Raw genomic sequence first — 143,086 nt, 5'->3', positions numbered from 1 at the left:
GGGTGGGCGTGGTGGAGGCTGGCCTCTCTGAATCAGGGGGGCGGGGGGCGAGGCAGGGCCCCCTGCACCTGGCCCAGCGCCTGGTGGTGCCCCGCAGAACACGTGGTGGCCCTGATGCCCGAGGCCGGCAGCCCGCAGCATGCGCGGGTGCTGCAGTACCGTGAGCTGCTGGACGCGCTGCCCATGGATGCCTACACGCACGGCTGCATCCTGCACCCCGAGCTCACCACCGACTCCATGATCCCCAAGTATGCCACGGCCGAGATCCGCAGTGAGTGCCTGGCGGGCGGGGCAGGGAGGGGTGCGCCGAGCCCTTCCCAGCCGCCTTCATGGCCCACCTCCCCTCCCCCCGCGGGGGTCTTCCCTCCTCTGCCTCCTTTCTCTGTCCCTTTTTGTCTCTGTCTCCCACTCTGGGTACCTCTCACTCTGGCTCTTTATCTCTGTGCTTCTCTGGCATTCTCTTTCTGTGTCTTGTGCCTCTGCATGTCTCCTGCTTGCTTTCTCTCCCCTTCTCTGCCTGGCCCTCCATCTCGTTTACCTGTTTCTCTCCCTCTCTGCAGTCTCTCTCTCACCTCTCACCCCTTCCCCTGCTCCCCTGCCCTTGTCCTGCTATTCGAGACAGAGGCTGGGGGGCTGTCTGCCCCCCCACTCCCAGAGGCTGGTGTTGTTCGTAGGGATCTGGGGCACCTCCCCACAGGAGTCCCAGCCCAGACGTGTGGGCTCAGAGGCTGGGGATGGTGGGCAGCCCGGGGCGCTGAGTGATGGCTGGGTTGGGGTCACCGAGGAAGACTGCCCCCATATGGTGAAGCCCACAGCAGGGTCTCTGATTTCTGCTTTCAGGGTTCCCATCTACACCTGCTAGTTTGGATGTTTCCATAGCTAGTTCATCCTGTGTTTCCATTGCTCAGGGAATGGATGTTGGATTAAATCTGATGGTCCATCAGCATCTGTTTGCAGACTTTGGTCCAGGCCCTGTGCTGATATCATGGGTCCTACAGACAGACAAGATGTAAAGCTGCTTCATCGATAGAATGTGCTCAGCAAGCTGTCACTCTCTCCCTCCCCAAGAAATGAGGCTGATGTCCAGAGTTGGGGAGGGGGACAGGCTATGGAACCCAGCCACGTCCCTTAGAATCCCTTTGAACAAGACTCAGGACTCACCTATACTGTCCTGTCCCCCATTCAGTCAGTAACATGTATGAGGTCTCATACAACCCAGGCTCTGGCTGAGGGCTGGGGACAGATGGAGACACGCAAACTCCGCTCTCCCAGTTTTGCAGGAACAGGCATACAAGTAACCAGACAATTGCAGTGCAGGACTAAGTAAATTTCAACAGCCTCTCAGGAAGACAATCTGACACTCTATTTCAAACATAAAAAGGCCCACCTCTTGGAGATTACCCTGCCGTTTCACTTTGATATACGCATCAAGAAGTACTTAGGGGCGGGCCACGGTGGCTCAGCAGGCAAGAATGCTTGCCTGCCATGCCAGAGGACCCAGGTTCGATTCCTGGTGCCTGCCCATGTAAAAGAAAAAAAAAAAAAAAGAAGTACTTAGAAGAATATTCCCCACATCATGGTTTGTAATGGCAAGAGGATGGAGATAGCCTAGCTGTCCGTCAATCAGGGACTGGGTAAATAAATTACAGTACTTCCATACAACACAATACTGTGCAGCGCCTTAAAAAATGAGGCTTAAAAATGCTGTCTTATACATGTTAGTGAGTGGGAAAAGTGAAAGGCAAAAAAAAAATTGTGTCAAGTGTGCTGTCATTAGTATTCTTAAATAGAGTATAGATGCCTGCAGAATATAAGGAGTATTTCTAGAAGGAAACACAAGAAGCTGACAATAGTGGTTACCTGTGAGGGGCAGATGTAAGGGGTGAAAGACTGAGAGGAGAAGATTTACTTATTGCTGTTATTTGAATTTTTAATAAGCATGTACCTAATTGTTAAACCTTTTTAATACAGTACCAATGAGTGTTCAGATGAGGGGAGCCTGGAGGCTACAGAACTACAGAAAATGTCCATCCCAGCCTCTGGGGCTGTGGAAGGCTTCCTAAATGCAGCAACATCCAAGGATGAGTGGGAGTTAGAAGCAGAAGGACGGGGCGACTCATCTCAGGTTCAGGGGTGGGAAGGGGCAGGTGTGTTTGGGGAACTGAAGGACGTTTGGTGTGGCTGAAGTGTGGGTGGTCATGGTGTGACTCTGGGAACAAGTTGGTGGAATTTGGATTTATCCAAAGTGTAATAGAGAAACAGGGATGGGGAGTGACATGATCAGGTCTGCATTTTACAAAGATCATTCTTTTAACCAAGAGAAGAATGGGTGGAGCAGTTAGGAGGTGAGCAGTGATGGGGGGGGTCATTAGAAGGTGCCTAGGAGGCAGGGGGAGTCCAGAGCAGGCCCAGCCAACTTTCTCCTATGAGGGGGTATGGAGGGTCTCAGGGTCTCATAGAGATCTCTCAACCCTCTCGGGGGAGAGTTGGGGGCAAGCCTCAGAGATGCAGAATAAGTAGAATCCAGCCTACAGTGACCCTATCCCCCACCCCCACCCCAATCAGTCTGAGGTCTTTCCTTGGCCTGGCCTGCCCTCCTAGGGTTTGGGCAGAGCCTCATATACAGCCCTGGAGGACGCAGGACCTGACCTTCACATTCATTAAGCATAGATGAGACTTAATATAGCTCCAAAGCTGAAAGACCTGGGAGTGCGTTTCCTGGGGTTTGTATCAGGCGAGGAGAAGGAGTGGTGGATGATGAAACCTCAGAGGGTAGAAGCTGAGCAACTGTGGTCATTCATTCACTCACCTCACTCATTCACTCATTCACTCATCGGGCATTCACTGAAATCCTGTTCTGTGCCAACCTGAGCCAGGTTTCCAGGTCACAGAAATGAATCCAATACAGCCCCTGCCCTCCAGATGTTCACATTCTAGGGAGAGAGACACACATTGAGAGATAAGTATATCAGCACCAAAGTTTGAATCGACAGGTATACAGGCTGGTATTTCCACTAAACAAGTCTAGGGGGTACTATTTGCATAGTAAATAGACCACCATTTGAATTGTGTTGTGCATAGCAGCTTCTGGCGGAAGTCTGTACAGGTACACTGGGGCACAAAAACATTGAGTGGTCACACCTCGTGGAGAGTCAGGAAGGGCTTCATGGAGGAGGTGATCTTGAGCTAAGTCTGGAAGGGGTTTTCAAGAATAAGGAAGGGTATTCCAGGACAAAGGAGTACAGTGATCAAAGGCATAGAGTTTTGGAATGGTCCGGCATGTTCAAGAAATGGCAAGCCTTTGGACTGGCTGGCATGTACTTTCTGGGGGCAGAGGGAGTTGGGTGAACACAGTGAAAGATAAGTAGGGAGAAGCGGGACCCTGCAGGTCTTTTAAGACAAGGTGATGAGCTTGGACAGGACCTGGGCACAGCAAGAGTGGGCCAGTGGATTTTAAGCAGTGACATGGTCAAGTGTGTGTCTGAGGAAGATCTGTCTGGCAGAAGGATGGAGAAGGGCTTGGACTGGAGAGAGTAGAGGAGGCAGGGGTGAACGAAGACCATCCTGGTGACAGATTAATGGGGGTCTGAACCAAGGGACAATCTAAAGGTTGAAGGGGGAGGTAAAATATGGGAAATATGACAAAGATTAAGGTGGAAGAATGGATCAAAGGAACCTTAAAATAAAATGGGGGACTGATTTTATGTAGTGAGGAGAAAGAAACGGTTGTTGAAGATGATGCTCAGGCACCTGGCTTAGCTTAGTGTGGAGGCAGGAGATACTTAAATTTAGGGAGAACATAGTGGGAGGAGCAGGTGGAGCAGAGTAGATGAGGAGGTCAGTTGGGCAAGGATGAGTTTGAGGAGCCTGGGGGATTTCCAAGACCCAGGATCTCATCCCACTGAATTATTCCACCTTACTCTTAAAAAAACCCATAGCTTATAGTTAGTCTGATTATCAAAGTTACTTTATAGGATATTTTCCTTTCTCCCATTGATGGTACTTCCATACATTGACAATAATTCTCAATATACTGCCTTGACCCACTTTCCATTGCCCTTGACCTTTTGGCATCTTTAAAAGGCCAGTTCCCCAGGAAAAATGGGTTGTCAAGTCCCTGAGTCTTCAGGGACATTGCCCCACCAGAAGTAGAAGTTTCAAGGCACCAAAGCTCTTTGGTGTGTTTTGTTTTGTTTTTGAGTTAAACAAGCTTTTCTCGGTGGGATAAAGTGAGTGAGAACCAGATCTAAGTTCAAAGCCTGCTTGTCACTTGTTAGCATGGGATTGTTACTTGGCCTCTCTGAACCTGTGTATTAGGGTTCTCTAGAGAAACAGAATCAACAGGAAACACTCGCAAATAAAAAATTTATAAAAGTGTCTCACATAACCATGGGAAGGCAGAGTCCAAAATACGCAGGGCAGGCTGTGAAGCCGACGATTCCAATGGAGGGTCTGGACGAACTCCACAGGAGAGGCTCACCAGCCGAAGAAGGAAGAGAGCCTGTCTCTTCTGAATCCTTCTTAAAAGGCTTCCAGTAATTAGATTAAGCATCACTCATTGCAGAAGACACTCCCCTTTGGCTGATTACAAATGGAATCAGCTGTGGATGCAGCTGACATGATCATGATTTAATTCTATGAAATGTCCTCATCGCAACAGACAGGCCAGCACTTGCCCAACCAGACAAACAGGTATCACCACCTGGCCAAGTTGACACATGAACTTGACCATGACAACCTGTGTCCTCACTATAAAAGAAGGGAGGAGAGTTAGGAGACATTTGAAGCCCAAGTTTGTCCAGATTTAGAGTTATACCACTTCTGGCTAACTCCTACTCAATGAGGTGCCTTGACCCCTTGTGCCCCAGGCAGGTGGCCCTCTGGGTCCCACAGCATCTTGTCATTCTTCTGTTGCAGCATGGATCGCGCCATTCCATAGAGATTTCTGTGTTTCCTGCTAACCTGAGCCTAAGGCAGGAAGGTGTCTCAGCCTCCCTATGTCAGAGTCTGTAGTGCTTTCTAAGTGTTGGCTGTTGATATTGTCACTTCTCTGACTAATGTTTAGATGGAACCTATTTCAAGTTGTGTTGGGCATGGATGAGGGAGGTACTGGATATCAGAGATGGTCTTCTTTCTCCAGGACACTTAGCCAACGCCACCACGGACTTCCTGAAATTGGACCATGAAGAGGAGCCCCAGCTCTCTGAGCCCTACCTTTCTAAACAGAAGAAGCTCATGGTGAGTGCCTCCAGGCCTCTGACTCCCCTTCCCCACCATCTTTCCCATGGAGAAGAACACATGGGAGAAACTAGTTCTAAGGAGAGGATCAGCTGATGACATGAAATGGCAGAAGCACTGGCTTGCTTTCCAAATCCTGCTTCCTCTCCATTTATTGATTGAATGACCTTGGGAAAGTCACACATTCCAGGAGCCTCTGTTTCTGCATATCTTAGGTTGGCTCCCTAAAAGCAGAGCGCTGATCATAGGTACTTGGCCAAATGAGGTATTGAGGGACACCCTGAGGAGAGCCTTGGAAGGACCCATGCCTCCATCTGGAGCATGAAGGGGCACCATGAGGTTGATCTACCTGGAGGCAAGGGGCTGGCCTTTTCCATATCAGCCATTCATTTGCTACAGACTGCTGGGAGAAAAGAGAGGGCACAATCTCCCAAGTATTTCTGGGCAATGCGGCTTCCCATTGGCTGAGAGTAATTCTCTGGAGAAGGGGGCTGCTGTGAGCCACTAGCAACCAAGACTCACAACAGCTGGGGGATGAGTATATAGCCTCATAAAAGGGATCTGGGTAGGGCAGCCAACCTCACAGGACTGTCATGAGTACCCGATGAGGGTGCTTTGTAACAGTGGGGCAACCTGTACCCTTGGAAGCTGGGTTTGCTGATGGGGGGTTAGGCCAAGCTCCTGCCATCCCTGGTCATTCCTGGCTCAAGTGAGGCCAACCCAGCACCTCTGGCTCCTACCTGTCCTACCCCCAGGCCAAGATCCTGGAGCATGACGATGTGAGCTACCTGAAGAAGATCCTCGGGGAGCTGGCAATGGTGCTGGACCAGATTGAGGCTGAGCTGGAGAAGAGGAAGATCGAGAATGAGGGTGGGTGTCAGCCCTGGGGTAGGTGGGTTGGATGCTGGAGCCTACCTGGCCTGCCCTACCTCTGCCCCATCCCAGCTTCTTTTCTTCCATAGAGCTCAGAAGACCTCCCAGGTATTTTAGACCTTCCAGGATAATAGGCTATAGTCAAGCCCTAGCATGACCACTTACTAGCTGAGTGACCTTGGAACCAGCCGAGTTCACCTCTCTGGATCTGTTTCCCATCTATAAGATGGGGATAATAACAGGACCTATCTCAGAGAGTTCTTGAAAGATTGCATGAAATAATTCATGTAGAGTACTCAGATCAGCATACAGTAGGTGTTTAATAAAGGTCAGTGATGATGGTAGTGGTGGTGGTGATGGTGGTGTTGGTGCCTGCCCACCACTCCACCTTACCTCTCCCCTGCTCAGCGATGTGTTATGGCTCCCTCATACTGCAGCCAGACTTCCAGGCTCACCCACACTTGCTGACTTCGACTCTTCCTGCACTCAAGTGGGTCTCTTCTCTGAACTCTGACATGCCAGGTTCATTCCCATCTCCACATCTTTGCTCTTACAGCCCTCCAGTCTGGAGTGCCCTTTCCACACCACTCTCTTCTGTCTTCCTTGTTACACAGCACCTTTGCCAGAGCCCTCCTTTAAATTTCATTCTGGACTTTCACATCTTGCCCGGTTTTGATCCCCCTTACTCTCGTCTCCCCAAGAATGCTAAGATATGCAGCCCATGAAGCACTCAGTTTCACAAACACTCACATCTGTGTAGAGGAGAAGGCTGTCAAACACTGTGTTTCACAAGATGTGTTTAGAGTCAGGAAGATTTGAGCTAGAGTTTCAGCTTTGCCTCCTGCACTGTGTGATCTTGGACAAGTCGCTTTTCCTTTTGGAGCCTCAGTTTCCTCATCTATAAAATAGGGATGGTAATCATACAACCTAAAACCTTAACACCATCTTGTTGGACTCTTGTGAAAATAAAAAGTGCTCAGCACAGTGGCTGGCAGGTATTAGTGTAATACACTTGACAGCCAAAGGCATGCAACAGTCCCCAGACAGGCCATGCACCTCATAAATGGCACAGTTAGGGCAAAATCTGGTTCCTTCCCAAAGGGTCCAGTGTTCCTTCCAGAAGAAATGAAGCATGAGGCAAGGTCATGAGCTGAGAAAGAACTGCAGATAGAGTTGTGAGAAGTGAGGAGAGAAGATGAAAAGATCTGAACTTATCTCCCTAGGGAGTGGGAAAGACATATAATAGGACCTCAGGCAGTAGAGTCCCTCTTGGGCTCTGTGGCCATCAATTTAAAACATCGTTGGTCATCTTCATTGAGAGATTGTGTCTGGCAGGCAGAGTGGGCAAACTCCAAGAAGGCACAAGGTGGAGTTCGTCCAGGGCTGGGGCACTGAAAAGGGAACATACAGCTGACAAAGAGGGGAAATCAAAAGCGTCAAGGTCTTTGGCAACATACCAGATGGCTCTACACGTCTACACACATGTATAGTCATGACTGTCAGTATTTGCCCCCAGACATAAACACAGGCCTAGATGTGCTTAAATACTGACACACACAGCCATGCTTGTGGACATCTGTCTGCAGGAAAACAGCCAAGTGGATGCGGCACACACTTGTCTTCCACATCTCTGTGGACACAGCCAGCCATGCATGCATGCATATCCACAGCCAGCTGCATGGATATGTGCTGCAGCACACACGGGGAGACTCGCAGACCAGGCATAATGTAGACCCACAGACAATCTGCACCCAGACCCAAGTACAGACTGTACCTTTTCAGAGGGTCCTGGATGTGTGTGGAGATACATTTCCCTGCCCATGTTCATTTGCACATGGAAAGGAGTGACGTACTGGAGTGGTGATGAGCACCGACTATAGAACCAGATGGCCTGAGTTCTAATCCAGGCTCTATGTGGCTTTGACCAAGTTACTTAACCTCTTTGTGCCTCAATTTCCTCATCTGTAAAGTGGGAATAATAATAGCATGTTATGTCATAGGGTCATTCATTATTGTGAGGATAAAGGGGTAAGCAAATGTAAAGTATTTTATAGCAAACTGCCACAAAGTAAATGCTATGTATGCTTAAACTGCTTCATAACAATAATGCTCTTATTTTATTATTTAGTTACATGTATGTAAGGACTTGGAACATATAGCAAGGAATAGTGACATTAAATAACCAACATGAGTCCTTGGAATGACGGCCCCTCCACCAATCCTTCCCCCCGAATAATAGCCAGGGCCAGGCTCTGGACTGGTGATGTCCATGGGTCACCGAGATATCCTCTCCCACAGGGTTCTCAAATTCACCAAGGCTCAAAGCAAACCCCTACTCATCTTCAGACCTGCTCTTCCTCCTGGGATTCATCTTAGGCCACAGCATCGCCATCCATCCAGGGTTGCGGATACGCCTCCTAAATGCCTCTCAGACTGGTCGGCTCCTGTCTGTCCCCTCACCCTGCTGGTGGCCCCAGCCTCCTCCCTGGTAACCTGGATTCCTCGCCTGCCCAGACCACCCTCTGCCACAGTCGCCAGAGACTTCTGTAAATCACGGCCATCCCCACGGCCCCGCCATCAAGGTTTAGTCCCTTCATGTGCTCTTGATGGGTTCACTCTCCTCGGCAGTCCTGCAAACTCCCTGGCATTTTGCATCTTCCCCACCCTGTCGCCTCCCCCTAATTTCTTCAGCTCCTCCTGGCTCTAATTGAAACCCACTGTCCCCTGAGCACTCTCCCTCCCCCGCAGCCCCATTTCTCCCCCCAAGGGCCTGAAGTGGGGCAAGGATCTTCCTTGCTCCTCTTTGCAACTTGTAGACTATTGCCCTCCTTCTCCCATAACTGCCCATCCCTGGCTTTGAATCTCGTTATCGACCATGCCACTCCATGACAGTCATCCTGATGCCAGGGGCGCCTGCACCTCGTTCTCATCGTGACCCTCTCCAGCACTACCCCCGGTGGAATTCTGGGTAGCTTCTGTAGCCAAGTAGATGACACTTCAAATATTCTGGTCCCTTGGTTCTTTGACCCCCTCCCTCTCTTCACTGCTCTCCCCCCTACCCCACCCCTCCCCGCCATGGTCCCACTTTAGACAGATGGATTGTCTGTAACCGCAAATCCTCCAGAACTGCCTCAAGCACCCACTGCTTTCCTCTATCACCACTTCCTCCTTTTCAGTTAACTAGCTCTGCAAGCCAAAATGTCAGCATCCCACCTACCCTATGGGGACTTCCATGCCCTGAGCCTTTCTCCTTTTCGCTGTCCCTCCCTCCAATCATGATCTCATAATTCCCTGACCCTCTTTATCTAAACTCCCTTATCTAAACCTTCAGTTCCCTTGCCCTTCTCTTGCTTCTTCCTACTCCAAAACCTCAAACCTGCTTAAGCACGACTCTCCACCTCTTCAGCACCTGCCCCTGTGCAACTAAACATGGCTTGGAAAATACACAAACATGCTGTCTGTCGTCTCATTTCGGATTCATGACCACTAGCCTTAGATGGTCCTTGATGCCTCCTGAACCTGCCCCCTTCCCTCTCTGTTAGCTTCTCCTTTCTCTTTCACCCTCGAACTGTTCTCCCTATCCTCACTCTAAACCGACAGCTTTCTATATCACTGAGAAAATCAAAGCATTATGAAGAGCTTTTCATAGTTCTGAGTCCCACAACTACCCACCTACAGGCACTGGTGCCCATACACATACTGTATTTTATCGATTCTAAGATGTACTTTGTTAAATCACATTTTAGCATCTCTGAAATGGGGATGTTTCTTACAGTCAATATTTAATTGGCATCATTTGTTCTCTCTAGGGCAGATGTCTTACATTTGATGGCGATATAGATTTGATGAAAGATAGCACCATGAACTCCCTCTTGTTACTGAGGATGAATTTCCTTGCCCTTAGCTAGGGCCAGTCCATTTGCTGGTGGACCAGGTCCTGTCTACACTCATCCACTCAAGGACATCACATCAGTCATTCTCTCCATTGTCTTGATAATTCCCATCAGCATAATGTTCTTTTCCTCCTAACTTAAGAAGAAAAGAGAAAACAACACACTCTTGACCTGTCAAAAACTATTGTCTTGTCAGCAAATTTCCTTGAAAGATAATCTTGGCTCATTGTCACCCACTCCACTCCTCCTCTCTCTCTTGAACTCCCTCCAGTCAGGCTTTTATGGTCATCACTCTACTCTGACTGCCCTTGTCAAGGTCACTGGTTGCCAAATGCAGTAGGCAATTCTCAGGCTTTGTCCTATTTGGACATAGCTGAGCACTCTCTCCTCTTTGAAATGCTTTCTTCCCTTGGCATCCAAGACACCACACTCTTCTGGTTCAACCCCTCCCTCACAGGCTACTTTTTCTCATACTTCTTTGCTGGTTTCTTCTTGTTGCCCCATATCTACATCTTGGAGAGCCCTATGTCTCGTTCTTAAATCCATCTACACTGGCTCTTGCTGATATCCACTCTAGTGGCTTTGAACACCACCTTATGTGATAACCCTCCCCTGAACAAGGTATACTTGTATCTCTATCAACTCATCATCTCTCCTGGGATATCTAACAGGCGTCTTGAAGGTTAGTATTCCAAAACAAACTCTTATTATACCTAATTCCACCTTTCTTTACATTTTATCCCCTCCCATGAAGAAACTGTGAATCTCTTGAGGGAATACATTATTTCTTGTCATGTCTTCATGCCCAGCTCATACTACCATATAAACATTTGTTGAGTAAGTGAATAAATGAATGAGAAGACAGAGTGAAAGGGGGGCTCAGGCTTTGATGGTGGAGGGGAAAACTTAATAGGGCATTAGATTTATGGAATTTCCAAGCTGAAAGGAACGGCCTGTTCAAAGTTGCAGAGGTAAGCTGCCCAAGCATGCAGATCTTATTACAAGTGGGGAAGAAGAAAGCATTCCTTGGGGTACAGCAGGAGCAACAGCCCAGGGTTGAAATGGGCATGACTTTATTGGTGGGGGCAGTGGGGAGATGGGGACTCATGAGAAGACGATTTCTGGTCATAGAGTCATATAGTAAAAGCTTAAGTCCTTCCAAGCCCTACAAGGTCTACGAGATTAGAAAAATGTTTTGAAGCTAGGTTATTGGAAAGCCTTGAAGGCCTGGCACAGAAATTTGGACCTGGCAAAGGGATTTGGACATTAATGTGTAGTTGGGGTGGAGAGGGGGTGAGGAGTTGAACATTTTGAGCAAAGAGGTGATATAGAAGCTCCAGAATTGGAAGTCTAAATGACTGGGAGAAGCATATTGCACAAACCAGTGCTTCCTAAATATGCAGGCTAATTTTAGATGGCATGGGAACATGGCAATAAATAAAATAAAACCAAGTAATGAGATTTATTCTCTTTTCAATTCTTTTGATTACATCAAAGAAAAAGTCTCAGCGGTTTACAATATGTGTTGATATCCACCCTATCTTTTATAAAGAAAAAAAATAAGTTTTGCTTCAGAGATTTTGGTGGGCAGTAGTATCCTGTCAGAATATAATCGCATTTAATTTGTCTTTATTCTACTTAGTTTTATCATAGTATAAAATTTATGGCACATTACCATTTATGGCAAATGATGCTATTAATGAAATGGGGTTAGTTTCTTTTTTCATTCATTCAGCCATTCAGTAAACATTTATTGAGCACCTCCTATATGCTAGGTGCTATTCTAGGTGAAGGGATACAATCTGCACAAGACATACCAAAGCCCCACCCTCATGAAGCTTTCGTTCTAATAGAGGAAGACAGACAATAAACACAATGAGTATGTAAAATGTATGCTGCAAAAATGGCGATATGTTCTGTGGAGAAGAACAAAGCTGATAGTGACTACTGGGGTTGGGAATTTGAATTTTAAATAGGTGACCAGAGAAGCCCACAGAGATGATATCTGAGCAAAGACATGAAGGAGGTGGGGGGTGCAGCAGCAAGCACAAAGGCCCTGCGGTGGGAGAGGCCTGGCATGTTTGAGGAACCACAAGGAGCCATTGTGCTAGGAAGAGAGAGTAAGGGGGATAGAAGTATAATCTAAGGTCTGAAAGGTTCCTGGGGGTCAGATCACAAAGGGCCTTGTAGGGCTTGGAAGGACTTAAGCTTTTACTCTATGACCAGAAATCATCAGAGTTTTGAGCAGAGAGAAGTGACATGATCTGACTTAAATTTTAATAGCATCTCTGTGGCTGCTGTGCTAAGAATAGATTTGGGTGGACAAGGACCGAAGCAGAGAGACCTTTTAAGAGGATGTTGTGAGAATTCAGGTAGAAGGTAATGATGATTTGGACCAGGATATAGGAGTGGAGGTAATATCAGATTCCAGATGTTTTTCAAAGGTAGAACTAATGGGAATTGCAGACAGATCGTATATGGGGTATGAAAGAAAGAGAAAAATTAAATGTGGTACCGAGGCTTTTGGCCTGAGTGGCTGCAAGGATGGAGGTGCCAATGCTGAGATGGGGGTGAATGTGGTTAGGGGTGACAATCAGGAATTCAGATTTGGACATGTCAAGTTTAAAATCCATAGTAGACCTCCAAGTGGAACTGTCAAAAGGGCAATTGGATATGTGAGACTAGAGTTTAAATTCAGGTATTTGCATTTTAGAATTCAGTTGATTTAAAGAAAATAAATAAATAGAAGTAGGATAAGGATATGGCAAAAATTATGAAAAGCTGTATAGGAATGAATGACCTTGACAAAGCACCGTGGCAGAGAAAAGCTAGAGGAGTGATGGAGAAAGAAGTGAGTTGGAGGTGGGGGAAGCTGATTTCCTCCCCACCCCACCCCGACTCCCACTGCCCCATGTCCTTTCTCTTCCACTCTAGGGCAGAAATGTGAGCTGTGGCTCTGTGGCTGTGCCTTTACGCTTGCTGATGTCCTCCTGGGAGCCACCCTGCACCGTCTCAAGTTCCTGGGACTGTCCAAAAAATACTGGGAAGACGGCAGCCGGCCCAACCTGCAGTCCTTCTTTGAGAGAGTCCAGAGACGCTTTGCCTTCCGGAAAGTCCTTGGCGACATCCACACCACCCTGCTGTCGGCTGTCATCCCCAATGCATTCCGGCTGGTCAAGCGGAAACCCCCATCTTTCTTTGGGGCATCCTTCCTCATGGGTTCCCTGGGTGGGATGGGCTACTTTGCCTACTGGTACCTCAAGAAAAAATACATCTAGAGCCAAGCCAGGGGGCTTGGGTCTGACTGTTGGTGTCTCTGTGCTGTGATATTCCCAATGAGCTCTCAGTAACTCACTGTCTCTTGAATGCTTGGACAGCCCTTTCCTACCCCATGTTCTGAGTAATTATGTCGTCAGTGTGAAAACATATCATAGTTTAGAAGTAGACGTTGCCAATGCCGTGAGTTGAGGCCACAGCTCTATTAAAGGAGAGAGAGAGAGAGAGAGAGAGGAAAAAAAAGAAAAACAGGAACAAAACACGAACACCTTTTCTTTCAATTCAAGATCTCAAGATGGAAATATAGGGACTGATTAGGATCTGAGGTGAGTCCCAGGCTGCTACGTCCACCAGGGCCTGGATTCTGGGAGGTGCTGGGGACCAAGCGAACCTGACCTTGCCTCCCCTTCCCTCCCGTCCAGGGAACTCTTCCACAGGACAAAGCCAACATCAAGACTTGACACCTCTAACCGATACCTCCGGTGGGGCTGGAGATCCAAAGACCCCATGGGAGGCCCCTGAAGATCAGAAGGGGCTTCATTCTTCTCCTGGGCATGGACTGAGACAACACTGACTCGAGTCAAGACAGTGACACCCAAAAATCAGACCATGGTTTGAGGCCAACACCGTCAACACACCCTTTCACTTCCCTCCTGTTTCAGCCAATGGGTTTGGTTTGGCACTTTAATAGAAATCCCTGAAGGCAGCATCCACCACCCTCTCCCTCTCATGAGCTGAGTTTTCCTACCACGTGAGGTGGGACTTTGACTTAGAGCCTCGTTGGCCTTTTCTGAGAAGGTCAGTCCTGGCCCAAGTGTGGGGACAGGTCTAGAGGTGTATGCACCTAAGCCTCTCCTAGCCTCTGCCAAAGCCATTTCCTTTACGCCCACCTTTCCCATCACTCATGGTTCTTTCTCCTCATGCCCCCAGAGGGTCTCTACATCAGTACTGCGCACCTTGGTCGTGTCTCACTTCCCTGTGCCTTTAGCATGTTGGGAAAGGGTTTGGGTGTCACTGCCGCTTTGCTTAGAAACCACTGAAGGCCCCCAATAAAGCATCCAGGAGGAGCAATTGCTTTTCATTTCTAAAGCTGTGTTGTTCATCTACCTGTCCATTTCCAAAGACTGGGGTCTGAAGGGTAGAGATACACGATTTCAGACGCAGTTCTTCTGCAAGAGCAAATAGAAGAATTCTCAAGTTGCTGGGCTTAGAGATGGCTTCTGAATAAACTTTTCAAAGCTCTGACCTTGACACAGATCTGCCTTTCTTGGGCACAATCTGTCACAGCTTACAGAGCACATTCACTACCATTCACTCATGTTAACCCATTCCTGGACATCCTTAGAGGTGTACCCAGGGCACACGCCCCTCCAATTTCCAAGAGTAAGAAATTTCCCACTGTTAGAAATGCACAAAGAACATGAAACCAGCAGTATAATTTGTGAAACATAAGGCATATTTTTTGTTTATTTTGAGAAAAATATAATAATTTGGACATTTTTTCATCAAGATGAAAAGAAAAAAGTAGTGAGCTGGGGCCAAGTTAAGGCAAGGGTAGAATATAAATACCATACATATTATTTGCCACTGTCCACCCCTTTGGCTACTCAGATCTCCCCACTCCCATTCAAGAGCAATAATATCATGCTTAGTCCTAACAGGATCACTTGTCCCCCTAAAATGAGGACATACTCACTTTCTCTCCAAAAATGAGTCTCAGAAAGCCACCCATTAGTAACAGATCTGGATGATGGAACTTTCTCGTCTAGTTCCTCTTTTAGTTCTAGAAGTCACAAGCATACTGAACATACTGCCATATACCAATTAAACTGTATATTTAACTATTGCCAGCATTCCTTACATATACTGACCACACACACACACAGAGAACAAGCCAAAAAGAAAATACTCACAGCTGCTACAATCCTCATTTCTTCAATTATGTAATTGAACACAAGGCCATTGCTGACATTGATAATTTCTCTTTTTTCCGTCGGCTATTTTGTGTTTTCTTTGTTCTCAGCCAGCACCTCAGCTGTTTGGGGTAATTTATCTGGCGAAGTGCCTCAAACGTTGGTGGTGCCTGGGATGCTGTGGTCTTCTGTTAACCTTTTACAATTGGGCAGGGAAGTATGAGGCATTCCAGCGAATCCCATGGTTTCTGTATCGTATCAATCAGGTTGTACAGAGAAATAGAACCAATAAAGGATGGATAGATAGATGAAAGATCAATAATCGGTACATGGATACACAGTTAGTTTTAAGGTATTAATTCACACAATTGCAGAGGCTGGCAAGTCTGGAAATTCAGGCAGGATTTTATGGCACAGTCTTAAGGCGGAATTTCTTCTTCAGCAGAAAACCTCAGTTTTTGCTATTAAGGCCATTGATGGATTGGATGAGACTCCCCCACATTATAAAGGATAATTTTCTTGATTTAAAGTCAATTGACTGTAGATGTTAGCTGCAACTATATCAAAATATCTTTACAGCAAAACCAGCATGGTGTTTAATTAAATAACTGGGTAAGATTAACCATCACAAATAAATAGTATTCTTTGCCACCATTGTTTAGCAGCAATCCGATTTACACTTGGTAATCAGAATCAATCACCCAAGCCAGTAGAGTAACTGACTTCTTTGCCTGTATGTTCAGTGGAATTAGGATCTCAAAATGGTCAAGTGATAGTTCCAACTTTCAAATAAAAATCTATTTGCTATTCTCTAATAAAAGCATTCTTCTCTTGGAAAACACGATCTCTAAACCAAAATCTAATGTTTCAGAGATGGGTAGAAAATTTTGGTACCACTACCATTTGCATCTCTGCTTTGCTGGGCTTATGTTTTCTGGCTGTGGGAGAAACAGTACTGAGTGTTGGTGGCTGGTTCAAACCATATTCTGCATCCTGTAGGACAGCACTCCAATAACACAGTGCCTCCCAGCTGGCACAGAGCCAAGTCTTCAGTAGACCATTACAATGTTCTATAAGCCCAGCTGCTTCTAGATAATAGACTATGTGGTAAGATCAGAAGATTCCAGAGGTGTAGCCCACTGCTGCATTTATTTGCTGTAACATCAAGTGTTTAGTCAGAAACAATGCTGTGTGGAATATGAAGGTGGGAACCAAGGCATTCATAAGTGCATGGATGGAGAGAATAAGTGAGCATAAATTGATGCTCCCTCCATGATGGGAGGAGTTCAGTGTAATCAACCTCCCACTAGGTAGCTAGTCCATATCAGGAACTCTGTGGAAGCTGGATACTCAACAGTGGCATTAGCTATATTATTTCTGATGAGAGGAAGTCCATGTTGTTGAGTCTATTATAACCTATATCTCAATTGCCATGGCCATTTTGCATATGAGCCTACTGAGCAAGCACAAGCGTGTCTAAGGAAAGAGAATGATTGGCAGCAACAGAAGTTATCTTGTCCATCTGTTTATTGAGGGTCCCCCCTACAGTGGGTAGCTTTTGGGAAACATTCACATAGAATGCAAATATTCTCATTCTGTGTCCATTGTTAAAGATGTCCATTCCACAATAGCTTCTCCTTCAAACCTCCTTGTTACCAGTCCTTCTCTCACTCTCGCCATGTTCCTGATCATCCACCTAAACCCTCCGTCCCTTGAATATATGTAGATCCATACTTCTGGACTTCTGTCTCCATCTAAACAAAATAAACAACCAGAGGTACTGCTTGAAATGTTGTTGCTAAAAATATTTCCTTCCCCCAATGTCTTTCAGAGATGTTCCTGTAGTGCTGCAAGCATCCACTTCCAGTTGATGCCAGTTATGTTTCTCTTCCTCCATCAACTAATGATAGAGTACTCACCAAGAGGCCCTAATTACTAAGAAAGAGGCAGCAAAGAAGCAGGAATTTGTGACAGAGCCTGACCTATATCACTCTGACCTCATGATAGGATGCTGCTGTACATGCCTAATTTTATGGTTTGATGGATCAGATGACACTCAGTTTATGATGGACAGTCTAGGTTGCATATTCACTTGCTGTCCCCTGTACTCCATCTCCTTTGTTCCCACTTCTCCAGGCCTGGGTTCCTTGCTCTTCCCATGCAGATGCGTTTGGAAAAGCCACAGTGTTGGGCATTTGGGGGAGACACAGCTCAGCTGGGGAGGACAATAAGAACTGCTGAAGATCTTATCTTCTCCAGTTCATCAGTTCATCACTGGCAGTTAGACTCAATAGCCCAGATTATTTCAACATATCTAATACATTATTTCTAACTCTGCAAAGCATAGATTTTTATGTTTCACTGATGAGGAAACTGAGGCATGGGGAGTAAAACGTCCAAGGACAAGGGTGGAGTTTTTTCCTGTACTATTGATGCTGGACTTGTTCATGTGACCTGCTTCAGCTGGTGGGATATCAGTAGGACACGATGTGAGCAGAGGTTTTAAATGGAATTGGTGGTTTGGCTTAGGCTTTGGTGCCCCATTGATCATCAAGAGAAGAACATGCCCAAAGCAGTTGCTGCTCCTTTAGTCTGGATCCCAGGATGAAACAAGTGGAGAAGACCTCAGCCCAGCTCCTGGTCTGGAGCCATACCCAGCCACCCTACAGCCTGAAGCAGGGATGACCAGCTGAGTCCACCCCAGATCAGCAGAAGTGCAATTGACCTGTGAGCATTTGTTGTTAAAAAGCCATCAAATTTTGGAGAGTTTGGTTACATAACATTATTACAGCAATAGCTGACTAATACAGTAAAAGAGCTGGGATATGAAGCAAGATGTATTAGAAGCCAAAGCCCTTGCTGTTTCTTCTGTGGCCCAACTGTAGGGAACTACAGGACAGACAATATACTGAAAATGGCAGACATTAAATTAAAATAACAAACAGTGCTAGTTATTAAATTTAGTTGCTATTGCTTTTATTAGTATATTGATGAGACTAAGCTATTTCAGAGTTAGAAGTTACAGTACCCTGGCTTCTGAGGGAGATATCCATAAGGCAAAGATAAGTTAGTCAATAGTAAACAGCCCTCATAGGTACCTGGCATTTTAAAGCTTATAAAATATTTTCCCATCATTAAGCCGATCAAAGACCAGTGAGGTAGACAGAATGTATGATTTCTTAGATTTCATTTCATAGATGAGTAACAAGCCCAGAGAGGCTAAGTGACTTGCTCAAGATCATATAGCTAATGAGTTAACAGGCAGGATTTGAACCCAGGTCTTCTTGGCTCAAAGTTCAATGCTCCTGACCCTACATAAAAGTAACTCCAGATGAGTCCATTTATACCCAACCCACTCATGCCCACACTGCTCCCCAGTAACAGATGGAGGGTACCTGGCAGATGCAGCACGCTCAGGAAATGCAGGCAAAGGGTAGGAAGGGATGAGAGTGAAATGGGAAATACAGCAGCTTGTTTGGGCAAGACCCAAATATCCTTGCTCCTGAATTTAAGACGTTAATCAGGGGTGGCTCCCAGGCTCTTGCACCTACTCCCCTCCTGGGCACTCAGATGACAGAGAAGACAGGGGATAAGGCCCCAGCCCAGTTTCCGAAATGAGCAGCATGGGAATGAGGGTCAGGCAGCCCTTAAGCCTGTGAGTGACCCAGTGCCTCACACAACAGGTGACTTACTTTACCTCTGCTGAGAGGGCACCACGGATACAATGAGTCCTTTCCTTTCGGCCTATGCACTCTCGCTCCGTCTGCCTTCTTAACCCTGACACCAGACTGAAGTCTCAGAGACTCCATTCCCATTCTTGACTGCTGGGACTTAGGCCTTCCACATTCATCGACTGTTCATTTTAACTACCTCCAAACTTAATCAAAATCTAAAACATGAGCATATATGGGGTTTCTTTCCCCTGATTTTACAAGTAAGTTATGATAATGATGGCACAGTGCGGACTTACTGTCTGCTTGAAAAACAGCCCGTGCTTCCCATATGCTAAGTCCTGTTCTGAGCATACAGATGTTAATTCATTTTATCCTCACAATAATCCTATGAGGAAGGGGCTTGTATAATACCAATTTTACAGCTGAGGAAACTGAGGCCAGAGACATTAAGTAACTTGCTCACTCAATCTGGACCATGTCTCTTTGAATCAATGCTGCATCCCCTCTGCCAAGTACAGTGCCTGGCACACACCTGGTGCTCCTCGGCTATGGGTCGAGTGCATGTTGACTGAGGGGAGGCACCTCAGAACAGAGGCTCAGAGAGACTGACATGATCAAGGACACAGGACTGTAAGCGGTTGTCAGCTTGAATTCACGTCTTTTCTGTCTCCACATTCCACACTAGATGTAACATCATTTGTTCTTTGTTAGGACTGCATTGTATTCCATAATATAGTTATCATAATTTATTTAACTGATCGGCATTTGAGTTCTTGACAATGTTACCAATAACTACAATAAAATCCTTATATATTTGTCTATGCCTATAAGCATTTCCATAGCCTAAATTCCTAGACTGAGCTCAAGGGGTTTGTACATTTAAATTTTTGCTGCTACTAAATTGCCACCTAAATAGTCAGTACAAATTTATTCCCCCTCCAAGGTATAGGAGTATCTGTTTTCTGAGCTAAGTGTTTTTTTTTTAAATTTATTTTATTTATTAAACAAACCGACATACAAACACAAACATTCTTACCATGTGATCAATCCATTCTACATATATAATCAGTAATTCACAGTATCATCACAGTTGCATATTCATCATCATGATCATTTCTAAGAATATTTGCATCTATTCAGAAAAAGAAATAAAAAGAAAACAGAAAAAAATTCATACGTACCATACCCCTTACCCCTCCCTTTCACTGATCACTAGCATTTCAATCTAAACTTATTTTAACATTTGTTCCCCCTACTATTTATTTTTATTCCATATGTTTTATTCGTCTGTTGATAAGGCAGATAAAAGGAGCATCAGACACAAGGTTTTCACAATCACACAGTCACATTGTGAAAGCTGTATCATTATACAATCATCTTCAAGAAACATGGCTACTGGAACACAGCTCTACATTTTCAGGCACTTCCCTCCAGACTCTCCATTACATCTTGAATAACAAGGTGATATCTACTTAATCCATAAGAATAACCTCCAGGATAACTTCTCCACTCTGTTTGGAATCTCTCAGCCATTGACACTATTTTGTCTCATTTCACTCTTTCCCCTTTTGGTCAAGAAGGTTTTCTCAATCCCTTGATGCTGAGTCTCAGCTCATTCCAGGATTTCTGTCCCACGTTGCCAGGAAGGTCCACACCCCTGGGAGTCATGTCCCACGTAGGCAGGGGGAGGGTGGTGAGTTTGCTTGTTGTGTTGGCTGGAGAATGAGGCCACATCTGAGCAACAAAAGAGGTTCCCTTGGGGGTGACTCTTAGGACTAATTTTAAGTAGGCTTGACCTATCCTTTGTGGGGTTAAATTTCATATGAACAAACCCCAAGATTGGGGGCTCAGCCTATTGCTTTAGTTGTCCACACTGCTTGTGAGAATATCAAGAATTCTCCACTTGGGGAAGTTGATTTCCCCCTTTCTCACCATTCCCCCAAGGGGACTTCACAAATACTTTTTATTCACTGTTCAAATCATTCTGGGATTTATCGGGGCATCACTCTGGACAAACCCACAAAATTTCATGCCCTACTCAAGGTTCCATGTACTATGGTGTTCAACTAAGCTGTCCACATAAGTTATATTAGGAAATACACTAGTCAAAATATAAATTTTGTACCAAATAAACATTTTTTGCTTTAATCTCACACATAAGTTAAAGTTTTAAAATATTAATTACCATTTATTTTCAATACCCTGCAGTATTAACATAACTTTGTTCTTCCTCATGCAAAATCATTTGTAAATTTGTACATTTAGTCACTATCATTATATACTCTAGGCATTCCTAGATTATACCATCTCAGTATTTATTGTCTATCTTTCCTTCAGATTTCATTTGTGCCCCCAGGCCTCCTTGCTCCATCATTCTCACATTCAGCTTCATTCATTGTTCTAACATTATTGTGCTACAAACAGGTAGTAGTGTGCTATCCATTTCTGAATTTTTACAATCAGCCCCACTGCACAATCTGTATCCCTTCAGCTCCAATTATCCAATATCTACCCTATTTCTATCTCCTGATGACCTCTGTTCTTAAGTGAAATCCTCCAAGTTCATTCATTAATGTTAGTTCATATCAGTGAGATCATACAGTATTTATCCTTTTGTTTCTGGCTAATCTCACTCAGCATACTGTCCTTAAGGTCCATCTATGTTGTTACATACTTCAAAACTTTATTGTTTTACAGCTCCATAATATTCCATCGTATGTATAAACCACAGCTTGCTTAGCCACTCGTCTGTTGATGGACATTTGGGCTATTTCCATCTCTTGGCAATTAGAAATAATGCTGCTATAAACACTGGTGTGCAAATGTTTGCACTGGTGTGCAAAAAATTGCTAGGTATCTACTCATGTCCTCTGAGTAGCTGGTATTGCCAGGTCATATGGTAATTCTATACTTAGCTTCCTGAGGAATCGCCAAACTGCCTCTCACAGCGGTTGTACCATTTGACAGTCCCACCAACAGTGGATAAGTGTGTCTCTTTCTCCACATCCTCTCCAGCACTTGTTGTTTTCTGTTTTATTGATAATGGCCATTCTGGTGGGTGTGAGAGGATATCTCATTGTGGTTTTGATTTGCATTTCCCTAATAGCCAGGGAAGTTGAGCATCTTTTCAGGTGCCTTTTGGCCATATGTATTTCCTCTTCTGAGAAGTGTCTGTTCAGGTCTTTTGCCCATTTTGTAATTGGGTTGTCTGTCTTTTTGTTGTTGAGTTGAACAATCTCTTTATATATTCTGGATACTAGACCTTTATCTGATATATCATTTCCAAATATTGTCTCCCATTGTGTAGGCTATCTTTTTACTTTTTTGACGAAGTTCTTTGATGCACAAAAGTGTTTAATTTTGAGGAGTTCTCCATTTCTTTCTTTCTTCAATGCTCGTGCTTTGGGTGTAAGGTCTAGGAAACCACTTTCTATTATAAGATTTGTAAGATACTTCCCTACATTTTCTTCTAACAGTTTTATGATCTTAGATCTAATGTTTAAGTCTTCAATACTTCCCTACATTTTCTTCTAACAGTTTTATGATCTTAGAGCTAATGTTTAAGTCTTCGATCCATTCTGAGTTAGTTTTTGTATAGGGTGTGAGATATGGATTCTCTTTCATTCTTTTGCATGTGGATATCCAATTCTCTAGGCATCATTTATTGAAAAGACTGTTCTGTCTCAGGTGAGTTGGCTTGACTGCTTTATCAAAGATTAATTGTCCATAGATGAGAGGGTCTATATCTGAAGACTCTATTCAATTCCATTGATCAGTATGTCTATCTTTATGCCAGTACCATGCTGTTTTGACCACTGTAGCTTTGTAATACACCATAAAGTCAGGTAACATGAGACCTCCGACTTCATTTTTCTTTCTCAGGATACTTTTAGCTATTCATGGCACCCTAGCCTTCCAGATAAATTTGGTTATTGGTTTTCTATTTCTGAAAAGTAAGTTTTTGGGATTTTAATTGGTATCACATTGAATCTGTAAAGCAATTTAAGTAGGATTGACATCTTAACTATATTTAGTCTTCCAATCCATGAACACAGTATGCCCTTCCATTTATTTAGGTCTTCTGTGATTTCTTTAACAATTTCTTGTAGTTTTCTTTGTATAGGTCTTTTGTCTCTTTATTAAATTTATTCCTAGATATTTTATTCTTTTGGTTGCACCTGTAAATGGAATTTTTTTCTTGATTTCCCCCTCAGATTGTTCATTACTAGTGTATAGAAACACTACAGATTTTTGAGTGCTGATCTTGTAACCTGCCACTTTGCTGTATCCATTTATTAGCTCTGGTAGTTTTGCTGTGGATTTTTCTGGGTTTTTGACATATAGTATCATATCATCTGCAAACAGTGAGAGTTTTACTTCTTCCTTTCCAATTTTGATGCCTTGTATTTCTTTTTCTTGTCTAATTGCTCTGGCTAGAACTTCCAACACAATGTTGAATAACAATAGTGATAGTGGACATCCTTGTCTTGTTCCTGATTATAGGGGGAAAGTTTTCAGTTTTTCCCCATTGAGGATGATGTTAGCTGTGGGTTTTTCTTATATTTCCTTTATCATGTCAGGGAAGTTACCCTCTATTCCTATCCTTTGAAGTGTTTCCAAGAAGAAAAGATGTTGAATTTTGTCAAATGCCTTTTCTGCATCAATGGAGGTGATCATGTGGTTTTTCTGCTTTGATTTGTTGATATGGTGTATTACATTCATTGATTTTTTTTTTTTTTTACATGGGCAGGCACCAGGAATCGAACTTGGGTCCTCTGGCATGGCAGGCAAGCGTGCTTGTCCGCTGAGCCACCGTGGCCCGCCCTTCATTGATTTTTTTATGTTGAAACATCCTTGCATACCTGGGATGAATCCTATTTGGTCATGGTGTATAAATCTTTTAATATGCTGCTGGATTTGAGTTGCAAGGATTTTGTTGAGGATTTTTGCATCTATATTCATTAGAGAGGTTGGGCTGTAGTTTTCTTTTCTTGTAATATCTTTGTCTGGCTTTGGTATGAGGGTGATGTTGGCTTCGTAGAATGAGTTAGGTAGCTTCCCCTCCTCTTCAATTTTTTTGAAGAGTTTGAGCAGGATTGGTACTAATTCTTTCTGGAATGTTTGGTAGAATTCACATGTGAAGCCATCTGGTCCTGGACTTTTCTTTTGGGGGAGCTTCTTAATGACTGATTCAGTTTCTTTACTTGTGATTGGTTTGTTGAGGTCATCTATTTCTTCTTGAGTCAAAGTTGGTTGTTCATGCCTTTCTAGGAAGTTGTCCATTTCATCTACATTGTCAAATTTATTAGAATAAAGTTGTTCATAGTATCCTCTCATTATTTCCTTTATCTCTGTGGGGTCAGTGGTTATGTCTCCTCTTCCATTTCTGATTTTATTTATTTGCTCTTCTCTCTTCTTTTTGTCAACCTCGCTAAGGGTCATCAATCATATTGATTTTCTCATAGAACCAACTTCTGGTTTTGTTGATTTTCTCGACAGTTTTCATGGTCTCAATTTCATTTATTTATGCTCTAATCTTCATTATTTCTTTCCTTTTGCTTGCCTTGGGGTTAGTTTGCTGTTTTTCTAGTTCTTCCAAGTGAACAGTTAATTCCTCGATTTTTGCTCTATCTTCTTTTTTGATATAGGTATTTAGGGCAATAAATTTCTCTCTTAGCACTGCCTTTGCTGCATCCCATAAATTTTGATATGTTGTATTTTCATTTGCATTTGCCTCATGATATTTACTGATTTCTCTTGTAATTTTTTCCTTGACCCATTGGTTGTTTAAGTGTGTCATTGAGCCTCCATATATTTGTAAATTTTCTGGCAGTCTGCCTATTACTGATTTTCAACTTCATTCCTTTATGATCTGAGAAAGTGTTTTGTATGATTTCAATCTTCTAAAATTTATTCAGACTTGCTTTGTGATCCAGCATATGGTCTATCCTTGAGAATGATCCATAAGCACTTGAGAAAAAGGTGTATCCTGCTGTTGTGAGGTGTAATGCTCTATAAATGTCTGTTAAGTCTAGTTCATTATTGTATTCTTCAAATTCTCTGTTTCTTTATTGATCCTCTGTCTAGATGTTCTGTCCATTGATGAGAGTGGGGAATTGAAGTCTCCAACTATTATGGTAGAAGTGTCTATTTCTTTTTAGTGTTTTCAGTGTTTGCCTCATGTATTTTGGCGCATTCTGGCTCGGGGCATAAGTATTTATGATTGTTTTGTCTTCTTGTTGAATTGTTCCTCTTATTAATGCATAGTATCCTTCTTTGTCTCTTTTAACTGTTTTACATTTGAAATCTAATTTGTCGGATATTAGTATAGCTACTCCTGCTCTTTTCTGATTGGTATTTGCATGAAAGATTTTTTCCCAATCTTTCACTTTCAACCTATGTTTCTCTTTGAATTTAAGATGTGCTTCCTGTAGACAGCATATAGATGGGTCCTGTTTTTTAATCCATTCTGCCAGTCTATGTCTTTTGATTGGGGAGTTTAATCCATTGACATTTAGTGTTATTACTGTAAGGGCAGTACTTTCTTCTACCATTTTGCCTTTTGGATTTAATATCATATCTAATTTTTCTTCTTTTAACCTTTACTGATAGTCTTCATTTCTACACTCTTCTCCACACCTCTCTCTCCTGTCTTTTCGTATCTGTCTCTAGTGCTCCCTTTAGTATTTCTTGCAGAGCCAGTCTCTTGGTCACAAATTCTCTCAAGTGATTTTTTTGTCTGAAAATGTTTTGATTTCTCCGTCAGTTTGAAGGACAATTTTGCTGGATATAGTATTCTTGGTTGGCAGTTTTTCTCTTTTAGTAATTTAAATATATCATCCCACTGTCCTCGCTTCCATGGTTTCTGCTGCAAAATCTATGCATAGTCTTATTGGGCTTCCCTTGTATGTGATGGATTGTTTTTTTCTTGCTGCTTTCAAGATTCTCTCTTTTTCTTTGACATCTGACATTCTGATCAGTAAGTGTCTTGGAGTATGTCATTTGGATCTATTATGTTTGTGGTACGCTGCACTTCGTGGATCTGTAATTTTAAGTCTTTCATTGGAGTTGGGAAATTTTCAATGATAATTTCCTCCATTAGTTTTTCTCCTCCTTTTTCCTTCTCTTCTCCTCTGGGACATCCACAACACATATATTTGTGAGCTTCATGTTGTCATTCAATTCCCTGAGTCCCTGCTCATATTTTTCCATTCTTTTATCTATATTTTCTTTTGCTTGTTGGATTTTAGATGTTCTGTTCTCCATTCACTAATCCCATTTTCTGCCTCTTGAAATTTGACATTGTAGGTTTCCATTGTTTGTTTTTTTTCATTTCTTCTACTGTGTCTTTCATTCTCATAAGTTCTGATTGTTTTTTCAGACTTTCAATTTCTTCTTTTTGTTCATTCTTTGCCTTCTTTATATTCTCCCTCAATTCATTCATTTGATTTTTGAGAAGGTTTTCCATGTCTGTTCAAACATTCTGAATTTTTTCAACACCTGTATCTCATTTGAATTGTTGGTTTGTTCCTTTGACTAGGCCATATCTTCAATTTTCCTAGTATGAATCATTATTTTTTGCCAGCATCTAGGCATTTAATTACCCTAATTAGCTTATTCTGGAGATTTGCTTTTTTTACTTAGGATTTTCTTGCTGGGTGACTTTGTCCTCTATCCTGTTCATTGACATTCAGTTCAGCTTATTCTGGACCTCTAGCTTAGGTTTTGTTTAACAGATAATAATTTTTCAGTTCTTGTTTTCTTGTTTCTTGCCCTGCCTGTATGGTGCCTTTTTTTCCCACCTTAGGAGGGTCTACTTAGGTATTATAGACCCCAGCCAAATTTTCCCAGACCAAACTGGCCTCTCAGGAGGAAAGAGTCACCTGCATCAGTTTTCCCTAAGGATAAGACCCAGCAAATTGAAAGGCTTTCCTATGAAGCCTCTGGACTCATACTATCCTGCCCAGTATGTGGTGTTTGTCTGCCTCCGGGCCCCAACAGAGTAAGGTGATGCAGTACTTTTAACTTCAGCAGACTCTCCCTGCTGGGAAGGGGAGGGTGGAGGTTGAGACAGAGAAGAGGTTGTAGGTTGGCTTTAATTGCTTTACCTTTCCTGACCCTGGGGTCTGAATTCCTTGAGGGAGAGAATCCACCTGAACTGGGCCCCACTCCTCTCCTGTGGAAGGCACAGGCTCCACACAAACACTCAAAGAAGCTTAATTCTGCCTCTGCCTGGGGCAGTTGGAGCCTGGGAAGCCCTGCAGCTGTACCCAAAGAGTAGTTAAGCCATAGAAGCACAGCCACAAAAAAGAAAGAGAAAAATCCTTTTCAGAGCAGGACCCCCATTCCTCAGGTTTGCCAATCAAGAGCTTGAGTTGGTACGTTGCTTTGTGTACCTTCAGTTCCTATGTGCCCCCTTCTTTCCTTCAGGGCCCAGATCCTTTCAAGTGTTATGTGCTATCCGATCCAAAAACCTGTTTCTTTTTTCTCTTTTTTCTTTTATCATCAGCCTTGCACCCTCTGTGCCGGGGCAAAAACCAGCAACCTCCGCTTTGACTTGAGTTTCAGCTGAGCTGAGGGCTTATTTTTAGTAGTCAAAATTTATTAATTAATTCCACAATTGGAGCTTGGTTGCACTCAGCCCCTGCTGCTAGTAAAGTCCCTTTCCTTTCCCCTCTGGGAAGTAGCCTGCGGGGGAGGGGCACCGGCCACTGTGGCTTGGGGGACTCACAGTTCTGGAGGGGCTCGCAGGTGGTCCAGCTTGCCAGACTGGGGTATGCTGTGTGTCCAGTCACTGACATGGCCCAAGCAGTGGTTCTGTACTGTTCCTGGCTATTTACTAGCTGCTCTGGAGGACGAACTAAATCCCATACTCACTAAGCCTCCACCTTGGCTCATCTCCCCTAAGTGTGTTTTAATTTTAGAACTCCCCAGAGGGTTTCTGGGACAATTTATGAAGGTGTCTAAAGCACACAGGGCTTCTCTTAACAGAAACTACCTTGTTTTCTAAGGCCTCTGCAGCCCCTCCCTCTGGGAACTAGGTTCAGCTCTCCATGTCCAGTAAGCCCTTATGAATCCACAATCAGACCTGAGCTAGATTAGGAAAGAGGAAGGAAGGGAACCCAGAGGTCTGCTCCTGCATCACCCATGGGGAAACCAGCTGCCAACTCAGCTCTAATAGGGCATATCTTTTCATGTTGTTTCCTAAAATAAAAGTCATAACCAGTTTGGGAAGAACTCTTCATCAGCAGAAACCAGAAACAGAATACAGAAGATAGAAAGGGTTAGTAAGATTATCTGGCCCATCCCCACCGTTTTTCAGATGAGGAAATAGAGACCCAGAGGTTGAATGACTTGCTCAAGGTCACACAAAAAAAGCAGAAAAGCAGTGGCAGAACCCAGCTCAAAGCCAGGTATTCTAACTCCTCGCTCAAGAGTTAGAGCTGTTTATATAATAGCAGGTGCATCTACAATCTCCACTGATAAATCTGCCTTTCTTCAATCTCAACTGCTTTTGAAAATGATAGGGAAGACAGGTTTCTTGAAAAGGGATATCTGAATAAAGATCACAGTAACATATTAATGTCCTGTGCTGGTTTGAAAAGATGTATGTACCCTAGAAAAGCCATGTTTTAATCCTAATCCCATTTTGTAAAAGCAGCCATTTCTTCTAATCCCTATTCAGCATTGTATGCTTGAAACCGTAATTAGATCATCTCCTTGGAGATGTGATTTAATCAAGAGTGGTTGTTAAGGTGGATTAGGTGGAGGCATGTCTCCACCCATTTGGGTGAGTCTTGATTAATTTCTGGAGTCCTATAAAAGAGGAAACATTTTGGAGAAAGAGAGATTCGGAGAGAGCAGAGAATGCTGTAGTACCACGAAGCAGAGTCCACCAGCCAGCGACCTTTGAAGATGAAGAAGGAAGACGCCTTCCAGGGAGCTTCCTGAAACGGGAAGCCAGGAGAGAAAGCTAGCAGATGACACCATGTTCACCATGTGCCCTTCCAGCCGAGAGAAACCCTGACTGTGTTTGCCATGTGCCTTCTCACTTGAGAGAGAGACCCTGAACTTCACTGGCCTTCCTGAACCAAGGTATCTTTTTCTGGTGCCTTAGATTGGACATTTCTATAGACTTGCTTTAATTGAGACATTTTCTCAGCCTTAGAACTGTAAACTAGCAACTTATTAAATTCCCCTTTTTAAAAGCCATTCTGTTTCTGGTACATTGCATTCTGGCAGCTAGCAAACTGGAACATGTGTCTTTACACATGCTGTTCCCACTGCCTTGGATTTTCCTTCTCTGCCTAACTGCCTGAACACCTCCTCATCCTTCAAGACCCAAAAGAACTGTTATCTTCTGTGAAAATATCGTGATTCCCCAGGGAAGCTGGTGTTTCCTGATCTATGCTCCCAGGCCCTAATCTTGACCCAGTACTCACAGTACTTTGTCTTCTCTGTTAAGAATGAAAATTCTTCAAATGCATAGACCTATCAGACTCATCTTTACAACCCCAGCACACACTATAGGCTTAGAAGGGATGGACTTTGACCACATCAACTCCACAGGAGAGGGATTTTGCATTCCACCCCAGATCTCAGCTCATAGAATGAACTCGGGAAGTGTTTGTTGCTGTTTAAGAAACTGGAACAGGGAAGTTTTGCAGTGGGAGGTGATTCTGGTCCTGGAACCAGAGAGAACAACCTGGTAGTTCCAAGTAGGGCACAGTGGCAAGTGGGTCCTAAAAGTTGTAAGAGGCCCTCATGAATGCACAGGCCTCCAGGGTTACAAAGCATTTCCAAAGATGACCTCATCTGAATGATCCTTGTACTTGCCCTTTGGTGTTCCTTCCATGAGGCCTGTCTCTTCTCCTGTTGCCAAGAGGCCTGCTTCCAAATCTGGCTGATAAAGATCTCAGGATTGTAAAACACCAACATGGTAGAGAGGGAAAGAACAAATGACACTAAGAAATAACAAAGTATTTAAGGCCTGCTTAAATGACTGAACCTATATTTAGTTTACAGGATGTAGGGGGAAAAATAAAAGTAATTAAGCCCATAAAACACCCTATATATAACAAGTAAAAAGTGGGCAACGTTAATGAAAAAAGTGGGCTCTGGACTTCCTTAAAGGATACTGGAAAGGAACACACAAGACAATGAATGTGAGATTTCATTATCTCTAGTTTACTTTAATTTGTTTGTTTATACACACACAATATGTGTGTATATAACAGTGGCAAGATCCATTCTCTAAATACAATCTGGTACCCAGACTATAACAGATGCACATGGAAAATAAGGCGTCAGTGAATGAAACTCAACATGGAAAGGCAAAACAAGGATGATAATATTACGTGATCATAGATATCCTCAAAAGCCTCTTGTTCAGCACCTGGGAACAACAGACACTTTTCACAAGACAATATAAGACTTTCAACAGAAGACCCATACCCCAAATGACACCCCAAATAAAATGTTAGTTTCCTCTGTATTCTCTAGAAGAACTAAAAAGTTCTGAAGCCTTGGTCAAAAACGGGTCAGAGGGGGGACTATTGCCTGCTAAGCACATATGCTGAAATTTTATATGCATCATTTTCCTTAATGATAAGTTTCATCTCCACATTACAGGTAAGGAAAATGAGGCTTGCCCATGGTCAAACAGATGTAAGCAGCAGTGCCAGGACTTGAGCCCATGTCTCACATTTGCTTGAGTGCAAATCCTTCCAACTACACCATACTGTCTCACACAGGGATAGAGAGCATGCTCTCAAGAAAAAGGCAAGGATGCTATAAATGAACAAGAAGTGCGGGGTGGGGGGAGAGATGGTGAAGTAGGAAGCTCCAGGAGTCAGTCCCTCCACCAGAGCTGTTAAAGAGTCAGGAACTGTCTGAACCCACAATTTCAGAACCCTACAGCCCAGCAGAGCACTGTGTAGCATCCAGGGAAGAGCAGAGGAAGAGGTTGGTGAATTACTGTAAATATAGTAAATAGCTCTCTCTGCATAGCAGCACCCATTCTCTACTCTCGCAGCAGGCAGCAGTGAGGTCTGGCCCCTTGTACAGCTTGCTGGCACTAGAGAAGGACAAAAGAAGACCATTTCCCCAAGATTGGGAGGGAGGGAGGAGATGTGTAGACCAATAACTGATCACTACTTTGATTAGCTATTTGGATCACTGGGGGCCCAGCTCTAAGGGCAGCCATTGTTCCAACTTACCCTGGGCAAAAGCAGTGAAGGAGACTTAAAGATAGTATGCTTCCTCAGAGCTGCAGAGGACAGCTGAAGGGCTGCATTTGCTGGGCAAGTCTGAGTCAAGAAAGCACAGCTTTGGGGAGCTGTGCAAGGAGCTCTTGGTGCCTTTCCTGGTCCCTTCTTCATCCCCTCCCCAGGGCAATTTGGAAGCGCCTGGCCAGAACTATAAAACTCTTAGAAGAAAAAGTAGGAAATTATCTTTAGGACCTTGTGTTAGGCAACAGTTTCTTAGACTTTAAACCCAAAGCTCAAGCAACAAGAGGAAAAAAATAGATAAATAGGAGCTCATCAAAATTAAAAACGTTTATGCATCAAAGGACTTTATCAAGAAAGCAAAATGATAACCTACACAATGGGCGAAAATATTTAGAAACCAAATATCCAATAAAGGTTTAATATTTACATCATATAAAGAAATCCTTCAACTCAACAACAAAAAGACAAACCACTTGATTGAAAAATGGGCAAGAAACTTGGACATTTCTCCAAATAAGATATTGGAGAACACAAATGGCGAAAAAAAAAAAAAAAAAAAACACATGAAACGAAGCTCAGCATTATTAGCCATAAAGGGAAATAAAACTCAAAACCACATTGAAATGCCATTTCATACCCACTAGAAAGGGTATCATTAAAAAAAATGGAAAATTGTAAGTGAGAGGACGTAGAGAAATAGGCACACTCATTCATTGCTGGTGGGAATGTAAAATGGTACAGCAGCTATGGAATACAGTTTGGCAGTTCCTCAGAAAGTTAAGTTTAGAATGACCATATGACCTAGCTATCCCACTTCTAGATATATACCCAAAAGAACTGAAAGCAGGGATTCAAACAGATATTTACACACCAATGGTCATAGCAGTATGGTTTACAATTGCCAATGAAAGCCGCCTAAGCACTCATCAATCAATGAATGGATAAACAAAATGTGGCATATACACCAAAATGGAATATTACTCAATCTGAAAAAGAAAGGAAGTTCTGATATATGCAACAACATGGATGAACCTTGAAGATACCATGTTGAGTGAAATAAAACAGGCACAAAAGGACAAATATTGTATGAGCTCATGGATATGAAATCATTAGAGTAAGCAAGCCCATAGAGTCAGAATCTAATATACAGATCACCGGGGAATAGGGTGAGAGTAGGAAACAGGGGGTTAAGGCTTAAAATATACAAAGTTTCTACTTGGGAAAATGGAAAAGTTTTGGAAATGAATGGTGGTGATGTTAGTACAACACTGTGAATGTAATTAACAACAGTGAATTATGTATTTGAATGTAGTCTAAAGGGGGATATTTTAGATTGTATGTATGTTATTAGAATATATATATATTTTTAAAAATCCATGGAACTGCACAACATAAATGGTGGACCCTGAGTTAAACCATGGACTACAGTTAATAGTACAATTATAAGCATGCTTTCATCAATTCCAACAAATGTACCACAACAACACAAGGTGTTAATAATAGGGTGATATATAGGAACCCTACACTGTATGCATGGATTTTCTGTAAACCCACAATTTCTCTAATTAAAAAAAGAGAGAAAGGAAAAAGAAAAAAAAAAGTGGTGGAAGACAAATCAATACAGAAAACCCAAATCCTGGAGCTGTAGTGTCACTTTCCACACAAAGCTAATTTAATGCTGAGGCTGAATTAGACCCACATGAGAAAAATAACTGGAAATAGAGTGTGACAAATGAATTTCCAGGGTCACTCTGTGCCTGTCGCCTTTTGGTGCTGAACATGAAACTTAGGAGAGCTTTCAATCCTTTCAACGAGCCTCAACCACCCATCCTACACCCACTCCCAGTTCACAGATATAAACTTAAGAAGGTAAACAATTCTCTCATCAGGGCCCATGACATCTTGGCAAAACTTCCAAAGCACCAAGGCTACGCTTGGAACTGAAATCTCACTACCAGTGTTTCTGCCATTTCTGGGTATAACACATCTTGGCTGAAGCTCAGCGGGATATGAACCATATATTTTCAAAATATCTTTATATTAAATAAAATTTACCCCAAAGACTTTCCAGACCTCAAGCTCCTAACAACCTAAGCTTGAGTTAATACAGTCAAATGCAGTACTTTTCAATTAATGCTATTATCAAGCTTGACTGAGGGGAGGGGTTTGGGGCATCAAAGCAGCTTCAATGATGATTATTCAAAATGTGAGATGGTTCAGGTTGAAAGGCTTAAGGAGATAGCTGGAAAAGGGAAGAGGGGATATTTTGTGACAGAGTGTGTGACTCTGCCTTTGAGGAATGAATGTGACAAGACTCTTAACCCTTCTCTGCACTTTCGAGTGAAGGCCAGAGTGGCCAGGTTAGAAACTGAGAAGTGAAACGAGAGGAGAGAGGTCAATTTCAAGCCCAGTTGAAGAGAAGTAGTTTTTGTTTTGTCAGTGGTGTAAAAGGAGTGTGGGTCCAAAGTCATGCCACTATTTAATAACGGCATTTCTGCAAGCAGATCGGTTTCTTGCAAAATCAAATGTAATGGGAGACATTTTATTTCCTTCTGAATTATCATATTTCCAAAATGTAAAATATGCCTTGGAACAGCAGACTGATCAATGTACTTATGATATGACTCTGAAGCAATGCTCAGCCTATACCACTGATAATGCAATTATGAAAGCTTCAGTGCAAATATGCATTTTGCAATATTACTATGACTTGGCTTAAAACTCATCAAGTTATTAAAACACCTGCTTTCCTGTTTTGTTCTTAACAAAAAAACAGCCCCATAAGATGGAATTTAATACCATAAGCCAAGATTTTCATTCATAAAAAGTAAATCAGTGTTTAAAAAAAAAAAACAAACTCAAAACCATCTATGCACGTGCCAAAGTGCAGCCCTGGAATTGTGAGTTTTGTCAGGACAAAGAACAAATGCCATGGTTGTTATTAAAAACTATAAATCATTCACTAAAAAAGAAGAAAATCTTATTGCTCCAAAATTATCATAAATAGACATCACCAACAGAAAATCATCCATGTCACAGAGGCACTCCACTTCGACAGGCCTGTTTCAGTTAGCTAATTTACAAGCAAGTTGCAATATTTAACATTTTACAAATGAAAAAAATACTCCAACCAAATGTGTCTTACACACAGTTGGTTGTTTTATAAAGAACCCTGCCTGAAATAAATACTTATATAAAATTTGGCCAGAGGGAAACATTTCTAAATAACACCATTAATGGCCATTAAAATCAAAAGACAATTAAAATTAGGAAGATGGCAGCAAATAAGAGTCCTGAGGCCCTGGCTTCCTTTCAGCCACACAATGAATGCTTTCCTGATTCTGACCTTTCTCACTGAGCCTTAGCTCTGCCATCTAGGGACAAAAGGGGCATTCCAGATTGGGGTCAGGTTCTGCCAAGGAGGAAGAGTGCCTGGCTGGAATGGTGGAGCTCGTGAAACAGGGTAACATCGCCAAGAACAGCCTTGGCTAACCTTGTTCTCCCCAATGCTACCCACCAAACTGCCTGGCAAGTTTCCTCTCTGAAGTAATATTGATAATCTAGCTATGAAAAATATATTAGCTGTTGTCCTGCTACCACCCCTTTTGTTTCTCTTTTATTTTTTATAACCGTCTTGCTTCAAATTTAAACTACAGCTCTGGGGAGGAAGTCCTGGGGAAAAGGATTTTAGATACCAAAACCCATATGTTCCATACCAGCCCAGCAAACCGAACAGGGTACCAAATGCTTTCTGGGACAAGTTGTGGAAATAAATGGCTGTGCACAGAAACATCCACACCCAAACGAAGGTCAGGAAGCCCAGGGCGACAACCAGGGTGGTGATGGCAGTGTGGAGGCAGTGGCTTCGGTCCGTCTTCACCTCATGTAGCACGGCCATCTCCTCCACAATCATGAGGGCACAGAAGGTCAGCAGGAAGGAGTGACCTGAGATGTCAAAGCCGTGCCAAAAGCCTCCTTCCACATGGCACTCGTGCTTACTCTGGTACTCCTTTCTGACATTCAGGGATGGCGAATGGTAGCAGCTGCCTGTGTAGTGCTCTACGTTGGAGAAGATGGCTGTGCAGACATACCAGATGGCTGTGCCCACAAGCAGGGTGCTCAGCCGCCGCAGGACCAGGCCAGGCTTGCCTGTCAGGTGGTAGTTGGTGAGGGCAATGAAAGGCAGGAGGAGACAGAAGGTCCAGGCCCAGGCCATTTTGACAAAATACCTGGCAAAGGAGGAAAGTGGAAGTAAAGAAAGGGGACGTGACAGAGAGGAGACAAGTCACAACTCTGGTCTAAAGACTCCAAAGGGAAATGAGAATACTGGTTAAAAGCTATAGTTCATAACAACTATCACGTTTTGAGTGTTTACTCTGCTTTACTTACTAAGTACTTTAAATATATTAATTATTTAATCCTTAACTCTATGAGGTGGTGCTGTTATTACTGCCATGTTACAGATAAGAAAACAGAAGTACATAGAAGTGTCATGCCCAGTGTGGAAGTTGCAAGTGGTGGGGCTGAGATTCAAATTCAGGGTCTGTGAGTATAAGGCACTGTATTATTTCCTCAGGAAAGTAATAATAACTGAGTATCAACCAAATGCCAGGAGCTTTCACATATAATAATTTCCCATAGAACACTCACAGTAATCCTGGAAGAAGGTATCATTGGCCCCATTTTATTGATAAGGAATCTCAGAAAAGTTCAGTAACTTACCCAGGGTCACACTCACACAAACAGTAAGCATGGATAAAATCAAAGGTTTGATCATCCCCACAGTCTATGCTTTTTCTACCACATCACACTTCTTTTCTAAAAGGCAAAAATGGTCTTGGGAACCATATAACTCCATTCAAAGAATGTGATGCAACAAAGAGCTTGACTTCAGGCTAAATGACCTAGTTTAAAATCCTAATTCTGGCCTAACCTGTTATAACACTTCTCTAGGCCTCAGTTTTCATAGCTGTTAAACAGTGGAGACATAACCAAATAATTTTTAACATCCTTCCAGATCTAATGACTCACTAGTTCCCTTCCATTAATTATCATAGATGCCTGGAACAAAACACCAGGACCCATGGCTACTTCCAAAAAGTAGGGGCTTATCTGCTGGGCTGCTTGGCTCTGAGCTCACTCAGTCAAGATAAAGCAGCAGCTGCCTTGTCTGGCAATCCTGTGCTCGTGAAGGGTAGCTGACCTGGGGACCAGCTGCCATAAACATACATACAAGAGAGCTGGGGCTACTACCACTCTCATAATCTATTCTTAGCCTTGCCTCACAGGGTGGGTGAGGAAGGAAGGTGTGCCAAGGACAGAATGACTCTTTCCTAGGTTCCAAAGATTTATCAGACAGCACTCAAAGGCCTGTCATTAAAATCTTCACTGGGACTAACATATGGTTCCAAGCACACAAAGGCCAAGGCCAGTCTGGCATTTGATGAAGCTGCCCTGGAGAGAAACCAAGGTTTTAAGTAGATAAGGAAAGCTGGGCTGACTTTCAGGAGATGTTGCAGACACTCTAACTCCAAAGAAGAATCTGGGCTCAAATCAAGGCAGAAGCTTTATCTTTCAGAGCTTCCCTTTATTACTACAATAGTGTTCTGTGCAATAAACTTAAAATCCAGGAGTGTAAAAAGAGTGTGTGTGTGTGTGTGTGTAGTGGGAGGAGTTAAGGAGATATCTTAAAGAACGAGCTGAAGTTGCTTTCCTGGGACACTGCCATGTACTTTGGGTGACGGGGAAGGTTCAAGAAAATCCAGGAGAAAGGTCACAGAAAGGAGGGCTCAACTCCTCAGACTTAATATCTGTGTGTGTGTGGGTTCTGTCACAGGCTAGGGCAAGAGTCGCAGTAGTGGGGGTGGGCGAATGCAGGATTCTGTTACAGGCGAAGAGGATGAGACCCAGGGTGCAGGCGCCTGAGCCTGTCACAAGCAGGTCGGGAGGTGGCATCTCCCAAACAGGGCAGGAGGGAGAGTGGGAAGGAGAGACAGAGGCTGGTTCATCGCCCCCCACACGCCCGTACATACACACACGGACACACAACCCTGCCCGTCTCCCCGCCCAGTCAAGCTCAGGCAGACACGAATTCCCAGCGGCTCTACCTATTCCGGGGCCCCTCAGTCGTGACACGCGCGCGAGATGCTGCTGTCGCGACTCCCGCCTTCCAATGACCTGTCCACCAGGGCAGCTAACCCCCAGCTCCCCTGGACTAGCCGGACTAGTCCCGTCAGCCCGGTCCGGGGCCTGCCGACCACCGCAGCGGGCCGACGGCGGGGGAAACCGGAGAGGACCCAGGGCGCACTCACACATTGAGGACGTTGCGCTTGTTGCTGAGGTAGCTCTCAGGCAGCGGGGAGAACTCCTTGAGGAGAGAGCCTGTCAGCATGAAGGTCACCAGGGCCCAGGGTAAGTAGCGCCGCACGGTCACCCGCACCAGCGTCCCCCTAAAGAGCAGCGCACATCGCTCCAGGTGATCCATCCCCGACCTCGTCGGCCACCGTCCTTTTCCCCGAGCCCTGTCGGCCACCGTCTTGCCCTTCTCTGGGGCGGGCGCCCCCGCCTCCCGGCCCGCGCATGCGCAGAGCCCCTCCCGGCGCTTGCCCGCGTGGCGTGAGCGCCTGGGTGTCCCCGCCCCGCGGCCGGGGAGGAGGAGAGCGCTGTGGGCGCACAGGTGCGAATCCCAGTCTCGGCCTCCTACGCTAGTCTGGAAAATAACTTTGGGAAGGAATCAGTGCCGCACCGTAGGGATGGGCGCAGCGGTCACGGATTCAGGTTCCCTTTCACCTTGGAAGGGATGCCTCCTCCATCTGAGTCTTCTCACCTGTTGAATGAGGGGACGAGAGGTCCGTTTATGAACTCGGTCCGGGTATAGAGGCATGAAATTACATTCCATCAGAAAATCAATTTCTAAGTAATTATTCAATTTATTTTCTCTTTTAAAACGGGGTTAATTATATGGGATGAAAATACTGGACGCTGGGGTGAGTGGCGGTCAGATGAGGGCATTGTTGACCCAGCCACACGCGCTCACACCCTGTCAAGGCTGGGTGTGAATTCAGTGTTCCACCTTGAGTCACTCCTCTGCCACCTTAACCGCTTTTGCTGTCTCTATATACCACCAATATTATTATTTACTTAGTACTTTTCTTTAAACCAACACACATGTAAAACTTGAGTACCGACTGAATAGCCTCCCAAGCAAAAATACCCATGAAATCCTGAATTTTATGTGCACCCGTTGTATTTTTTTATTACAAATAAAAATTTATTTCTTGAAATATTGATCAATCTGAGCTGCCTAAAATATAATCTCATGTCCCCGTACCAGGAGTAGCAACTCTCTTTGGAAAACACTTGTCTGATTTATCCCTATAATAGTCTGATTTTTAAAGACTCTCATGCATGAGAATAAAAATAATCGTTCCTTAAAACTGTCTCAAGCTGATCTTCAGTTCTGTAAGTGGCATTTATCTGATCAGAGTTCTTATGTAATGAATCAAGATGTCTCTGTGACATATAAATGTTGATTAAAAATATAATTATTTTAGCAATCTGACTTTTCATGATTGGGAATAAAGACTACCTAGTCTGAAAAGTGTTGTTAGTGAAGGAAACTAGGTAAGTAGTAGTCTAGAGCCATCTATACCTCCTGAAAGCTGGCAGGTGCTCAGTTCTCTTTACTTTAGTTAGCAGGCAACACCTTTCAGAGCAGGGAGGCTGGTTTGAGTCCTAGCTTCCCACTCACTCCTTGTGTTCTCGTTTGCTAGCTGCCGGAATACAACATACCAGAAACGGAATGGCTTTTAGAAGGGGGAATTTAATAAGTTGCTGGTTTACAGTTCTAAAGCTTAGAAAATGTCCCAATTGCACCAAGTCTTTAGAAATGTCCAATCAGAGGCATCCGGGGAAAGATACCTTGGTTCAAGAAGGCGGATGAATTGCATGGTTTCTTTCTCATCTGGAAGGGCACATGGCAAACACAGAATTTCTCCCTCAGCTGGATGAGCACATGGTGAACAAGGCATCATCTGCTAGCTTTCTCTCCTGGCTTCTTGTTTCATGAAGCTCCCCCAGGAGGTGTTTTCCTTCATCTACAAAGGTCACTGGCTCGTGGGCTCTCTGCTTCGTGGTGCTGCAGCATTCTCTGCTCTCTCCGAATCTCTTTCATTCTCCAAAATGTTTCCTCTTTTATAGAATGCCAGAAACTTATCAAGACCCACCCAAATGGGTGGAGACATGTCGTCACCTAATCCAGCCTAACAACCACTCTTGACTAAATCACATCTCCAGGGAGATGATCTGATTACAGTTTCAAACATACAGTATTGAATAGGGATTATTCTGCCTTTATGAAATGGGATTTAAATTAAAACGTGGCTTTTCTAGGGGACATACATCCTTTCAAACCAGCACACCTTGTTAACTGGATGACTTCCCCAATAAAATCTTAATGCAGATCCCACCCCCCAAAAAGAGGAAAGATTGCTGGGTGAACAGAAATGTTGAATATAAAAAGGGTCTCTCCTAAAAGATTAAGGATTCTTATTTCCACAAGGTCATTCCTGGATAGTATTGAAGAAATGGTTAAAGCTAGTCCTGACAAATGGTCGCAGATCTCTACAGCAGTTTTCAATTTCTTTCTTTCTTCTTCTTTTCATTTCTTTTCTTTTTTTTTTTTTTTAACTTCAATCCATATTAGGAAATACCTATTTATGTTCTGAGTCCAGAGGAGTGCTGGAGCCAGTTTGTATGAGTCTCAAGAGCTGATTGTTAAATTTACAGGACTTCTGTAAGCTGACTGTTAAATGCAATTGTTTTTAAAAATCAAATCATATAAACAAACACAAAATAAATACTCAAGACTCATCACTTCCTAGTTGTTTTTGCACAACATATTATCTCCACCCTTGAAGTATTGACATGCATTCTATCTATATGGTAGAGGTACTATATAACGGAGAGCCACTGTGCATCTCTTCCCAATTCCATGTTCAGTGATGCCACAGTGATAAAATCAGCATGAACGAACCTGGCAAAAGCTACAAACCAGGGCTTAATTTATTTTATTGAATTGCTTTGGGCTGCAACTACATTTGTCAAATCATACTTGAATTGAAACCATAAGTTTTCTCTGGATACAAGAGACCAGCAAAAATCTTTTTTTTTTTTGAAAAAAAAAAAAAGCCTTCTGTGAGAGTCAATTGTCTATATAGGACTTAATAAAGAGGAGTCATATATATTCTATTATTGATTGTAAATTATGTGCTATGCATTCTTTATATCAAGAGAAATTTATAATAAACTTCTGTACGTATATACTTACACATTTCCCCCCAAAGAGCTAGTTGGTAAACATTTACCAGCAAACCACTTGGGACCCAGTTTACACATAAAAATATATATGTAGGGACTTCTTGGAAGATGGCTGACTAGGGTAGATCAAGATTAGACCTGCTCCATGGAAAAATTAGAGAAGGGACAGGAGGGCAACTGAGGCAGCAATTCGGGAGTGGCTGACCTGGAGAGCCTTCTGCACCACATGTGGCAGCCCTGGTTGCAGAAGCCGAGGAACTGAGAGGCAGAAAGCTGGAGACTGGCGCACAGCTACAGAGCCCGCAGAGTGCACAGACAGGAGTGCACAGATGGGAGCACAGGACTAGGAAATAAGCCAGGCCTTGTTCTTTGGACGCGCTACCCTTGCCGGGGCAGCCCCATGGCCATCAACTCACCCTACACCTCACGCACTGAAATCCCCCGCTCACTCCCATTCCCCGCACTCCAGGCGCCCCCACCACCAGCCCCCAGTGCACATACCTGCCCCCACCCCCACCCCAAGGGCAGCCCAACGCACCTCTCCTGCACCCCACCTGAGTACTACCTCCCCTTCCCTGTTCCCTGCAGGCTGTTGCCAGCACATAAAGTTCCCTGTTCCCTGCAGGCACTAACCTCCATACCTAGGCTACCCCTGCCCCCCCCCCCCCCGCCATAGTGTCACACAGCCTTACCCCGGCCCTGCTGAGCTCTGTGCATCCGCATGCATCCAAGTTGGAAAGGAAGAAGTAAAACTCTCATTATTTTGCAGATTATATGATATTATACTTGGAAGATCCTGAGAAATCTACAGCAAAGTTACTTGAGCTAATAAACAAATTCAGAAAGGTGGCGGGATATAAAATTAATGTGCAAAAATCAGTAACATTTCTATACACAAGCAATGAGCTAGCTGAGGAGTCAATTAAAGAAAAAAATCCATTCAAAATAGGAACTAAAGGAATCAAGTACTTAGAAATGAACTTAACATGGGATGTAAGGGATTTGTACACAGAAAACTACATAACATTGCTAAAAGAAATCAAAGGAGATGTAAATAGGTGGAAAGACATTCCCTGCTCATGCATAGGAAGGCTAAATATAGTTAAGATGTCAATTCTCCCCAAATTGATCTAGATCCAACACAGTATCAATAAAAATTCCAACAGCCTACTTTGAAGATTTGGAAAAGCTAACTACCAAATTCATCTGGAAGGAAAAGAGACCCCGAATAACTAAAAGCATCCTAAAAAAGAAGAATGAAGTGGGAGGATTAACACTCCCTGACCTTAAAACCTATTTTAAAGCCACAGTGGTCAAAACAGTATGGTACTGGCACAAAGATAGAAGCACTGACCAGTGGAATCGAATTGAGAGTGCAGAAATAGACCACCAAATCTATGGTCAACTGACTTTTGACAAGGCCCAAATCCTCTGAACTGGGACAAAATAGTCTTTTCAATAATTGGGCATGGAAGAACTGGATATCAATAGCCAAGAGAATGAAAGAGGGGTGGACCACGGTGGCTCTAAGGCAGAATTCTCGCCTGCCATGCCAGAGACCCGGGTTAGATTCCCGGTGCCTGCCCAAGCCAAAATAAAGAGAGAGAATGAAAGAGGACCCCTATCTTACACCATACACAAAAATTAACTCAAAGTGGATCTAACACCTAAACATAAGAACTAGCACCATAAAGCTTCTAGAAGAAAATGTAGGGAAACATCTTCAAGACCTAGTAATAGGAGGTAGATTCCTAAACTTTACACCCAAAGCACAAGCAACAAAAGGAAAATAGATAAATGGGAACTTCTCAAAATCAAATGCTTCTGCACCTAAAAAGACTTTGTCAAAAAGGTGAAGAGGCAGCCAACTCAATGGGAGAAAATATTTGGAAATCACATATCAGACAAAAGTTTGATTTCCTGTATACACGAAGAAATCATAAAACTCAACCACAAAAGGACAACCCAATTATAAAATGGGCTAAAGATTTGAATAGGCATTTTTCTGAAGAGCAAATGCAGATGGCTCCAAAGCACAAGAAGAGGTGCTCATTTTCACTGGCTATAATGGAAATGCAGACTACAATGAGATACCACCCCACATCTATAAGAATGGCTGCTATTAAACAAACAGGAAACTATAATGTTGGAGGATGTGGAGAAACTGGGACACTTATGCACTGCTGGTGGGAATGTATAATGGTGCAGCCACTATGGAAGACTATTTGGCAGTTCCTTAGGAAACTGAATATCGAGTTGCCCCATGACCCAGCAATAGCACTACTTGGTATATACCCAGAAGAGTTGAAAGTAACAACACAAACAGACATTTGCACGCCAATGTTCATAGCAGCATTATTCACAATCAACAAAAGATGGAAACAAGCCAAATGCCCATCAACAGACGAGTGGATCAACAAAATGTGGTATATACATGCGATGGAATATTATGCAGCAGTAAGACAAAATGACTTCCTGAAGCACATGACAAGATGGATGAGCCTTGAGGACATAACACTGAGTGAAATTGGCCAGACCCAAAAGGATAGATACTGTATGATTCCACTTTAATGACCAGCATAAAGGTATAATCAGAGGCTTATAATTCAGAAGATAGGGGATTTAGAGATGCATAGAAGCTAGAAATGGGTAAAACAGTAGCTAATGAGGTTGAATGCCAATGTAAGGAAATAGATAGGAGGGAAGGTGATTCTCTAGTGGGTCTGTAAGTAATTTTACTATATTGAATATGAACAAGATTGAAAGGGGTTGTATAGACCTACGTGTCCAACTGATGAACACTAGAAATATGAATTAATTCTCACAAGAATTACTTCAAAGATGTGATTCTTGTATAAAGAGTGTTTTAAGTCCAGGGTACAGGGGGATATCTGCTGTTGCCTGCTATGAGCTATGTTCAAAATGAAACCATCAGCACTACCACAGCAACAGCAGAGGTAAATAATGGGGTGAGGGACAAGAGTTAAGATGAGGTTTAGATTTCCTATTTGGCAAGGGTGTGTTTATTGGTTTTCTTTCTCTCGGGAACAATGAAATTATCTAAAATTGAGAATGCTGATGGCCTGTGGACTTTGGGCCCTCTACATGATGCCTGATGAATACAGGTGGCTGACAGATGCTGTTCTAGTTTGCTAGCTGCCAGAATGCAATACACCAGAAACAGAATGGCTTTTAAAAAGGGGAATTTAATGAGTTGCTAGTTTACAGTTCTAAGGCCGAGAAAATGTCCCAATTAAAGCAAGTCTATAGAAATGTCCAATCAAAGACACCCAGGGAAAGATACCTTGGTTCAAGAAGGCCAATGAAGTTCAGGGTTTCTCTCTCAAGTGGAAGGGCACATGGTGAACACAGTCAGGGTTTCTCTCTCATCTGGAAGGGCGCATGGCGAACATGGCATCATCTGCTAGCTTCTTCTCCTGGCTTCTTGTTTCATGAAGCTCCCTGGGAGGCGTTTTCCTTCTTTATCTCCAAAAGTCACTGGCTGATGGACTCTGCTTCTCATGGCTATGTCGTTCTACTCTGCTCTTTCTGAATCTCTCATTCTCCAAAATGTTTCCTCTTTTATAGGACTTCAGAAACTAATCAAGACCCACCCAAATGGGTGGAGACACACCTCTACCTAATCCAGTTTAACAACCACTCTTGATTAAATCACATCTCCAGGGAGATGATCTAATTACAGTTTCAAACATACAATACCGAATAGGGATTAGAAGAAACAGCTGCCTTTACAAGATGGGATTAGGATTAAAACATGGCTTTTCTAGGGTTCATACATCATTTCAAACCAGCACAGATGCACTGACAGAGAAGTAGATTGGCGAATGATGGTGTATACCTATGAACAAAAGTTGTGCTGCTACAAAAAGGAATAGTCGTGAGGCATGCAACAATGTGAATGAACATGTGGGACGTTTGGTGAGACAAAATAAACCAGAATCGAAAGAATAAGAATGGAATGGTCACCTTTAGAAAATGCCTATAAGAAAACAGGGGCCTAGATTGTAAGCTTTTAGAGCAGACACATTAAGTCTAGAGTAGTGATTATTATTTTTAGATTTTTAGAGTCTGTTATATATATATGTATAACCTGGTATTTAGAGATAGAAACAAAGCCGAACAGGTTGGGGTTAAAGTAGTTCAGAACTTAGGGGTAAGGAAGACAGTGTCTATATTTTAGAACCACACATACTCTTTGAGACCAATGGAAGAAAGGTTTATTTGTCTGGAACTGAAATTTTCTATAGTGCATAATTGAATTCAACTTATCTGTACAGTTCATTTGAACAACTGAAACACAGGGAGCACAGAATAAGAAAGACATCCTTTAATCCTTTATAGATTATTGTAATGCCTGGATACATCCTAGAGTATATTAAGCAGATAATCAAAACGTATTGGCAAAGTCCCCTGAGGGATGGGAGAAAAATATGGAACTATTAAACCTTACCATCAGGCACTGATACAGTGCCAAACTTTAGGGACACCCAAATCAATAGGCCATGCCCTCGATCAGGAGGCTTACTACCGACCTAAGCTTACTCCTGTGAAGCTTAAGTAGGTAGCATAGAAGCTTAGATTACCAATAGGCATGCCTAAAAGTGACTTCTGGAGGGCCTCTTTTGTTGCTAGGATGTGGCCTCAGTCTCTCTAAGCCCAACTCTGCAAGTGAAATCATTGCTCTCCCCGCTACGTGGGACATGACATCCTGGGGTGAAAGTCTTCCTGGCGACGTGGGAGATGACTCCCAGGGATGAATCCAGACCTGGTACCATGGGCTCAACAATTCCATCCTGACCAAAAGTGGAAGAAGTGTAATTAATAAAGTATCAGTGGCAGAGAGAGTTCAAATAGAGGCGAGAGGCTACTCTGGAGGTTGCTCTTACACAAGCTTCAGTTAGCCCTCGCTACCTATCATAATCTGCCAACCCCCAATCAGGACATCCCAGCCAATCCTAGAGAACACCTAGGGCAATATATAATATTCCACAAGGGTTCCATGCACTAGGGTAACTTTCCAGAAATCTGCAAGCTCCAGATGGTACCCTATTCCAGAGAAGTCCTGCAACCTAGTGTAGCCTCTCCAGAACATCAGATAATTCTCCCTATCCCATATTAGTGACAGGCCTTTCCAATATGGAAAATTTATAATGGCAAGAGCCCAAATACCCCTAAAGAGAGGGATGGAAAGATCAAAGGTGATGGTGAAGTTATACAGAGAAGATAGGATTTAACAAATGAATATGAATGCAGAATCATTAAATGGATATCTCTTTTAGTCTCCAGTATTTTAGAGTAGCTAGAAGTAAAAACCTAAAATTGTGAAAATGTAACCCATGTCAAAGTCTGAAATATGTTCTACAACTAATTGTGGTGCTGTGCTTTGAAATTTACAACTTTTTTTGTATATATGCTATTTTTCACGAAAGAAGGAAGAAAGTTGATTGTGTAGATAAAAAATATTTAAGCCCTTTAGCCTCCAATATTCTGGAGAAGCTAGAAGGAAAAATCTGAGAGGATAGTATGGTAGCCCATGACAAACTCTGGAATCTGTCCTGTAACTACTTTTTGAAAAGTGCTTTGAAAACTATTGCTTTTTTTTCTTTGCTTTGTATATATGTTATACTATACAATAAAAAAGTTAAAAAAAAACGTAAAAAATATATATGTAGCAAGTAGCTGAATATATATATATAAATGCTAATAGATAAACAGAAATAGCTACAGAGTTTCTGTTTCAGAGTATGACTGAAACAAGTTTCATGACAATATTTGCCTCTACAGTGTGTGAGACATTCTAATATTTCATATTCTGTTCAATTTTTTAAAGTTACTTCTCATGACCCACCAAACTGACTTTGTGACTCACTAAGGGTGGGGACCTACAGTTTGGAAAACACTGCACTAGGGCATTTTAAGGCATTAGAGAATGCTATCCCCAACATCGCCCACCAGGGGGGGATAAAAGTCCACAAATAACAGGGTTCTACCTGCCTGAGGCCTCAGTGGTACCAACAAATTGTTGCTATTTGTTTCTCCATTTATACATTCAACAAATACTTGTTAATACCTGGCAGGTGCCAGGCACTGAAGTAGACACAGTGACGGGAGTGGAGGTCAAAGGCTAAGTAAATGGTCTCTGACCTTAAACTCTAAAGAAGGTGATAATCATTAATTCATTCACTCAAAGAACACATCAACTATTTACCGCGGGCCCAGCTGTGGGCTAGATGTGGGTACTTCTGGTGTTTTATTTTGAGGGTTGAGTGTCCTCTGTAACTGAAGATTTATCAATGTAGCACCCCCTTAAAACAGTTTTCCAGGTTGAGGCAGAAAATGTGCAAGATGAGCCTGCAGTCTTGTCAAACCAGAAAGATTTGACAAGATTGGCAAGATTGACTGCTAAGGTCATTTCAGAAGGATACAGGAGTCAACAGAAAGGAATTGCACAGGCCAGAGATGGGCCAATTTGAGCAAGAATAAGAGTAATAATTGCAATGGATGGAAACACCACAAATATGTTTAAATTCATGGACTCATAATGATACTTTATAAACTAACTGGTCGCCTTTGGAGGAACTCCCTCATTTTTTGAAAACTGGTAAAGGAAAGAATCAGGCCCGTTTTTGCCTTTCCTATGTGAAGTGAACCACTGAGAAACCAAAGAACAGATGAATTTTTTGTAGTACAAATATTCCAGCTAATAAATAAATAAGGAATGGCAGAGTCAGAATATCACCATATGTAACATCGAAGTAAAAATGTTGGTTTGATTGCAAAGAATGGTGAGAAAGGGGGAAAATTCAACTTCCCCAAGTTGAATTCACAAGCAGTGGGGACAACCAAAGCTATGGTCTGAGCCCCCAGTCTTGGGGTTTGTTCATATGAAGTTTAACCCCACAAATGATAGGTCAAGCCTACTTAAAATTAGGCCTGAGAGTCACCCTCTTTTGTTGCTCAGATGTGGCCTCTCTCTCCAGCTAACACGACAAGCAAACTCACTGCCTCCCCCTGTCTACGTGGAACATGACTCCCAGGGGTGTGGACCTTCCTGGCAACGTGGGACAGAAATCCTGGAATGAGCCGAGACTCAGCATCAAAGGATTGAGAAAACCTTCTCGACCAAAAAGGGGGAAGAATGAAATGAGACAAAGTGTCAATGGCTGAGAGATTTCAAACAGAGTCCAGAGGTTATCCTGGAGGTTATTCTTAGGCATTAAATAGATATCACCTTGTTATTCAAGATGTAGTGGAGAGGCTGGAGGGAACTGCCTGAAAATGTAGAGCTGTGCTCCAGTAGCCATGTTTCTTGATGATGATTGTATAATGATACAGCTTTCACAATGTGACTGTGTGATTGTGAAAACCTTGTGTCTGATGCTCCTTTTATCTACCTTGTCAACAGACGAGTAGAATATATGGAATAAAGATGAATAATAGGGGGAACAAATGTTAAAATTGAAATGCTGGTGATCGGTGAGGCGGAGGGGTTGGGGAAATGGTATATATGAATTTTTTTGTTTTCTTTTTATTTCTTTTTCTGAATAGATGCAAATGTTCCAAGAAATGATCATGATGATGAATATGCAAAAAAAAGTTGGTTTGAAACATTGTTGAGACATCCTCATTAAAGAAAAGAATGTTTGCAGATATTCATAAAGAGAAATATTTAATAAAATAAATAGCATCATGTTAAATCTCTAAAAATCTATCTCATAAGGCTTAAATGTTTAAAATGAGATTATCTTTTTTTTTTTTTCTTGCATGGGCAGGCACCAGGAATCAAACCCAGGTCTCCAGTATGGCAAGTGAGAACTCTGCCTGCTGAACCACCATGGCCCACCCTTAAAATAGAATTATTGTAATGTGGCCTGTTGCTCAGAATTTTGCCTTAGGATCCTTAAAGTTAGATTTTTCAGGAGCATATGACTTCTTGTTTGCTACTGAAATGGAGAACTATAACCAAGAATATTGTCTGCTACAAAAAAAATAACATTTTCTCATTGAATGCTATGTGTAATTATATAAATAAACTCTGAATATACGTCACTTTTATTGCAAGAATTTGGAGTTTGTAACATTTATCTTGAAGTTGAAGTCTGTCTTAGACAAATAAGCACCCTGCTTTTCGAATTTTTTGAAAGTCGCTTTTACTTATCTTTATTTTTATGGTGGTTTGAGTTTTTTGAAAAATGTAAACTATTCCACACTAATCTTGTGGAATAGTTGCATGGAAATAATCTGAGATTATGATTGTGCTTTAACCAGTTTGGACATGAATATGTATAAACTAAAGGAGATTTAAGTTTCTGTTGCCTTCTCATAAATTTTGTTCTAAGCAGCATTACATTAATAATTTCACTGATTCATAAAGAGATTAAATTAATTCTGTTGCGGTAGACTACCAAAAAAAAATGTGAGTGTATGCTTCTATTTGAAAAAAGATCTTTATTTTGACAAAGATCTTGGTCTGTTTTAAGGTAAATTGGCCTGTATCACTTAAAGGGCAAATATGGGCTGTCTTCATGTATTAGGAGTATCATAAAAGATTCTATTTTAAATATACTTTGTAATTCATTTATTTATTTTTTTGTCTCGCCTTCTTGAATATCAGGAACATAACCTGTTTTATTCGTGGATGAATCCCAAGGGTCTAGAAAAGTGCCTGGCACATACTGAGCACTCAAAACAATTTTTTTTCTTGAATACATTAAAGGATCATTAGTAATGATCCTTCTTAAATTTAAACTGTTTCTTTATAAACTACAGAAAACATATGACAGAAAATAATAATTATGTATTATTATTGTTACGCTAATCTGAAGGGGTTCGCAACATAATTAATTGTTGGGAAAGGGGTTTTCTGGTCCAGGAAGTCTGAAAGATGCTGTGATATGATGATAATGGGTTAAATAGATGATGTTTGGGGTCCATCGAGAAGAGGCCCCATCTGGCCAGGGAGGAGTCAGGGAAGAAAGCGTTCTTGGAAGAGATGACTTCTTTCTAAGCTGAGGTCTGAAGGATTGGGCTGAGTTTAGCCAAAGGACCAGTGGGAAGTGCTGAGTCCAGGAGGAACTGGTGTCTGTGAAATAAGTCACTCCCGAGGCGCCGGGAGAGGGTAAGAAGGAAGCAGCCTGGTAATCCTCCCAGTCCAGCAGCCCCTTTGTCCCAGGCTCCTGGCCAGAGAGCTGGAGTATTCATCTCAAGGCCAATTCCTTCCTCCTGAGTTCTCCTCTGAAATGTCTCTCCTTTTATTGACCTCTGGCCACCTCTCCTTCTGGCTGGAGGGGATGACTAGCCACTCCCTGGGGTGAAGCAGCTGAGGAAGGCCAGTGTCTGCCAGGGGCCGGGCTGCCTGCCTGCCGGGGATGGGTTCGTGTCCCCTGGCTGTGTTCCCAATGCACACGGTCCCAGGCTGCCCATCTCCTGGGCCCAACTGGGCACGGGGTCAGCAGGGCCGGCGCCAGAGGGCAGGGATCCAGCTTCGCTCATCTGCAGACCCCAGCCAGAGCAGCAGGAGGGCTGCTGGGGACCCAGAGCTCCCCTAACACCCTTGAACTCCCTCCGCTTCCTCCTTCAAGCATGGTCTCCTGCAGACTCCAGACGTTTCTTTCTCAGGCCTGAAGCCTGGAAGCAGGGAGCTTTCTTTGCCTTGAAAGAGCCTTGGTAAAAATCAGAAAGGAAAGCAAGGAAATAATTATCCCAAGAGTCAGGATAGCGGTTGCCTCTAGGATGGAGGGAGGGCACAGGGATCAAGGGGTTTTGGGGTGCAGGCAACGTTCTGGTTCTCGACCTGGGGATAGTTTACACAGGTGGTTGCTTTGAAATCATTTATTAAATTACACATTGATATTTTATAAGTTTCTATCTATGTATGTTACATTGCACAATAAAAATGGCATTAAAAACAAAATCAAAGAACATTGACGGGACTGGGAATAAAATGCCTGGGTTCTAAAAAGCGCCACTGCTTGACTGAGGCTCAACTAAGTGCATTAATGCACTTGACTCTTATCCTTCTCACAACCAGCCCACAGGGAGGCCCTGCTATTGCTCCGCTCTACAGATGGAAACACAGGCACAGAGAGGCCAAGCAACTTATGCTGGGTCACACAGGTAGCAACCCAGCAGAGTAGGATTCAAATTAGAGTGGGTATGACCCATTGGGCCAGACCCTTAACCCCTACCCCACTCTACCTCCTGGGCCTGGGCAGGGCCACTCTGACCTCATCTACCTTCCACTAATAAGGATTCACAGGGGCACAGCACTTCGCAGAGTTTACCAAGTCAGAGTTTAGAGACGTGTGGTAGGTTAAGAACAGAGTCAGACAGATATGGGTTCAAGTCTAGTCACACTAGTAATAGCTGTGTGACTTTGGGCAAGTTACCTCTCCTCTCTGGTTCTTCACCACCAAAATGAGGGCGGTATTGTATGTGAAACTGCAGTTTGGCTGGATGTCTGGCACAGAGTGGGTGCACAATAAAAGGTCGCCCCTAAAATAAAGATCCTCATCTTTCTTCATCCCCTTATGGCACCTTGTGAAATAGTCAAGGCAAAGTATCACTGTTCCCTTCTTCTAAAAAAAAATTTTTTTATTAAGATATCTTCATGTACCATACAGTTCATCCAAAGTATACGATCAATGGCTCACAATATCATCACATAGTTGTGTATTCATCACTGTGATCATTTTTAGAACGTTTGCATCACTCCAGAAAAAGAAATTAAAAAAGAAACAACATACATTCCATACCCCTTACTCTTCCCTCTCATTGACTACTAGTATTGCAATCTACCCACATTTTTTTACCCTTACCTCTCCTTATTATTTATTTATTTTTGTCCTTATTTTTTAACTCATCTGTCCATACCTGGATAAAGACAGTGTCAGCCACAAGGTTTTCACAATCACAAAGTTACATTGTAAAAGCTAAAAGTTATACAATTGTCTTTAAGAATCAAGGCTCCTGGAACACAGTCCAACAATTTCAGGTACTCCCCTCCAGCTACTTCAATATACCCTAAACTAAAAAAGGATATGTATATACTGCCTAAGAGTGACCTCCAGGATAGCCTCTTAACTCTGCTTGAAATCTCTTAGGCACTGAAACTTTATTTTGTCTCATTTCTCCCTTCCCCTTTTTGGTCAAGAAGGCTTTCTCAGTCCCACGATGCTAGTCCTGGCTCATCCTCCCACACTGCCAGGGAGATTTACACCCCTGGGAGTCACGTCCCATGTAGCAGGGAGGGCAGTAAATTCACCTGCCATGTTGGCTCAGAGAGACAGGCCACATCTGAGCAACAAAAGAGGTTCCTTTGAGGTGACACTTGGGCATAATTATAAGAAGGCTTAGCCTATCCTTTGCAGGAATAAGTTTCATAGGGGTGAAACTTGAGATCGAGGGCGCAGCCTATTGAACTAGTTATCCCCACTGCTTATGAGTATATCAGAAATTCCCCAGGTGGGGAAGCTTAATATTTCCTGCTTTCTCCCTAGCTCCTTCAGGGGACTTTGCAAATACTTTTTTATTCTCTACCCAAATTACTCTGGGATGTATGGGGCCACAACACTAACCTGTACAAACCATAAGATCTCACTCCCTATTCAAGAGCTCATGTAATTATGGTGTTCAAATAAACTGACCATACAAATTAAATTAGATAATACACTGCCAAAAATATACATTTTGCACAAAATAAAATTCTCTTCCTTCGGTCTCACACAGAAGTTTAAGTTTTAAATATAGACCGTATCATCCTTTACCCTACCTTGTGATTTACCTTAGTCCTATCCAGATCAGCTTCCTTCATATCTCTAGCCCAAGTCTGATCACTATTTCAACGTATTGAACAATTCCTGATTGGGGTACTGCTGACTTTCAGAGCTTCAGGGCTCTAACTCTGAGTCTCAGGTGTCACATAAATGCCCGAAGTTCCAAGGAACGACCTGGTTGTACACAAGGGGCTCAGCATCTCAGAATTTAGAAATAACCAGGACAACTCCCGAGCAGAGGTGACGCTGTAAGAGCTGTCACTCTAGGAACCTTTACTATAAGCCCCAGCCTGATAACCCACGCCCTCAATTTCAAGTCTCCGAGTTCGTGTATTGCAATTAGTCCATGTGAGTGAGGCATGCTAAAATCTGTCTTTTCGTTTCTGCCATTTCATTCAACACACCGTCCTCAGGTCCAGCCACCTCGACGCCTCGCGTCAGCGTCCCCTGTTAACAGATGGGGCGCGTCTGGCTCAGATCCTCTCCCGTCACCGAAGTTCTCCCAGGAGGTTCCCACAAGTGCCTCCCCGCCTTCGCCCTGCTGAATTCTTGGGGGGCCTGGCACGCGGCGGCCTCGGCGGGAATGCGGGCGGGGGGCGCTGACGCGGACGCTTTTCCGCTCCAGCTGCGCGGGCCGGCGACGCAGCACATTCCGCTGCCGCACCTGGCGGCGCAGCTGCGCGGCTGGGACCCGCGAGGCTTTCCCAGCCTTCCGGGAGGGGGCTCTGAGGACGCCCCTGCCGCGTGGCCCTGCCAGCCCTCCAGCGTCCTCAGTTTTGGAGGAGCTGGTCCTCTCTGACGCACGCGAGGGTGAGGGGTTTCCTAGCTCAGCCCTGCAGTTACCCTGCTCAGAACCCCGAGGGAGGGGGCGGCGGTGGTGGTGGGGGTCCTTTGGAAATCAGCTCCTAGGAGTTGGGCTTGAATACGTAGACCTGCCCCCCACCTCACCCGCACCCCGAAAATGTCACCCCGGCCTGTTCTCTCCGCCTTCACTCCTTCCGCCTTACTGCACAGGGCCTGGGCACCGGACAAGGCACAAAGGAGAATCTGAGGTTCTCAGAGGCCCCGCAGCCCGCAGGACCTTGTACGCCCCCAGCCCCTGCTGACCTTTGAGCCCATCTCTCACACTCTTTACACTCCAGGCGCTCCCTAACTGCCTTTTCTCAGTTTGTCAAAGGAACCAAATTCCCTTGGCCTCAGGGCCTTTACGGTGCTGTCCCCTCCCTGTGCTCCTGGCTCCCACTCACCCCCAGGGCTCAGTTTTCTGTTTTCTGCGCAGTCATCACATATGACTCATAGGAACAGAAGTGGCTTTGATCATTCTTGAACTGTAGCTCTCCTACATAAAGTTTAGAATCAGCTTGCTGCTTCCACCAAAAACTGCTAAAATTTTCATTGAAATTGCATTGAGTTTATAGGTCAGTCTAAAGAGACTTGACAGCACATGTAAATGTTCTCATTAGGTTAAGGACAGGGCCATGAGCCACAGAGGATGCAAAGACCAGTGAGCCACAGCCCTCCCCTCCGAGAGCTTATTTGCTCATGGTCTTCCTCTTAATTTTGTTTCATTTCAGGAGAGAACATCTTATGGGGCCCATTTTATCCTTGAGGAAACTGAGGCTCAGAGAGATGATGCAACTTGCCCCAGGTCTTCAGGAAATATTGGGGCCAAGTCCCCCACCCTCATCTGTCTGATTCCAGAGTCAGCCCACCGAGAGCATCGCCTCGTCCAAACTGGTCATTGTATTTGGTGTGTACGTGTGTCTGTTTGTGTACTTGCACATGGGGTGTGTTTCCATGTATCCAGAGTGGAAAAGCATCTATATCTGAAGATGGGTGCACTCTGGGTTTGAGCAGGTGTGTGTGCATGTCTGCTCTATTGGGGGGTGACATCTATTTGTGTTGGTGTCAGGGTGTTTGGCTGTGTGAGTGTGGGTGTGTGTTGGGGAGGATATTGATGTGCATTGTGTAGGAAGTGTGCAACGGGGGGACAAGAATGGGAGCACAAAAATGGAATATACCTATTGGTGTGTTTAGTTTTTTCCTTGTGTAGGATTTTAGTATTATACTTCTCAAAAGAACTCAAATTCAGTTAAGCAAAGATTTTTAAATCACGTGCAACCCCCAACTTTTTAAATTGAGGTTTAACCTAAGTGCCCATACCTTGAGCGCACAACTGAATAAATTCCTACAGATGTGCCCCCAGATCAAGATAAAGAAGGTTTACTGCAATCCCATAGGCTCTGTCATGTCCCCTCTCAGTTAGAAACCCCCAAAGTAGACACTATTCTGATTCCCATCACCCTAAGTTGGTTTTGCCAATTTCTTGAGCATCTTACCAAATTAATCATGCAGTGTTTCTGTTTGGGGAGATTAATAGTGAACAAGCTATTTATTTAAAAAGCTTTGCTTTGTGTCTAAGCACTTTCCATATCTCACTGAATTTCTCATAAGGTCTGGGTAAGGTCACACCTATTTATTGTTCCCATTTTACAGATGAGGAAACTGAGGCACAGCTAGGCAGCGTTGACTCCACAGTTCTGGTCCTTACCCACAACACTTTTCTACCTCCGTCTAGGTAATCTGCTGAAGAGGTACCTGTGGGTGGCCTTTATTTTCTGCGGAGTGACAGGGACTGCCACTGCAGCCCGCTCTGCTGCTGCACTGTGGAGACACACCAAGCCACAGGGCCCACGGCCTGGCTGCCAGACTTATTTGCTATGTGCATTGGGGCAGGTTGCCTCCCTCTTTGAACCTTCTTGTCAACTGTTAAAGGAGGATTAAAATCTCTGTACATGGTTCAGGCAGTAACAGTTAGGTGTAACTGCATAAATTACTCCAGTACTGTTATTTTTTTTCAAGTGACAGGAAGTAAATTTTTTATGTGACACTAAGTCACATTAATGTGAAACTTCATTAGTTATTATGAGGGGTCCCCACAGAAGTCCCTCACATGTCCCAGTCCAAACACAGCCTGACTTTTATAGTATTTCTTTTGTTTCTTCATCATTTCCATGTCCGAGCGCACATCCGTAGATAGTAGTGTTTAGTCTTATCCGTTTTTTAAAAAATCATATTGTTTACTTCTTTACTGACTCACCTACCATCATTTTCATTTCCTTGCAGTTTATCTGTTGAAGAACCAGGGTGCTTGGCCTGAAAAGTTCTCTAGAGTCTGGATCACTGCCTCCCACTCCAAGCTCTTTCCCTCCTTCTGCTTGGATTTGGACTGACATGGATCTTGGTTCTACTCCTGAGTGCTGCTTCCTGGCTGTGTGACCTTGGACAGGTCACTTAACCTCTCTGAACCTGTTTCCTCAACAGGCAAATGAGGGGATGGCTTAGATGACGTCTAAGGGCCTTCCAGCTTTCTCAGTCTCCTCTCTCAAGCACCACAGTCCTGGACCACAGTCTCCTCAAGTCACTGGCTAAGAAGAAGCTTGGGTTAAAGAGTCAGAAGAACCCTCGCCTGAGTTCGGGGAAGCTGCTCCTAGTGGGAAGGTATGTGCTTTGGCAGCTGGAACTGTCTGGGCCGCAGGGGCTGGAATTCTGTATGTCTGGGGAGGACCTGGCTGGGGTGGCCCAGTCCCAGTGGGCTGGGGGTCAGGTTGGCACCCCAAACCCGGACTCTATCTGGAGCTTGTCAGAGTTAGCTAAAAGAGGAGGCTGGAGGGTTGCAAATGTCTTGACTTGAGCTTCTTATTTAGTATCTTTCTTGTTGCAAATCCCCTGCCCATTACAAAATTAATGTTTTTTTACTGATGGAGAATACAGGTAACCCAAGAGGAGAAAATTAAACTCTTTTTTTTTTTTTGCTCTCTCATTTAAGCACCAGCCAATTAAGTCATAAACTCTTTTTTAACCTAGAAGTATAGCAACCCAGAGACCAAGGGGAATTTAACAACACGCATGTATGCATACATGCACAGACACATACAAGCATGCATCACATGCATTCTCATGCATGTGTAACACACAAGCACACATGTGCTTGCATACACACCTGTGTGCACAAACACACGCGTGAACATGTACACACACTTACGGAATGCATACTGGGTGCCAGGCACTGTTCAAGGAGCTCCACAGATGTTGATTTGTTTCATACTCACGACAACACGAGGAGGCAGGCCCCATCATCACTTCTGGTTTCGAGATGATGTACAAAAAAGGGCGAGCAACTTGCCCAAGGAACCCCACTTAATGAGTGGAATAATGAGGATTTGTACCCAGATCCACAGACTTAACTAATTATGCCAGGCGATGCCATGTTTGAGTGGCATCTTAGTGAATGTCTTTGAGGCTTTTACTCTCTGTGCATCTAGATTTGGCTCCTTCTTGTATACTAACAGGTCCTGAGGTCAGACAGGCTGGGGTTTGAATCGTGGCTCTGTCTTGGACTGGCTGGCCTGCTTGACCCTGGGCTTTTTTTTCTTCATCTCTCTGGGACTCGGTTTGCATCTGTAAAGTGGAGAGTGATAAATACTCGCTTCCAAAGGTTGGCTGAGCTCATGGGTTTAAAGCACTTAGCCTTGGGGCTGAGCACAGGAGGTGTGATCAAATGGGGTCATATTAATTGCTTACTCTGGGGTCAGAGTGCTTTATAGGGAAAATAGTCAGAAAATACTCTCCGATTGTGAAATGTCAGAGTCTGGAAGGCAGAGGGGAAGCCTCTGAATCTGGGGTCCCCAAAGTGGTCGGGTGTTTCCTCTTGGATCCCTGCCCGCCTTGCTACCTCCTTTCCCTGACCAGGAGCTCTGTGCACACTCCAGGTGGGAGCAGAAACAGCGGAGAGGGGAGATGAGAGGGCGGGAGAGAAAAGCCCATAAATTGGCAGGCGGAGCTTCCCCTGTCCAAGTCTGGCCTGGCTTGCAGGGGAGGGGGCTCTGGAACCAGGGATGTCAGATGCTATCAGCTTCCAGGGGATCATTAAAAGTCGTGAGCGGCCGGGCGGGTGCCGGTGCCTGCAGAGGTCCGCTGCTCCTCGGCCGCCTCCTGCCACCCACTGGGCTGCCTGTGCTGGGTACGCACCCGGGGCGCCTGCCACCTGGCCAATCCTGCTCCTCTCTGTCTCCCTTCTCTGTCTCTAACTTGATTTCTCTCTTCTTTCTCTCTGGGCTGTGTATCTTTTTTCTTTTGTCTTTCTCTCTCTCTACCTCTGTTTCTTTACCCTATCATCATCTCTCTCTCTTTCCTTTTCTCTGCATCTCATTTTTCTTTCTCCATTTTGCTCACTCATTTTTTTTCCCTCTCATTTCTTTCTCTCTGCCTCTTAGATTCGCTGCCATCATGCTCTTTCTTTCTATCTCAATCCTGAAGTTGCAGCAATTTGGGGACCCGAGGGCCCTGAGGCCTGCCTGGGGAAGTTAGGGTTCCTGTCTGCTGCAGGGGGTGGCCAGGCAGGGGAGGGCTGGTGTCCATCTCTCAGGCTGTTGGGTGGGGGCCCTGGCTTTGAAGTGGTAGCTGCTGCCGCGCCCCAAAACCTGGTCTGGATTAGCCACCGTCTGGGCATTTCTTCCCATCACCCAATCTACTCTGTCTGCTGGGAGCGTTGGGCACCAGTACAGAGCTGGGGTCAGGTCTTTGCCAAGTGCCCGGGGGGTGGCAGCCTCTGGGTTGGCAGTGCTGGAGGAGAACACTCAGGGTTTCGTGCCCTCATGCCCACCCCTTGCAGGCTCTGACTGCACAGGGCAGACGCGTGCCCACTCTGAGCCCACTATGCGCCTGCTGCCCTGCACCATGGGCCTGGCAGGCCTGCTCCTCTGGGCGGGTCAGACCGTGAACCCCTTGGTGATGCCCAATGCCTCCCTGCTGCTGGCCCAGCCTGAGCTCTCAGCCGTGGGGCACCCAGCCAGCCTGGGGGAGCCCAGATACCACCGGAAGCGCCACATCTCTGCCCAGGACAGGAGCGCCCTATTGGACTATCACAACCACGTCCGGGCCAGCGTGAACCCACCTGCCGCGAACATGGAGTACATGGTGAGTCCCTTGCCACCCCACCCCCAGGGTGCCCTCCAGCGAGTCCCAGACGACGCAACTTAGCCTGGAACGATGGCTTGGACGGGTGGAGCATTTGCCAGGCTGGCCTCACTGAGGCAGTGCATGGGGCCTGGGATGCATGGGCAGGGGCAGGAATCAGTCTGCCCATTTTGCAGATGGGGAAACTAAGGCGATCACACCAAGGGCATGTATGTGGTACGCTGTGTGCCAGGCACTCCCCACCTATGTTACTTCAGGTCGCCCTCTTCCTTCAAGGCAGGTATTGTCCTCTCCACGTTCCAAAACAAGAAATAGAGACTCAGAATTATCAGCCCAACGACTCCCAGCTGGGATTCCAGCTCAGCTCTGTCTGAGTCTAAAGCTTGTGATCTTAACCAACACAGTTCCCTGCCCAAGAATCTTAGCTCCCCGCTGGGGACCTGTAGGGGGGTCGGTGTCTGGAGCATTCCATGCTATTGTGTCTGTGCCCCAGGGGTTTGTCTAACACACAGGGCCTTTCTCTCAGTGACCTTTGGAGCAGCGGGACCGGTACCTGAGGAATCAGGCTAAGGAAAACCAGCAGCAGGTCACTGGGGAGACTGGAGGCCTTCCCTCCAAGAGGCAGAGCTGGTGGTTCTCTCTCCAGCCCTTCAGGAGCCAGAGTGGAGTCTGCTTTATCACGGCCCCGCCCCCAGGACCATTGTCCCAAACCGGCCCAGAGAGATAGGCTCCCAGCCCACCCACACATTTCTTTAGGGAGGGATTGCCAGCCCACCCCCTGTAAGACAAATATGTGCTTCTCAGCAGCCCCCAGACTCTTCTGCTTCTGCAGATTGTCCTTTCACGTAGGCACTAGCACCTGCTCAGAGCCAGGCCAGAGCTAAGCCCTGCGAATACTGCCAAGAACAGGATGACAGGGACCCTTCCCTCTTGGGTCTTACAAGTTTGTGGGGATGGTAGAAATCAAACATCAATAAAATGTGTGTGTAGGGCAGTAATAAGGTGACGGGAAGGGTGGAAAGCAGGGCTAGAGGGGAGGGGAGTCCTTTGCTTTTTCATCAACCAACTCCTTTGTTTATTAACACAGGGACCAGCACGTAGAAAGCTCTTCAGTTTTTCGAACAAATGACACATTTATTGAGCACCGGTTGCATACGTGGCATTCCCCCACAGGTGTTTAAGGCATGCAGAGCAGGCTCGCTGTCTCCTCCCAGGGGCCCTGGGGAGGGTGGGAGTGTGGGTTTCCTGTTTAGCATGCCCCTTCCCACAGTCCACCGCTTTGTTAGCAGCGGGGTACACTCCTCTGCTTTCCCTGAAAGATTGGGTCAGACAACCCTGATGAGATGTCTAGACCCCTCTTTCTGTACCCCCATTTCTTCTCCACTAACTGACTTTTGCTCACAGAGCAGAGATCTGCTTAAATTCTCCCACGGCCCCAAGAAAAGTCAGGTCCCCTGTTGCATATTCTCACACCTCCACTCTGCTGGTCCCTCCGAGCCCCATCAGGGCGCAGTGATTATTTAATATCTCATTGCCTTGCTGGACTGAAAGGGTATCAGATCCCCAGTACTTAGAAATATCATGCAGTATTTGCTGGACAAATGAATGAACAATATCTCACAGAACCCCAGGAAGTCAGAACCGAAAGGGAACTAACTTTTTTTTTTAGTGCCACTTTCTCTGCTTATAAAACATGGGCATTCATAACCTTAGAGAATTATGCAACTATGAAAAGGTTAAGGAAGGTTTTCTCTATATACTGATGTAGAATAATCACCACTATAAACCATCTTGTTACATGGAAAGAGCAACTTGTAGAACTGAATATCTGGCATGCTGCCATTTGTCAAAAAGTGTATCTATCTCTGCTTGTAAAGGTATAGGATATTTCTGGAAGAAAATGCAAGAAACTCCCAGCGGTTTCTGTTTAGCGTGCTTAGGGGTAGAAGGGGGGATGGGCAAAGGGTGGGGTGTGGGGGTGGGGGAGGATGAGAGCTTTGCTTTCTAGCTTTCCTCTTTTTGGACATTTTTTTTTAAAACATGGGCTGGCACCGGGAATCAAACCTGTGTCTCCAGCATGGCAGGCGAGAACTCTGCCTGCTGAGCCACTGTGGTCCGCCCCGGACATTTTATATATTAAATTTGTGTAGGCTTCCACTACTAAAAAAAAAAAAAAACACCTTTGTATTAGTTTTTTTAATGTTAAAATGAGCACATTTAAAAAATACAATACATGAATAAATGAGTTCCCCTCTCATTCCCCTGGGGTGGTCACTTCTGGGGGCTGCTGAGAACTCCTGGACAAGGCCCCTGAGACCCCACTCAGAGCAGAAAGCCCCAAGTTTGAATCAAGCCCAATGAGGAAAGGCAGCCCTGGACCAGGGGTGAGAGGCCTGGGGTAGCTCTTGGCTCTGGCATGGACTCACTGTGTGACCTTGAGGTCATAGGTCTTCCCTGAGCCTCAGTTTCCTAGTTCGCCAAGTGGGTTTGTTGTAGGGTCCCAAGGGCATCAGGTGAATGTGTATCGAGGGTGCCGGTGAGACACGACCATGGTGACGAAGGCGGTTCCCCTACGGCATTCAGTGGCCTTTCTTTTCCTAGGTCTGGGACGAGCAGCTGGCCAGGTCAGCTGCAGCCTGGGCCACCCAGTGCATCTGGGCCCACGGGCCCTCACAGCTGATGAGACATGCGGGCCAGAACCTGGCCATCCACTCTGGCCGGTGAGTGACCCCTGTCCCTCCTTCACTCAGTCATTCAACAAACATGCACTGAGTGCAGGCCGTGTCCCAGGCAGGCATGGCGCTTGGCCCTGGGATACAGGGGTGAGTGAGACAGAGAAGGTACCTGCCCGCGGGGAGTGTACATTCTAGTTAGGGGAGACAAGCAATAACAGGTAAGCAAATAAGCACACAGATCATTCTAGATGATTCTAGAGAGTGAGGAATGACTGGAAGACACATAAGCAGGGTGAGGAGATGGAGGGTCCTGGGGAGCAGAGTTGGGGGGCGGGGACTGTTGAATGGGTGCTTCAGGCCCAAGGGTGCCCTGCCAGAGTCTGGAGACTGGTTTTGTTCACCCTCCTGACATAATCTCTCCATCATTCTGAGTGCCAGATGGAATCCGGGGACCTGAGCGCCAGCCCGTGTGGCCTTGAAGTTACGTCCTCTTTTTAAATCTTGGTGTCCCCATGTGCCAAACGAGGGGCTGCCTAGCTCAGTTCTTTCCAGACTTGTGGATTTCATCGGCTGATAGGATTTTTAAAAAAGACGTTTGGGATTGCCATAAAATTGCTGTATGTTTATTTTGTGAAATAAGGATATTAGAAAAACAACAGTTCTTGTCTTTCCACCATCCTGCCATAGCCCCACAAACGTGGAAAGGACACAGTCTCAGCATCAAGTCCAGTCCTGTAAATCAAGCTTGGTGGAAAGCCTGCGCCCTGGCCACCTTTCTCATGTTCCCAGCAGGTCGGGGCCAGGCCGGCTTCCGGGAGTTGTGAACAGTGCCTGCATCCTCCAAGCAGACCCCGGCATGCAGCCTTGCGCCCACCTCTTCCTCTCTCCCATGCCATTAAACCCTTCTTGTCAGACTCCACCCCTACCCCATGGCCTTCACTTGAGAGCTTCACGGTGAAAAGAAAACTGTGTCAGGGATGAAGAGGTGCCGTGGTCAACGCTGAGTGTCAATTCTTGCAGATTTGTTTCTCCTTATTAGCCCTTTTCTGTTACTTGTGCCTGGGCTCTCTGTCGCATGTGTAGGATTGAAAAGGTCCTCAGGTCCCACCAGTGGCCTTTCAGATTGCAGTTTCTCCACCTAAGACACCAAGCCCATCTCGCATCTCCAAGGCCAGGGATGCTTTCCCCCAGTCTGAAGTGCCCCTTTGTACGGCAAGAGCAGCTCTGTTTGCTTGACCCTTCACTATGGGCCAGGAACTGGATCATGTAGATGCTTTTCACACATCCTTATGAGGCAGGCACTGCTGTCATTATCTCATTCTATGGAGGAGGGAGCAGAGGGGAGGCGGCAGGGACTCACTACAGGTCCCCAAGCAGGCGGGTGGCAGAGCGGCTCTTCCATTCTCCCACCGGCTTCATCCCTCTTCTCTGCCCCGCCAGGTACCGCTCAGTGGTGGATCTCGTGAAGTCCTGGTCGCAGGAGAAACAGCATTATTTGTTCCCGACCCCAAGGGAGTGCACCCCTCACTGCCTCGGGCGCTGCCGCGGCCCCGTCTGCTCCCACTACACCCAGGTGCTCGCTCGGCAGGGCCGTGGCTGATGGGAGAGTAAACCCTGGTACCTGGGAAGAGGAAGGTGGCTGTTCTAGTCTGCTAGCTGCCAGAACGCAATCTACCAGAATCGGAATGGCTTTTAAAAAGAGAAATTTAATAAGTTGCTAGTCTATACTTCTAAGGCCGAGAAACTGCACCATTTAAAACAGGTCTACAGAAACGTCCAATCTAAGGCATCCAGGGAGAGGTACCTTGGTTCAAGGCCAATGAAGTTCAGGGTTCCTCTCTCATCTGGAAGGGCACATGGCAGACACGGCATCATCTGCTAGCTGCTTCTCCTGGCTTCCTGTTTCATGAAGCTCCCCGAGAGGCATTTTCCTTCTTTGTCTCCAAAGGTCATTGGCCGGTGGACTCTGCTTCTCATGGCTATGTCGTTCTGCTCTGCTCTCTCTGAATCTCCCATTCTCCAAAATGTTTCCTCTTTTATAGGACTTCAGAAACTAATCAAGACCCACCCAAATGGGTGGAGACACGCCTCTACCTAATCCAGCTTAACAGCCACTCTTGATTAAATCACATCTCCAGGGAGATGATCTGATTACAGTTTCAAACATACAATACTGAATAGGGATTAGAAGAAACGGCTGCCTTTACAAAATGGGATTAGGATTAAAACATGGCTTTTCTAGGGGGCATACATCCTTTCAAACCAGCACACTGATGGAACAGAAATTAGGATTAGAACAGAGGTCTTGTGGACTTCCTTTTAGATGACAAGCGTATTCCTGGAAGGTGGTGTGTGCATTGAGTTGAGATGAATTGGATCCTGTTTTGAGTGTCTTAGATAAACTGACCATATTTTCTGACCCCAGAGGGCTTCTGAATTCATGGGTCCAGACAACGTTTTCTAACATTTTCTATTTTCTAAATCTCCCGCTATCTTAAAAATGTCAAAATAAGATTACAAAATTTGTAGTATACTTTGAGAGCTAATGTTAACTGTGCCAACACTTGTATTATGCATAAAAACACAGTGCAATATAATGTTCCAAGTAATAGGACAGACACTCCCATCTGCGTGACAATTGGCTTCTTTCAATCCTGTCAGTGTTTCTCTCACTCATTTGGAGATAATGTCAAAAATCTAAATTTGAGGTCATCTAGGAAATGTCAGGTCTGGACCAAATTCCTTCCTGAATTCCATGAGCCATGAACTACCTCCCTTTTACAAATGAAGAAACTGAGGCACAGAGAGGTTATGTGACTTGGTCAAAGTCATATGCCTCGTGGTAAGGAGATTCTGTTTGACTCCAATGTTTATATTTTAACCTCCAACACAACAGTGATTTTCAGCCTGTGTGTTGAGACCCATTAGGGTCATGAAGTCAATTTTGTGGTTGGTCACTAGGGAAGGAGGGAGGAGGGGGGAGGGGGGAAAGGAAGGAGGGGAGGGGAAAACGTAAGAGAAAAAAGGAGAATGAATAGAACTGCATGGATTCGAGTGCATCGCAGATCATAAGGCTAAATACTGTTTCATGAAAATTTTGTTCCAACTGTTGTGTATGATGCGTGCACGCACACCGGGTAACAATATAAAATGTAGTCCTTACTGGCGGCTGCAGTTAAAAAAAAAAAACCCAACCCGGCTGACACCGGTTCTCTTCCAGTGTCCTGCCTCCAGCCCTCCTCCTTGGGGTGGGAGCTGGCCTCTCCCAGTAAGACCACACCCCGTGAGCGCACAGCACCCCCTCCCAGGAGCCCCCCCAGCCCCAAAGCCCGGCCGCTGAGCCCATCTCATGGCCGCCCCGCCCCTGCCGCCCTCAGATGGTGTGGGCGTCCTCCAGCCGGCTGGGCTGCGCCCTGCGCACCTGCCGCAGCATCCGCGTCCTGCGCAGCACCTGGCGCCGGGCAGTGTACCTGGTCTGCAACTACGCCATCAAGTAAGTGCCAGCGGGAGCCCTGCGGGCCGGGGCCTGGGGCCAGAGGTGGATTCAAAGAAAAGAAGGGCGCGTACTTGGCTAGTTAAATAATAGATATCACGGACACACACATTTACATTGTAAGTAAATGCAATATATTAAATTCCCCGCTGCGTTTCACAGACACCCCTCTTTGCTGCATTCTAAGCAAACTCTCAATACCACACAATTCGGCAGTTTTAAAGGGTCAATTAAGAGCTCATTTTCTTTACCTAAGTCTCAGAAATTAGTGGGAGAGAGGACCGAGGGAGTCGGAAAGGCAGCCTCCCTGATGAAGTCAAAAGTGGGAAATGTGGTTCAGGTCTGCCAGCAAGGTGGGCTTGCAAGTATTTCACCACTGAATTAGATCTCCCCACCCAGAGAAAGGCAGCACTGGACGGCCACAGGCCTCCTGTTAAAAGTACAGGGGCAAAACCCTTCCTGCCAACCCGAAAGAACACCTGGGGCTCTATGGGAGATTCTGCAAAGGCTCTATGCACTGCGATTATTTTCCAGAAACTTACAACCTCCAGATGGTTGCTAGGCCAGATAAGATAGTTCCACCCCCCTGTTCCTTATTATAGACAGCCCTTTCCAACATGAAGAAGTTAGAATGGGCCAAGCCCAAATAGCCCTAAAGATTAGGGGAAAGATTAAAGGAGAAGGTGAAATTAGGACTTAACAAATGAGTATGATTGCTGAAATCATTATATATATATATTTTTTTAATTTTTTAATCTTTATTTATTAAACATAACATACAAACACCAACATTCTTACTATATGATCTTTCTGTTCTTGATATATAATCAATAACTCACAATATCATCACATAGTTGTATATTCATCATCATGATCGTATCTTAGAATATTTTCATCAATTCCAAAAAAAATAAAAAGAAAACAAAAAAATTCATACACACCACACCCCTTATCCCTCCCTTTTACTGATCACTAGCTGAATCATTATACTGATATTTCTTTTAGTCTCCAGTATCTTGGAGCAGCTAGAAGGAAAAACCTAACATTGTGGAATTGTAACCCATGGCAGACTCTGAAATCTGTCCTACAGCTAATTGTTGTGGTGTGCTTTAAAATTTATTGCTTTTTTTGTATAGATGTTATTTTTCACAATAAAAAAGTTAAAAAAAAAACCAAAAGCAGAAGTGTAGGGGCAGCCCCTTTAAGCTCACTACGAAAAACAGAACTGAGAACACTTGCTCCCTGCAGGCAGGCGGATCCCAAAGGTCAGAAAGGAGGGATGTGGCTGAACGGGCTCAGCTCTTCTACCAGGCTCTCTCGGCAGGGTGGGAGAGCGGCCAGGAGTGGTCCCTATATACAGATCCCTTGGAAACATGGAGAAAGGAGAATGGAAGTTCTTATCCAACATACGGTGTGCAAACTTGCAAACATTACTGAGTATAGATTCTAGGTAAATGCAATATTCAGAATTTCAAAATTACATAATAATAACCACCCTTTACTCTCACACGGCCTTTGATTATTTATAAAATACTTTCATTTTATTATCTAATTGAAGAGATGAAAGACAGAAGGGAGATAAGGAGGATATTGGGGAAATATTGGCCCTTTTTACAGATTAAGAAGTTGAAATTTGGGGTGGGCCACGGTGGCTCAGCAGACAGAGTTCTCGCCTACCGGGCCCTGGACCCGGGTTCGATTCCCGGTGCCTTCCCATGAAAGAAATTGAAATTCAGAGAAATTGGGTAACTTATCAAAAGTCACACAGCCAATAAGTAACCCAAGCCTTTCGATTCTAAACCCCATGCTCTGTCTGCCATACTATCCTGATGTTCCAGAAGTCACTGGTCTATAGAAGTCTGGACAAGCTAGGACATTAGTCATTACTTATTTGGGGACATCTACTGACCAAGTGCCACATTTCAGCCCAGCTTTCTCAACACAGAAAATTACAAACCAAATTCCATTACCATCAACTTAAAAGACTGTTCCTATTTGTTCTTTGATATATTGAGTTTTTGATGCATTGCATATTAACAGAGCTTAATAAGATTTTAGTCTCTGGAGTTAAGACTGCCTGGGTTCGCACCTGTGATTTAAACTAACTTCTCCATGCCTTTGTTTCTTCATCAGTAAAATGGGATTTGTTGAGAGCATTCAGTGAGCTAACTCAGGTAATGCCCCAGGCTCTTAGTAAGTGCACGATCTATGTCAGTTCTTATTACCAGACCTGGGTTTGACTTCCATGTGCATGCTGAGGGCTTTGGAGAAGTCATTTTATCTCTACAAGTCTTGGCTCATTAAAGTGAGTTCATACTACCTGGCTCGCAAAATTGTAGGGATTAAATTAAATTTGGCTTGTGTGGTGCCTTGCCCATAGTAAGTGCTAAGTAAATGTTAGCTGTAAATATAACTAGGTTATAAACTCGATACTGCAGTGGTTTACCTTGTTTTTTAAAGCAGAGTTTTCCCCCAAGTGATTAAATGAAACAAAAAAGGGGCTACTTTGATTGTGGCACCCCAGGTGTCTCCACCACCCGCTTCCCAGACGGTCAAGTTCTGGGAGGTTCCCAGTGGCGAGATGACTCAGCAGGCACGAGAAAGAGCTGAGCAAATGGCTCCAGGTTTGAGAGGGGAACGAGGGAGAGGAAGAGAAGTCCGTGGGCCGGGATGCAGAGGAGAGTTGTGGGAAGGTGAGATGGACAAGATGACCCCGCATGCTGCTGGGCGGATCTGGAGTACCTGACCAAAGGCAGTAGATGTGATTCAGAAGCCAGGGGCCTGCAAACCACAGCCCTCGGGCCAAATCTGTGCCCCCCACCCCAAATCTGTTTTTTTGTTGTTGTTTTATATGCTGTATGGTGGCGTCACATTTCATTCTTTTTCCATATGAGCATCCCCTTATCGCACCACCATTTGTTGAATTTTTGTTTTTAGTTTTGAAAAGTGCGTGGGCCGGGAACCAAGCCTGGGTCTCCACATGGCAGGTGAGAATTCTACCACTGAATTACCCTTGCGCAACCTGCCCCTGCCCTCACTGCTTATTTTTGCAAATAAAACTTTTTGCAACTTAGCCATGCCCATTCATGCACAATATTACTTACAGCTGCTTTTGCATTCCAGCAGCAGAGTTGAATAGGTGCGACAGGGACCGTCTGGGCTGCAAAGCCTAAAATATTTACTCTCTGGCCCTTTACAGAAAAAACGTGCTGACCCCTGCCTAGGCAATGTGGAGGCACCAAAAAACCTTGTGGAGCAGGAGAGTCGTGCCATGAGGGTGGTAGTTTTTGGGGAGGAGTAATTCAGCCGCGGATAAGATGGATGTGGGATAAGGCCATTAAAAAAAATGACAGCAGCCACTGTGCTGAGGCTTGGTGTCCCCGGGTCGTGAGGCTGGCTTCCTTATGACCCTCATCTAATGATTCTAGTGGCGTCTGCAGAGCACTCCTATAAGTTACAAAGTGTTTCCTCATAAGTCATTTCACATAATTGTCATGGACACCATTTCCTTTATTTTTTCAGAGGAGAAAAGCAAGTCTCAACAAATGAGGTGGGGGTGGGAAAAGAAATGCCCTGGGAGGGAGGGGTCTCCTCTTGGTTTTCCAGATGAAGAAGCCGAGGTCTGCAGAGGTGACTTGTCCAAGGTCACCCCGCCGGCTGGGGGCAGTGCTGAGAGTTGGGCACTCCGGCCTGGGTGGAGGCGACCCTGTGCCCCTACCCCGTCTCCCCAGGACCTTTTCTCTTCCAGGGGCAACTGGATCGGGGAGGCGCCGTACCAGATGGGGCCGCCGTGTTCCGCCTGCCCCCCCAGTTACCAAGGCAACTGCAGCAGCAACATGTGCTTCTCGGGGCTCCGCTCCAACGGGCTCCCCCGGCTCTGAATTCTCCCGGGGGCCTAACTGTCCAGGCACCCTCCACGAAGATGGGGCCCAGGATGTTGCAGTATCTTAGATTTCCTTTTAAACACTGTACGAATGATATGTGCTAATTTTCCCATTCAAGAATTGAATAGTCTTATTGTACCTCACCTCCTGGGGAAAAAAAACATTTTTTTTTTTTTTTGCTCAAAAACACAACAGAAAGCACCTGAGTGAAATTCACCCCATCCATCTGAATTTTTCCTCCTAGATTCCATTTCCTGAATGTCCTTTGCTCAGTTAATCTTTTTCCCCTCTGATCGCCAGGAAAACGACTTGCATCTTTAATTGAACTAATTCTTAGAGAGCCAGGGCTGGGCAGAGAGTGGTGGCAGCTGCTCGGGTTTGTGATTCTCAGGCTTAACCCCCAAAACACTTTGTCCACCCAATGAGAGGCATTTATGAAATTATCTTCAGCCTGGATCCCACCTCCATCAGTCCGGTAAACAGCACCTAGCTTCTGGGCAGCCTCGGAGGACCTGTGAGTCCCTCTTTCAGTTGGGAACATTTTAGCTGCACTTTCTAAAAATATTGATAATAATCATGATATTATCAAAAGTATTGATATCAATAATTATGATAATAATTTTTGAAAAATAACTTGGAAGCAGCGGCCCACCCCATCCGTCCCCCACTGCATGTCCCTAAAACCAGCAAGGGTCTAGATTTCCCTCTTTGTAAAAGGGGGATAGAGCAAGCCTCAGCAAGCGGGGAGGCTCACTCAGAGCAGCACAGCTTGTCTGTGACGGAGCGGTAGCTGGCACTCAGGCTCAGACATGCCCTTCAGGCTGCTTTCATTAGGACCAAGGCAAAAACCAAGTCAGGACTCTCTTTCCATCTGTCATTTGTCTTTCTGGATTTTTCTACCTATCTGCCTTGGCTCTCTTTTTGTCTGTTTCTCTGCTCTATCTCCATCTCTGTACCTGTCTCTGATTCTCTCTCTTGTTTGCCACAGAACCTCATTCTCATCCCCATAAGCCATTTCCCCCTTCCCCACTCCACCTCACCCCACCCGGAGATCTTAGCACACACAAGTCCCTTTGTCCCCAGAGATAGTAAAATCTCCTCCTGCAGACCTTGCCCTCCAGCGGGCCCCTCCCTGCCTGGCTGGGGAGAGCCTGCTGGAACCAGGCCCCCTGGCCTCAGTCCCTGACGCTGGCCTGGAGGGAGTGGGGTCCCTTCCCTCTTGGCCATTCCCACCCAGTCACGGCCCGCCGAGTGTCACCCTGCCCACAGTGGCGGTGTTCTGAGAGCAGGTTCTGTGGCTCTTCCTGATTCCCCCTCAGCCCGCAGGAGGGTTAAGAGAGGAGGAAAGGGAACTGGTGGGGGGAGATGGGGTGTGTATGTGCCTGTCACTCCGTTTTGAGTCATGATGAAAACGGCACTTTGGCACTGGCAACTTCCAAACGCCTGCACTGAGTGAAAAGGACACTGGAAATGTTCTGGAAATTTGAATGGTATGTGACCGCGGGGTTAACTGACATTCATAAGGTCATCTGGCTAGTAAGGAGCAGTCAGGGGGGTTGAGTTCAGTTTCATCTGACTCCAGAGCTGGTCATATTTTGACTGACCCACAGTGTCTTCCTGAGTCCTGAGCACCTGAATAATTAGAATGCTCACTGCCAGCATTTATGGAGTGTGCCGGCACGTGGTGACATCTTACTCTCGTTGAATTATCATAGCCACCTTCAGGGACAGGTGCTGATCCCATCCCCATTTTACAGATGTAAAAACCAAGGCTCAAGGAGGTTTACTAAATTGTCCAATGTCAAAGAGCAAGTAGGCGGAGGAAGCTGGGTTTGAATGACTCTAATCGATTCAAAAACCCAGGGGCTTAACCCCTTCACTCTCCTGCCTCTTAGCTAAGAAGGGAGAAATTGGGAATTGCGCAGAGGTAGAGACAAAAAGATGCGGCAGAGCTGGGGGTTGAGGACTTGGGGAGGGAGAAGTTGCATTTGGTGTCCTGGCTGGTAAGCTGCTGCTCCAACTGAAGGGGAATTTCTGCTGCAAGAAGTCGGCTTCTTTACCTTCCTCAACGATGATAGCATTTGAACCTCTGTAACATTCTGTACTTTCCCAACACTTCCATTTCCCAGCCTCATCGATCACTCCTTTGCTCATTGATTCAACTACTGAGAGGGTTATAAGCATAGACGCTGGAGCCATAACTGCCTAGGTGAGCCCTAGCGACTGTCAGTCCTTGGGGAAGTTACTGCACACTCTCTGCGCCTCAGTCTTCCCTTCTGTAAATGGGGTAGCAATAAACCAAACTCATGGGGTCATTGGAAAGATGAGGCCACTTAGAATAGCTTCAGGTACGTGGTAAATGCTGTAAAATTGGGAGCTCTGAGCACACTAATGTAGACCAGGAGTGGGCAAAGTGGGGCCCCCGAGCTCCAGGTGTCCAGCCCCTGTTTTGGTAAATGAGATTTTGCTGGAACACGGCCACATCCACTCACTTATGTGTTGTCTATGACTGCTTTCACATTGCAATGGCAGAGCTGAGTCGTTGGAACAGAATGGATGGCTCCCAAAGCCTAAACTGTTTCTACTTGGCCCTTTACAGAAAAACCTTGCTGACCCCTGAGATATAAAATACTCCTGTATTCCTGGAGCTTTACAATTCTATTGGGCAGTCAGGCATTAAACGGAAGATGAACACACATACTTCAGTGCAATTGAAGTTGCACCTAGTGGCAGAGCAGGGAATTGCAGGAGCATGGGGGTGGAGACCTGGAGCACATGGCAATGTCAGAACTGAAAGAAGACCTTCGGGGGGGTGAGGGAAAAGGAGGTGACCCTGGGGAGGGAGGCATGGTCCAACTTATGCACGGTCTCATGAACGCTGCTAGGGAGTTGGGGCTTTTGAGGGTGATGGGGAGGCGCGTCAAGGTTCCAATACTGGAATGACACTGTCAGATTTGTGCTTGAACATAATTCTAGCTGCACCCTGTGAAACGGGCTTGATGGAGGCAGAGGGGCGGCGGGGGCCAGGAACGAGGCTATTTCAGTAACCCAGGTGAGATGAGGAGGGCTGAGCCAAGGTGGCAGCAATGGAAGCAGAGAGAAGTGGATGCATTTTGAGACATTTAGGAAGTGGAGTCCAAGGGCACTTGGTACAGGTTGGGGTGTGTGCATGGAGATGGCATAATGAAGAACGCCTCCCAGGTGAGATGCGTAGGTGGGGGGCAGGGGTGACATTTTACCAAGATGGGGAGTTATAGAAGATGGAGCTCTGATGGGAGCAGAGAACACGTGTCATTTGGGCATATTATCAGATGTCTATGAAGCGTATAAGTGGAGGTATCTAGGAGGATGTATGAATCTGGACTCCAGGGGAGAAAGTTAGGTTAGGGTTTCACAATTGGGAGTCACAGGCACATGGATGGACACTGAAGCCGTGCTGAGGAATGAGATTATGGTACAAGAGACTGTAGAGATGAAAAAAAAAAAATCCAGTGTTTAAGGACAGATATAGAAGCAGGAAATGACAAGAGACAGAGAATCAAAGAACAGTCAAGTAGGAAGAAAACCAGAAGATTGTGGTAGTATGGATGCTAAGGGGAAAGGGCATTTAAAGGGCAAGGGGTCAACTACCAAAGGTTGCCTGGGGCCTAGTAAAATGAGCACGGAATGTTTCGGCACAGAAGTTTGCCAGTGATGACGCAGGGATGTGGGTGTGTGGGTTGGGGCATGCAGCAGAAACCAGACTGGAGGGTTTGCGGCGTAAGGAGGAGATTGAGAAATAGAGACAGCTGATGTAAATGACTATTTGAAAAGGTCCAGCTGCAAGAGGGAGGGGAGATGTGTAGGAGCTGAGTTGGGGATGACTACTGAGGGATTTTATTTGAAAATAAAAGCACTATTAGAGCATGTTTAAATATTTTTTTATTAGAGAAGTTGTGGTTTTACAGAAATATCATGCATGGAATACAGGGTACCCATATACTACCTTATTGTTACCACCTTGCATGAGATTGGTATATTTGTTACAACTGATGAAAGCACGTTTTTATAGTTGTATTATTAAAGATGTTTAAATATTGATAGCATTGTGTGTCTAGAAATCTGTCCTACAGACATGCTCCCACATGTGGGTCAAGATGTGTGTAAAAAGATATTCATTGTTTGTAGTGGTAAAAACCTGGAAACAATTTAAAGTTCCAGCAATAGAAAACTTATAATATGCTCATACAATGCAATACTATGTATCCACTGGAAAGAATGAAGTAGGTATGCTGATATGGAGACAGCCTGTAGATATTAAAGAGAGAAAAAAGCAAGTTGCAGAAGAGTGCCCTTAATATGTTCCCACATATTTATACACATTTATGCTTATTTATGCTGATTTCTGGAAATATATATAAGAATTTGTATATATTAAAAATGTCAATAGAGTGAGACTCGGGATCTGAAAGGGAAGGGAGGGGATAATATTTCATTAAATATGGTTTTGCACCATTTTCATTTTTAACATGTAAATGCATTAGGTTTTTTCATTTACAAAACTAGCATAAACCAAACAACAACAAAAGAAAGTAAAAGGGCAGCTCATAACCACTAGAATGGTTAAAGCTGAAAAGATCGACAACAACAAGTGTTGACAAGGATGTGGAACAAAAGAAGCTCTCCTACACTGCTGGGGGGGTGGGGTGCAAAGTGGTTCAACAGATTTGGAAAACAATTCAGCAGTGTCTTAGTTAACGGGGATGCTGAAACAAAGAACATCAGGTGAGTTGGCTTAAAAAACAGGAATTTACTGTCTCACAACTCTGGAAGCTAAAAGTTCAAAACCAAGATGTTGGCAGGACCGTGCTTCCCCTAAAAGGGAGAATCGATTCCACGCCTTTCTCCTGGCTTCTGTGGGTGGCCAGCAATCCGTGGTGGTCCTTGACTTGTGGCAGCAAAATTTCATCTCTGCCTCCCTCACATGGCATGTATGCTCTCTCTCTCTCTCTCTCTCTCTCTCTCTCTATATATATATATATATATATATATATATACACATAGATATATAGATAGATAGATAGATAGATCTCTCTATATATACACATATTTTTAATTTATTTATTAAACATAACAACATACACACTCTTACCATATGATCATTCCATTCTTGATATATAATCAATAACTCACACTATCATCACATAGTTGTATATTCATCATCATGATCATTTCTTAGAACATTTGCATTGATTCAGAAAAAGAAACAAAAAGAAAACAGAAAAAAATTCATACATACCACACCCCTTCCCCTCCCTTTCATTGATCACTAGCATTTCAATCTACTAAATTTATTTTAACATTTGTTCCCCCTATTGTTTATTTATTTTTAATCCATATGTTCTACTCTGTTGACAAGGTAGATAAAAGGAGCATCAGACACAAGGTTTTCACAATCACACAGTCACACTGTGAAAGCTATATCATTATACAATCATCTTCAAGAAACATGGCTACTGGAACACAGCTCTACATTTTTAGGCAGTTCCCTCCAGCCTCTCCATTACATCTTAACTAACAAGGTGATATCTGTTTAATGTGTAAGAATAACTTCCAGGATAACCTCTCAACTCTGTTTGGAATCTCTCTCTATATGTTTAAATATATATATATATAGCTCTCACTCTTTCTCTCTCAGTTTGTTGTCCATATCTCCTTTCCTTGTAAAAACACCAGGGTGCCCACCAAAATCTACTTTGACCTCATCTTAACTAAAAACACCTTCAAAGACTCTATTTATGGATAAGTTCACATTCATAGGAGTTTGTACTTGAACATGTCTTTTCGGGGAACACAATTCAATCCATGATATACATTGAGTATACATCTACCATGTCAGCCAGCAATTCCACTCCTGTAAGTTTAAGCAAAGGAAATGAAAGTATATGTCCACACAAAGATTTGTGTATGAATATTCATAGCTGTTTAATTCATAATAGCCCCAAACTGGAGACAGCCTAAATGTCCATCCCTAGATGAATAGACAAACAGAATAGACAAATGCACAAACAGTAGCATTCAAGATGAAATACTACTCGGCAATAAGTAGCAAAGTGGCTGAATCTCACAAACTCCATGCTAAGCAAAAGAAACCAGACCCAGAAAAGAACAGGCTGTATGTTTATAAGAAATTCTGGAACAGGTAAATGTATTCTATTATGATAGAAAGCAGATCAGTAGTTGCCCAGAAGTTGGGGGGGGGGGGAGTTACTGCAAAGGGATACAATGGAACTTTTAGGGGTGCTGGTGGTTAGGGGTACATTTGTAAACGCTTGTCAAACTGTACCCCTAAAAGGAATGCATTTTAGTATATGTAAATTATATCTCCATAAAGTTGGCGTTAAAATTCTAAAGAGGGAGAGGTGGAATATTTAGCATAAATCGCCCATGCCTATGTGAGGCTCCTGAGCACGGGGAAGAGGTGGGTGCAGGTCCAGGGAGCCCTAGATGGAAGGAAGTGAGGGAAGTACAGATGCAGGTGAGTTTATGCCTTTGGTGATGGGGAGTTAAGGGAGCCCAGGTTTAAGACTTCTGTTTCTCTATAAGGGAGGTAAAGTCTCATCCTGCAGAGGGTAAGAGTGGAAAAGGTTTGAGGAGGGAAAAGATTTGAAACAGATGTAGAGAATAGGTGAGCAAGGACAAGAGAGACATGGGGTAGACATTCAGGGCACTTTTGAGCATCCCATAAAGTTGATGGTCATGAATTTTTGCTGGTCTCCACTGGTTCCTCTCAGTGGTTTTTTCCTCCAGCACTCTTTGGCTGCCTGCGTGTGGGTGTGAAGAAAACAAGGTACTAAGTCCATCCAGGCTTGGGGTTTTATAAGGTGGTTGCAAAGAAAGGGACTAAAATAATGCACTAAAGACTTTAAACAGAGAGAAATGTTTAAATTAGCTATTTTAGAGGTGGGGCAACCTGCAAGATCTTGTAACTATAGGGAAAGGATATAAATTTACCAAAAACCAGCAAAAAAAAAAAAAATGATGGAGCTGGGGTTTTCTGATTCTGTGCCCTAAACCCATGATCCTGCTTTTCCATTGGAAGTCTCTCTAACATGGTGAAGACCTTGATTTCAGAATCCCAAAGCAGGCCGTGAGATCCAACATGGAGAAAAAAAGAAATGGGACTATTCCAGAAAAGTCAGAAAGCAAGGTATCTGAGATGCAAGAGAGCTAAAATACAGGTGGCTCTGGTGGAGTCCAGAATGCAGGTTTCAGGAGCAGCTGCACTTAGAATAGAGAAGGTGCTAGCGGAGGGGGCAGGCAGAATCCCAGTTTGTCCATCTTTCATCCCTCCCCCACTTGTAATAATATCGTTCGATGATTAGATAATTAGATTAATGCCCAACTTCTTCATCAATCCACAAGCTCCAAGGGTGCAGTATGACATCTACTCTGTTCATTGCTGTATCACTGGAGCCTAGTACAGGGCCTGGCATGTAAGTGTTCAATAAGTATGTGTTAGACCAAGGGGAAACTGTGGGCTGTAACTTCTACTCCTTTATTTTCCAGCTGTGAGACTAGAGGCAAATCTAGTTTGTTGTTTCCTCATTGGTTAGATTAGGATTATCACCTCAAACCCTCAGGTTTCATTTAAAAGCAATAATGCCCTTGAACAACTCCCAAATCCAATAGGCACTCATAAATGCAGCCTTGCTCTCTTTTCTCCTCCACCGCTCCCTCCCTTGGCTTCCCCAACTCCCTCCTGCATCATGCCACACCCACTGTTTGGAGCCATAAAACCCAACCCAGGTTGGACTCTCACCTCCCCAACTTTCTCCTGGTCAGTTCCTTCCCTCAAGTGTGGGGCTTGAGGTCCCTCATATCTGGCTCCGGGTTCCCCCCAAACCCAGAATGCAGGACTGGAGCCCAAGTGGACCTCGGGTCTGGCCAGGTCGACGTTGCCATGGCGACTGCGACAGTCCCAGCCTTAGGTTCCCTAAGTGACTGGTTACTCTTTAACGTATCCACCCACCTTGGGCGATTAGAAGAATCAATAAGATAACCGGGCGGTGGCAGCTGGCCCTGCTCATTGCCTTCCTGGTGGCCCGTCTCCCAGGGGTCCCGCTGCCGCGGTGTATGAGGCCCAGCGCCTCCATGCCCCCGCGTCTCCGGCTGGGTGGGCTCAGCCATGGTCAGCGTGAACGCGCCCCTCGGGGCTCCTGTGGAGGGTCCCTACGGTGAGTGGGGCAGCGGCGGGCGCTGGGGGAGGACTGGGGGGCGGGACCGCGGTCAGGTCTGGGGGGTCACTCCCAGTCCATATCTCTCCCCTGGGACTAAAGACCACCGGCGAGCCCTTGGAACGGCAGGGAAGCCCGGGGGCGCGCGACTTAAGTCCTGCAACATGGCCGGTTTGGGGTGGGGAGTGCTGGGAGGGGCCGCAGGAGCCCCAGGGCAGGGGCTTGGGCTGTTTTAGCCTGCAGGAGAGAGAGAGCTTTCCTGGGATCGCCTCCCAGGTGACTTTCCAACATTCCACAGAGGGTGGGGAGCTGGAATCATCTTCCCACTTGGCTGCCAGGGCCAAGTGAAGCCAAGAGAGAGAGAGCCTTAGTGGGCTGAGAGCCTATAGCTGACTCCATGCCTGGCTGGCCAGGGGACCCAAGCCTTATGAATCCCAGGGGAGAGTCTGCTGGGTCCCTCCTCGCCTCCAGAGAGCCATTAGCTGTGGCTCTCTCACTAACGGAAGAGGGATAAAGCCATGCATGGCCTTGGGTGCTGGAAAATGAGATTTGGCTCATGCTGGGCATGTGAAATTTACAGGCAGGGGGTGGGTGGTGCATTTAACTGACTGTGAAGAGCTCAGCTCTGCTGCTTGGGGTGACCCCAAATTGGAAGTAATCCAAATGCCCCTCAGTAGAGGGCTAGATAAAGAGGTCTTGATGCATCTCTTCAATGCAACGCTCACCTTTATTGAAAAAGCAATACCGATCAAAGTACAGCTGGGAAGAACCAGGCGTACAGCATGCTAAAATGGGATAGATATGGGTATACGCACACACGTGTTTGTTTTGCATAAAAAAGCAGTGGAAGTCACAAAGAAACTGGTTTCTGAGGACAGAGAGTCAAGAGAATGTTGGTGGGTTCTACTTTTTATTGTTTCCTCTCTAGCGGTCTTGATTTTTAACAATTATGTGCATTCTGGAATCTGATTTAAATCATACACATGCACGGGAATCCAGAAGCTCTCAGTTCTAGTTCTGTGACTTTAGGCAATTTATTCAACAGTTCCATGTCTCAGTTTCCTTCCCTCTGAGGTGGAGAATACTGGGCTTGTTTTAGGGTTGTTGTGAGGACTAAAAGAGAACTAGTGTGTAAAGCATTGGCACCCTGCTCACTGGAAGGATTCAATAAATATCACGTGATCGCACCATCATTGCATGAGGGTACTTTGCCATGCTTGACAGTGTCAGAGTCTGGCCTCCGGACTAGCCCAGGGAACGTTCCTCACATTGCCCGACTATCAAGCAGAAGTACCTGGTTCAGGGGAAACAGCAGAGGCAGGAGAACCAAAGGGCCTGAGACCCACCTCACAGACCAGCTGTGTGGCCTCAGGCAAGTCACTTTCCCTCACTGAACCTATTTCCTCATTTGAAAATTGGAGATAACAACAGGACCTATCTCTCCGAGGGTGGGCCATTGGAGGAGATAGCATAGGAAAGGGGCTAGGCATACAGTAGGTACTTAATCCAAGGTGAGGACACAATTGTGAGACCTAGTTGAAACTGAGCAGAGGGAGACTCATTGTTCCACCAAAAGGGGCAGACAGGCAGCTGCTGGAGGACAGCCCAGGTCTCAGGTCCCCACCAGGGTTGAACAGAAGACACCACAGAATCCGTCCCAAAAGGATGACGTAATGATCATATATCCTGACAGCCTCTCATTGTCTTCAGCTCTGTCTGCTTTGTAAGAAGACTTCATCCCAGCCCCATGGAGTGTTCATGGCATAGCAAAGATTTGACAAATATTTGTTAGAGTGGTTGGATGGACGGATGGGTAGACAGATGTTCTAACTCTATTATTTCATCTAATTCTCACATCTGTCTGAGATAAGTAATATTTATTGGAGAACTTGGGTTCAGAGAAATTCCTCTCCCTAAGAAAAATAACAAGGTAAGCCCCAAAATAAATTGACAACTGACACCCAACCTCATGCCACAGAGACAATAGGAAAGGGTGGGGACTGTGGCAAGTGGAGAGCACATTCCCCAGCTAAGGGGAAGAAGCAGCTTCTACTTACATTCTGTTGATTGTGCTCAGGAGGGAACTTGGTTCCTGAATTCCAATGGCTGCAATATTCCAGGGAAGCAAAATACAGATTTGTATGTGAAATCCCCTGATTTTAAATGTGTTTCGAAATTTAAAACTACTCTGTGGGCTAACATTAATCAATGTGTGGGCCATAAATTCCCTTCGCACTAGATAATCTAAAATTCAGGCTCACTTAAAGCCGGGGAGTCAGAGAGCTTTACATTTGCATTGTTTCCTCACCTGTGAAATGGGAATAACACCGATATTATGGGGTCCTTGTGAGAATTAAATGAATTAAAGCACGCATGCTTAGAATAGTGCATTACCCAGAGTAAGCACACTATAAATCCTAGATGTTATTTTATGTTTTCAACCGTAAAGAATGAATCATGGCATGGTGATATTGGGTGGACTGGACCAGGACTTCCAAAGCTTTCATGGCACATGGGACTCTCTGCTTTGTAACTCTCGTTTTTACTCTGATCACACAGCTGTTGGTGTGAGTTGTGGCGTTTAGACTGAATTCCAGTCTAGACTATCAACTCCGTTGAGGTCAGGGGCTTCAGTGGTTTGTCCAGCCTTGCTCCACTTCTCACCAAGAATAAATGCTCCATTTGTTAGTTGAATGAATCAAGGGAAGTTTTGAAAAACAGTCTTACAACAATACTCAATAATATCATTAAGTTCCAGACTCCACCCTGTTGGATTTGGTCTTTCTGTTTGTCCTGATACAGACCCACGTCCCAGCACCAGGCATTGTGCCACACTGAAATGTCTAACGCTGGAGGCAGGAGAAGGGGTTTCTTCAAAGCACTTGTCTCTGATCAGAAAGTGAAATTTCCCGGAAGCCTGCCAGCAGACTTCCCTAGTTCAAGGAAATCTGGGAAAGCAAGTATCTAGTGGAAAGAAGTGGGAAATGCATGCCTGGCCCAGATCTTGGGGTCTGTTCCACTGCTGCTCCAAATGAAATCAGGATTCTATTCATTGGATTTTTCAACCTTGACACTATTGACATTTTGGCTGGATAATTCTTTGTTGAGGTGTTTAGCAGCATTCCTGGACTCTGAGTGCTACATGCCAGGAGCATCCCCCACATCCCCTCCCAGTTATGCCAACCAAACACATTGCCAGATGTGCCTGGGGGAAAATCACCAGGCTGGAGAACCTCTGTGTCATAAGGAAGCAGGAATGACCGCTGGACAGTCTCCGGCACAGCTGAGTCAGCCACGACTCTTGGGTTGCCGTGTTTGCTTTGGAAACCAGGATCCAGCCCAGAGCCAAGGCTGAGGCTACCCACGGCAACTGGGAGGATGAAATGCTGTGCTGTACAGACCTGTGCGTTCGTGTGACTTTTGTCTTTATTGTTTCCACCCCTTGTTTTCTTTTCAGCAAGCTTTCTTTAATTATTTTGGCCATTTTGTAGCTTGTCATGTTTGGAAATGCATGGACTTCCATTTTTGGAAGGGCAAAGTCTGTACTTAATTCTCCTTGTTATACTACAGGCTACCACAGGGCCTGGCCTTGCTGAGTGGATGAATGAATGGATGTCTGCGCGAATGGATGGGTAGATGGATTGCTGAATGAATATGATAGGTGGGAGAGTAGATGGATGGATGGATGGATGGATGGATGGATGGATGGATGGATATGAAGGGGGTTGGTGTTTTGGTTTGCTAAGGCTGCTAGAATGCCATATAAGAGAAATGGATTGGCTTTTATACAGGGGATTTAGTAGGTTACAAATGTACAGTTCTAAGGTCATGAAAATGTCCAAACTAAGCCACCAACAAGAGTATCCCTTCAGTCTAGAGATAATCACTTTTGGGTTTCTTTGTAACATGGGAAGGCACATGGTGAAGTCTGCTGGCCCTTTGCCCTTGGATTTCATTGCTTTCAGCTCCTGGTTCCAGTGGCCTCCTCTCTGAACTTCTGTGGGCCCTCCCTTAGCTTCTCTGGGGGCAAATTCTGGATTTCATCTCTTAGCTTAACATCTCAAATATCTGTCTTGGTTTCATTTCTCTGCTGTCTGTGTTGGTTCTGAGCTCTCTCTCTCTTTCTCTGTGAGCTCTAATTTTAAGGATTCCAGTAAACTAGTTAAGACCCACCTTGAATGGGTGGGGTCACATCTCCATCTCATCAAATGGATTCGAATCTCCAAGAATCTGCAGTTGTATTTTTAAGTTCCTCATTGATTTTGGGTATTCAGGTCAGCTGGAGTTTGGAAACCATTGCCTTGTTTTGTCCCATTTTATAAACAGAAGAAATGGATTCACGGTAAATCCTGTCTCCAGCAGGACGCTCCCTGCATTCATTTACTCGTTGTTTTCATTTGCTCACTTTTTCAACAAACAGGCACTGGGGGAACCCAGAATAAGCCCTGGCTTCGGGTCTTGGGGTGTCCCAGGTCTGGTGGTGTAGATAGAAAGGCCAGCAGGGAATCAAAGACTGTGTGATAAGTCCCGTGATATTGGATGATAGGCCATGGCGGGAACACAAAAGACAGAAAACAAGCACAGGAGGGATGGAGGGTTCGGTGGGGGTTGGCCCAGAGCAGAGAGGGAGCGGAGAACATTCCAGGCGAGGGTCCTGCACATGCCCCTAGACCTGGTCACACGATGCTCTGATCTTATTTACCCTGGACTGTATTTAAGTCCATCTTGTAGTAAAAGTGTCTTGGGACTCTTATGATTGTCTCATAAGGTTGCTTTACCTTTTTCCTAAAAAGATTATGAGAGGCTCAAGCTGAGCCTCCCCTCGTTTTCTCACTCACTTGCCTCTGGGATAAGGCTGAGCCCGCAAAGAGGAAAGAAACCAGGATGCTGGCTACTTTATAGGTTTTCTCCCTGGCACTAACTCATCAAGGTAGAAAGTATTATTCCCATTTTATAAACAGGGAAATTGAGCCTCTGAATGTTTATATAAATTTTTCTGCATCACACAGCAAACAAATGATTAAAATCTAGTTTGTCCGACACCAAATCTTCATTATTTCAGGTACACTTGTTCCCACTCATACTAGCATGTAAGGGGCTGTATGACAGAGTGTGGGCAGCTCAGACTCTGAAGGCTAGGATTTGGGTTCAAATCCTAATTCTGCCATGCACTAGCTGAGGGTAAATTACTTAACTTTCTTCATCTCTAAAATGGGATGGTAATAGTAGCGTCTTCTGCATGGGGTTATGCTAAGAATTAAATGAGGTTAATATCTATAAAGTGCTGAGTATCTGGCTATGTAAATTTTAACTATCATTGTTGTTATTTTACCTGCAGGGTAAGCCATACTATAGTGCAAGGGACAAAATGCTAATTACAGTCTCAGCATTTTGCTGGCTGCTGCAGGACACATGGAAATGAATAAGGGACGTGTAACTGGTTCCAGGATGCAACTGTGTGGCCTGAGAGTCAGAACAGAGTTTACCCTTCAGCCTTGCTGTGCCCCGTGACATCTGGGGTCTGCTCTTGGGGACCCAGGTCATGGGTCTGGACGTGTGTGACTCCGAGGAGTAAATGGAAGGCATGGAGATGGAGGGACAGAACTGCTCTGGCCAGACACCCGGGAGTTGTCTCTGGCCGGCTCATGTCCTTCTCCTGCTGGCTCTCAGCCTCCCTTTCTGAGAAGTGGAGGCAAGTGCCTGGCTCAGCCATTGCCACCCAATAGTCATTAGAGCCCCAGGGGTCAGGAGAGATGCCTCAGGGCTCACTTCAAGGACAATGAGAGGCGTTCAAAGGGACCAGCTATTAGTCTCCCCCCACCCCACAACCTTGGCTCAACACAGAAGCTCCATGTGGCTCTTTTAATAGAACATTTAATGAAAGAACTCATGGTTCAGAAATATTGGGAAAACCCGAGGACCAGATCAGTGTGTCTCAAACTGCAATCTTAATCATTAATGGGTCTTGACCATTCATGGGTCACGCAGTCCACTGATCGGGTTGCATTAGTTAAGAGAATACTAGCTGATGCAACAAACAAACCCAAAGTACAAATTAGAAGTTTACTTACCTCCCTCACATGGTCATCAAGGGGCCTCGGCTCCTTCTATTTTGGGCCCGTCATCTTCAACACACTGCTGCCAGGGTCTGAGGCTTGTCTCCCTGGGGCTGGGAGGATGGGGAGGTACCCCTGCTTCTCCACCTCGTGGCCCAGAGCGGTCCTTCAAGCAGTTCTGCTGACCTCTAACTGGTGAGAACTAGTCACGTGGCTCTGACCAGGTACAAAGGAGTCTGGGACATGTGGTCTCCAGCCAGGCGGCTGTTTCCCAGGAATAGCTCACGCACTGCGGAAGGGGGAGCACGAATCTGTTGGCAGGCTGTTGGCCATCTTGGCTACAAAGTCGTCACCACAAACGCACACACATGCACACACACGTGCACATTTTTGCAATGTTCAGAATGGCAGTTTTCATGTTGACATAGGAAGCTCAGTCTTTACATTATTTTTTCAATTTGAGCACAGAGGCGGAAGTCAAATATGAATATAAATTTTTTTTTACATCAAGTGGTTCTGCAAAACAAGTGGGTGGATAGGATAGGTTGTACTAAAACAAGTGTGATGGGATGATGCCAATTGGGGAATCTCAGTGAAGGACCTATGAGTGTTTCCTGTGCTCTTGTTAGTAGGTTTGAAATTTTTCAAAGTAAAATGCTGAGGAAAATGTAATCGTTAAAATGTCCTTGATTTGTAAAGGGTCAGATAGTCAATGTTGCCAGCTCTACAGGCCACCTGGGTCTGTGGCAGCTCAGTTCTGCCATTCTAGCAGGAATGCAGCCATGCATGATGGATGAATGAATGAGCATAGCTGTGTTCCAATAAAGCTTCATTTACAAAGCACGCAGCGAGCTGCATTTGGCCCGGGGGTAGTAGTTTGCTAAACTTTGCTTTAGTATGTTGAAGACTGTTTTGTAAAAAGCCCTTGAAGCACCTAGCTGTGTGTGTATGTGTGTCGTGGATATTTTTTGTTTTTGTTTTGTTTGAGTAGATGAATTCACTGGCCTTCGTTTTTTTATCTATTTTTATTTTTTATTTTTAATTACCGAAATTATGGGTGGGGAGTGACCAAACTGTTAGAACCTCTATCTGCCAGCATACAACACTCTATAGCTTTTTTTGCACTGGACAGAATAATTGCAGCACATTTGCTGCTCATGTAATCAGCTGATTTCTTCTATTTTCATTGCTTGCCTTTTTTTAAAATAAAAATGCTATTTAAAAAATATTTTTTATCAAACTATAACGTTCATACAGAAAAAGGCATGAATTATTAATATATAACTTGATGAAATTTCACAAAGATGACCACATTTTTAAAAAAAAGAATGAAAGAAAACAGACTAGAAGAGATCAGAGTGCACCCATGTGGTAAGAGTAAGTTTTCATTTATCTATGTTTATGGATGTGTGTTTGTGATAATAATAAAATAGGCGCTTTCTGCAAATCAGCTCTTAAGCCTCACAATGACCTTGGAAGTAGATGCCTATCTTTATCACCCCCATTTGACTTGAGGAAACAGAAGAACAGAGAGGTGAAGTCGCTCACCCAAAGGCAGAGGCAGCGAGAGGCTGAGTCTCCACCCAGTGGGGCTGCAGAGGCCGGCCTGTGACTGCACCCTTTCCCCCTCTGCACCCTTTCCCGCCTCTGCACCCTTTCCCACCCCTGCACCCTTTCCCGCCCCTGCACCCTTTCCCCCTCTGCACCCTTTCCCACCCCTGCACCCTTTCCCGCCCCTGCACCCTTTCCCGCCCCTGCACCCTTTCCCGCCCCTGCACCCTTTCCCCCTCTGCACCCTTTCCCCCTCTGCACCCTTTCCCGCCTCTGCACCCTTTCCCGCCCCTGCACCCTTTCCCCCTCTGCACCCTTTCCCGCCTCTGCATCCTTTCCCGCCCCTGCACCCTTTCCCACCCCTGCACCCTTTCCCGCCCCTGCACCCTTTCCCCCTCTGCACCCTTTCCCACCCCTGCACCCTTTCCCGCCTCTGCACCCTTTCCCGCCTCTGCACCCTTTCCCACCCCTGCACCCTTTCCCGCCTCTGCACCCTTTCCCGCCCCTGCACCCTTTCCCGCCCCTGCACCCTTTCCCGCCCCTGCACCCTTTCCCCCTCTGCACCCTTTCCCGCCTCTGCACCCTTTCCCGCCCCTGCACCCTTTCCCCCTCTGCACCCTTTCCCGCCTCTGCATCCTTTCCCGCCCCTGCACCCTTTCCCGCCCCTGCACCCTTTCCCGCCTCTGCACCCTTTCCTGCCCCTGCACCCTTTCCCGCCCCTGCACCCTTTCCCGCCTCTGCACCCTTTCCCGCCCCTGCACCCTTTCCCGCCTCTGCACCCTTTCCCGCCCCTGCACCCTTTCCCGCCTCTGCACCCTTTCCCGCCCCTCCTGCACCCTTTCCCGCCTCTGCATCCTTTCCCGCGTCTGCACGTAAGGCATCTGATGCACAAGGTGGTTCTCACTGAAGGTTGTGGTCAAAAAGGCTGAAAAGCCACTGGACAGAATGTTCCTAAGGTCCTTGACGGACCTGAACACAGCGTCATTTCCTTCGGTCTACTGCAGAGTACAGGGGCTGATTTTAGCTAGTACATGGACAAACACTTTTAAATTTTTGTTGAATTTATTTTACCCCATATAATTTATAACTAGTGTACCAAAGTAGTAATATAGAATGTCCTTAAAAAAATTAATGTATGGGAAAAAAATGCAAAAAAAAAGAAAAAAAATGTATGGGAGAAAAGAAACAAATGTATGCCTTCAAAACACATAAAAGTCTTAAATAGATAACAGTACAGGTAGTTGGCAGATATGGTAAAAATCATGAGGAATACAAATGTCTGGAGTTTAGGGGGCAGGTGCTGAACTTGGCATCAGAAGCCCAGATCTAAGTCCCGTCTCAATCATTTTCTAGCTTGGGTTTATCTGAGCACTCGTGTACCATGGGCCAGGCACAGTCCTCAGCACTGTACAAACATTAACTCCTTTAATTCTCAAAACTGCCCTTTGAAGCAGCTACTGTCATCACACCCATTATTTTAGAAAAGGGAATAAGGGCTCAGAGAAGTGAAGTAACTTACCCAAAAGCCCACGAGTGACAGAGCTAGCCTTCCAAACCAAGCAGGGTGTTTGTAAGTTTACTAGCTGCTGTAACAAACAAACCCAAAATGTAAGAGAGAAGTTTATCTCCTTCACAGTTGTCCAGGGACCCCAGCTCCTTCCATCTTAGCTGGAAGATGGGTTCTGTTTTAACCACCGCACCTCACTGTGGGGTGGACTTTTTTTTAATATTCCAGGCTACATGTCCTCCTCTGAAAATGGGATTATAAAGCCAGGTGTGCTTACCCCCAGAACAGCGCGGCACATCAAAAGGGATGGATGCAAAGGTCTTCAGCAAACTGCCGATAGTTTTATAGCATGTAAAGCTAACATGTTGTAATTATGTCATATTGTTATTCTGGAATGCATTAGCATTATCACTAGAACAATACCTACTTTGTAGCATTATCGTTAGGATTAATTGAGGGAATATGTGAGAAGTCCCTGGTTCATGGATAGATGATGCCAATTGTGGATAACTGTAGTGTGCTTTGCTCACGAAACACTGAATTCTGATTTGCCTCTCAGATCGGTATATGTACTGCCGAAGCTAGCACATGATTAGTGTCAAATTGGGATATAGCTGTGTTTTAGCTTGATAAAGCTGACGAAATGCAATATACCCAAAATGGGTCAGCTTTTATCAAGGGAGTTATTAACTTACGAGTTTACAATTCTGAGGCCATGAAAATGTCCAGCTCAAGGCATCAACAGGACGATACCTGGACTCTGAAGACAGGCTGCAGCGAGCCTGGGCGTCTCTGTCACATGGCGCATGGCTGCGTCTGCGTGTCCTCTCCTGAGTTTTGTTGCTTCCAGCATCTGGCTTCAGTGGCTTCCGTGTGAGCCTCTGTGGATTTCTCTCTTTCAGCTTCTGTCTCTCAGCTTCTGTGGAGCTTTCTCTCTATGCTTTATCGTCTTATAAAGAACCCTGCTAATAGGACTAAGGCCTGGGTTGAATGAGATGGGACATGTCACAGTTAAGATAACCCAGTCAGAAGGTCCCACCCACAGGGATGGACTAAAAGGATGTGATCTTAAAAAAAAAAAGAATATAATCTTTTCTGGAGTACACACAGCTTCAAACCATCACAAGCTGTATCGGATTATTCCTATGAGGGGTTTAAAGCATTTTTATTTAAAACTGAAAAAATCAAGAAATAGTAGTGAAAGCATGAAATATGGAAGAGTGGGCGGGCATCTACTATTGTTTAACTTTTTTACCTGTGTAAATACACAGCTTTGATTTTAAAAAATTACATTTAAAAGGAAAAAAATAATTAAACACTCTTTGAAGCACCCTCAAATGTACCTGAGAACTCATTGGAGAGTGTTGGAAGAGAGTTCTGGAGGGGAAAAAAGAACAGACTTAGGATAAGAAGAGAAATTTTAGGCCATAATTATGTTTCAAATCCCTGCTGAACACCCAATGGCTTTGTATTATACTTAAAATGCAAACTTTTCCCCCTGACCTCAAAGGCCCTGCAAGATTGGACCCTCGCCCAAACCACTCTCCCTTTTGCTCACTCCACTTCAGGCGCACTGCCCTTCTTTCTATCCTTCAAGCCTGTCCCGCACGCTCCTGCCCCAGGGCCTTTGCACCTGCTATTCTCTCTGCCAGGAATACCCTTTCCCCAGGTCTTCCCATAGCTGATTCCTTCTCATAGCTTGGGTCTTAACCTCCTGGGCCAGTGCAACTGAAGTCTATGCCACCTCTACCCTCATCACACTTCACGGCTCTCACGGCTACTTGAAATTTTGCGTTCATTAATGTGGTTATCATCTGTCTCCCCACTGAAAGATGAGAGCAGGGATCCTGGCTGTCTGCTTCCCTGCTGTATCCCCAGCATGTAGAGTAGTGCTTGGCACACAGTAGGTGCTCCATAAATATTTGTGGAGTGAGCAACTGCAGATGGGAAGGGCCGAGCCAGTGGTGTGGGAGGAAGCTGCAGCCTTCTGCCTGGGCCCTGCCCTGGGTAAACAGGCCTCCCTCTGCCCAGACAGCCACTGTTTGACAACTGTCTGACGAGAGGCTGGCCGAGGCTGGCTGCCACTGCAACCGCCCCAGGATTCCCCTGGACAAGCAGCAGAGGCCGCCGCACCTCAGGGAGAGCCGGTGAAGGAGCAGGTCAAAAAGTTATCCAAACAGGTGCGAGGAAGGGAGGGGAAGGTGGTGAGACGCAGAGCCCAGAGGCGCGGGATCAGGGGGGCCCTGGTAAGCCCACTGGACAGCTTCCTTGGCAAAATCGGGCTCCCTGGACAGACCCCTAGGGCCCTGCAGCCTGTGGGTCTCAGCCCTAGGGGCAGGGAGACAATGCTCTGGTCCTGACCACTGGTTGAGTGACCTCGGCATCTCTGGGCCTCAGTTTCCCCACCTGTAAATCGAGGAGCTGTAGGCAAACCAACGGTTTTCGAACTCAAAAATAAAATGGAGCAGTGTTGTTCTTTCTTCCAACAAAATCTTACATGGAAGCCAGTGCACAGAAGCGATGCGACTGGAAGTGCTGGGGTTGAAGCAGGATGGAGGTGGGAGGCTGCCTGCCCAGCAGCCCCTCGCCCTTAGACTCTGAGGGTCTTCATCCACTGTGAGGTGGAAGAGGGTGTAGCAAGAGGAAGCATCTAGAGAGGGTTGCATCGTCATGGGGGGGGGGTGGATTTAGCTTTGCAACGGTCTTGTAATCTAACATAGACCCAAGTTCAAGCGCAGAGGTGTGATCTTTGGCCTCCTGCTACACCTTTTTGAGCCTCAGTGTCCACCCCTCCCTCTGTAATCCTGGCGTTATAAACAGTTCTTCCCTCCTGGGGTCAGAATTAGGTGTTTAGCACAGAACCTGGCACCTAGTAAACTCAATAATGCGAGCTTAATATCAGTGCTGGTTATTAGCTCCGGTAGTGTAATTATGACGACCTAGAATAGGAACCTAAGACCCAGTTCTTTACTTTGCTGTGAGTTGGGAAAATATTTAACCACTCTGAACCTTGGTTTCCTCCTCTGTGAAACATGGGCAAGGGTTTAGAGGAGATCAGAGGTTGAGATCTAGCCCATCAAGTTTTTTTTTTTAATTTTTAATAAAATTTGAATCAAGTGCTAACCTTTAAAAATCCTGACTTCCAGCTTCTTTCAAAAAACTGGAAGCTGTAGCAATACTGAGTTCTTGTACACATAAGGCAACCAACAGTCCACTGGAGCTAATTTGGACTGAGTGTGCTTTCTCTAGTTTACCACAGTCCCTACCATTCTTTAGTGTCTCTACACTGACCTTATATTGAATGAACATGAGTCATTACACTTATTGTGCTGTTTTTTATAGTAAAGTGTAAAGTTTGCTTATGTCCCACCGTTCCATATATTTCTGTCATCTACCTGGCCATTGAAGGCATTTGAGTTTGGAGACCCTGATTGCAAATCTCCTATATCAAAAAAGGATCTACATTTTTCTTAAGCATTGCTGCTAGAACACTTAAAATTGTGTATATGGCTCACATTATATTTCTGTTGGATTCGCTGCTCCAGTCCCTCAGATTCTGCAGCAGGGACCAGGTCTGCTGCAAATTCATTCCTGTACACACCAGCCCTGGCCAAACCTCCTGGGCTTCTGTCCCTGGTTGGGTCTTCTCCCCACCCCACTAGGTTATCTCTGATGTCTCCATACTTGAGCCTGGTAACCTGTTGTGCCAGTTTGAAAGGATGTGTTCTGTAAAGGCAGCCAATGCTTCTAACCCCTATTCAGAACTGTGTGTCTGAAACTGTAATTAGATCATCTCCCTGGAGATGTGACTCAATCAAGACTGGTTGTTCAACTGGATTAGGTGGAGACGTGTCTCCACCCATTCAGGTGGGTCTTGATTAGTTTACTGGAATTCTATAAAAGAGGAAGCATTTTGAAGAAAGCAGAAGATTCTGAGAGAGCTGAACAACGTAGCCACGAGAAGCAGAGTCCCCAGCCAGTGACCTTTGGAGGTGAAGAAGGAAAATGCCTCCCGGGGGAGCTTCATGAAACAGGAAGCCAGGAGAGAAAGTAGCAGATGATGCCATGTCCATGTGCCTTCTCACTTGAGAGAGAAACCCTGAACTTCATCGGCCTTCTTGAACCAAGGTATCTTTCCCTGGATGCCTTAGATTGGACATTTCTTAGACTTGCTTTCATTGGGACATTTACATGGCCGAAAAACTGTTAACTTGCAACATATTAAATTCCCCTTTTTAAAAACTTGTTGAGATCCTGGTACATTGCATTCCGGCAGCTAGCAAACTAAAACACATGTCTTCTGGAATTCTCCGCTGGAGAAATCTCACCTCCCAGCCCCCATCTGGCAGCCATTGTGTTTTCTTTATCAGACGTTCACAGAAAACAACGGCCAATTTGAAGCTGAACCACACACCCGTTCTTCTCTCTCCATCTACCAAATTCAGCCCAAGTCCATTGATGTGGGGAGTGGAGTTAGAGTGGGAGGAGGCTTATTTTTTCCCCACCCCCAGGGCAAGCCATGTTTTTTCTGGAAATGTTTGGCTGAGTTTGGAGGATGGATTTATATGTTTTTCTGTGAAGGCGCTGACTTTGTTTTTGCAGGTGCCAAGGTTCACGGTGACTTTCAGGAGATGGGAACGTCCTGAAAGGTATTAGGGAGCCAGGGGGAGAATGAATGTTAGGAAGGATGAAGACCCCCTTCGAAATGTAAGACCTTACAAAGTCAGGAAGACTTGGGTTAGAATCTCAAAAGCTGTGAGACTTTGGGCAAGTGACTTGACCTCTCTGACCCTCAGGCTCCTCATTAGTAAAATGAGAATAAGAACAGACCTGACTTACATGTTTGTGAGAATTAAAATAAGATGTCCTAGTCCATGCTTTGCATATAGTAACTGCTCTATAAATGCTAGCTAGCTTCTATCACACCTTTTGAAAAACAGCCCAAAGTAGCATTTGGCATAAATTCAGTTCTTTTTTGCTTCTCTGCAATTTTCTAATTTTCTACTATGAACCTGCTTTTAGTTAAGTAATGAATAGAATTAAGGGGGAAAATCCTGATGCGGGGCTCTAATTGGAGGGTTTAGAGTTGGAATCAGTTAAGAGATCTTTTAGTGCAAGCTTCGCACACCCATTTACTCGACTAATAAACTGAGGCCCTGAGAAAGAACTCATATGGCACATTCTTGGCAGAGCCAAAACCAGAATGGCGGCCGTGAGAACTGGAAGGGATCTCTGAGATGGCTAGATCACCCTTTCCTCCCCCAAAGTGGGTTCTATTGTAAGATGTTTTGAGAGCTGTTACCAGAGAACATCACATACCAGTGGTTTATGAACTCTAAGAGAAGCTTATGGTATGTAAGACCCTATTCTTTAATCACAGAACCTCTTTAAAAACATTGACACCTATTAAAGCTCTCTTTGTCCCCAAAGAACTCTGATAAATGTTATTATAGCTTAGCTTTATTCCTAGATTTTTAATAATAGTTTCATCGATATTTTAAATGGTATCTTTTTTAAAAAAATTACATTACTGAATTGTCTGTTACTGATATAGAGGAAGGCAGTGGATGTTTTCCATAGTCTTTTTCTTCTTTTTAAGTAAGAAACATTACAAACACACAGAAAAGCATAAATAATGTCATGGACACCAGTGAGCTCACCAGGCAGTTTTGTCAAATCATAGTACGTGGCCATATTCTCTTTGGATTGATTTATGTTTGTTTTTATGAGAAATAAAGCATTGCACTTACTGATGAGGCCCCTGTCACCCTTTTCAAAGGTCCCCATTGCCCAGTGTTTGGTGTTTATCAGGACCAGACATGTTTTTGTGTGTGTGTGTGTGTGTGTGTGTGTGTGTGTGTGTGTATGTGTATGTATGTGAGTTGTAATTTCTTTATTTGATGACTAGTCCTGTGCTGGAAGAGTTTCAGGGAAAAAAATTTTTTTTTAAATTTTTAAATTATTTTTTAAATTAAAAAAATATATATGACAAGAAAGAAACATAAACATTTTTAACATATGATCATTCCATTCTACATATATAATCAGTAATTTACAATATCATCACATAGTTGCATATTCATCATGATCATTTCTTAGAACATTTGCATCAATTCAGAAAAAGAAATACAAAGACAACAGAAAAAAGAAATAAAACAAAAATAGAAAAAAAAATTGTACATACCATACCCCTTACCCCTCCCTTTCAATGATCACTAGGATTTCAAACTAAATTTATTTTAACATTTGTTCCCCCTATTATTTATTTTTATTCCATATGTTCTCCTCATCTGTTGACAAGGTAGATAGAAGGAGCATTAGACACAAGGTTTTCACAATCACACAGTCACATTGTGAAAGCTATATCATTATACAATCATCGTCAAGAAACATGGCTACTGGAATACAGCTCTACATTTTCAGGCAGTTCCCTCCAGCTTCTCCATTACATCTTGACTAACAAGGTGATATCTACTTAATGCATAAGAATAACATCCAGGATAACCTCTCAACTCTGCTTGGAATCTCTCAGCCGTTGACACTTTGTCTCATTTCACTCTTCCCCCTTTTGGTCGAGAAGGTTTTCTCAATCCCTTGATGCTGAGTCTCAGTTCATTCTAGGATTTCTGTCCCATGTTGCCAGGAAGGTCCACACCCCTGGGAGTCATGTCCCACGTAGGCAGGGGGAGGGTGGTGAGTTTGCTTGTTGTGTTGGCTGGAGAGAGAGGCCACATCTGAGCAACAAAAGAGATTCTCTTGGGGGTGACTCTTAAGCCTAAATTTTAAGTAGACTTGACCAATCCTTTGTGGGGTTAGGTTTCATATGAACAAACCCAAGATTGGGGGCTCAGCCTATTGCTTTGGTTGTCCCCACTGCTTGTGAGATATCAAGAATTCAACTTGGGGAGGTTGAATTTTCCCCCGTTCTCACTATTCTTTGCAAATACTTTTTTATTCACTGATCAAATCGCTCTGGGATTTATCTGGGCATCACTCTGGACAAACCTACAAAATCTCATGCCCTACTCAAGGTTCCATGTACTTATGGTGTTCAATTAAGCTGTCTACATAAGTTATATTAGGAAATGTACTAGCCAGACATGTTCTTGTATTTACTCTGCACATCTACATAAGCAATATATATAAAATCTTACATATCTGGAAAATTTATGTAAATGTATATTGTACATATCCTTCAGGAATTTCCTTTTATCTGCTCCACATCATACTGAATCTTTTCATGCTCAAACAAGCAGCACTAGATTATTCATTAAAAATGCTGCCTACGAATATTTCAAATACATTTAATCTATTTTTTGGCAATTGGGTTGTTTCACAGTTTGTCACTGTTTTAGTTTGTAAGCTGCCAGAATGCAATATCCCAGAAACAGAAAGACTTTTAAAAAGGGAATTTATTAAGTTGAAGGCTTACAGTTCTAAGGCTATGAAGATGTCCAAACTAAGGCAGCCAGGAAAAGATACCTTGACTCAGGAGAGGCCGATGGGTCCAAAACACCTCTGTCAGCTGGAAGGGCACGTGGTGATGCCCGCTAGTTTGCTCTTCTCATTTCATAAAACTTCCCTGGGGGTGTTTTCCTTCTGCATCTCCAAAGGTCTCTGGCTTTGTGAACTCCCTTGGCTCTGAGCTTTTTCCAAAATGGTTCCCTCCTAAAGGACTCTAGTGAGCAACCCCTCCTTGAATGGGTGGAGACACATCTCCATGGAAACCATCTCATCAAAAGTTACCACCCACAATTGGGCAGGTCACACCTCACAATCAAAAAGCTCCCACCCAGAAATGCTGAACAAGGATTAAAGAGCTTGGCTTTTCTGGGGTACACAACAGATTCACACCGGCAGTCACCATTTGAATAATGCTATGAAGAACATTTTCATACTTGTGCATGATAGTTTTTCCGTCATGTAGGACTGGAATTTCTGGGCCTTAGGGAAGGGTAATCTGTCACTTTTATGAGACATTAGGAAATCATTCTCTCTTTTTCCCACCAATTACCACTTCAGTCAGCACACTCTTTTTTTTTTTTTTTATTAATTAACGGAAAAAAAGAAAAAAAAGAAATTAACCCAACATTTAGAAATCACAACATTCTACATATGCAATCAGTAATTCTTAACATCATCACATAGATGCATGATCATCGTTTCTTAGTACATTTGCATCGGTTTAGAAGAACTAGCAACAGTCAGCACACTCTTTGTAGGAGTTCCAGGGGCTTCAAATCCTCACCAGCGCTTAGTTTTTTGTAAGATAATGCATGTACACTGATGCTTTGTTTTCATTTGCATTTTATTACTAGAGAGGGAGAAGCTCTTTGCATGTTTACTTGTCATTTGGCCCTCTCCTCTGTACCTGTGCTTGTTCATGTCCTTTGCTGTTGTATTATTGACCATTTCCTATCGATTTGTAGGAATGATTTATTCTTGATACTAAAACCTATTTCAGTTATATTAATGGAAAATGTTTTTGATCAGTCTGTGACTTATTTTTTCACTCTCTTTAGAGTATTTTTGTTGTAAGACAGTTTACAACTTTAATGTAGTTAAATTATAAGTTTGTTAAATCTTTTCTTTTACGGTTTGTGCTTTTTTGTACCTTGTTTATGAAATCTTTCAGTGCCCTGATGTCCTAAAGATATTATCCTAAATGTTTTCTATAGGTTTTAAAGCTTTATTTCTCATATTTAGGTTTTTAGTCTAAATGGATGTTTATATATGGTGTGACTAAGGGTGCTGTTCTATTTTTCTTCATTTAGCCAACTGGTCCAGTGCCATTTATTGAATCCTTTCTCTTCTGATATGCAATTTCATCTCAGTTTTTTTCCCATTTTCAAATATATGTAGATCTGTTTCTTGGGTCTCTATACTGTTCCACTTATCTATTTGTATATCCCAATACCACGTATGTGTTTGTATATACACCAATGCCACACTGGCGAATCACTATAGCTCAGCACTGCAATAGAAATATAATGTAAGCCACATGTGTAATTTTAAGTTTTTTAGTAGCACATTTAAAAATTAATTAAAAACAAACAGGTGAATAAATCTACAATGATATCAAAATAAAAAGTTTAATTTTAATGAAGCCAAAGAAAGAGAACCAGGTGAGATTAATTTTAACAATTATAATTTACTGAATCCAACATCTCTAAAATAGCATTTCAACATGTAATCAATGTTTAAAAAAAGACATTTTTCATTCTTTTGTTTTCATACCAGGTCTTCAAAATATGGTGTATATTTTACACTTGCAGCACATATCAGTCTGAACTAGCCACATTTCAAGTGATCAGTAGCCTCATGTGGCCAGTGGCCGCCATATTGGATAAGCTTCTAGGGCTTTCTATATTTTACAGCATGTCCCCCCACATTCTTGTTGTTTTTAAAAATCATCTTGGCTATTCATAAGATCATTGAAAAGGATAGTCCAAAGGCTAACAGAGGCCTCTGGCAGATCTGTTTCCTCTACTGGATTGTAATAATAGCAACTGACATATTTTGAGTGCCTGAAGTTTGCCAAGCACTGTGGTTGAACATAGAAAAACTGTGAAGCATTGTCATTTCTACATAATGACTCTTTCTGCTGTGATCATGATTATCTCTACATGTACATAGGTCTTCTTTAATGTTTTTCAATAAAATTTTATAATTTTTTCTGCAAGGTTTTTTTTCGTAGATTAGGTAGTTTATGATTGTTATGGCTATTGTAAAGTTTTTTAATTGCATTTTTTCATTTGTTCATGAAACAAATTGTGTGTATGAACTAATTGATTTTGATACATTGAAAACATTCAGTAACTGAATTCTCTTATGAGATCTAAAGTGCTTAGATTTTTAAAATGATCTATATAGAGACCATCGTATTGTTAATGAATAATAGCAGTTTTGTTCATTTCTTTCTAATAGTTTTTCTTTCTTGTCTTATCTGCATTGCTATGGTCTCTAGTAAGATATCAAACCAAAGAAGTAATAATGGGCATATCAAATAAGATTGAATTTGTTCACAAGTAACAGAGACACAAATTAACAGTGGCTTCAACAAGACAGAAAATCACTCCTCACTTTTGTAAAAGTGTAAAGGTCGGCAGTCAAAGGCTGGGATGGCAGCTCTGCCCCACAGTAATCCTTAGGAACCAGGGCCCTTCTAGCTTCTGCTCTCCTTTCCCCATAAGCTCCTCATCCTCATGGCCCAAGATGGCCACCAGAGCTCCAGCCATGCATACATGTTCCAGGCAGGAGGATGGAGGAAGGGAAAAGAAGAAAAGTGGATCAAGTCATATTCTAGTATCTTTTAAGAAAAGTTCCTGGAAGCTCCCACACTAACTAATATAACTTTAATTATATTTCATTGGTCAGAACATATTTGCATAGCCATATCTAGCTTCAAGAAAGGCGTTAGAGAAGTGTTGTTGTTATAGTTGTTTTTTGGGGGGGGATCATCCATTTGCCCAATTGAAAATGGAGGTACTGTTACAAAGGAAGCCAGAGAAGCTGGATAACAAAGGGTGACTCACAGTCTCTGCCACCAGGTTCATCCTGGGGTTTTCCTGACTTTAAAGAGACTCTTTGCCCCTTTTTTTCTTTTTAATGTTTGTGTGTGAAATATAACATATATGCAAAAAAGCAATGAATTTCCAAGTATATTTTAACAAGTAGTTATAGAACAGATTTTAAAGTCTGGTATGGGTTACAGCTCCACAATTTTTCATTTTTTCTTCTAGCTGCTCCAAGACACTGGAGATCAACAGAAATATCAATATAATGATCCAGCAGCCATACTCATTTGTTAAATCCTATCTTCTCTGTTATACTCCTCCTTCTCTTTAAATAATGTATATACATAAAAGCAATAAATTTCAAAGTACATCACAACAATTAGTTGTGGAATAGATTTCAGAGCTTGATATGGGTTACGATTTCACAGTTTTAGGTTTTTACTTCTAGCTGCTCTAAGGTACTAGAAGGTAAAAGAAATATCAGTATAATGATTCATATCCATTTGTTAAACCCGACCTTTTCTGTATAACTCCAACATCATCTTTGATCCTTCTCCCACTTTTTAGGGGTATTTGGGCTATGCCCATTCTAACTTTTTCATGTTGGGCGGTGCTGTTGATAATATGGGATAGGTGGTTGGAACTAGTCGATGTTCTGGAGAAGCTGGCCCCTCTGCATTTCAGGACTTATCTGGTCCAGGGACCCATCTGGAGATTGTAGGTTTTGGAGAGTTTGCGTGGAAACTTTATAGAATCTTATATAATACCCTAGCTGTTCTTTAGGATTGGCTGGAATGGTTTTGATTGGGGTTTGGCAAGTTATGACAGGTAGCAAGGTCTAACTGAAGCTTGCATAAGAGTAGCCTCTCAACTCTATTCAAACTCTCTCAGCCACTGATACTTTATTTGTTACACTTCTTTTCTGGCCTTTTGGTCAGAATGGCATGACGCTTTGTCTCTTTAAATAAGATATCTGCTTTAGATTGTTGGTAGGTAGTTTTTATCAGGTTTTTAGAAGTTTCTTCTAAGTAAACTAGGGAGTTTCTTTGTTTTTTAATCATAGTGAATGTTGAATCATCTCAATTGTTTTTGTGCGTCTACTGAGATAAGCACATCGTTCTGTTTTGTTTTTTTCCTTTAGACTGCCATTTTATCAACAGATTTTTCTAATGTTAAATCGTCCTTGCATTCCTGGAGTAAAAAGTAATTTGGTCATGATGCAGTATATATATTTTATATATTGTTCAAGTTGTTTTTGATAGTATTTTATTTTACGATTTTGCACCCGAAAGAGGCTGTTTTGATTTAACCACTGGCCTATTGCTGGAGTCGTCTCACCATCATCTCTAACACCTGGTCTTTTAGCTTGGGCGTGATACTCTCACAATTGTCCACGTGTGCCCTTCAAGGGCAGAATGCAGGGTGACTCTTAGCGTCTTTGACCAGATCACTATATCCTCATTAGTGGTATTTAAGATTGGGTTAGAGGTTTGGGCAACTGCCGCCAAGGAGACCCCTAGAACTTTGTCACGTCACCTGCCAAGGCAGCTCTTCTCCACCTATGCTCTACAGTTGACTTATTTTTAACCAATGCAGGGGACTTTTCATTCATCTCCATTGGGTTCGACACTTCCCCAGATCCATTTGGATCTTGATCCTGTCATTATTTTCTAGCTAACACCTCCAGAACACTCACAATGCACCAGGCAGGGTTCTAAGTCCTTTTCATACATTAATACAAATAATCCCCACAATGACCCAGTGACATACATATCGTCATCATCCCTATTTTACAAATGAGAAAACATCACAGAGTGGTTAAGTAACTGGTCCAAGGTCACATAGCTTCCTTTGAGGCAATAACAACAGGATGGTGTAGACTCCATATCTACACTGGCTGTCACAATGCTGAAGCACTGGCTCTTAAAGCTTCTACTGTATGTGACATAGGATGCTTCCGCTCACGTTTCATTGGCCAAGTCACATGGTCACAACCAAGTTCAAAGGAAGCAAGAATGTATAATCCCTCCCCTGTACCTAAAAGGAGCAGAGAAGTAGAATAACTGAGAACAGCTCAAAGATGGAACTTGAAAGATGAGTCTAGAAAGAGCCACTACTGGATTCTTGGATTCATTTCTTAAATGCTGCCAGAATGCAGTATACCAGAACTGGAACAGCTTTTAAAAAGAGGAATTTAATAAGTTGCAAGTTTACAGTTCTAAGCCTATAAAAATGTCCAAACTAAAACATCCAGAAAGAGATACCTTACTTCAAGGAAGGCTGATGGGTCAGGAACACCAGTGTCAGCTGGGTGGTCATGTGGCTGACATCTGCTGGTCCCTTGCCCCTGGGTTCCATTGCTTTCAGCCTCTGTTCCTGTGGGGGGTCCTCACTTTGCTTCTCCAGGGCTGCCTTTCATCTCTTGGCTTCCCTTGGCTCTCTCCAGGTCCTGGTTTGCTTACCATCTCATGGCAATGTTTGCTGGGTTCCAAGCATCTCCAAACATCCGTGTCTCTGTTCTCTAAGTGTCTGATCAGTGTCAGCTCTGCTCTGAAGTTTCTGTTGGCTCTGTTATTTCTGTAGGCTGTCATTCCTGGCTCTCTTGCAAATGTTTCCTCTTTTAAAGGATTTCAGTAAACTAATCAAGACCCACCTGGAACGGGTGGAGTCACATCTCTGTGGAGATAATCTTATCAACATTTCCAACCGACAGTATTGACTCAAGATAAAAAAGAAACGGCTGCTCTCCAAGATTGGATCAGGATTAAAACATGGCTTTCTGGGGTACATAATACTTTCAAAGAGGCACAATTCTCTTCTGGGTTCAGTTGACTTCAGTTTCTGGCTGCTGCTTCTGGGCACGTCTCTCTCTGGCCTTCCCTATAAATGATCAGTACTAGGTTGAAGCCCCATCTTAATACACTTGGGCCGCACCTTAACTGAAGGAACATCACGAAAAGCTCCTATTTACATGGCTTCACACCCACAGGAATGGCCTTCAGATTACGAACACGCCTTTCTGGGGCACACAGTCCAAGCCACCACAGCTCCCGGCCAGCAACTCAGGGTCCTGTTCGGTTGCAGGTGCTGTTAGTTCATAAGTGCTTTCAGATGAACTCCTGATCGGATTTTGTTTATTCCCTGGAGGTAGCTGGGCTTTGGCTGAGCTGGGTTTGGGTTCTGTCCCTACTTGGAAAGGACATCCAGGGACGGGCAACTGGAAAGAAGAGGAATTACAGACGGGGATCCCAGTGAGTGGAGGGCCTCATGCAGTTCTTGGTTAGCCAGGGACCTTCGTGGAGGAGTTTTCAAAGAGGCGTTTGAGGACCTCCTACACCTGAAACACCTGGGGGCACATTAAACATGTGATGCCTGAGCCCACGGTTGATGCTGGAGCCTCGAGGTGGGACCCCAGGAATCTGAATTTTTAATAATGGCCATACATGATTCAAATGAGTACTGAAATTTGAGAAGGACTGAGTAACAGGGAGAAAATTTTCCCATAAGACTGGAGGCCTCACTCAGTGGTTCTCAACTGAAGGCAAAGTTGACTTCCAGGGGACATTTGGCAATACCTGGAGATATGTTCAGTTGTCACAGCTGGGGATTGGGGAGGGGCTACTGGCATCCAATGAGTAGAGCCCAGAGATGCTGCTAAGCGCCCTACTATGAACAGGACAACTCCTGATATCAAAGAGTTATCCTGCCCCAAACGTCGACAGTGTTGAGATCAAGAACCCCAATTAACAATTAAGAGTTGGAATCGTTCTAAATAATGGAGCCCATATGATTTTTAATTTTCTCTATTCCCTTTACTTTCTAAATTTTCTACCATAAGCATGCAATACTTTTCCCTGAATACGTATTATGTACCAAACACTTCACATGCATTCTATCAGTTTCTCCTCAAAAATCTTTATGGTCATCTATCCAGCAAATATCTTCTAAGCATCCATTAAGTGTTTAATTTTAAACTGCCCAAGGTGTGGAGTATGTACACCTGGGGAATACAACAGACAGGGTCATGTTTTTTTTTTTAATTCTTAAAACTTTTGTTAACCTTGTTTATCTTATTTCTTAAATGGTTTTTCGTTTTTTCATTAATTTTTAAATTTTTAAAAAAAATATGACAAAAAAGAAACACATTCTTAACATATTATTCCACTCTACATATATAATCAGTAATTCACAATATCATCACATAGTTGCATATTCATCATCATGATCATTTCTTAGAACATTTGCATCAATTCAGAAAAAGAAATAAAAAGACAACAGAAAAAGAAATAAAACAAAAACAGAAAAAAAAATTATACATACCATACCCCTTACCCCTCCCTTTCAATGATCACTAGGATTTCAAACTAAATTTATTTTAACATTTGTTCCCCCTATTATTTATTTTTATTCCATATGTTCTCCTCATCTGTTGACAAGGTAGATAGAAGGAGCATTAGACACAAGGTTTTCACAATCACACAGTCACATTGTGAAAGTTATATCATTATACAATTATCATCAAGAAACATGGCTACTGGAACACAGCTCTACATTTTCAGGCAGTTCTCTCAGGCCTCTCCATTACATCTTGACTAACAAGGTGATATCTACTTAATGCGTAAGAATAACCTCCAGGATAACCTCTCGACTACCTCAGACAGGGTCATCTTAATGGGGGAGGATAGAAATAGATAATATACAAGTAACTAAACGTATGTGTAATTTCAAATTGTGTTAAGTGTTGAGTAAGGGGTGGGTTACGCGGAAAACCGACATAAAGTAGGAGACCCCTGCTGGAGAAGGTGACAATGAAGCCGGATGCAAGGATCTTTCTTTGCCAGCCAAGCAAAGAACTGAGGAACCATTTCCCAGGAAGAGGAAAAAGATGTGCACAGGTCCTGAGACAGGGAAGAAAAACGACAGAGGCCACTGTGGCTGCAGCCACTTGGGGTGAGGGTGAGTGGGATGAAATGGGGGCATGGAAACAAGGCCACGCACGGCCACCAGTCCCACGGTGGGAGTTTTGGATTTTATGAGGTTTATTCCAAGCGCAGAGAAAGTGGCGAAAGGTTTCAGTGTGGGGGGTGCCCTGACAAATTATGTTTGGACGAGATCACCCCTGGCCGGGAAGGGGGTCGGGGGTGGGGGCTGAAGAAAAATGAACACTTTTTTGGACAAGGTTGGCAGTGGTAGAGATAGGAAGGTGGGGAAAATTCTAGATACCTGTCAGAGGTGGTCAGGACTGGATTTGCTGATTGATTGAGGGGTACGGGAGACAGGGACACGCAAAGTTAATGCCTCCCCGGTTTTGGCTGGAATACCTGGGATGATGATGGAATGAAGAATAATATACCAAGTATTATTATGACTTTCTCTTCGCGACCGAGGGAGGGTAAGTGAGCGGAATTGCCCTATTTCCCACAGCTAGTAAGTGGACCCAATTCCTGTCTTTCCGCTCTCCTGACCCACACATAGGATTTTTATAATTAGGGGGGAAGCCACAGTAAATAGATATGTAAACGCCTCAAAGCAATCATGGACTTTGACACGGAGCTCCGACCCTGCTCAAAAACGCCTTTGCTTTCCGGTTGCCGTTTGGAAATAGGTTCCGCAGACGGTGGAAGGGAAGCGCGGTACCCACCTGGGGAAGCCTGTTTTTAACTCTTCCGTTCTGATTGGTGCAGTGGCCCAGGTGCTGGCGTGTGGTTAGCCAGGATCGGAGGGACGTAGTCCATCTGGTCCTGAGATTGGGCGGATTATAGAGCAGCCTCCACTGTGACTGGTGAAACCCACGCGGTTTTTAAAAAATTTCTGGGAGCCAGTTCCTACATCGGCCACTAGGAGGAGCCCGAGGAGCGCAGTGGAGAACCCTGCTGCCTCCTGGACCACCTCCTCCTGGACGCCCTCCAGCTCAGCGCGGTGCTGGTTCTGCCGCGCGGCCTTGGGCAACCGCGGCAGAAGGGTGGGGCGAGAGAGGGCGGCGGGGCTCCCAGCCCCGGCCCCGGTGGCTACGCTCCTCTGCACAGCCCCCCTCGGCCTCGGCCTCTGGCTGCCGGCCCCGCCGAGGACATTGGCTAACTCGAGGGGTGGGGCTGTGGGTTCGCTTAAGTTTGCGGAGGCCCAGGTCCGGGTTGCAAAATTATGGAGCCTGTCAAGTAAGACTCAGCGCCCCCCGCCGCACCCCCACCTCGCCTGCACCCTCTGCCCCACTTCTGAGTCCCTCTCCCGGGAATAACAACCGTCGGTCGTGCCCTTTAAGGTCCCCAGAGAGCTTCTTTTAACCTTAGAACTGTCCAGCCAGGTAAGGGCCACCTCCTCAGAGACCACCCTCCCTAATACGCCCCTCTGCCCACACCCTAGCACATTCACGTCGCCACTGTTTCATTGTCTTCCCTGCACTCGACCATTAGTTGCAATTTACTTCTGGTGTTTTTATCTGTTTACTTGCTTACTGTTCGTAAAATGTAAGCCCTGGGAGGGAGCGAAGTTGCCACAGACAATACAGGATGCCTGTTCAGTTAAATTGGGATTTCACATAAAAAACAAATTTTTATAATAGAAGTAAGTATATCTCGTGTCCTATTTGGGACTTATTCTAAAACCTTCTTTGTTGTTTATCTGAAATGCAAGTTTAAGTGGGTGCCCTGTGTTTTCATTTGCTGAAACCACAGCCCTGTGAGGGAGGGGGTCTTGCCTGGTGTGTTGGCAGCTGTGTTTCCAGCCCCTGCAAAGGTGCACCATAAGGGGCTGAATGAGTGGTGAATGACTGGATGGATGAATTCATTCATTCATTTATTCATCCAGCCCATTCATATTGTGAGCCGGGTCCTGGGAATATAATGGTAAACGAGACACAGTTTCATGGGGGAGGCATACCAGTAACTACCTTTGGATGAAACCATGATGATGTAAAGCACTGTGTGGGAACACAGAGGCGGAGCCCCCACCTCTGCCTGAGTTAGGGAGGACTTCCGGGAGGAGGCTGAGTAAGATGGGCCCTGAAGGTTGCAGATGCAAAGAAGGAGGCGTGACAGTGGCCTATGTAGAAGCTCTGGCATGTGCAAAGGCCAGAGACAAGAGAGGAGCTACCAGGTTCTGAGAGCTGCAGATGTCTGGGGAGGCGAGAGAGGTGGGATTTGCACTCATACTCCCTGGGCATCAGTGTTAGGCCCATTGCACAGATGAGGAAACTGAGGCTCAGAGAATTGAAACACCTGGGCTAGGTTTACACAGCCTGGGTTCAAACTTGGGTCTCACAGACGCTAAAGCCTGCCCTCTTCCAGAAACCCCCTTGGATTAAGGATTATAACCCCATTTAGAAGATGAAAAACCTGAGGCTCAGAAAGGTGATAGGGCTCCTCTGTGAGTACGCTGTCCTGTTTAAAAGGAGGGCCGGAGCAGGACCCAGGAGTCCAGGCCACGGTGTCTCCCAGCCTGTTTGGGTTGGGTCTCTGAGGGGAGCCCCTTATCAAGCCCTGTGGCTAATGCCTTGCGTGGGTCCTGGACAGATCCACGGTTTCCATGGAGACCGCCTCCCACCAGCCCTGAAATCTCATTGTGACCAGTATTAAGAGATTAGCCCTTCCCGGCAAGGTCCTGGGTGCCGGGGTGGCGGTGGAGGCTCCCTGGAGGATGAAGTCCTTGCTCGCTGTGCGGGACCCTGTAACTCCAGGAGGAGGATGTCAGGCTGGGGCCAGGGCCTCCCCCAGGAGCCCCCAGGTAGGGTCCTGTCTCCACATCTGCCTGGAGAGGAGGACGGGGTTGGGGTGAGGAGACATGGAACCAAAGGGAGGAACCCAGAGTTTAGAGCAGTGTGATGACCTTGTCCTCCCAGCCCCACCCCGGGGAGCCCAGAGCCTGCATGGGGGTATGACATTCTGGGACAAAATGGGGCCTAGAGTCTTCAGCAAGGGGGAAGGGAGCCTCGCAGAGCCTTCCTGGGGTGCTCCAAGCGTCTGGAAAGTCCTTCTGATGAGCAGCTACCTTAGTTCCCTTGTTTTGCACTTGGGGAAACTGAGGCACAGAGCGGGAAAATGATTTGCCCAAAGTCAGTGAGTCAGTGAACTGAAGCAGGTCAAGAATCCAGAGGGAACTGCGAGGTTGCCCGAGCAGAAACAATCGTTTAAAGCTTCACCCCACCTCTGCCTTGAATTCCAAATCCCCCACCCTGGCCTCCAGAAATGGGGTCCCCTCAGCTTAATGCTCACCTGGGCCTGTCCCTTTGGCCATGCTTCCCTTCCCTGTCTGCTTTCCCACCACTGACCTCCCCTGCTGGAGGGCACGGTCACTGGGCCCCGGCTGCCCCATCCACAGGACGTCCCCTAGCTGGGTCACCCACTGGACAACTTGAGACATTTTTTGTTCCACCCTTCGATCCCTCTGTGGCCGTGGGGCCTGGGGACGATCAGGGCCCTGATGACCCACCCACCCCACCCTTCCCCTGTCCCAGGCCTGCCCTGGAGGTTTAGACTAAGCCCCGAAGCTTCCGGAAGGCCCCATCGGGCAGCGGGACAGACACCAGCTCCGGAGGCAGGCAGAGGTGTTCGGATGCCATTGGCACAGCCCACTGGGAAAATCACATTCCCTCTCTGAGCCTCAGTTTCCTCACCTGTGAAGGGGACAATAATAGTCCCTTTCTCCCTCCAAGTGCGTTCTCAACTGCTAAGGAAAATAGCTCCAGGCTAAGACTAAAGGAAGCAGGATGCAAAACAACCTAAGGGGCCTGGGGTCAGTAATGTACACTCTTAGTGCTGCCTGTCTGGATGAAGAAACGTTGGGAGATGCGAAAGGAGAAGTGGTTGTTCGTGGGGGAGGGCCGAATAGGTGAACAGGAGTTGGGGTGGAAGCAAGGTTTCCCAATGCATGCTGTGTTACATTGTTTTGATTTTCAAATCACATGAATGAAGCTCTGATTCAAAGATAAAATGTTTAACAAATTAGATGAAACATCAAATAATAATAGTAATAATAATGATCACATGTGCGTCAATAAGATGACAGATGTGGCGCCAAGACTGAGATCTGTGTATGAGGATTTGACTCCAAGGAACAGAAAAGGCCTTTGTCCAGCTTGCTGAATCCTTGGCTGGGAAGGGCCCTTTATTTTAAGCCAGTCTCGTTTTGCCAGTAACAACAGCAGTCCTGAGAATCAAGAGTTCCCTCCCTGCCAAACCCAGTGCCAAGCCCTGGCTCAACAACATCTCATTTAATCACCAGCGTTCTGACTTTTTCAGATGGGGACACTGGGACTCACTGATGTTGCAACTGGAAGTTTGCAATAAGGCACATCGAGGCCCTTCCAGCTCCAACTTTCACTGAGACAGTGGGTCTCAGTCCTGGCTACCCTTCAGGATCACCTGGAAGCTTTACAAAATACTGGTGCCCAACACCCACCCCTTCACCCCAATATTTGATCCCTGGTCTGTGATGGGGCCTAAGCGTCAGCATTTTTTAAGGGTCCCCAGATGATTCCAATTCAGCTCTAGGATTGCATCTCTGTTTTCAGTGAGAAAGTTTCTCATATGGGGAGAGCAGGGCTGGGGAGTGAAATCAGTTCACTCAAGGTCACTCGGTGGCTGGCGCAGGGGCTAGGGCAGGGTCCCCATAGCTCACACTTTGTGCAAATAAGAAAAGGCTCTTCTTGTGGGCAGGCAAGGCTCCGTGGGCACCCGGCTTGGCAAAGGGGACAAGGACTGGATTTCCATGCCATTTGGCCCCTTGGCCAGGAAATCTTTGTGCGGTGAGCTACTTGTACAGCTGTGCACAGCAATCCTGGTCTGAGTCTCAGGACAAACAGACACTTCACCCCAGGCAAATTCCTGGGGCCCCTCAGAACAATGGGGCTGGGAGTGCAAGCGGGTTTCTGGGATATAGTTTCCTCCCTCACCCTCGGAACAGGGCCTGGGCCGGGCAGATGCTCTCCATCATCCTTCAGGCCTTGTGGGGGCTGGGCAGGCCCTATCTGACTCCCAAGGTCACTCCTGCAGATAAAGCCGGGAACATAAACAGGAGTGCAGCAACAGCCGCAACCCAGAAGTCAGAAGTCACTGGCTGGTGGGAGGCAGCTGGCAGGGAGGTCCCGCCCACACAGACCCAAGTCCTCTTGGCTTTCTTCCTGATCATTCTCCAGACTATACCCCTTACCCTACCTCCCATAATCCCCTGCTCTCTGACCAGAGCAGCTTCCATGCCCTTCCACCATCACCCATCACATTCTCCATCTCTGAACATTCCTGTTGCCCAGAATGCTACCTCCTCCAGGAAGTCCTCCCTGACTGCTCCAACTGGGAGAGTAGTCTACTTCTTCCCACTTCCTCCAGCCCTCACAGTCCATGCTTTCCCCAGGGCCCAGATATGCACTGGGATGGGGCTGATTTTGTGAGCAGACTAGCCAGCCTTCATTCGGCACTTACAATGTGCTAGGCCCTGGAAAGGCAGAGTGGCTAGGAGCACACCCGCGGAGCCAGACAACAGGGGTTGAGTCCCTGCTCTTGTTTCTTATAAGCTGGACAAGCTTGGGCATGAGAGTCTACCTCTCTGTGCCTCAGGTCGTTGATCGGTTAAAAAATGTCCCCTGCCTCCACCGTGGCTGCAGGGTTCATGGCCTGACACATGTAAAGCCCCCAGGGCAGGCGGGTTATGGTTATCAGTGCATGACGTTTGACATTTTATCCTCCCATCAATGCTGCACGTTAGGTGGTGGTGTTATTCCTGGTTGGCAGGTGAGAACCTGAGGCTCAGAAAGGTCGAGAGAGGGGAGACAGAGCTGGGAGCAGACCTTAGGGTCCTGTGTCTTCTCTGCGGCCTGAGATGGGTTAGAACTTGGGACCCCGGCCTGTCCCCTTCAGGGGCCTCCAGGTTGCAGGGCCAGGTGCAATCCCCTGACTTGAGCCTCCTGGGGATTCTGGGCACCTCTCTGCTTCCAGCCTGCACCGGGGTGGGGGGGGGGGGTGCACCTGGCTCCCCCATCCTAGCAGGAGACAGGATGCTGGGGGAGACCTTCCAGCCTTGGGGGAGTCATTCCCCCCACCCCCACCCGGCCATTTCCCCATCTGGGCAATGAGGCCATGAGGCTGGACCAGTAGATTTCCAGCTCTCAGCAGCAGCCAGTTCCGTGTTCCAAATGAAATATTGGGGAAAATTGGCACCCATGCGCCAGCCGAGAGGGGAGCGGGACGCGGCCGTGCTTCCTCGGCTCTGGGGAAGCTCAGAACCCAGTGTGAGGATCCGCTCTGGCTCTGACACTGCAGGATTCTCGAATCCCGAGCTCAAAGCTGCCGCGGTCGGTCGCATCGCTGTTTGGAAAGCTCTTCCCCTGGCTGCCGTTATCTCTCTTTGGTAACAGAGCAAATTTGCTCTGGACCTCGAGCTGGGGGAACAAGCAGACTGTTTGACTGTTGAGCAAAACCTTCCCTTTGGAGAGCGGCAGAGGCAGCGCTGGCAGGCGTGCGGGGGCCAGTGGCCTCTTGCATAAGCCGGGAGGCCTCCTGCCCACCGGGGCCTTTGCAGGGTTAGGGGTGAGGCAAACCGCAAACTCATGCCCAGTTAATTTTTTAAGGCAAAATCAACAGGCTCAGCAATGATTAGCAGGCAGGTAGGTACGTCTTAATCATGCTGAGGAGGGAGAAGAAGGAGGTCCGTGGGGGCCCGGGATGGACTCAGTTATCAGTTAACCACACGAATGTTGTTTCCTTCCTGACCCACTGGCCTTCAGCCCCAAGCTCCCTCATCTTCCTCTTGGACATACCTCCGTGGCAACCTAGAGGCCCTGAGTCAGGGAGTAGGCAAATGCACCGCAGCATCCACGGTCAGCCAGAGGTGCTGCCGGGGCCCCTGAGGGCTGAGCTAAAGCAAAGGAGTAGACCCAGAACTTGGGTTCTCCTAATTAAGATGAGGCTCACTTGCCACCTCTTTGTGACCTTGAGCAAGTCCCTTCCACCCTCCGGGGCTCTAGGGAGGGGCCCTAGGACTGCAGTTGAGCCTCCAGCCAGCAGCAGCTCCTCTGGGGGCCCCCATGCTTCTGTCCATCCTATAGGTGGGTTGACTGAGGCATCCCTTCTAGTAAGTTCTGCAAAACCATAATCTAATTAAGCCTGTATCCTAGGTGCAGAGGCTGGGATGAGCAGGGTTTTAGAAGTTCTAGGAGGAGAGAAGAAGCCTGGGGGCAGGGAGGGGGCCTACCTGGCATTGGGCATTGGTACCAGCAAGCATCAGCTCCCAGCTGCAGGAAGTGGCCTGGCCTCGCAGACGGGAGGCGGGGGTCCGTGCCGGGTGGCGAGGGCCTGGGAGACCCCAGCTGACCGAGGACCCCCACCCCAGGGCCTGGGGAGCTACTGAAGAAAGCGCCAGGCCAGGCCAGCCTCAGGCCCGGTGGCAGCCTGAACTGGAGTTTGGTCAGTGGTTGGGGACCTATATTGTGAGATAGTTAGGACTTTGTCCACAAACTGGAATTTGAAATTTCAAAGGGGCGAAAGCTTAAGGGCCCTACCCCACAGTGGAGATGGCTCTTGGCTTCTTTCCCCCACGACTTTTGTTCTTTGTCTTGATAAGACCCGGTTGTCACTGCACCACTGGCCGGGGGCTGGGAGCGGGGTGGGGATGAGGCCGGATGGCAGAGTGGTGAGCACCAGGGGCAAGAGGAGCCTCCAGGTAGCCCCTGGGTGGCCCTGGACTCACTGTGTGCCATGGCGCAGGGTCCTTTGTTTCTCAGACCCTTGAGCTCCCCAACAGGAAAATCTCTCGGGGAGCCCAGGGGGCACCTGAAGGGGTGAAGCCCCCAAACTCTGGAGCCAGGTGGCATTCAAATGCCTGGTTATTTCTCCGTGAGTATTTGGGCAAGTCACTTCAACTCTCTGAGCCTCAGTTTTGTCGTCAATAAAATGGGAATGACAATAACCCCTATGTCCTTGGGCAGGGAAAATGAAAAGAGTGGAAAGTGCTTAGTCCTGGGCCTAGTAAAGGATTTGCTCTCTCTAAGCCATTATTACAGTGTTTAAAAAATGATGGGGTCTGTACCTACAGCCTCCAGGACCACGTCCACACTGGAAGCATGAGCTCCCTACCCTCAGCTCTGCACCTCTGGCTGCTCAGGGCAGAGCCATCCAAACAATCCCCCCTTCCCTTCCTGAGACCCCTGTTTCTCCATCTGTATGGGAAGGAGCTGGCCCTCTAGGTGAGCTCTAAGGTCCCCTGTTATTTTCCAGGAGCTGCTGTCCCTTGCCCTGGGTAGAGTCCAGGTGCCCCAGGAGAAAGGACAGAAGTGAAGAGCAGCGGTGGGTTTGGTGCCGGAGGCCCGTGTCTGTGTGTCCAGCCGGGCGGGCGGCACCCCGAGATCACCTTAACGGGGTCCTGATTCCCACCGATTGTGCCGCCAGTGGGTCCAGGAGTCAACAATCGCCACCGCTGTGCCGCAGCCCTACCCTTGGTCACTCACCCCCCCCATCCCTGCCAAGAAGTCACCAACCCATTTTTCTGGCACCACAACTAAGGCTGAGGGAGGTCAGACCTGAGGTCACGGAGCTTGGCATGTCGGCAGTGCCTGGAGTCTGAGCCAAGTCTGTCTGACTTCATGGTCTGTGCTTTCTGTCTCTAAAGGGGGCAACAAAGGGTGGCTAAGGAACTTTTAGTATCATCTCATTTAATCCTCACCACCAACGACAAGTGAGGCCCATTTTACAGGACGAGAAACAGAGACTCTGAAATACCATCTTAGCCGAATCAGTAGATCTCATATGTGGGGGGGTCTTTTTACGCAGGATGTGTGCTTGGAAGATATGTTTGGGGTCCGGCTAAGGCTGGGGTAAATCATGAACGTGATACATTATGCGGCTCAGGGTTTGTGAGTGAGTGGATTTATTTCTGGGGAAGTGGTAACGGGGTGGTTTGGATGGGGTGAGCCGGGGAAAGCGGGGCTTCGGGGCGCCTCTCGGGTGCAGCGGGCCCGTCCGTGCACCCAGTACCCGCCTGTGACGGATCCCGCGTGGGGTGTGCCACGGTTGGCCCTAGCTCATCCTAGGTCTTATTTACTTGAATTAGGATGTCATTGGTAGAAAGATGCATCGTTCCTTTTTGTACCAATTTAACTCTGATGTGCTAATGATCACATCCCACTTTCAGAAATGTGCAAAAGCATGACTCGGAATCGCCACGTCGCCATCCTGTGGGCCTCACGTTGCCGAGAGTGCGGGGAAAGGCTGCACCCGCCCTTTCAGGTGCCAGGCGGGCGCAGGGACCTGGGCACTGCCCTCCGAGGCCCCTCCCAGAGCTGCCCCTCCCGTCTCGCCGGTGTCTGGGCCTCAGGTGTCTGCCTTCCCTTCCCTCCCAGCTCAGCACGTCCCCCAGGGCCTCTGGGTCCAGGTTAAGTAGCCCAGGGCAGGGCGTGGAAGGAACTGCCAGAGCCCCAAGGCTTCTCCTTATCTAATCTCAAAGCAGGGGTGGGGGTGGGGGGGCTCTCTTCCTCTCTTCCCTGGAGGTTCCTCTTGGTCAACCAGCAACTGGACTGAATCATCTCCCCATTTTATAGACGGGAAGGTTGAGACCTGGAGAAGAAAGTGATTCAAACAAAGTCTTGGAAATAGTGACAGAGCTAGTTCCTAAACCTGGGTCTCCTGACTCGACATCCAGCCTCTCTTCCCGCACCCACACCCCCGCCCCCGCCACAATTGTCCTACCCCCTGGACATCAGAAGTGGGATTTAGGATTATCCCGGCTCCTCCACCCCCGGAGAGAACAAAATTCTGTAGGGCAGAGAAAGGGCTTCTAGTAAATGGAAGGGTGAGAAGAGATGAAGAGGGTGACTCGTCACTATGCACACAGCCACTCCCCATTGACTGGCCCACCCCTTGATTCACCCACCCACCCACTCATGCATTATTTACTCTCTTGCTAATTCACACATGCATTCATTCACTCGCCCCTTCATTCACCCACCCACCCACGCATTTGCTGCCTCTCTCATTCCCCAGCTCTGGCTCTCAGTGTCACTGAGTCTCCCTGGCCTCCCCCTGCAGCTGGCAGGCGGGGACAGGCTCCCGGGCGCTGGGTCACAGGCCCTGTGCTCTGCCTTCTGCGCTGTGACTTTCCCTCCCCTGCTGAGGCCTGGAGGGTGTGGGAAGGAGGGGAGGCAGCCACGCGCTGGGTGGGGGGAGGCAGGACCCGCTGCGCCGTTTAGGGCTCGCTGGATCAGAAGTCAGAAAGCACTTCAAGGTGGCGACGGCAGCGCATTAAAGCAAGTGCGGGGGACCTCGGCATGGCCTGTGGCCCACACAGCTGGGCCACCCGTCAGGCTGGCCAGAGGAAGGGTGGGGATGGGCACGAACGAGGGGGATAGAAAAGGGATGCGAGGAGGCAGGCAGGAGGCAGCGGCGGCGGCCAGGGGGTGGCCGCCTTCCCTGTGCCTTCTCATTTCATACTCCAGCCTCCCTCAGGACTGCCTGTGGACGTTACAGTGGAGGAAACTGAGGCTCACAGAGGGAATCATTTACCCAAACTCCATGATCAGTAGGCGGTAGGCGCCTGAAGGCAAATTCAGGTCTGTGAGCCTGTCTCCTCCTTGCCTGGAGGCGAGGGGGAGGGAGGCACAGGGAAGGCACAGGGGAAGCCGAGCTGGTGGCTAACTGGCCTGGAGCGCTGAGAACCTGGTGGGAGCTGGTGGGAGCCCCAGTAGGGTCAGGTGAGCAGTGAAGGAGGGTCTCCCATCCTCTAGTCCCTCCTGCCCACTCTGGGAAGCCCCGAGAAGAGGAGGGAGGCAGAAACCTGGAAGGAAGCGATGAGAGGCTCCCAGAAGGAGGACCCAAGTGATGGATGTGTGGGGCCCAGAATTTAGGTTTCTAATCCCTGCCCCACATGGCGGCTTTATCTCTGCCCCAGTCAATGATTTGGGAAGTTATGGAATCTTGGAGGTGGCTATTGCCGTCTGAGGGTATAAGTCAGAGTGTCTGTTTTTGGGGTGCCAATGACTTGGAGGCTGGCCGAGTTAGGGGTCAGGCAGTGGTGCTGATAAAGTACAAGGCCTGTCTTCCAGAATCCATAACTGAACACTGTTGAGTTAGGGTCTCAACGGTTGCAATTAGCACCAGGAGTGACAGCCAGAAACCAACAGCCAAATCCCTGCAGCCCCGCCCAGCCGATCCCCTGGGGGGGGGGGGGCGCCGATTAACCATTAACCCCCAGCCCTCCCCACGGAGCCTCCACCCCTGCGCAGAGACTAGGCCGGGACGCCCGGCACATCCTCCCAGAGGACGGTTTGAAACGCAGGAAGGCAGAGAGGGCACCCGGGAGGAGGCGGCAGAGGGCGGGGGCCAGGGCCGGCCCGGAGCCTTCGGGGTGGGCATCCGGGCAGGGCGGGTGGTCGGGGCGTGGGGGCAGGGGAGAATGCGCCTCTCCAAAACCCTCGTCGACATGGACATGGCCGACTACAGTGCCGCGCTGGACCCAGCCTACACCACCCTGGAGTTCGAGAACGTGCAGGTGTTAACGATGGGCCATGGTAGGTGGGGACAGATGTGCCCAGGTGTGCCCACTGGGGGCAGGTGTGCCCAGGCACAGAGCAGATCTTTGGCACTTTGGGGAAGAGAATGATAGGAGACGTTAGGGCGGTCCTGTAGAGCCAGCACAGGGGTTGCCAGGCCGAGCGAATGTGTCCAGGGCACTCCGGGTGAGGGGAGGCCTGCAGAGGCAGGTATCCAGCAAAAGCGGCCCCCAGGTGCTCCTGCCAGGCACCCGCTGTCCCTGCTACCTGAAAGCTGTTCCTGCCGGCGTGTTACAGGGAGTGGGCATGGGGGGAGCTCCCTCTTGGCATCTGGCTTGGGTACTCCAGCCCCACACGTCCCCTTCCTGAACCCCTTTGGGCCTAGGTCCAGGGAGATGGAAAGTTGCATCCTGTCTCTGGAGATGGCCAGTGGCGGCATCACTGCATTTCGGGTGTCGGGGGCACTTCTGGGGTGAATGCCCCACCTAAGAGAATGGAGTTCTCAAGAGACGTTTCGCTCACTACAAAGCCAGCTCAGCAGTGTGTGTTGTGTACGTGCTCTTGTGTGTGGTTGTGGCCCTCCTCTTGGTATGCAGTAACTGTGTGTGTGTGTGCCTGTACTGGGCCTGCCATGCATATTTGCATATTTGTGTTCATTTGTGCGCACGCGTATGTGTCCCGTGTACATTTCCTGTTGTATCTGTCTGTTGAGTGGCTCTGCGTTTGTTTGTTCTCTGGGGGGAGGCAGTGTTTGTCTTGCTTGTATATACCAGTGACTGCGTGTGTGTGTGTGCGTGTGCCGTGGATGTGGTTTAGTTCCTGCATGTGTTTGTGGATGGGTGCATGTGGGTGTGCCTGTGCTTACTGGATGGGTGTCCCATCTGGGCATTTTGCCGTGTGTGTGTTTGCATCTGCTTGTGTGTGTGTACAGCCTGGACTGGGCAGGGGGGGTCCCTCTCTGCTGTGTGCAATCATGCAGACACAGTATGCACATTTGTGGGGTTCCCACAAACCCCACTGATGAGATTCCTGTTAGCAATGCATCCATTTGTCCCTGAGTGGCTTTGGTCGCCTATGTGTGTGTGTCTCTCCCGGGTCTAGTCCTCGACTTCCACATCCCTGAGCATACGTCCGAAGGAGGTGGACTGTCCTTCTCCATGAAGCTGGCTGGAGGGAAGGGCCCCCTGGTCCCGGGCCATCCTCAGAGGAGCGGGGCAGCCCGCTGAGTCCTGCCACCTGCCTGCCTTCCACGGCTCTGAGCCACGCAGCTGGGGTCAGGCCACGGCACAGCTGGGGTCAGGCCGCGGCACAGCTGGGGTCAGGCCGCGGCACAGCTGGGGTCCGCAAAGCCTGTGGTCAGCTCAGTAGAAAGAGGAGTCAGCGGCTGGCAGCGGGAGCAGCACTGCCTGCGCTCAGTCTCCCAGCTGCCTGCCTGCCCTGCCACCCACTCACCGGAGGAGGGTGACCCAGGGCGCCCCTCTTCCCTTCTCCTGGCCATTCCCTTCTGCAGAATGGGCTTGAGCACCCCAGCCCTGCTGGCCAGCTGGCTTTCAGGAGGGCCCAGGGATCACATGAGGGGCCGAGGGGAGAACACGCTGGAAATGGTGAACAAGGAGGCTGTTCCCCAGGTGGGGAGTTGGGTGACCCTACAGGAGCAGAATATACTGTCACTTCCTGGCCACTTACCAGCCCTATTTCCTGGGGGCTGTGCCTTCAGCTCCCAGCAGTTGTGCTCTTGGGACATTCTGCGGCCGGACAGCCTCCAGCTCTGGAGCCAGGAAGAGCTTCTGGCTTCAAATTCTGCCATGGATCCTTCCTTCCTGGGTGAACTTAGCAACCCTCTAGGCCTGAGCCTCAGTTTGCTCATCTGTAAAATGGGGATAAATCATAGTACTTGCCTCCCAGGGCTAGCCAGAGGTGCTTAGCTCTGGTGGCTGGTCCCAGCCCCCACATGGGGGGTCCCAAGAACCCTCAGCGTCCATAGGAAGAGTCTGCATTCCCCCTGGAGTGTGAAGTAGCCTGAGATTTGGGGCTATGTGAGGTTGTCCTCGTAAGTGTTTTGCATATATTCTGGGCTGGTGGCTCACAGGCTCCAAGGAAACCTCCCCTACCCCTGCCCCTGACTCAGCAGTGCAGTGGCTGGGGGGTCTTCCTTAACAGAGGTGCCAGCAGACACCCTAACACGTACAGCTCTGGACAGGGCAGCCCAGCAGAGAGGTGTGTGAGCCTGGGCAAGTCCCGGGTCCTCTCTGAGCGCCTGTGTCCTCGCCTAGAGAAAGGGGGTCATTGGCTGACCTCAGGGGTGAGATGGCACCCCGCCCCTCCTGCCCGGGACACGCGAAGGCTTTCCCGCAACCTCGGGCCCGCGGTGCCAGGAGGTGTGGGGTCAGCTCTCCCCAGGGGCCGGGGGAGGTGAGGCAGGGGGAGAAAGGGCACCAACGTGGCTTAACAATTACCCCCATCTCCGGGAATAATTCACCAAGCGGAGGGGGTGTCCTCCAGGGTGCACTCAGGGGACTCCACTGGGCCAGGGCAGGCAGGAGACGCAGTGGGGTGGGGTCTGGCTGGTGGGGTGGGGTCTGGCCGGTGGGGTGGGGTCTGGCCGGTGGGGTGGGGTCTGGCCGGTGGGGTGGGGTCTGGCCGGCGCACGGAGGCTGGAAGTTCATCTGCCCCAGGAGTTTTTCCAGCAGAAAAGTTTTTATTTTGCAAACGTGGATCAAGTGCTTATTGTGTACCAAGGACTCGACATTTATTGCTTCACCAAAGCCTTGTGACACCCTCGGGGACTACAGGGCTCCCCGATTTACAAGGGAAGAAACCAAGGCGGGGAGAAGTTAAATAACCCACCGGCGTCTCACAGCCGAGGAGGGGGACCCAAGATGTGCGCTGGGCTCAAGGGTCCTGGAGTCTCTGCTGGAACCATGCAGCGCTGCCCCTGCAGTCTTAACTGGGTGTCCCCTGAGGCCTCCAGGCCGGGTTCGGGGTTTCTTTGAAAAGGTGCGCGCGCACATGCGAGCGCGCGCGCGTGTGTGTGTGTGTGTGTGTGTGTGTGTGTGTTATGCTCACGCTTGCATCTTTGGGGGGAGATGGTCCACAGCGTTTGTCACATGCCCCCGGGGATGGAAGATTTCCTTTCAGAAGAGAGGGCTCAGCTGCTGAGTCTATATGTATTAAACAGCCAGACCAGTTGAACTGCCCCTTTTATAGTGAGGGCAACTGAAATCCAAAGGAAGTCAGAGCAAGGAAAAGGAATTCACCCAAGGTCAGGTTACTGGTAGCACTCCTGGGATGCAATCCTAGATGCCCCTTGCCACTCTGCCTCTTATCCCACCTGCCTTACAGTTACATGGCCACAGGAGCTTTTGCCTTGGGGACAGGTGGTATTGGGGTTTTCCCACCTCCTTGCCAGGTTCCTTCCAGGAGGGCAAATGATGGGATGTGCTCTGTGCATGTCTTCCCTGTTCCCCAGAGGAGGCTGCTGGGTCCCTGGCCTCCAGGCTGAGATGCCCCCAGCCCAGGCCACTCAGGGAGAAATGGGGGACAGGACCTGGCTCTGGGAGGAGGCCTCCCCCAGCCCTCTCTCCCCAGCCAACCCGGAGTCTATCAGAGTCCTCTGCGCCCTAGGCGGGGACCAGGTTTTCATTCCCTCTACCATGGGAGAAGCCCATCCTCACGGTGTCACAACCACCCTGAACATGGAGATGCAAAATTGAGGTTCCAAAGGACGGAATGATGGGCCCGAGGTTGTTGAGGAACCAAGGTCTGGCTGGAGTCGAAGCCCTGGAAAGGGCCGAGGTGTCTCCCTGCTGTCCCTCCTGAGTCCTTGCTCCCCTCTCTTCTGGCACAGACGCATCCCCGTCCGAAGGTGCCAACCTCAACACACCCAACAGCCTGGGCGTCAGCGCCCTGTGTGCCATCTGCGGGGACCGGGCCACGGGGAAGCACTACGGGGCCTCAAGCTGCGACGGCTGCAAGGGCTTCTTTAGGAGAAGCGTCAGGAAGAACCACATGTACTCCTGCAGGTGAGGGGCCCCTGCCGGCCTCGGGTGCCCAGCTAGGAAATGAGCCCCCCTGGGCTGATGGGTGCCAGGCTCTCAGCCTGGGTCCCAAAGGCATCTTCTCTTCTAGACCTTCAAGGCCGCCCTGGTTTTTTAGGTCTTGAGGACCCAGGTGGGAGCATCTAATTCTAGGACCCCCATTCCCTGATCATGAAGTTACTTACTGCTCTTTGTGAAGCCTGACTCCTGTGCCAGGCGCCATCCTGAGTCTTTGCCCATTTTACCGTATTTATCCATCCACAGGGGCCCACTGATATTCCTTCCACTGAGCCAGCGAGGGCCTGATAGTTAGGACCAGGCCTCCTGCCGAGCCCCCAGAGGATGGGGCCCCTCCCACCCGGTGCTTTTCTGGGGCAAAGAGGGAATTGTTTTTTTTGTTGTTTGTTTGTTCTGTTTTTTTGTATACATTTTTTGTATTTTGTATTTTTATTTTTTTCTCTATATTATCATTTTATTTCTTTTTCTGTTGTCTTGCTATTTCTTTTTCTTAATCGATGCAAATGTACTAAGAAATGATGATCAAAGAGGGAATTGGACCCTGCCCTTTGCACCTGCTGGGGCTTCCTGAGGCCTTGGAGATCCCTCCTTCAAAAGGTATCTCCAGCTGCCATCGAGGCACGCTAGCCACATGCAGATACTGTGTCCAGCTCTCTGCGCGGGTCATCTCGTCATCTGCCCACACCCCGCGGGGGAGATGACGGCTTTTATTCCCGTTTTATAGAGGAGGAAGCTGTGGCTCAGAGAGCGCTAGGCGTTTTCCCAAGGTCACTCACCCAGTTTGAGTCAACGGCAGAGGCAGGGCTGGCACTCAGCGCCCCTCCCGTAACCCCTGTGCGACACTGCCTGTACCTCCTGCCCACTATGGGCGCGGGGCTCTTCCGGGCTGTGATGGGAATAGCAGTGTCCTGGCACCCAGGAGGCTAGGGGTCCCAGCTCAGCTCTGCCACGGATCAGCTCGGGGGCTTGGGGCTTTCCCTATCCTAAGCATGTTAGGGCTGGCCTCTTAGAGAACCCATAGGGCCTTTCCAGCTCCTGGTCAGTTAGCATGAGGGTTCCTGGGATGGAGGATTAGGATAAGGAGGCTGGCGGTCAACCAGATGGCACAAGGTCAACCTGGGTCCTAGCTCCTTCTTGGGGGCAGAGGGGATGTCCCTTCTCCATCCAACCATCCAAAGCCCTCCCCAGGTTTAGCCGGCAGTGCGTGGTAGACAAAGACAAGAGGAACCAGTGCCGCTACTGCAGGCTCAAGAAGTGTTTCCGGGCTGGCATGAAGAAGGAAGGTGAGCCTCCCCGCCCCCCACCCACCACCCACCCACACCCACAGCTCCCCCGAGAGTCATTTATGACAGCGGCCACAGCTTTATGACTTGGTAACAAGGCGTGGGCTGTAAGGGGAAATCACTGGCTAATGGCTGAGGGGAGGGAGGGCCTGGAAATCTGACCATAGGGAGGGGCTGGGCTTGGTCTTGAGAAAGATTCGAAAAGATAAGCTCCCACCCTCAGTGATTCGGGCTCCCAGCCACCCACTCTCAGCGACTCGGGCTCCCAGCCACCGCCTCCGTGGCTGCCATCACACCCCCCCAAACACACACCCCGAGGCAGCCTGGTTCGGTGTTTTTTCTTAATACAGTATTTCAAACCTTAGGAGACGTGTAGCAAATGATGTAACAGGTACCCAGGGACCTGCCACCCAAGACTTAGGAAAGGGCAATGGTGGGGAGCCCTGTTCCCAAGTTTCCTACCCCAGGGACACAAGCCCCAATTCCCTTAATCTTCATCCCTGGGGATCAGGTGAACCCTGAGGATTTCAGGTTCAATTAACTGGGAGCACGGCATCATCCTGGGTGGAGGAGGATGGGAGGACAAGGGTGGGAAGTCGGTAAGGCCTGGCCAGGCCCCCTGCTGTCCGCGGCTACCAATCCCTGGGCCCGGCGTCCCCAGGTTTGAGAGCTCGCTTCATTGTCATGACATCTCTGTGTGACTGGCACTGTTTTCGTCCCCCCTCCCCATGGACGAAGGAACTGAAGCCCAACTGGTTATGCCCCCTGCCCGAGGCCCCACGGCCAGGAGTGTGGAGAGCAGGGGTTTGGGCCGAGCGCTTTGGGACTTGGGTTCAGTGCTGTCTGGATAACACCCCCGTCTCCTGCTCTGTGCCCTCCAGACCTAACCCTATTGAGAATTGTGCTCTGCCCAAGCTCAGGGAGAAAAATGCTTTTCATCATCTCTCAAAGTAATTTGAGAGATTACTCGTTTCTCCTTGTTTCTCTCTCCCCTGACCTCACCTTCCCCAGCCTTGGGATGTGCCCCAGACCTTCGCTTCTAGCCTGCAGCTGTGCCACAGCAGCCAACCCTATGGTCAAGTCCTGTTCAGACACACACTCACACACACACACACACACTCATATACACTCACACACACTCATACACACTCACACATACCCCACCCCCACCCTGCCCCAGGAGCTGGAACCTGACTAGGAACCTCCTGTCTCAGCCTCTGAGCCTCGGCCTCTGAGCCCCCGCCTCCTCTGCGACCCCCGTAGGGAATATCTGAGCTGTGCCGTGGCCACAGGGCCTCAGCTGGAGCTCATGAGCCCTGTTGGAGAGTCTGGGCCTGCTGACCCCTCTGAAGGAGTGGATGGTCTCACACCTCCCCCCTGCATTAAACACTGATTCTAATAGCCAGATCTCGGCGATTCTTAAAGCTGAATTTCCAGCTCTTGGTGCCACTTTTCTCCCCTACTCAGTTTTCAGTGGGGTTTGAGCCTCTCTCACCCACCCTCACCTCCCAGTGGAGAACCACTCTGTGCAATGAGAAATGATTGGGAACCTGGTGCACGTAAAAGCAATCAGAGACAAAAAAAAAAAACAAAAAAACAAAAACTAAGAGCTTATGGGTCTGTGGTTCTAAAAGCCTGCAGTTCTATGATCCCAATAGTCTAGGATTTTAGGGTTCTGTGGTTGTCCAGAGAAGTTATCCCGTGTCGGTTTGTGCTCGAGAGAATGGATGTTTCATGTTGCAGTGTCAGGCCCGTGGCCGGCTGCCTGCTATCCCAGCTGCCCTGAGCAGGTGGCTCCCGCCTGGGCCGTGTGTGAGCTGGTTCTGCCACAGGCTGTCTTACATGTATCTCCTGTTAAACCAACACACAGTCATTTTCACACATGTAACTTCAGGGAAGCTTCCGCCCCTTCTGGGCTTCCAGTGTTCCCATCTGTAAAATGAGGGTTTGGACAGATGCTCCCTTCCAGCTCCGTGAATCTGGCTACACGCGTATCGATGTATGTGCGCGGGTGCGCTCCTCCCACCGCGACGTGTGCTGGTCCCTTGGTCCTCTTGCCGAGCTGCCACTGAGCCAGCAGGTCCCATTTCTGGGCTCCTGGGAGGCAGGTGAGAACCCTAGGGCATTCAGCCTTAGCTCAGCCTTGAACATAACTATTTGCTTCTTGGCCCAGGGAGGTAACATTATGCCAGGAGGTTAGGAGCAGGTTGGCTGGTAACAAGTGAGTATGGGCTGGTGAAGGTTGGTGCTGACTTATGTGCCTGGGTTAACCTGGAGGCCATGACACAGACAGTCGCTTGGTTGCTTTGAGAATTGCCCGGGTTGCAAAGGGTTAGTGGGCTTTATAGTTGAGCTCTGGGAAGTAAGTTATCACCGGTTCTCCCCAAGCCTTATCGCCTCCCCCACACCACTCCACCACCTGATGGGACAGTCCCGAAGCCAAGAGAAATTCTCAGTGGAAGTTTCACTGATCAGGAGGGTTTGGCAAAATGTTATTTCTCTTCTTTGATGGCCTAGGAGGGTGCAGGGACTGAAACCTGAAAGGACTCCTTGAGCATAGGAAAGCAGGAGCTGGCAATGCTGGATTTATAGACCAGACTTTATAGCCCTCCATAAGAGGTTATCAAATCTATCCCTTTCCATTTTACAGATGGGGAAACTGAGGCCAGAGAGGTGATGTGGCGGGTCAAGGGTGGAGTCAGGACTAGAACTCGGGTTGCCCAGAGCTGAGTGCGGCCCGCCCCCTGCACCGGGAGGCATCTTCTCTGCTCCAGCTTCCTGAAGTTTCTGCTCGGCCGCAGGAAGGGGCTCCAGGTGGCCCAAGGACCACTGCCTAAGACTGTAGGGGTGGGGGGAACCTAGGGCTCAGCAGGCCGAGACCTTCTCCTACAACCAGCAAGGAGCCGGGCATTGCTTGGGGGTCGGCGGTCAGGTCCTGGGGAAGTCTCCTGTTCCTGGCATCTGAAGGCCAGCCCTGGAGGCAGGGCCAGGGGTCACCAAGGTGCAGGCTGGTGACGGGCCGGGGGCCCTACTCCCTGGGGCCTGCCTCAGAGGCCCCGACCCAGCACCCTCCCCCGCCCCCACCCAGGGGTTGTCTGGGGAAAGGCTCATCCTCCTCTCTGCCTCTGCCCCAGGCCGGTTAATATTCAATAGAAGTGACATTAGGTCCCCGACCCTACTAATACTGAGCAAACATTTGGAAAACATCATTCCGTGACCGAGCTCGCGCTGGGCACTGATAAGGCCGGCTAACCTTGGGGAGCCCCGCCGCAGTGCTGACAGCAGTCCTTTCAGCCACTCGCCTCCGCTTCTAGATGTCCCTGTGGGTGCAGGCGGGTGTGGGTGGGCGCGGGTGGGCATGGGTGGGTGCAGTGGGTGTGGGTGGGCGCAGGTGGTTGGGGAGCTGGCCCCGCCCGGGGCGGGGACACAGGTGGCCTATGGGGACTTGGGGGAGATTTCCTCCCCTCTGGATCTCTGTTCCCCACCGCAATGCCCGGGCTCTGCTCAGACTTCCCAAGTCTGAGGGACGAGGGCCCGGGGCAGGGCAGGGCAGGGCATGGGAGTGCTGAGAGGAGGATAGCTTTTGCAGCGACTCCTGACAGCAGCGCTGAAGGTTCCGATGTGGGGCGGGAGAGAGAGAGAGAGCAGTGCGTCCCAGGAAGAGTCCCAGGATTTGACCCAAGGGACCGGAAGAGTACACTTGCCAGTGTCTGCAAAGGAAAAGTCTGCAGAGAACCCAGCGTGGCAGGGAAAAGCAAGAGAGGTATAGGTGGGGAAGCCGAGGCCCAAGGAGAGGATGTGCTTCCCGCAAGTCCATGCAGAGTGAGTGGAGAAACTGCAGACAGGAACCCAGGCCAGGACTGACTCGGGTGGGGGCAGGCAGGGGGTGGGCGCTGGTGGACAGAGGTCCCAGATCCCGAAGTCCCCGGGAGAGAGCCCAGCGGCAGGCCGGAGGGAGGCAGCTTTGCTTTGCGGGCTTGGAGGTTAGTCCAGAGCTGGAGCAGCTGCTGGCGGTGGGGCAGGAAGGGTCTCCAGGCCCCCTTGTGCGGGCCTTCTACCCCAGGACTCAGGAACCCATGGGCCACTGCCTGGTCACCCAGAGCAATTTATTTTGTTTTATGCACTTTCATCTGGAAAGAAAGGGAACCTTTTCCAAAACTGAGCTTGAAAACCCATAATCTAATCAGATCCCCTTTCCAATGTTCAAGACCATCTTAAGCCCTCTGCCAAGTCATCACTGGTTTGCATACCTCTGCTGACAGCTAGATCACCCCGGCACCCACCCCATGGTGTGTGAGCACAGTTCTGGCATTTGGAAAGGTCTCCCACAAGTTGTGTGAGACCCCACCCTCTCACCCCCACACGCTGATCAGGGCCCCTCCCACCCTCACCCCCTAATATGTTTCCTTTGCTCCTGGACAGCCTGCGGTATCTCTTTTTTGGTTGAACTCTAGAGAGTTCTCCCCTAGCACCTCCATAAGTCACAGACATCCCAACCCCATCCCACCCATGCCCACCTCTGTCTCTACCTTCTCATAGCTGTCCAAAATGAGCGGGACCGGATCAGCACTCGCAGGTCCAGCTACGAAGACAGCAGCCTGCCCTCCATCAACGCGCTCCTGCAGGCTGAGCTCCTGTCCCAGCAGGTAGCAGACCCCCCCCCCTCCAGGACCCCCCCACCAGGACAGAGGCCTCACCCTCCTCCGTCCTTCCTCCCCAGCCAGGCGCTGGAGCAGCTGATGGAAAGACCCCTGGATAGCATAGAAAGGGAGCCCGCTGAGGCCTGAGACCGGGCAGGACGCCCCCCAGCGTCACAGTCAGTTTACTGCAGAGGCAGAACTTGAACCTGGGTCTGGCACCCTGGGCACTTTCTAGTTTATCCTGCTGCCTGCATTCTCACTGGGAGCCTGAGTCAGCTTAGCCCTGAGAGAACCTATGACTGTGCACTGGGGCTTGGCCACACATGGCTGTGTGACCTTGTGCAAGTCGCCTCACATCTCTGGGCATGGTTTCTTCATTTATGGGATGAGGGCAATCATTTTTGCCCTGTTTTTCCCCTGGGCCTGAGGGATTCCATAGGGTCCTAGGGAGGTGGTGGGGGTTGAGGGGAGAGGGACAGGCAGCAGGTGAAGGCTCAGAAGGAGTGGGGAAGGTGCCCTCAATCCATCCCCAGTGTTCTCCTCGTCTCCCCAGATGTCATCCCCCATTTCTGGAATCAACGGTGACATCCGGGCCAAGAAGATCGCCAGCATTGCCGACGTGTGCGAGTCCATGAAGGAGCAGCTGCTGGTGCTTGTGGAGTGGGCCAAGTACATCCCAGCCTTCAGTGAGCTCCCCCTCGACGACCAGGTGAGGGGGACAGGGGCACTGGGCAGTGGGGGTGCTGGGCAGCCAGCATCCTGCTTATCCGCCCCGGATATAACCTTGAACGGTTTGATTTCATGTAACGAAAGCTGCAAAGTGATTATGTGTGCCTGGAAGTGTTTTAATCACTTTACAAATATTAACTCATTTAATCCCTCCAACGACCCTATGGATTGATTGATGGATGAGGAAGCTAGGGCACAGAGAGGTTAAGCCACTTGCTCAAGGTCACACAGCTAGTATCCAGCATGGCAGAGATTAGAACCCAGGCAAGAATAGCTCTTCCAGGGGATGTGGAGGTAGGGAACTGATAAGAGCCTAAGACCAGGACTCAAGGGATTTGGGCTTGAGCCTTGGCTCTAAGACTGGCTCCCTGAGTTTTAGTTTTCTTAATCATAAAGTGGGAATGATAATATCCACTTGACAGTGTCATTGGGAGAGTCGAGGACATTGCTATTTGAAAAGTGCAAAAATCATGTCATGGGGCACCCACCCACTACTGGGACCAAAGCTGACCTCCCTAAGTGTCAGTTTCTTCCCTACATCCCACCAAGGTGGCTTAACTCAGCATTTTATTTCCCAAAGTACGAACCCCAAAATGTCCCAGGGATAAAGGTGTGGGATGGGGGTTACAGTTCAGAGGAAAGATGAGTTTCTGAGATTCTGTAGATTGCAGTGCCTGCTAATAGCACCCCTAGACCTCTGAGACATTTTCCTTGTCTGGAAAATCAGAACTGGGCTGGGTGGCTTTTCCAGCTCTGAAATAAGCTTGAGGGCACCAATGGACAGGTGATGCAGAAACCAGCTCCTGGAGCATCTGCTTATATATTTTGTAATTTGCACAAGAGATTTATAAATGTGTGTCAGTATATTAAAGACTTCTCAGACTTGCAGCCAAGGCAGCTGTTTAACTTAGTGGAGACCAGGACTTCCCAAACACCTTTAACACATGGACTCTCCCAGGATGCCTATTATTTTCCCATGGAGGGACACCATAGAAACAGTGGCTTGGCTAGTCCTTCATCTCATGCAGGCGACTGGACAGAGGTTCCTTCCTCTTTGAGGAGTGGTGACAGGGCAGGGATCTCAGCCAAGCTGCCCCTGCCTTCTCCCTTGCTCCTTGTGCCCTGTCCCCTCTGCTGGAGAGTCTACATTAATGTTTAATCCCTCCTGCTCCTTCCCAGGGGCTCAGCAGGGCAATGAGATCCCCCCAAGCTGAGCAATTGTTAACCTCCATTTCCCACCCAAACCTCCCTGGCTGAGGCTCAGAGCATTCTCAGAGAGCAGTGATGGGTGGCCAATAACGCGGGAAAATCATTAACCCCCACCCCCCACCTCCCCATCTTCCCCCCCAGAACGGCCGCCATGGTGGGGGCTGGACCTGGACCAGGGTTCCCAGCTCCCCATTCATGGAGTCTAAGGAGCCCACCTTGCCAGGCTCCCACCTGGGAGAACTGGGGGCCATTATCCTCCAAAGGACACCCAAAATCTGTTGACAGTATGTGTTGGTTTGTTTTGGATACCAATCCATAGATACCTGAAAGGCTGGATACAATGGGATAAGGGGACTAAGACCTAGAGGGGAGAGCCATTTACCCAAGGACACAGAGCATGTCGACCACAGAGCCGGGGTCCCAGGCTGGGTCTTCTACTTCCCGGTTTGAGAACTGCTGCGCCAAGTGGTAAAAGCCCCTACAAGGGCCTCGCATGGAGGAGGGGCTCAGAAGCCTCCTTGGCCTGCCTTTGTACTGTTCAAGGAAAGCAGGCTCGCCCCCAAGGCTGTTTCCCATTTCTTCCTGCCTAACCACCCCCCTTTTTTTTGTCATCCTTACATGGTTTTAACATTGGAGGAATAAAAGGAATAAGGACAGATGGCTACCCAGGAGCCACTGATTTGCCCACCCATCTATCCATCCATCCATCCATCCATCCATCCATCCATCCATCCATCCATCCATCCATCCATCCATTCAAACAAGCATGCATTTCTTTTTTAATTTTCAGTATTTTTATTGTACACAACAAACAAACATACAAATATTCTATACATGGTGCACAATTAATGGCTCACAATAGCATCGCATAGTTGTGTATTCATCACCATGATCATTTTTTTGAACATTAAGCACACATTTCTTAAATGGTTACTGTGAGCCAGGTGTCCTCCAAACCTCAGAAAAATGTCACGTCCTGAGACAGGTCTTCTCTGGCCTCCCCTTGTAATGCAGCCCTTCCTGCCCCACCGTTCTCTGTCACAGGCTGGATACTCCCCTTCCTTCCTTGTCTACTCCCTCCCCCCTTTTCTTCTTTCCTTCCTTTATTTCTTCCATTGCCTTCTTCCTTTCCTTTTCCTTTTTCCTTTTTAGTGCTATCACCTGTCGTCCTATTTACTTGCTAGTTTTCTACTTTCTTAACTGCTCTACCTCCACTACCCCTGATAGAATGTAAGCTCTATGCAGCAAGGCTCCTTGCCTCTCTTTTTTCTTAACCATTGAGTCCCTAGAGTTTAAAAAGCACTTAGTAAGCACTTAACATTTGATGACTGAAAGAAGGAACAATTAAATGAATTAATGAACAAAAGCATTTTACCTTCTAGTTTGGCCTGCTAAAGAACCTCTGAACGCCCTAACCCAACCTTGCAGATAAGATCCCCAAGGCAACCAATATATTACCAGCTCATCCATTGGTTCTCATGAAAGCACAAAAGTGGAACTAGAGCAGCTGGTTCTGAAAGGGTTCTGTGAGTTGGCTGGGCACCTACCTCAGAGCTCAGACTTCAAAGGTCGCCTTGTCCTCGCTGCAGAGAATGGGTTCCTCAGGCTGATCCCCTGCCAAGCACCGGGGCTTACCTCTTTGTCTTGCGAAGGGCCAGCCCTGAGAATCAACATGTACATCCAAATCCTTGTAACTTTTTTTCAGAATCTTAGAATCTTACAATGTCAAGTGGGCAGATTCCCTGGAGATCTTCCAGACTAGTGATTTCCCAAGCACAATGGCACATAAAATCAGCTGGGAAATCTGTTAAATGCAGTAAGTCCTAAGAATCTCTGGCGGTGAGGCCTAAGAATCTGTGTTTTTATAAAGCACCCTACATTATTCTCTGTAGCTCACCTATGGGTAGGAATTCGGGACCCACAGTTTTAGAACTTTTGGGGGTCATAATTTGAGAATCTGGTGAAAGCCTTTGAGCTTCTACTCAAAGCCTTATGTGCAGAATATTGTTTCTAGCACCACGAGGCACACGGGTGAGGTCTGGAGAGGAGCAGGAACTTGCCTAAGGACCAGCAGTCCAAGGGGAGAGGCAGCATGAGGGCTCCTGGCTCTCAGCAGCAGGTCCTTTTTCTTTTCAGGTTTCTTCTCAGGCTTTGCTGAATCTTTTCCAGGTCCCTGGTTATCAGTTCTGGGAGGAAGGCGGCAATTTTATGAAGCCTATTTTATAGTTTGGGCAGGTGAAAGCAGAGGGGAGCGCTGAGCTGACCTGCCTGGGGTCCTAGAGCCAGCCAGCAGCAGGGATCCCAGGGGTGCACACCCAGAGGCCATCCCTTGTCTCTTGCAGGTGGCCCTGCTCAGAGCCCACGCCGGCGAGCACCTGCTACTTGGAGCCACCAAGCGATCCATGGTGTTCAAAGATGTGCTGCTCCTAGGTGATGGTCCATCTGCCCCCAGGGCCCTGCGGGCGACACAGCCAGCGCTGCCCACACCGCGTGTGGGGCATTTCCGTGGGGGAGGGGGAGCCAGACCAAGAAGAGCCCTATCACCCCACAGCCCTGAGAGCAGGGGCTCAGGAACCTGTACCCAGCAGCTCTGCCTGCCATAGCCAAAAGGTGTCCCCTGGCAGATGAATGGTTAAGCCAGTGTGGTCTGTCCACACAGTGAATACTATTCGGTCACAGGAAGGCGTGGAATTCTGGAATATTCCACAACATGGATGAACCTTGACAACATTATACTGAGTGTCATAAGCCGGACACAGAGGGACACATTTCCACTTACATGAAATATCTAGAATAAGCAAATTCATGGAGACAGAAACATTAGAGTTTTCATGGGGCTTGGTGGATGGTGGAGCAGGACAGGGGCGGGGAATGGAGAAACTACTGCTTAAAGGGGAAAGAATTTCTGTTTTTGTGTATGAAAAGTTTCAGTAGTGAAAGATGGTGAATGTAAAAGTAATAAATGCCCCTGAATTGGACACATAAAAATAGTTAAAATGGCAAAGGAAATATGGACACAAGGAGTTCAAGTTTCTCAGCACTGAAGTTCCAGCACAGTCAGGGTTACCCCTGGAGTTACCCCTCCTTTCCCATGTGCTTCTAGAGGAGCAGCAGGAGGTGAGCCAGGAATCAGGAATGGCACAACTCCGCACCCATGCCACCTGGGCCTCATCCCATTTTTATTTATTATTTTAAAATGTTTGCATGGTGCATACGTGCTGGGTACTATTCTAAGCACTTTACACACATTAACTCCTTTCATACAACAACCCTATGAGGTAGGCTCTATTATTTATCCCCATTTAACAGATGAGAAAACTGAGGCACAGAGAGGTTAAGCAACTTATCCAAATATACCCAGCTTGAGGTGCAAGAGCCAGGGTTCAACTGGGCAGTCTGGCCCTAGACTCTGGGCCCTTAAATTTTATGCTTTACAGCACCTCCCCAGTGGCCCTTGCATGTCATCAATCTTGTGATTTGAGTTAGGGAATGGAGTGTGGAGGAGGTACAAGGCATCCTAGAAAGCTATGCTCCAGCCCCAGCTTGCCCCAGCCCCAGCTCCTAACTTCAGGCAGCTCACCTCCTCCAGTCCGGGCCTCGGCTTCCATATCTGTAAAATGGATGCAACAGTCCCTGCAGGGCCCTCCCCACACGAACAAACCTAGGGGAGAGGGGTGGGCCCAAGGGTGGCCGTCCTACCCCCTCACGCTCCCAACGCTTCCAGGCAATGACTACATCGTCCCCCGGCACTGCCCGGAACTGGCGGAAATGAGCCGCGTGTCCATGCGCGTCCTTGACGAGCTGGTGCTCCCCTTCCAGGAGCTGCAAATCGATGACAACGAGTACGCCTGCCTCAAAGCCATCATCTTCTTCGACCCAGGTATGGCCCACACCTCCGCGCCCAACCTCTGGCGCTCCAGACACTGTCAAACTTACGGGTTATGAGCACTGAGTTCGTTATTACAGCAACCAGGAGAAGTGGAGTCCATTAGATCCATTTAACAGATGAGGAAAATCAAGGCTCAGAGGGATGCAGTGACTTAGACGGGGCAAACTGACTGCAAAGGCCTGGTTTTTCTCTTTCCCTTCCTCCCTCTTCTTTTCCTCTCTCCCACCAGTCCCTTTCTCCTGTCTTCCTTTTTTATTCTTTCCTTTCATCTTTCCTTCCTTTCTTAAATTTTTTTTTGTCAAAATAATATCTGCACATGCCTAAAAATGCAAATAATTCCCTTATCCCACTTTTGCAACCTGAAGTCTCTTCCCCAGGGGGAAACACTTCTAGTTCTTTTAACAGTTTCTTCTGGCAGTTATCTTTAACAGCTCTAAACAAAATGCCAAGCCTCCTATTTCTTGACTTCCATTTTCAGTAGTACTTCTCCTGCTCTGGTCGCCGAGGGCTCTGCTCCTCTCCATCACCACTCCCATCCTTCTCAGTATATTTTTATTGCTATTTTACTGTCTCTGTTGATTACATTTGCAACCTTAAGTTATGTGCTTTTGTCTTTATTTCTTGTCAGGTAGACAGTCTCCCAACGCCTCACCTAGAAGGATGAAGAAAATGCATCCCTACTCTTTCCTTCAGCTCTTTCCTCTCCTCTCCCTGATCACGGGCCGATTTTGGTTGTCTGCATTTTTTGCAGAACATCTTGTAGTTATGTCTTTGTGCAAAACCTGATTTTAGGCCAAAAGTCATGTTTGCTTCCTTCCTTCCATAAGTGTTAGGGATCTTGCCTGCAGGCTCTGTCAGCTACTGGCTGTGTACCCTGGGGCAAGCCCTTTCCTTGCCCGGTGCCTCAGTTTCCCCATGTGTAACATGAAGCAGTTGCCAGGTGTCCTCTTGGGGGTGTTCCTGAAGTCCCACCCTCCCACCTCCCAAGCCCACCAAGTTCTCTATCTTAGGAAATGTGCCTGAAACCTTTTCCTGCCTGAGACCAGGAAGCCCTACTTTGTGCCAATGTCCCCTGGTGTTGAGGACCCTGCATCCTTGTCCCAGCACTGCTGAAGACTTGCTCTGTGACCCTGGCCCACTGGGCATCCCCCATCTGGGCCCCTCATGCTGAAGAGACCCTCCTCATGGGAGGTCTGGGTCCTGACTCTTGGCTGGGCCCCGCTGCCCTCCCTGCCCACTCCTTCTCATTGCAGATGCCAAGGGGCTGAGCGACCCAGGCAAGATCAAGCGCCTGCGTTCCCAGGTGCAGGTGAGCCTGGAGGACTACATCAACGACCGCCAGTACGACTCGCGCGGCCGCTTCGGCGAGCTGCTGCTGCTGCTGCCCACACTGCAGAGCATCACCTGGCAGATGATCGAGCAGATCCAGTTCATCAAGCTCTTTGGCATGGCCAAGATCGACAACCTGCTGCAGGAGATGCTGCTGGGAGGTCCGTGCAGGCCTAGGCGGGGCTGGGGGGTTCCTCTCCAGGAGACAAGGCTCACCTCCCAGCTCCACTGCTCCGCTTCACTGGGGGCCCTTGGGCAAGTCACTTAACCTACCTGTGCCTCAGTTTCCTCATCTGGAAAGTGGGGGCAATGGTGAGGCCCTGGGGGCTTCACATGTACCAATCACTGCGCTGAATGCTAAGGACAAGATCTCTGCCCTCGTGGAGATTTGTGTGCATGTACATGCGTGTTGGTGCGTGTGTGTGTATGTGCATGTGCATAAGGGTAGGTGGGGACAGATAATAATCAAGTACATAATAAACAAGGTGTCTACAGATTTTGAAACAAACAGGCAATATGATAAAGTGTAACTGAAAGGGGCCTCTTTAGAGGTTAGAGGAGACTCCAGACTTCTCTGGAGTAAGACCTAATAGATGAAAAGAAAGAGAATATTTTAAAAGCCAAGGGAAGGACATTCCTTGCAGAAGTAATCAGAACAAAGGCCCTGAGTCAGGAGGCATTTGTGTTTTCAAGAAAGGGAGACTAGGCTGTGAGATGGGGGAAGTTGCATGAGACCAAAATAGAGATTGGGCAGAAACGAAATCAGAAACATATGGCTTCATCAGCCATGGTCAGAAATTTGGATTTTATTCTTATGGCAACTATTAAAATGAGAGTAAAAAATCAGGCTGATGTTTTGAACATTAGTTCAATTAACAGTCAAAGAATTCTGATTGTTGGATAAAGAGTGGACTTCAGGGGGGCAAGAGAGGAGGCAGGAGACCATTTAGCCAGCGAGGTGAAGGACAATGGAGGCTTGGATGAAAGGATGACCAGGCAAGAGGAGAGGCATAGGTAGATTTGAGAATCTATTTTGCAGGGAAGAACCCACAGAATTTTCTGATTGAGGAGACTTGGGAGTGAGGGGAAGAGGAAGCATCAAGGTTGATGCCTAGGGTTTTGCTTTAAGTACCAAGAATGAGTGTGGAGTTGCTGGCTGAGATGGGGAAGACGGAAAACCCTGCTAGGGGCTGCGGGTGGTGATGGCGGTGAGTGGGTGAACCAAGAGATCCGCTCTTGAGATGACTGTTAGGTATACAAGGTGAGTTATCAAGGAGGCAGTTAGATGTGTGAGGCTGTTGCTCAAACAAAGGCCCAAAGTTCAACCCCAAGTGAAACGCAGCTCCAAGGCACTCCTGCATGAAGGGGTCAGAAGAGGTGCCACCTCTGGAGAGAGAAAGACTAGCCAGAGGGAGAGGAGGAAAAGCAGGGAACTGTGGTGTCCCAGAATACAAGCCAAAAGTGTGTTTTAAGGAGGACGAGTATTTAACGGTGTTAGATGCTGCTGCGAGAGAGGGGAAGGTACCCACTGGATTCGGCAGCATGGCGGCTCTTGGTGAGTGTACTACTAGCAGTGTTTGAGGACTGGGGAAATGGAAACCAGATTGGAGGGTGTTATGAAGTAAGAGAGGGCAAAAGTGCAGAACTGGAGATGGAAAGAGCAGGCCACACTTTGGATATGTTTTACCATGAAGGGTTGCCATGTGGTGATTGAGGATGTTTGCAGGTGAGTGATTATAATGATGACTCATGGAATCTAGGCTGGACTAAAAGAGAAATAAAGGTGGAGTGAAAAATGGAGGTCAGTGAATTGAAACCTGAAGAGGGTTGACAGATTTTTGCAGTGATGGGATGTGAGGCAGGACCAAAGGAAAGATGCTCGAACTCAAGATTATGGAGATGATGCGGTTGCTGGTGGTAACGTGGTCTAGGACAGGGGCTTTCAACCTTGGCACTATTGACATTTGGGGTTGGATAATCATTTGTTGTGGTGGGGGGAGGGTGCTTTCCTATGCATTGTAAGATGTTTCGTAGCATCCCTGTCCTCTACTAACTAGATGCCAGTAGCAACCCCCAGTTGTGACAACCAAAAATGTCTTCAGACATTGTCAAATATCCCCTGAGTGGAGACAAAATCACTCCCAATTGAGACCAGTAGCCTAGGGTGTGGCCATGAGCAGATGGAATCAGTGAAGCAGAGGAAAAGATGAATTCACTCAAGTGAGGAGGGTAAAGAGACGAAGGGCAGGGTGATGAGTGGATCTTCCATATCCACCTTGAAGCTGCCAGAGACATGAAAGAAGCAGAGATGAAGAGGGAGACACAGAGCCAGAGACTGGCAGTGGGGGAGGGGAGGACGGAAAGATCACCAAGGAGCACTCACAGATGGAATCATCAAGTGGTGTGAGCCTTAAAGGAGCTGGAGGAGAAACGGGTAGAAAATTTCCATAAAGAGGTACAGAGCCTCACCTTTACCTTTTAGTCTTGCTTCATTCAACCAACTTTATTGAGCACTTGGTAGGTCCAGGCACTTGTGGGGGAGTGGGGGAGGTGCCTAGTGGTGACAAGATGCAAAAGGACCCTACCCGCTTGGAACTTAAATGCTAGAGAAAGAAGATGGACATTAGATAAAGCAGCACCAACCTATCGAGTAGATAATCATAATGATTATAAATGCTCTGACAGGTGTGAGGAGAGTAGAGTTTGGATTAGGGATGAGGCAGAGCCTCTCTGAGAAAGTCACATCTGGTCCCTTCATCGGTAAAGAAATGCAGAGACCAGAAGAGATGATAAGGAATGAGTAGCAGGGCTTGATCAGGTAATGATCGGGCAAATGGATGAGTCAAGGGCTGTGCCCCAGTTTCCAGCCTGAGCATCTGGGTTGTCTTGCTGCTGCCTGGTGCCCCCTCCCCACGTCTTCCCCAGCGGAACAGGAATGAGACCCACTGCCCTTGCTCCCTACTAGGCCGAGAGTTCTGACATGTTGGTGCCCCACTCGCTTCCCCATTCTCATCAAAGCCTCATTGAGCACCCAGTGTTGGGAGGCCGTGATGGTCAGGACACAGCCCCTGGTCCCAGTCTCAGGACAGGCTGTGGCACAGCAAGGTGGTTAGTTTCCCCGGACGCTCAGTGAGGAGGGTCCTCCTGCAGGTGCCCAACCGTCTCACCTGTATTCTAGCAACCTTGATGACTGGGAAGTCAACTAAAACCCAGCTCCCTGTGGGGCCATAGTAAGAAGCCAGCACATGTGCCCAGACTTTTACAGGTGTCAAAGCACTTTTCCTTATGGCAAGGGTTCTCAACTATGGACCGTTGACATTTTGGCCCAGCCACTTCTTTGTTTTGGGGGGCTGTCCTGTGTATTACAGGATGGTTAGCAGTGCCCCCACCCTGGGTCTCTACCAATTAGATGCTATAGCATCTCCCCTTACCTGCCCCATAGACATAGTTGTAATAGACAAAAACGTCCTCAGACACTGCCAAGTGTCCTCCTGTGTCCCCAGTTGAGAAACACTCTCAATGGTAACTCACTGAATTCTCACTCTGATCTCATGATTATGGGGTTATGTGAATTTGTTATCATTGGAATCAGGACCAGAAGCTTATGCTCTATTGCCAGATAAAGTCAGACAAAGTAATCTATCTGTGCCAGATAAAGTTAGACAAAGTAATCTATCTGTGCCCTGATACCTCATGCTTTAAACTGGGATGACTGTACCCATCTTATAGGTTTGTTGTGGGGATTAAGTTTCTTAAAACATGAGAATCTCTGTAAAACAGTGCCTGCCACTTAATAGGTGCTCAATCATTGTTAGCAATAATTGAAGCAGGTATACTTTAGAGGTCTCTGCCAGCCCCTAACATTCCATTACTATCATTTCCATTGCCATGCCAGTTAACATGGCCTATTACCACATCACATCCTTTATGGTATTATCTCACTCGCACACACTCTTTGAGCAGTTACTGAGTTCTAGACACTTTACTAGGCCCTAAAGGAGAGAAGAAAGCTATACCTCTGTAATGCCCATAGACAGAGGGAGTAGTTCATCCCAAAAGTAAAATTGCAGATAAACACTGGGAATTGAGAAGAAGAGGCTTACATCCTACTGAAGTAGGGAGAATCAGAAGAGGCTTCTTAAATGAGGAAATATCTCAGGTGGCTGGGATATGGACATGGGCGCTGGGAAAGGCATCTCTGATGGAAGCAACAGCATGAGCAGGGCAGACATAGAGAAGTACAGGGAACACACAGATGATGTAAGTAGGTCAGTTTGGCTGGAGCAAAGGTGTGGGCAGCTCAGCAGGGGCTGAAATGTGAATGGGGACCAAATGGTTGCAGGCCTAGTACATTAAGGAGCTTTGAGAGCCCTTGATTAAATCCATTATAGTACAATGTTATCAATACACCATAATATTTCAATAATCTCAGAGCTTCCTTATATGCTTCTTCTTCCTTTCAAATCACTTTTGCTTTCTTGGTTTGATGGATTGTCTCAATACCCTCATGAAGCCCATGTATTGGAATGGTGAGTTCCAGTGAACCAGCTCAGGGATAGGTATCCAACAGGCACTGCTAATGTTGGATGGGCAGGTTGATTGAAGAAAATGGTGCTTCAGAGCCTGTGGTCTTCCCCTAGACTCTCCATCTTGATTGAGCCTACTCTCCATCTGCAGGGTCTTCCAGTGACACACCCCACGCCCACCACCCCCTGCACCCTCACCTGATGCAGGAGCACATGGGGACCAACGTCATTGTTGCCAACACGATGCCTGCTCACCTCAGCAATGGACAGATGTGTGAGTGGCCCCGTCCCAGGGGGCAGGCAGGTGGGCAACCTTGGGGCTTTACCCAGCCAGGGGTGAGGATGGGGGTTGAGAGAGGGGACAGGAGAAGGTTGGATCTAGAAGGTGACAACCAGTATACAACCATCCTCTGTGCTCCAGGGTAGGGAATGAGGGGTGAAACTGTCCATTGGTTAAAGCCATTCATTCAGCAAGTCTGTCCATTGGGGTGACTGACAGCCTTTACTAAATGAAGTTGTGCTGGGATGAAGCAATCCATTAGGTGAGGCCATCCACTGAGTGAGAATTCCATTAGGTGATACTGTCCCTTAGATAAGATTCTTCACTGAAGTAAAGTTGCCCAGTTGGGTCCAGCTATCCATTAGACAACTGGGTAAGGCAATCCATGGGGTGGGGATTTCCACTGGGCTAGACCGTCCTCTGAGGTAAAATCTCAAAGAATGAATTTGTCATTGGCAAAGTACTTCAAAAAGTAAGATGAGATGAGGTGGCCTGCTGAACTGAGATTGCAGTCCATTGAGATTATTCTTTGGGAAACTAGTCCATTGGATGAATTGTCATTGGGGTGAGGTCCATCGACGTAAAGTTAGCCAACTGGGTTGAAGTTACTCTCTGAACCTGTGATGGGGATGGAGCCAATTAGCTTCTATTACTAATTTAAATATCAAAGAAATGGTATTTTATGAGCCAGTTAGCGAGGCCCTTGGGTCTCATCAACTGCTGATCCATCTCCCAAGAAAGGGTACCCCTGTCACAGGTCCCATTATCCTTGGGAGAGTCAGACTTGGGTGCTGGGTTGGGAGAAGCAATTCCAGTCTCTATGGCAGGGGTTTGGTATGGCCTAGAGAAAAGACTCTGGCCACAGAATCTGTCCCAGACACAGCCTCCAGAATTCATGGAACTTAGACTTTTTTTTTTTTTTGCATGGGCAGGCACTGGGAACCAAACCCGGGTCTCTGGCATGGCAGGCGAGAACTCTGCCAGGGAGCCACCGTGGCCTGCCCAGAACTTAGATTTTATGATCTATGATTTAAAGACGGTTCTAGCCATAAGCTACCTTAGCGATTACCTAATTGCTCTCATTTTATAGAAGAGAAAACCAAGTTTCCTGGGGGAAGAACTTTCCCAGGATCTTCTTTTACTCCCACAAAGGCTGGAATTCTGAGCAGCCCCTGTCTCTTTGTCCCCCCAGCTACCCCCGAGACTCCACAGCCCTCACCGCCAGGAGGTTCAGGTTCTGAGCCCTACAAGCTCCTGCCGGGAGCCATCTCCACCATCGTCAAGCCCCCCTCCGCCATCCCCCAGCCGACCATCACCAAGCAGGAGGTCATCTAGCAAGCCGCCTGGGGTCGGGGGCTTGGCTGGCTCCCCCCAGCCCCTTCAGAGAGCGCCTGGTGATCATTTATCACAGCAAAGGAAGGCGTGACAACAGGGCCAGTCCCAGAGCAGTAATGGAAAGGGAGAAGGGTCCAAGAACTTGGGCTGAGGGCCACACCCCATTGGCTTCACCCCCTGCTCTGGATGATGGAGTTTCAACTCGGGGAGACCCCAGCTGGAACGTCCTCTGCTGCCTTGGACAGTGTTTCTCGTGCCGAAGCTACTGCTTCCGCCTTCATCCATATCCACCCCCACCTGCTTCACCCCAAAGGCTGCCATCTGGAGACGACATGGAACTTGCTTAAACATAGCTCCCTTCTCCCTCAGGCTCTGCTACCACCGGTTATAGAGTCCAGACACTGAGCCCTTTGAGACTGGGTCAGATCGTGGTACCTTTCCCTTCAGTTTTGCTGCCCTGACCTCAAACGCTCCTCCCCACTTCCACTATCACCTTCCTCAGCAGCTCTGTTTTCTCTGAAGCCACCTCTCTGGAAGCTGGGGAAGACTCGAAAACAATCCCCCCAGTCATTCCGGGAACATTTTTAAAGCACTGATAGGCACAGTGTAGGGGACTGTTGAGAAGAATGATGCATTTCCTACCTTCACCCCACTTTGCATCCCTTCTTCTGGTGGGTATTGGAACTTGGGTGGGTACTGGAAGTGATGATGCCTATAGAGAAGAACCCAAGTTTGACACCCTCATCAGGAACTTGGAGTGAGGGAGCGCTCGGTGGTCAATTGAAGCCTCCAGAAAGAAGTAAGACTGTGCCCTAGGCCTTCGAGGAAGGGTGGCATTATGGCTGGTGGAACAGATGAAACAGACATTTCAAGTGAAGGGAAACAGCCTGGGCAAATGGCCACGAAAAGAACAGGCTGTCCAGAGCAAAGAGCAGGCTGAAGAGCATGGGACTTGAAAGCAAAGGCTAAGGCATTTAAATTTGATTTCCTAGGCCATGACTGGGAAGGGATGTGCAATGAACTGCTTTCAGAAGATGAATAGAGCAGAAGATGGAAGGTTGCGAAGAAAGAAGGAGGTCTGATGGGGACCATGATTTAACCAAGTGATAGTGATAAGGCTTGAGCAACAGCTGTAATTTGGGGATGGAGAGGAAGGGATGGCTAAGTCCTCTAGGCTCAGATTGATAGCAAGGAAGAAACATCCCCAGTGCCTGCCTCACGCTCTTCCTTGCTACCAGGTGCTGTCTTTAGGCACTTGGCATGCATCATCTCACTTAATCCTCCTAGTCACTCAGAGCATTACAAAAGATGAAATTGAGTTCCAAGAGGTAAAGTGATTTTTTTTTCCCAGAATTCATCCAGCTAGTAAATGACAGAGTTAAGATTTGATTGAACCCAGCTTTGCCTGGCTCAGAACGGATGCTCTTAACCACAGTGACTGAACATCCTCTCCAAAAGGGCCCCTTTGGCCTCACCGTGATCATGTTGGGTGACTTTCTGCCACCTTTACCAGCCTCGGGAGCTCTGTTCCCTCCTAGGACTAAGATTGGCCTGAGGCTGCATCAAATTACATTTAGGATTCAGAATCCTGCCTGCCGTTAAATATTAAGGAGAATTCACGGTTTCTGGTTCCCTTTCCTTTCTTCAATCCCCAAATCTGCAGGAGAGGAGGCTTCTGGGAGATGAACCAATCTGCACTGGGAGCCTGGGAGGGGGACAGAAGGGAGGGGCTGGGGTAGAGGAGGGGCAAGAAGTCCTGGGTTTGAGATCTGCCTTGGGAAGTAGCACTCAAAAGAGCTTTCTGGAAACAGTAAACCCCAGGATGTAGTAGCCAGTGTCTGAGCCATGCAGAATCTTGGTGGCTTTGGAAAAATTCTGGAAAATACCACTGGCCAGTGGAAATAAAAAGAAATGTGAATCCTGGATGCAAGATTAGGTAGGAGAGTGTATCTCCACACCATCCTGAAGGGGAAAGTACATCTCCCAGTGCTACCAGAATTGGCTTTCTCCACTCCACCAAGCCGGGTTCCAAGTGATTGCTCCCTGCGCAAGGCTCTCGAGTCTTCCTCCATCCCTCACTCCAGTGCTCCAGAAACCCCAGCCAGACTGGTCTGGGGCAGAACAGGGAAGCTGAAATCCTTCTGGTCATTGTGGCCATTCCCAGTTTTTGTTCCTCCATCCCTGAATTGGAACAAAGCCGAGATAATTTCCAGTGGAGAAAGAGTAGGGTAACGGTAGCAATCTCCTGGTGCAGGGGCTCAGTGCTCTGACCCAAATACCCCCTTCTGCCTTGTGGACTGAAAATCCGTTGGGAGAGGACTGGCATGGGCCCTGGAATTTCTCCAGCCAGACACGGCTTCTCAGGAGCTCCCAGAATCCGCACGGCTCTCCTGAGAGTGGACAGAAGAGAGGACGCTCCTCGATCTCTTGCGATGACAAAGCCAATTACTTTCACCAAATTGATCTGTGATCCGCCCTGATGGGGACAGATTGTGAAGCTCACATCGAGCAGTTCCGGAAGTGACCTGGCCCTCGCGGCCTGATCCGCAGCTTCCGGCGGGGGTGAATGTCGTCACTTCCTGTGCTGGGCCCTGCCGCCGTCGTCACTGCTGCCCAAGGGGGCAAATAAGCAAAAAACATTTCTTACTCTTGTGTGTTTTAACAGAAGTTTGTAAAACAAAATAAATGGCACATATGTTTTCTAAGCCCTTGGATGGGTGTCTTCGTCCTTTCAGGTGTTAGAAGAATGAGAATGGCCATATAATCTTTTACAGTGTAGGAAAGGCTTTTGCGTCCGGTACTGTTTTCTAATCTTCACATCCAGAGGTAAGCGGGTTGGGCATTTTTGTTACCCCACCCCCAACACAGATGAGGAGACCGAGGCTCAGGGGAAGTGATTTTCCTTGAGAGGCAGAGATGGAGCTTGAACCCTGGTCTCTTGACTCCAGAGACTCAGTATGGGGGGAGAGTGAAAATCTTCTCTCCTGAAGAGAGGAAGGAGTGGAGAGGAGGTGAGGAAGGGATCTGGGAGGACAGAAGGAGGGTCCGGGAGCCCAGTTTGAGGTCACCTCACCTGCAGGGACAGACCAACATGCTCATCCACCAGCAACAGGAGCGTGTGGGGAGAGTTCACAAAAGCAGTTGTTATTCAGAAAAAGAATAAAAGCGCTTGAGAAATTCCAGCTGGGCCTGTGGCCAGCAAGGTCCTGTCCCCTGCTGAACTAGGTGTGGCCCTGTGCCTCGACCACTACAGACCCAGCCTCACATTTGCCGGTGCAGTGCTGGTCGCTGGCAAAAGCCGTCATTAGCTTTCCTTCCCAACTTCACGTTCAGTGATGTCACGTTGATAGCTTCAGATTTGCCACAGTGGGATCATTTACACCCCAAACAGGCAAGTGCTACAAATCAGGGCTTTCCCCCCATGGAGAGCCAGTTGTTAAACATTCATGAGCACACCACAGCATTCCCTGATGGATGGATGGGAGCTCGCTGGTTGGACTGAGGGATGCCCAGGGATGGTGACAGTTGGGGATGAGGGAGGAACAGGGTAGCTCTTTCACTGCTCCCCAAAGGAAGGGGACAACATTTCAGGTCTGGGAGTCAGGCTTCTTGGTGATCAGTGTAACCTTGGGCAGATCACCCCACCTCATCAAGCCTTGAGGGCTTGACACTTGATACTTCTCTCCAGTGGTATGGTCAGGATTAGATTTAATGAGATCATAGGAGCTGTAAGAGCTGCAATGTATAAGAGGTGTACAAATTGCCCACCACAGCTCCAGCACCCACCATGGGCTTAGTGAATGTGAACCCTTCTTCCTACTCCTTCCAACTGAGAGGCTAACAGTTGAGTTCTCCAGCCTCAGGGAGGCTGCCTGCAAGATCCCTGGGGCCACTCCTGCTTACCCCCATCTCTTGCTTCAGCTCAGCTTATCAGCACCAGGAAATGTTTTCCATGATGTTGCAGTGAAGGCCTTGTTCATGCCACTGCCAGCATGGACATCGGGGGTGGGGGTCAGAGGAGGCTATTTCAGCCGCAGAGTGTGCTTAATAAATCCATATCAAAACCATAAACCCCAGGCTGCCATAAATTCCTCTGGCCTTGGCTCCTCCACCTCATCAGCCCTTTGCCCTGGTTAATCTCAAATCTCAGCATGGGCAGCCAGAGCATCAAGTCTGGTTTCCATTTCACTTACAAAACAACATCAGCTTGGGTGGCAAATAGCAAGTCCCATATCCCCATTTTAGAGATGATGAAACCAAAATTCAGAGAAGTGAAGGTGCTTATCCAAGTTCAGACAACTGGTGAGTCCTTACCTTGAGGACTTGAGCCCCTGCTTCTCCTACCAACCCATGTGGCCAGATTAAGAAGTGGGAATTCTTTCTGATAAGGTCCCCTCCTCTTGCCACCCCCCACAAAGGTTGTTCCCCTAGTTATGCTTCTAGAAGCTTCTTATCCCATCATCCCAAGTGGAGTCCCATTGTTCAAAGACTGGAGACCAGAAATGGAAGGGACTCTAGACTGCTTGAAGATACAAAGGACATTCCATGCAGTGAGAATGACCTGCCACTCCAAATTGATGGGATTATCCTACTTCCTTGTCTGTAGAACCCAGAGCTCCTTTGATCTACATCTCCCAAGTTGATATGTCATGTGTGAGTTCCAAGATGTGACCCAGGAGACCTGAATCACAGGATCCCATGGAGCCATGTGATGATGGTGGAGCTAAAAACCAAGTCATGGTGCCAGGCACAACATTTATGGAGCTCTTTCTCCTTGCCAAACATTGCTGGACATATTGTAGCCTCCACCCCCCCTCCACACACACACAACATGCTGAGGCAGCTATCCTTGTTATATTTTACAAATGGGAAGACTGAGGCCCAGAAGGAGGAAGGAACTTGCCCAAAGTCCACAGCTGTTGTGGCAGCTGAGATTCAAACACTTGACTGGGATGGAGGAGGATAATGACATAATCACCGTGTGGTGGGCACAGAAATCTGAGGAACTCTGGAAAGTCCACATTTCATTTGACAAATGCCACTGGGCAAAGCCCTGTGCCAAGGCACCCTGGGGTTATGAAGAAGCAATACCATAAGGTGCCCCCTCTAGGAGCTTATGATTTTCCCATGAGGAAGCAAAAATAACAACCAGTTGAATATTAAGAGCCAAGGGAGTGAGTGTGGCAGCTGGTGAGATGGTAGTTTAAGGGAGGGAGGGAGAGATTACTACAGTCTGGGAAAGAGGTGGTGTGTACTTTGCAGGGGAAGGATTAAGAGGCAATGATGAGGCACAGAAAAGACAAAAGTGCATTCAAAGTTGAGACAAGAGGAGGATCAGGAAATCGGAGGAGGCAGCAGAAAGCAAGGCCTGCAGATGGGAGGGAGGATAGAGCCCAGCTTTTCCCAGGCTTTGGTCATTACAGATGCCACCTTGATCTTCTCCATACACTGTACCTTTTGTGAATGTCTTTCTTTAAATCAACCCATAATCATTCTCTAAACTTTAGATCAGTGACATAAATAGGAAACCAGTATCTCTTGCCATAAGTAGGAAGTGACTGCAAAATTAGAAAGAAAAGAAAACAATATTCTTAGTAGGGTGCCAGACAGAATTGCCCAGGAAAAACTCTGCTCTTTCTTTTTTATAAGAGAACTTGACAGGTATGAGGGAGATGTGAGTGGTATATACTTACCTGAGGGAGATCTTCTCCTTAAAGTTTTCAGAAGGAAGTTGAGACCTGTAAATGGTCAGACTTCATGCCGTTGCTGGGGTATCTCGCCAATCAGCCAGCCTATCCCTCAAAGTACACACCTGGGAAACATGCTCTGGGCACTGGGGTGTGTGCAGAGGTGGAGGGAAACTCAGACACCGGGAGATGAGTCTGGGATTTCTTCTGGGGAAAGAAAGCTGGTGGCGTGAGAGCAGGGGCAGGTGACGGCCAGATGTGTATTTTTGAAAGAGCAGAGGGGCTGCTTTGTAGAGGAAGGGTTAGCTGGGATGAACCTGTGGGCAGGGAGACCAACGAAGCTGCCTGTGAACTGGTCCAGGCGAGCAAAGATGACACCTACACCCAGATGCAACCATAGAGGTTTAGAGCAGGGAACCAAGTACATTCGATCATTCATTCATCACTCATTCCACACACATTGAATAAGTGCCTACCACGTGCTTTGTAATTTTCTGGACACCAGGGAACTGAAGTGAGCACAAGAAATAAAGTCCCTGACTTCATGACATGTGTCTTCTAGAGGAAGGAAACAAACAAGGTTCCAGTAAACATAGAGCAGCTCAGTTGTCTCAAGGCAGTGCCGAGCCCACTGAGTAGACAGCATGGTCACAGCTCACCCGAAGGAGTGACAAGAACTTATCGTTGAGATTAAATGGTGGCAGACACGTCCAAGGAATATCGCAGGGATTTGGTCCCTTCATGAATCTTGTGATAGATGAATGCGTGGAGATGACAACTTGTGGGCAGAGAACAATGTGGAACGGTGGTAATACAAGTAAACGGTATTGTTAGAAGCCCTGGAACGAGTATAAATAATAGCTGTGCTCAGCACAGGGGTCAATTGCTTCCATGTGTCTTCTCTCCAAAGGCCTGTTTTTGGTTGTTTTTGTTTTATTTATTTATTTATTTTAAACATAACATACACACACGAGCATTCTTACCATATGATCATTCCATTCTTGGTATATAATCAGCAATTCACAATATCATCACATAGTTGTATATTCATCACCATGATCATTTCTTTGAACATTTGCATTAATTCAGAAAAAGAAATAAAAAAGAAAGAAGGAAAAAAAACTCATACATACCCTACCCCTTACTCCTCCCTCTCACTGACTGCTCGTATTTCCATCTACCCAATATATTTTAGCCTTTGTTTCCCCTATTTTTCTTCTATACCCCTTAGAGCTCCCTTTCATTGATCACTAGGATTTCCTCTACTATATTTATTTTAACATTTGTTCCTCCTATGATCTATTTATTTTTAATCCCTATGTTTTACTCATCTGTCCGTACCATAAATAAAAGGAGCATCAGACACAAGGTTTTCACAATCACACAGTCACACTGTGAAAGCTATATCATTATACAATCATCTTCAAGAAACATGGCTACTGGAACACAGCTCTGCATTTTCAGACACTTTCCTCCAGCCTCTCCAATATACATTAACTGAAAAGGTGATATCTATATAATGTGTAAGAATAACCTCCAGGATAACTTCTTGACTCTGTTTGAAATCT

At 46.8% G+C, this 143,086-nt stretch overlaps 4 protein-coding genes across 8 annotated transcripts in view; 3 read left to right on the top strand and 1 right to left on the bottom strand.

The window, feature by feature from the left end:
* GDAP1L1 (ganglioside induced differentiation associated protein 1 like 1) overlaps positions 1–14,342 on the top strand; it is a 24,706-nt gene extending 10,364 nt beyond the window's left edge. Inside the window, 5 exon segments of the mRNA XM_077168139.1 lie at positions 98–271; positions 5,141–5,238; positions 5,994–6,108; positions 12,939–13,606; positions 13,703–14,342. Of these exon segments, the coding sequence (XP_077024254.1) occupies positions 98–271; positions 5,141–5,238; positions 5,994–6,108; positions 12,939–13,282 (731 nt within the window). The 3' untranslated portion in view covers positions 13,283–13,606; positions 13,703–14,342.
* A 7,902-nt stretch (positions 14,343–22,244) lies between these two features.
* Positions 22,245–37,656, bottom strand: FITM2 (fat storage inducing transmembrane protein 2). The gene is made up of 2 exons (XM_077168138.1): positions 37,409–37,656; positions 22,245–35,326 (listed from the first exon to the last, which is right to left on the bottom strand). The coding sequence occupies exons 1-2, from the start codon at positions 37,579–37,581 to the stop codon at positions 34,714–34,716; spliced, it is 786 nt and encodes a 261-aa protein (XP_077024253.1). The 5' UTR covers positions 37,582–37,656; the 3' UTR covers positions 22,245–34,713.
* Positions 37,657–57,928: 20,272 nt separating this feature from the next.
* R3HDML (R3H domain containing like) lies at positions 57,929–68,238 on the top strand. Its single transcript, XM_077159469.1, has 5 exons — positions 57,929–58,189; positions 60,791–60,909; positions 62,305–62,437; positions 64,242–64,357; positions 68,106–68,238. Exons 1-5 carry the CDS (start codon positions 57,929–57,931, stop codon positions 68,236–68,238), a joined length of 762 nt encoding a protein of 253 aa, XP_077015584.1.
* A 7,840-nt stretch (positions 68,239–76,078) lies between these two features.
* HNF4A (hepatocyte nuclear factor 4 alpha) lies at positions 76,079–138,536 on the top strand. 5 transcript variants are annotated; one of them, XM_077168130.1, is made up of 11 exons: positions 76,079–76,457; positions 116,404–116,578; positions 117,800–117,894; positions 119,850–120,002; positions 122,434–122,540; positions 123,088–123,243; positions 126,815–126,902; positions 128,197–128,352; positions 129,615–129,851; positions 134,368–134,520; positions 135,689–138,536. In XM_077168130.1, the coding sequence occupies exons 1-11, from the start codon at positions 76,409–76,411 to the stop codon at positions 135,829–135,831; spliced, it is 1,512 nt and encodes a 503-aa protein (XP_077024245.1). In that variant the 5' UTR covers positions 76,079–76,408; the 3' UTR covers positions 135,832–138,536. The 5 variants fall into 5 exon arrangements, with proteins under 5 accessions (XP_077024245.1, XP_077024243.1, XP_077024241.1 ...); XM_077168128.1 differs by lacking the exon at positions 76,079–76,457 and adding an exon at positions 112,302–112,574 and having other exon boundaries at positions 134,368–134,490; XM_077168126.1 differs by lacking the exon at positions 76,079–76,457 and adding an exon at positions 112,302–112,574.
* The last annotated feature ends 4,550 nt before the right edge of the window (positions 138,537–143,086 follow it).

This window comes from Tamandua tetradactyla, chromosome 1, assembly GCF_023851605.1.
Source record: "Tamandua tetradactyla isolate mTamTet1 chromosome 1, mTamTet1.pri, whole genome shotgun sequence".
In the NCBI taxonomy this organism is placed as follows: domain Eukaryota; kingdom Metazoa; phylum Chordata; class Mammalia; order Pilosa; family Myrmecophagidae; genus Tamandua; species Tamandua tetradactyla.
Note: the sequence above shows the minus strand (reverse complement) of the source record. Positions and strands in the feature narration are given on the sequence as shown.

What these genes read in the sequence shown, in the direction of transcription:
- R3HDML (XM_077159469.1), top strand. Translation starts at nt 57,929, where the DNA reads ATGCGCCTGCTGCCCTGCACCATGGGCCTGGCAGGCCTGCTCCTCTGG. An exon ending in CCGCGAACATGGAGTACATG is followed by an intron (nt 58,190 to 60,790) that starts GTGAGTCCCTTG and finishes TTCTTTTCCTAG; the next exon opens with GTCTGGGACGAGCAGCTGGC. An exon ending in TCTGCTCCCACTACACCCAG is followed by an intron (nt 62,438 to 64,241) that starts GTGCTCGCTCGG and finishes TGCCGCCCTCAG; the next exon opens with ATGGTGTGGGCGTCCTCCAG.
- FITM2 (XM_077168138.1), bottom strand. Translation starts at nt 37,581, where the DNA reads ATGGATCACCTGGAGCGATGTGCGCTGCTCTTTAGGGGGACGCTGGTG. An exon ending in AAGCGCAACGTCCTCAATGT is followed by an intron (nt 35,327 to 37,408) that starts GTGAGTGCGCCC and finishes CTCCTTTGCCAG; the next exon opens with GTATTTTGTCAAAATGGCCT.
- HNF4A (XM_077168126.1), top strand. Translation starts at nt 112,460, where the DNA reads ATGCGCCTCTCCAAAACCCTCGTCGACATGGACATGGCCGACTACAGT. An exon ending in AACCACATGTACTCCTGCAG is followed by an intron (nt 116,579 to 117,799) that starts GTGAGGGGCCCC and finishes AGCCCTCCCCAG; the next exon opens with GTTTAGCCGGCAGTGCGTGG. An exon ending in GCAGGAGATGCTGCTGGGAG is followed by an intron (nt 129,852 to 134,367) that starts GTCCGTGCAGGC and finishes CTCCATCTGCAG; the next exon opens with GGTCTTCCAGTGACACACCC.